The following is a 144179-nucleotide window of genomic DNA, read 5'->3' as shown; positions in this document are numbered from 1 at the left end:
AAAAATTGTGCTGGTGTTGGACTGCTTAAGTTATTGCTCTGGAGGTATCATTGGTCACTGACTCACAGCATCACTGCAGAAGAAACAGCATAAGCCAGCTCAATCATACTGTGTTTAAACATTGGGTGAAAAGCAAGGCTAAAAAGGAAAATTGCCACACTCAGTGCCAGGGGGACTGCAGGATGACAATTCTCCTGCTGCAAGGGGCGCGCAGTGCTTTGTGGACTCCAGCTGAGCTAAGTATGTTCCCTGGATCCTGTACCTTTCTTTGGCTTATTAAAAGATTTGAAATGTCAAGAGCCAGGAAACGGACGCTTTATATAACAGTACGCAATCAATGTCCTTAATGTCTGTTTGGGGGACTTCCAAGTGGAGATGGAATGTCTCACATTCTCTGTAATTGGTTAAAAAAGTAAGCCTAATTTTCAGGGAAATTAATTTTTTTTCCTACTTTCCAGAACATAACTTTTCTCTCTCTCTCTTTTTCTTCACCAGCCATTTTCTCAGCACAGTCCTCAGACATCATCAGCAGACATTTCTGGGATTAAATGACTCTATATTTAGATTTTGCTGACTTGTATAAGCAACTTTGTGTAAGACATGGCTTCTCCTGGGTGCGCAAGGGAGCTTGCAGAGAGCCATTACCTTGGAAATCCCATCCAGAGCAGGATCATCAAGAGCTAACTGCTCTTCCCAGCTCTCTGTAGGTACTGGGATTGTGCACAGGAGACTGTACTGTCTGATCTAGAAGAAGAAATGAACAATCACACTTCTGTCATATGTATTTAGATCCCTGAGCTTGCACTGAGAATTGATTCAGAAGCATTTGAGACTGACTGCCTATCAAGCTCCTTTACTCTCCTTTGTTGTTAACAGCTCCTGCCTGACTTAGGTTAGGCATGGCTGGGCAAACCTCACAGTTTAACCCTTGCAGCTTTGGATCTGGCCTTCTGTTTCAGCCCGCATGGCTTTGAGTCAGTGGACTGCCTGGCCACAAGGTGGGAGCTCTGCATAAGATTGCTATCCTCGCATGCAGTCCTAAAGATAATTAAATTAACTACTAACTTAGCTAGGCACAAGCTGTGTTGACTGCATAGCCTCTGTCAAGCAGAAGACAGATATTAAACAGTGTTTTTCTAGCAGAAGCAAGCCCTTTGTATTTGTACTCTGTGGAAGATGCAGAACAGCTTTTATCCAGGAGTTGTCTAATCACATGGCTGTGATCCTAAGCCCAAATCAATATAATCTTCAGCAGAGTACCTCATCTACAGCTTAGGTACCATTGAGAGTAAAGAGGGAAAATGGAGGTGGAGAGAAAGATAGCAAAGTCAGGGAGCCCAAAGTAATTTCTCACTTTCCCAGGTTACTAGTCCAAGGTGTCTACTTTACTGCTTCCTCTGTAATCAGAAATCATTATTTTAGAGCAAGGGGAGGGGGAAAAAAAAAAAGAAAAAAGAGAGAAAAAAAAGCTAAAAACATGGTTGTCTGTCTTCTGCTGAAAGATCAGACTCCTAACAACAATTTCTGTAACCCTGGAGATTCAGCAGTTGCCCTGCTTCAGTGAGATAACCAGAGGAACTCATTGTCCCAGTGAAGAGAAGGGTAGTCTACTCAACTAAAATTTTTCATCAGTTTGGTAAAGTATTTTGGCAAGGATGAAGCTGCATTGTATCACAGAAATCAAATGGTGCAGGAAGTACCTGTCCAGCTTTTGAAACAACTGGCAACATGCTCAGATACAGAGGAAGTAGGCGTCTTGTAGAGCTTTCAGCTTCACCTAGAGATTTTCTCTTCCTGGTGTACCCTCCTACTCTCTTAGTATTCTGTCTCATCTCAGAATCCCTCTCCTGTCCTGTTCCTTTTCAGAAGGGGAACCAGTTTTTAATCTAGCTCAATGGAATCCTCTTCTTAATAGGAATTTTTTGGGGCTTGCGTAAAGCCAATAATTAATAAATAATAATTACGCACACAGAACAGAACCATGGTGGCAAGGTTCACATTAGCATTTCCTGTCTTTCAAGTGCCCACCCATGCAACATTTATACCCTTTTAACACAGGTTTTCTGGGGGAGTTTAAATTGCTTGTGAAGCACTTTGTGCATGAAAAGCCTCTGTTTAAATGACATATATTCATTATTAATAGTAATAACGCAGGTGCAGCAGCACACAAGTGCGATTGCATTGTTGAAGATCACAGGTGCTTTCCACCAATAAGAACAAAAAAAGTGTTTCAAGCTCTAGTTCCAACAGAAATATACATAAACCCTTTGCTACCAAATTCTTGGCTCAACACTAAATAAAGTAGGAGGAAGCCAAAGTGGCATGGGGAACAGTTATGCAGGGAGGAGATGCTGGCTAATGTCCTGTACATTTGGGACACTCAGTGACCCATGATAAAGAAAGACTCTTAGTACTTAAATGGGAAGCAGAGTTTCTAGGTCCCTGTGCACTGTAAAATAAAAGAGACTCTAGGATGTATTTTATTTGAGCTGGCACAAGTAAAAGCAGCAAAATAGCAGCAGCAACAGAGTCTCTAGCACAAGCTAACAAGCAGCATGTCAGTCCCCTGTCTGATAATCCAGTCAACGCCTCCACTTTTTCCCTTCATCTCAGGAAGCAACATGTGAGAGCTGCCTATACTAGAGACATGCCAACAGGGTCTACCTCCTCTTATCCTGCTCTACAGAGAAATTTGTGTAATGTCCTACGCTTTTGTCCAGTCCTTCCCCACAGCCTGACCCAGGTGCTGAAGACAAGCAGACAGAGATGAGCCCTGGAATCTATAAGGCTCCTCACCCCATACTGGTCCAGTGAAGGGTAAGATTGGCTTCTGCTCCCCTTCCTGGTCCTTGTATCACACCTGCGCAGCCTTAGGAAAAATAACACAAAGGCAGCAAATGTCCTCAGTGCTTGACTGCTAGGAAAAGCAGTGACATGAATCCCCCCTCCAAAGAGTTGAAGTGAAACAAGCAGGGGCCACCATGTGCTACACAGCCACTGGGGCAGCCCGCCAGCTGAGAGGTTATGGTTCAGGGCTCAGGGCTAGCACTGGACCATGGGATCATTCAGCTAGCCATATTACTGGCCAACTGGCAGCATATAGCCTCCTCCCCTTCCAGATGGCTAGAGATGAAATCTTTGATTTAAGGACTTCATTTAGCAAGCCACAGCTAGATAAGCTCTGGGAGACTGGAGGGGAGTTTGTTTCATCAAGTCCCATTTTAGTTTTGATCCGTGTTCTGTCCTGGCACACTACCTCCTTCAGAAATTGCTCCCACAAAAACTCTCACTCCAGACTCCAGTTACAGAGAGCACGTGGGTAGTTCCTGAGGACAATGGAGTGAATAATCAGTGGTCATCCCCAGGTTACTGATTAGTTTCCCACACCTGTGCTTGTCTAAACTAGTCTTCAAATTAGAAGCAGATATCCACACTTTCCTGCCTTTCCCTCTACTGGATATCTAAACTCAAACTCATGGACAGATGCCTTCCTCCTCTCTGCATGGGTAAAGATGCCAATGTGACTGCTGGATGATGGCAAGTTGTATAGTGAGTGCATGCACAACTGCCTCGAGCCAGAATCACCAGCAGTATTTGCTATGGCTCCAGATTGTTCTGGGGCTCTGTTAAAAACGGAGGCTGCCAAGTTAAAAACTGACTGGCATCTGTAAAAAAATGCATGACAAAACTCCTTCCAGGACTTTGGGTAACAACTTCTGTTGGGGCCCTGGCAGAAAAACCTAGCCAACAACCACACTTGAGGAGAGTTGCACTCAGAGACGGAACATGGACTGAGTTGTGCATCATCTCCCACCTGCTCCCCACTCTGAAGCTTCATGAGGGTGCCAGGGAGTAAAAAAACTTCAGGTCCAACACTGTTCCCACAACCAGATGGGTACAGGAGGTGCTGGCAAAGCTACAGCACTGCTCACTTAGTCCTGCTTTACGAAAGACTGACAGAAAGCTGTGACTGGAAAAAATGAGAAAGGACAGCTCTCCTCCCACTTCAAGAAGGCCACATCTCCACCTCACGCTAGAGAGCCTGAACATGCTCTGTCTGAAGAGTGAAACATGTTTGTCAATTGATCACATCTCCATTTTAACACCAGTCATGGTTTTTGTAAAGATGAACACACCAGCTATGATTTGAATGGCACGTAACCTGTTCTGATAGATACCTCAGAACAAACCACAGATAACAGCAGCCATCCTCAAAGGAAAACAAACCTTGTAAACCTGCTTATGTTATATCTCTACTACATAATGCACCATTGCAAAAATTACCTGAGCTTCCCTCACACAAACCATCTCCAGAATTATGAGCAGCTGAGCAGCACCAGGCTAGACTCACCGAATCACAAAATATATAGCTGTACTATTTTTAGTGCAAAGTCTCTAATGCAAAGATACAAGAATATCCCTGCCCAGATCAGAGCTAGTACGGGTAGCTCAACGTATTCCTTGTCCCTGTCTTGTGAGGGATAGGTGTCCTTTATCCATGAAGGAGATGGGACATTTGGACAAACCTGCACATTGCTCCTCACTCATGTAGAAATAAAAATCAAGACTCTGCAGAAATACTGGAATAAAATCCTTCTTCCTTGTGCTTCAGTGCCCTCAGAGACTTCTTGCTGACATCCACTATTACCTACTGAATGGCCAGTAGGATGGGATGTTTTCACCTGCTTAAGCGGTTTTATACAAATGCATGAGCTATTTGCCGTCTGTTCCTGTTTCACCATCTCTGCAATCATTACAGAGAAAACATACGCTGTAATTCATGGTACCCTCTCCAGCTGCAACACCCATACACAGGATCCATTCCATCATAGTGGCTTTAGGTACTGCCACATCAGCCATAAACACAAATGGTACCTGTTTGTTGGGCAGATGGATTATGAACTGATCATAAAGATTTACATTTACTAAGGTGCATAAAACTTTGCAGGCATGTGAAACAATGACACACTGAACACAGACATGGGAAGTACAGTCACTATGAAGCCGGTAAAGCTGTAATGATGTTTGAAGAGAGCAAAGCAGATTTGATGGGGGAAATCAGATGGGAACAATTCTGGTACTTGGAATGGTGAAACACCATCAGGCCACTGGCACTTTCCATATGGCGCAACCTGTCTGAAATCTTATTCTCCAAGGTGTTCCCAAGGAGATCACAGACTTTACCAAGAGTTACTTAGGTTTGTTCATACGACTGAGTTTGAGCCCAGGAAACCCTATCTCTCTTCTATTAGAAGTCTAGTGTCTGGCTGTAGTACAGCTCTTCAAGCATACACAAACAAACCCTCAGCATCAGTCTTCCACCCTTAGTGAAATACATCCTAGTCTTCACAAAGTAAATCCCAACCCACCAGAGTCAAAAGCTGTTGTCAGCTCACCCTGAGCAAAATAAGCTGGCAGAAGATAAATGAACACTTACAGGCCTGTATTGATTACTTGTGCAGGATCCAGAGCCTCACTGGGGAACATAGATCAGCATAACCATTAATGGCAGAAACACAGTATTAGAGGTCTGAACCACAAAGACCTCAAGCCCATAGAAGTCAGCCAGTTTTTTTCTAATGACTTTCCCACACTCTGAAATTTGAAAGAATAAACTGTTCTGATCACTGTTTTGCTCACAGAGTTAGCTATGTAACAGCTATATAGTTAAACAAATATAGCTAATGCAGTAATAGTTATATAGCTACTACTCAAATCTGTATCAGCTGTTAGTTGTATTCATAAGCCTTGATGTATTCTCTGTATAGGTGGATTGTATAGATGAAGCTTCTTCCTGGTTTTGGAACCAAAACCTGTAATTATCTTATCCAAGAATGCTAACTCAGATCATCCTAGTTGTGAACACCATTGCATAAATTTCAGCAGCATGAAGGGATTTAGCATACAAAGGGCAGTGTTAAGCAGCAGTGAATTAAGTCAGGTGGGAATATTTGTCAAAAGAACCAGGTTGTAGGTCAGATATCTTCTAGCATTTTATTAATGAGCTGGAAAATGAGAGTCAACATTGTGATAGTTAAATTCACAGACACACTAAATTTGGAAGTGTTATTACCATTCCTGGGGTCTCAGAAGTGGTATGAAACACAGACAGGAAAAAGAAATGCATAGTTCACTTGGAAAATACCACATTCCTGCATCTGAGAAAAAGATCCAGCTCTTCTGTGGGGAGAGGATATTTCTGTGGGGACACATAACTAATAAGTAATGGCTTGTTTTCTTTTCAAACTGAGCTTGGGTGGGGTTTGAACATAATTATTGTGCTTAATTTGCACCTTGTGAAACAGGGGGGTTATGTCTTTCGGTTTTGGTTGTGGTGGTGTTTTGTTTTAATATTGCTTGGTTTTGCTTTTAAAGCTGTAACTAACCTTTCTTACAACAGCCAAAAGCCAGGTCACACTCCTTGTTAGCAGGGGAACAATCCAGAGCTTGGTGAATTCTGCCTTACACTGAAAAGAAGAGCAGACACAAAGTTTAAAAAGGCAATTTTAAACTTATATTTTCAACTATGTGTCATTATAAACACTTGGCCTCCCTACCATCCCGGTGATAACTTTTATGACACCTTCTGCTTACTAAACAGAAAGTCAGAAGTATGATAAGGCCCCTCTTCCACAAAAAATCTGAAAATCAAGATCAGGTGAGCTTTTGCCCTTCTGCTCCACAGGAGATTTCCATCTTCCCTGGGCTCACCCTCAGAGACTGCATTTTGGTTTGCCAGCTATACTGCCCTAGTGTGACTCCCCACCTGACACTGTCCCCTGGCACTTGGAGCCCTAAGTCCTGCACTGCTGTGGGTCACACATTCATGTAAGCTGAGTGGCTGGGCAGGGAACAAGCTAGAGCAATCTTTGCTTGAGTTGTCCATAGTTACCTAGGGCATTCTTTAAAGTATAAGCAAACTAAAAGGAGTCAAGTGACAGTGACCCTGTTACCCCTTTGAGTCTCATCCTCCCCTGGAATTATTTGGGGAATCACTGCAGAGCAGATCTGCCAGCACGTCATCCAAATAGACATCCCTCAAAGGTCTGGTGTAACTTCAAAACACAGCAGAGACATTATGGACACAACAGACCAGGGTAGCCTTCTCCCATCTTTCATGAATTCTCAGGAGGTCAGCCCAGCATACATGGCTAATGGTAACCTTTGGCAGAAGACACAGTGTTTGGTGGAGCCTTTTCTTTCACCTTCCAAGACTGCTGCAAGCATTCTTGGATGGACAGCCAGGATGATGCTAGTGCCTTCTACCAGAGAATTGCCTTCAAAGTCTTCAGACCCTTTACCCTGTAGGAGGATTCCTCATGTTTCTGCCATGCTGCCGCCACCACAGGTCTCTTTGAACTTCTGCCATAGCTTCCCAAAAGCAGAGCACGGAAACAGACACTGTCCTTATATCCTGCACAGCTCTCTCAGCAAGAGCCCTTGCTGCAGCAGCCCCATTCTCTCACTGCCTTCATTTATTCTTCTACTCACTGCATCAAAAATGGTTTTCTCCTCCTCCTTTGGCATTCAGACATGTTCTCCAGTCCTAAAGACAGCTTCACTCTGTTCCACAGGACTCTCCCAGTGCTTCTTATGCACATTTTCCTGGTATCAGGCTACTCCACAACCTGGCTTGCCCTCCTGTACCCACATACAGTTCAGTTCCCAACGGATAGGCTTTGCCCCCAAGCAGTTTTCATGAAGTCTCCATCAACCTCCTCCTTTTCCAGCCTAGGGATCTCCTCTCACACCCAATATCCTGGTTTCTCCAACTGCCTTCACTGTTCTGCACTCGTCTTCCAGGTTTTTTTCTGCAAGTGTCTGTCTGTTCTTAGTCCTCCTCTTGTCATTGAACAGCTCCTTCACTCATCCTGATCCCACCTCCCTTATGTCACTCCTGCCTAGGCAGAAAGTTCACTCTGGGGTTGCGCATCCCACATCAGAAACACGGTGTGCACTCAACAGCATGTACATATGTACCACATGAAACAAGTCACTTGTATAAATGGGCCACAACACTAAAGGTGTGCCACCTAATGGAAAGGGAATTGGGGCCAGGTGGAAAAGGGCCAGCATTACCTGCTTGACATGGTTTAGGCCCAGCCGGCAGCTGAGCGCCACGCGGCCGCTCACTCACTCCTTCCCCAGCATGATGGGGAGGAGAAGTTAACAAAAGGCTCGGGTCGAGATAATGAGAGGGAGAGCTCACTAATTATCATCACAAGCAAAACAAACTGAACTTAGAAAAAGGGATTCATCTAATTTATTACTAAACAGAATAGAGCAATGAAAAAAAACCAAATAACATCAAGCCTTAAAACACCTCCCCCACCCCTCCCCGGGCTCAACTTCACTCCCGGCTTCAAACCTCCTCCCCCCTCAGCGGCGGGGAGGGGGATGGGGGTTGCAGTCAGTGCAGCGCACGTTGTTTCTGCTGCTTCGTCGTCCTCGGGGGGAGGACTCCTCTCATCGCTCCCCTGCTCCAAAATGGAGTCTCTCCCACGGGCTACAGTCCTTCCCAAACTGCTCCAGCGTGGTCTCTTCCATGGGGTGCAGACCTTTAGGAGAAAACTGTTGCAGCGTGGGTCTCCCACAGGGTCACAAGTCCTGCCACCAAAACCTGCCCTGGCGTGGGCTCCCCTCTCCACGGGTCTACCGGTCCGGCCAGGGACTTGCTTCAGCCCGGGCTTCCCACAGGCCACAGCCTCCCTCGGGTGCCTCCACCTGCTCCAGCATAGGGTCCTCCACGGGCTGCAGGTGGAATCTCTACACCCCCTCATCCTTCCTCCATGGGCTGCAGGGGAACAGCCTGCTTCAACATGGTCTTCACCACGGGCTGCTGGGGGATCTCTGCTCCGGTGTCTGGAGCACCTCCTCCTCCCGCCTCCTCCTGCACTGACCTTGATGTTACATCTCCGCACTTCCCCCTCCAACTGTAAAAAAACTTCCCCCCTTCTTAAATATGTTATCACAGAGGCACTGATTGGCTTGGCCTTGGCCAGGGGCGGGCCCATCTTGGAGCCGGCTGACAGTGGCTCTATCAGACACTGTGGAAGCTTCTAGAAGCTCCTCACAGGAGCCACCCCTATAGCCCATGCCCCCACCCGCTACCAAAACCTTGCCACACAAACCGAACACACTGCTCCTGGCATGCAAAGCAGGAATTTACAAGTCCAAGGCTTAGAAGGTAGAAAAGAGGCACTCCATACCTTGATGAAAAAGGTAGCAGCAGAATATATAGATGTTGGTGGACATGATTTTCACAAAGCCAGTCCAGGAAGCAGGCAGTTCTCCCAAACTACCTGATTCAACTGCCCTAAGCACAGCTCAGTAAAATGGACTGAAAAATACTGTTGATCCAGGACAGATACAAAATAGATTGTGCAGGCATTAGACATTTGAGGCAATGCTCTCTGCAAAAACCTGTGCTAGACTCTCTCCCATTCCTTCTCTCAGAAGAGAACCCACTTGCAGAACTCTGCAGAGATCTTGCTTGGTCCCTTTGGAGAAATAGATTCACTGCTTGGAGGGGGTGAGCCAGTTCTCTCTTCTGAAAGCAAAAAAGCTAAATGCAGCTTTTCATTACTCAGTTCAGCCCTGAGCTATCTTCAGGTTCACAACAGATTTCAGAAAAAAAGGGCAGAGTTCATCACTTCACCAGCTCTTGCTTATCTCCTCTTCTCTGTTTAAAACTGTCTTTTCTCTTTGTTACCCAAAACAGGGCCGTGTTATGTTCAAGGCTTTGGTACCCGTTATGGTCTAGGTACAGAATTGTCACTTGCCATCAGCATTGTCTATTGAGTGACTTTCTCAGTAGCTGTTCGTGCCTGTCGCCTTCCTGAGGAGACTGAACCCTGCACACCCATCCAAACTTTATAGAGTCACAATTTTCCTCTTTCTGTAAATGTAGTATGAGGAATAGGTACATTGAAAGAAAGGCTTGCCCAGGCCAGCACTAAGTCAGAAAAAAGCCTTGAGTCCTGACTCCTAGCCTCTCTGTCAGCTGTTAGCATCCAAAGGGCTCATATCACAGGTGCAAAGTGAGTACAGCATTCAATTAGTGCGCGTTAAATAGCTTAATACAGATCATGTCCCTTTTGATTCATAATGTACAGCGTTGTTCTGTGTTCTTTAAAATTTTATTTGTTTTCCCATCACTATCTTAAAAGCATTGAGCCCCCGCAATTTTCACTCTCTTCTTTATTTTTCAGTTCATCCAGAGCCTTTACTTTCACATACCTGTTTGCATTCAGGACCACTTCACTGTCACATTTCCACTTCAGTGTAATATCCACATCACTGTTAAAACCACATACAGTTCTCTTAGAAACTGCCCCATTTATTCCAGGAAAGGAAACAATCAGTACAAAAGTTTTATTAGTCCCACTGCATTTTCAGTCATAGTGGAGTTATGATTTATGATGGCTTCGTTAGAGTTTGGTGGGTGTTCCACAGTATGGTCAACCTGAAGTCAACAAAGGAAAATATGACTAAAGATTTAGAAAAGTAGAACTGTTCAATGGAATCTACATTTAAATAAAAAAACCACACACAAGAAAACCCCAAATCAAACAACCAAACAACAAAAAAAAACCCCAAACAAACAAACAAAAAACCAACCAAACATAAACCAACAAACTAAAACCACCCTGGGTTTGCAGAACGCTGAATTAAACAACGAAAGTATGATCTGATTCTTACCTATCTCTTCTCCCTGCAATCAGTTTATTTGGTTTACCTTTTTTCCCTTCTCATTTGTTTCCTAAGAAGTAACATTTATAATGGAGATTAGTGGGTCTGAAAGCGTATTGGACAGATATCAAAATGAATTGAAGCAACTCGGGCTACTAAAATTCCGATCAAGACTGGTCTCCGAATAATCAAACCTGTCTGCACCAGAGTCATTAAAATGGGATAATCAGAACACTTTCCATCCACACGTAAGAAATGTCCTGTGTCCTAGGAGAGGTTTCTCCCACGAGCTGTTATACCTGATCAGGGATAGTTCTGCTTTGGATGGAAAAACTTTTTACTGAAGTCACTCAAGCTGTCCTGGCTGTACTCTCAGGCTTGAAATTTCTCCCAACATGCCCATGTTACAGGACTGCTGCTGCAAATATAAAAGATGAGTACGCAAAGAGGAAATAAGAACGAATCTGTAGGCAAGAGCACCCAACCGAACAATGCTGATCTGGGTGCTTATGTCCAGAAGGTGGTAAAGAAGATCAATTCTCCAGCATCAGCTAAAGCATCGTCTCTTAGCATTGCAATGTTTTCTGGCCTCTCACAAGTGAAATTCATGCAAATCTTTGGAACACGAGTCCTTTGACTGCACAGCATCTTGCCTAGACTGTGAATGGTCACTCCTAAGGAGTCATATTTTAAAACTAATGCTGCCTGCCACCTCTGAAGGCTAGTTGTAGTTTCTTACTGGGATGCACGTACCCACTGCAAACCCTGGTCTCCCCCGGGCATGCCCTGACCTGGCAGCTACATCTATGATCTCTATTCCAGTTTGGCCCCTTGAAGCCGTGGTCCTCCCTGTGATCCCTTCTCCACCTAGACTGCCCTGACGGCAGCACGTAGACCAGAAACAGAAAACTCCTCTCCAATCTTCACAAGACACAAGTCTTGATGAGGGCATGGGCAAAGTGGGGATGCTGAAGAAAGATGCAAACCTGGACAAAGTTTTCTGGAAGAAAAGGAGGAAGAAGAGAGGAAAATGGAGAAAATAGTGAAAAGAAAAGAACCAAAGGCATCAGCAGAGACCTTATCCTTCACTCAGTCAAGTGCACAACAGGAAACTCTGCATCCCCAGGAAACACAACCACCCTATCGCATCACAGAAAACACCTCCCAAGGCAATCCACAGTCATGGCATGGTGGTTACACCTCTAAGTCCTCCAGAAGTCTTACTGAGTTCAACAATAGCTGTTGGCAGCTCCAAACTTCAGAGGGATGAGCTGCTGACAATAAGCACAAGCCTTTCCCTGTATGCGAGCTTTGGCACAAGAATAAGCACAACAAGCAGTTTATAGCAGTCACATAGCTCAATGTGGGAATGGGAAAATGCTTAATTTAACATATTTCTGCAGTATGTCAGTGAAATTTCAAGTTCTCTGGATCTTTTTTCATTCAAAATCATGGTTTTGTTACCAAAAGTCAGTCTCAGTGAGCAAAATACAGGATTTTTCAATCATTCACTACAAACCACAAAGAACTATTCAAAGGCATTTGAAAATAAATTATTGGGAAAACTAGATCTGCACTGCCACTTTTCAGACTGGCTTCTCAAATGAACAAACTAGCTCAAAGACCTGTGTTTCATCTCATTATTATTCAAAGAAGTTCAAATCAAATGAAGCTATCAGGAATTAGAGTGGGTTCCCATATTAAAATTATCAGTCAAGTGTTAAAATTTTAGTGCTTGATTACATTGTATAATAGTTTCAGGTTGCCTAACTGATGCAATATAAAGTGACAGAACTGGTGAAATGCCAAGAATAACACATTACCTGAGAACAGGTTACAGGCTCTGAATGCAAAATAGCTGTAAGCAAGAGCTGCAGCTGTGGATCTGTCATTTCACGGAGGGGTTTCCACAGGTCATACAGTAATTTGGATGAAATCTCTTTTTCAACGACTGATACATATGCAAATTCCCTCAAATCCTACCAATTATTCATCTGATTTAAGAGAAGAGTGACATGGTTTAGGCCCAGCCAACAGCAAAGCGGCCGCTCACTCACCCCTCCCCCAGAGGGATGGGGAGGAGACCGGAAAAACAACGGCAAAGCCTCGAGGGTTGGGATAAGGGCAGTTTACTGGGACAGCAAGGGAGAGGGAAATAATCAACAGCAGTGCTGATAACAGATATTCACAATGGGTGGTAACAGAGAACAATTTACCGATCCCACGACCAGACGGACGGATGGACGGACCGACCGACCGACCGACCAGACACTCAGCCCCTCCCAGAACTGCACCGAAACCACGCCGCCACCCCACTGCCTGACTAGCCCCCTTTTATGGTGAGCATGACGTCACATGGCATGGAATAGCCCCGGCCAGCTTGGCTCACCTGTCCTGGCTCCTTGTGAAATTAACTCTATCCTTGCCAGAACCAGGACAAAGAGATTTGCGGTCCTGTCTGATTTTCTCTGATGTGCTTTTCCACTGATTTATTTATATACTACTTCTCCTCAGGTCTTCAGATTGGCAGTTCAATAAATCAGGCAGCCCCTGCTGATAACAAGATGATTTGGATATATCAGTCAACCAAGCAGTAAAGTAAAAACAAATACCTACTTTCTTCTTATTCCCAAATATGCAGCTTTTCCAGAGTGTCTTACACACTACTTGTTCTCTGAATCTACTGTTGATTTCATAAGTATAAAAGTATTTATCTTACTAACCTAAAAGAGTAGGTGCACAATTGTATCAACATGTGATTAACATTCAAAAATAAAGTTGGTCACTGTAGAGATCTATTTTCCCCTTTCCAGCCCAATTTGTTTTTCACAGCTCTACTTATTGCATTGCCCCAGCTATAAAGAACTGAGAATGTCAAGAATTATGTATGAAGAAAACTTACTGATGCAGTACTGTAATGAGACCACAATGATCAAGGCAGACATAATGCATAGTCTGAAACTAATTAGGACAATGGGATAATTATATTCTGGAGAGGCCCAGAGTGACTGTTCAGTTCTTACTACAAAACTATCCAGAGGCAAATGCAAAATATCTTTCTTGAGAAAAATCCATAGCATTCAGGAAGAACAAGCAGTGACCAACTCTTCTGCAAACTAAAAACCATTGCAACTGCAGAGCCGTTCATCTGGAGCAGTCAGGTGGGCACAGCAGACTGAATTAACTGGGGCATGTCTGAAACCTTCACTGCATCCATTCTCATGAGCTAGCTCTGATTCAGCATAAACTCTACCTCTGCCAGTTCAGAGTGCTACATCACTGTGTTTCAGGAACACAGAAGAGAGGAACAAGGCTAGATACACAGCAGACACTGAATAGACTCGGCTTTCCAGAGGCCTGTCCTACTATTACCAGCTTCACCAAAGTGGAGGTAGACAAGTGTTTCTCCCCTGGTTTGTGAAGCAGGTTTCTCTCTTCATTAACCCATTCTGCTGTTCAACTGGGAGCTTTGCATGTGCTTTTCAGAAGCCCCTTGTCCCATAATGACATTTACTCCTTGACACTTGGGATACACAATGTCAGGATCCACAGAGGACTTGACCCAAAAAGGAACAACTGCCCTGTGAAGAATTCTGCTATGGGATACACTTGCTTTTCACATAAGTCATCCTCAAGAGAAAGAGCACTTACACTGTGGATTGAACTCATCGGAGACTGAACCTCATGCAAAATACTGCTCTTAATGCTGCTTGACCCATTACTCAGGAATTTCATAATTTTCTTTGCCTGTAATACAACCTGGTTCTGCCAGGAACTAGATGGTGGCTTAGGGGAACACCCTCATTGAAATTTAGGAAAGAGAGCAATGCAGCCTTGTATTTATTACAGTCCTGCAGTGACCATGCTTACTCCTACCTTGAAGGCCATTGTTTGTGCATTCAAACCTGATTACAAACAGAGAATTTCCATGCACCTCTCCCACCACCCTCCATCATCAGCCGGACTCATTTATATTCTTCCCATATAGAACTAATGCAGATAGCTAGGTTGCTAATCCAAGCTCATCTGCCTCTGTATCTCTCTGGAGAACACTGAGAGGGCAGTAAGGTGGGCAGAGAAGAAGAGAATCTGTCAAAGGTAAACTGATACAGAGAGCTGAAAGTACAGACCAGTGACCTACACACAGAGAAATATTCCAGGCCATGCTTCAAAGTCTCCTCATGGGCTCTCAGTGTGGCCCTGAAATTCAGATCTTGAAGGGTGGTGGAGAAAATCCTATGAATAGTGGTGAAGCTAGAATCTTTTGTCCTCCAACTGCAGTCCTGGTTTCAGCTGAGATACAGTTAATTTTCTGTCTAGTGGCTGGTATAGTGCTGTGTTTTGGATTTAGTATGACAATATAGTTGATAACACACCAATGTTTTAGTTGTTGCTAGGTAGTTGTTGTGTCTACACTAAGTCAAGGACTGTTCAGCTCCCCATGCCCTGCGAGGTGCACAAGAAGCTGGAAAAGCACAGCCAGGACAGCTGAGCCAGACTGGCCAAAGGGATATTCCCTAACACAGAACGTCATGCTCCATATATAACTGAGGAAGCTAGCGATGGTTTGACCATCTAGTTTCTCAAAGGTGCTTTATCCATCTTGGGCTATACTGAGTTTTCAAAATACTAAATATACACCTATGTGTGAGAACACCAGAAAAGAAGTTAGGGCTGTGTTTCTGGAGCAAGGCTCCCACAGAACCTTAATGCTGCATTTCAGGATCTCATTCTAATACTCGCACACCACACCATTAAGACATTGAAATATACGTCAGACTGCCCTGACCTTTTCTGTCAGTTCTTGTGTGTCCAGTCATTTCTAATCAATGCATATGGTAGCATTTTTACTCTTGCTGTCCCACTCCTTCTCTCCTCTGTGTGCACATCTTCTCTTCTCTGTCTATGCACATCTGTAGACCTCAAAGGAGCAGGAGTGTGCTCTCCTCTAACACTGATACAGCACTTAATACCTTACAGAAATTGCCAGGAATAAATTGACATTATTTAGCAGGAAAAAAATAGCAATGATGTTAGCTGAAAAGGTGTTACAGAAGAGTTCAAGAAGACCCTCCTGCCAAGTCGTGAGGTTCAGACTAGACCCCCTTGCTTTCTAAAGTCCTTCTCAGAGAAGAGTCTAGGTGTGGCTGGATCCAGTATTAGCCTCGGACTCTAAAGAAGAGTTCAGACCCTAGGTTCTGCACAGAGTCAGTTTATCTCAGCTTGAGCTGGGTGCCTCTGCAGAGACACCCTGAACAAAGAAATTCCTGGGCAATTATACCCTTACAATCTAAGTTCCCCTGCCCTCACACAGCAGTTCAGACCAATAATAATATTAGGGTCTGGGGTCTTCACATCCTTCACTGGGTCCTTGCTTTGTCTCTAGGCCAGCTGCTTCTCTTCTCTCTAGATCTGCTGCCTCTGCTGACAATTGTAGTCTCCTTATCTTTCAGCTTAAATCAGCTCTGGGACCTTCTTTTATTTAACTAGGAAAGGGCTCAGCAAAAGTTCAATGTATCTAGGTGAAAGTTCTTTGCTTGTGGCCTAAAATTTTGGCAAATTTAGCTACACAGTTTGCTGCTGCATGTTTGGAGAAGTCCAACAAATTCCATGTCAAAGCTGAAGAAGTATGTGTGCACAGCAGTGACTGAGGTCACATTCTTCACCAGTTCTTAAGATCATTACATAGGTCAAGTAGCTTAGCGAAGTAGCTGTTCCTCCTGAACCTTTGGCTCCCTGTTTCATCAATGTTCAGCTTAGTTTGTCTTGGTACCTTCCCTAAATTTTGACAAGCACAAGAGTGTCTGATGCTGGAACAGCAACACAAAGTGAATTCAGATCATTTTATATTGTTGGAGGACTGCGTTAAAAGAAGCCCCAACAGGCATTGCTGGGACCTGTGGCCTCACTCTGCCAAAAATCTAGACAGTTACAGCATAATGTTAAAGTAGTTCATATGAAATAAAGACCTATGTCCCACTAGCAAACCAAACATTCACCTTCATTTTCCTTCTGAATGGGAAACTAGGCAAAGCATATGAACATATTGCTAAGTTATGTCTCTTGTAGTTGTAGGCCTTTCAGTAAAATAAAATTGCACTAACAATCCTAATTAACACTGTTTGATGGCCATTTTGGCATTAGGCAATATAGAAAAGTCTCCTGTTTGAGTTCTGAGCATCATATGACTGATTTACATCCCACTAAACACAGAATGCACTGGAACTGAAAATACCTGAAATAACCTGGATATTTTAGTTTCTCAGCCTCTCTCCCTGACCAGCCCTGGGCTTAAATGTATTCAGGTAGGAAGCTGTGGGGTTCTTGTACACATTAAATCACTATTCTCTGAGAAACCAGGTACCTATATCACTTACATGTTGCCAAATTCCTAGATACGTTCAGGGCAAAATTGTAGAAAACCTCAAATCTCATTCAATTACATCAGAAAATTTTAGTCCAATGTTTTGTTCTGTAGTTGAAACACATCATCAAATGCAAGTACAGACAATTTCAGCTGGAATAGGTAATTTTGAAGAGACTGTGGTTTCAGAGGACTCAGCTCTGCTTTCTTGTAGCAGACTGTCAGTGAAATGAATTTCCATAAGCAAATCCATAATGGCTTATCTCCTGGATATTGTGCAAGGATTAATCAAATAAATCTCCTGGCTTTGAGAAGCATGTGCAGAATTTGTAAGTTACCTATATCATGCAGACATTAGTGTACTTTTTTTTTTTTTTTTTTTTTTTGTAGTCTAAGAAAGCAATGGAAGGCAAGAGGTTACACTTAGAACATGACTGGAAAAGGAAATAACAAATTGATAATAGCTGATAATAATATTCTTGGATGTTTTTTATTTCTCTTGCATTTAGTCATGAGTAAAGATGAGATTGGGCACTAGAGATCAAAGGCAGAGAAGCAGCAGGCATTGAAGTCATGCAATGTAAACTGAAAACAAGTAGAATTTATTTTTTTTAGTTTCCAGACTCTAATACTTATTTAAACATTTGTTTAGAAGAAAAAAAAAGCAAAACCATCAACAACAAAAAACCCACACCAAAACTACAAGCCCACTTCCACTAAAACTCTTTGGTGGATGCAAAATTTTACAAGTAGATCTATCAATTTGGAAAACTAGGGTATTCACTTTAGCACTTAAATGGAGTCAAGCATCTGTGAAAATGGGAAACTACGTTATAAGCATACGCGGAAGGAGAGAGCATCTGCTCCTTTAAGGGTACCTGATCAAGGACCTTTTCAACGCAAAGCATGATAAGAAAAGGGGGAAGCCATAAACAAGAACATCCAGGGACACAAATGTCACGAACAAATGATAAGAGAGATAGTAACAACAACCAAATCTGGTCAGCCACAAACTGATAAAGGTATGTGGAATGTGGGAACGCTTATTTCAATGACTTAATCTGACTGAGGATCTTGTGAAACAGGATGAAAAGAGGGAAACAAAAAGTGAAATATACAGAGACATAAATCTGAAAGACAAACCTAATGGAGACAAAGACAAGAAACAAACCTGGTCAGTCACACGAGCTGATGGGCTATCAACAGACTGCAGGCAAATGTGGAACTTTGCGACGGATCAGGATGCAAACCTGAGGGCCCCCAGGATGTTGGAGGGGTCAGTGGGACCATGCCAGCCGAGGAGGCAGTGTGCAGGGCAGGGGGGACAGGGAGTAGCAAAGAGGTGGGGTAGGCAGACAAGGGTACCACAAGGGCTGGTCGCCTGTAAACTGTGGCCGGTCAGTACACCTGTCTGGCCAAGCCCTGCAGATCACTGCGGTCTGTCCCACCTGCTCTGACTTACCTCTCTGGCCTGTGGGGCCGGCTACTGGAGCGAGTGGGGGGTCTCAGTGCCAGCAACTGGAGCAAGGGGGTGTTTAACCTCCAGCCACTGGGGCGGGGGGGGGGGGGGGGGGGCTGTCCCCAAAACCAGCTGCTGGGGGGGCCGGTGTGAGTGAGTGGCTCAGTGCTGGCCACGGGAGCAGGGCGGCAGGAGTGGGACGACCGGTCACAGCCCATGTCCCTGGTGTTGTCTGCTGAAGTCAGTTTAATCTAATTTTGATTTGGTTAGAATCAACCTGCAAAAAAAAGCAGGGCAGCGGAGAATTTTACATGACAAAGTAAAACTTGGTAATTGTCTGACCATCCTGAGTAGTCTGAAGATAGTTGGACCTGATGAGTTGCATCCATGGGTCTTGAGGGAACTGGCGGCCAAAGTGGCCAGGCCACTCTCCATCATATTTGAGAAGTCTTGGCAGTCCGGCGAAGTTCCCACCGATTGGAAGAGCGGGAACATAACCCCATGTTTAAGAAGGGTAAAAAGGAAGACCCAGGGAACTACAGGCTGGTCAGTCTCACCTCCGTGCCTGGCAAGATCATGGAGCAGACCCTCCTGGAGACTATGCTCAGGCACATGGAAGATAAGGAGGTGATTGGTGACAGCCAACACGGCTTCACTAGGGGCAAATCATGCCTGACAAACTTGGTGACCTTCTATGATGGGGTTACAGCATCAGTGGATAAGGGAAGGGCAACTGACGTCATCTACCTGGACTTGTACAAAGCATTTGACACTGTCCCTCATGACATCCTTGTCTCTAAATTGGAGAGACATGGATCTGATGGATGGACCTCTCGGTGGATAAGGAATCGGCTGGATGGTCGCACTCAAAGAGCTCAATGTCCAGGTGGAGAATGGTGACAAGTGGCAAGTCGAGGGAGGTGATTCTGCCCCTCTACTCCGCTCTTGTGAGATCCCACTTGGAGTACTGCGTCCAGCTCTGGGGGCCCCAGTACAAGAGAGACATTGAGCTGGTGGAGTGAGTCCAGAGGAGGGCCACAAAAATGGTCAGAGGGCTGGAGCACCTCTCCTATGAGGACAGGCTGAGAGCCTTGGGGTTGTTCAGCCTGGAGAAGAGAAGGCTCCGGGGAGATCTAATTGCGGCTTTCCAGTACCTGAAGGGCGCCTACAGGAAAGATGGTGAGGCACTGTTTATGAGGGAGTGTAGTGACAGGACAAGGGGTAATGGGTTTAAGCTGAAGGAGGGTCGATTTAGATAGATGTTAGAAAGAAATTCTTTACTGTTAGAGGTGTGAGGCACTGGAACAGGTTGCCCAGAGAGGTTGTGGAGTCCCCATCCCTGGAAGTGTTTAAGGCCAGGTTGGATGGGGCTTTGGGCAACCTGGTCTAGTGGAGGGTGTCTCTGCCTGCAGCAGGGGGGTTGGAACTAGATGGACTTTGAGGTCCCTTCCAACCCTAACCATTCTATGATTCTATGATTCTGTGATAAATTGAAAGGAACCATGAGATGAGAAGATGTGTGGGAGATGGGCTCAATGGAGGAGGACTTTCTCAGCCATGTGAGGAAAGTTTAAGGCCCAGGGCAAAAGAAGATCTAAGGACAAGTGCATTAATGAGTGGGCTATGCATGCTTTCAGGGTAGAATCAGCTGGACTGCATCTGGAGATGCTGGTAAGAGGAAAAGGGAATGAGAAAAGTCAGAAATCAAAGATATATCAGAGAATCACATTGCAAGCCAATATACCACTCAACATTCAATTTTGATAGCAGAGTCTGGGTAACAACAGCCACCTGGTGAAGGGCATGGAGACTGGCCAGCCTATAAGCAATAGCTGATCACTGATGCAATGGGAAAGAAGAAAAAAATCAAATCTATCACCAAACAAAATTCTTTTCCAGGTGTGTGATCATGGGTGAGGATGCATGCACTGAAAGAAATGGCACTGCTTCCATAACACGGAGATAAAACCAAAGGCAGAGGCTTCCCTGACAGCAGGCAATGATGCAAGGTGTGCTGTATAGCATGGACAACACAGGACTTCATGCAGAGAGAGGTGACTGATGAGGCCTTGAGAATCCATCCCTCCTTCCAGTCTATCTCAGCTAAGTGCATCACTTCTCCCCATCCAACAATGAGGTATCAGGTAGTATCTGTGGTATCAGCTACTTCTATAGTCTTCCCTGACTGTACACTCCTGCAGGACTAGATCTAGGCTGGAGATTACTTGGTCCTGGCTTGGTAGAACCTGCTTTTAAGATTCACATTTCCTCCTGTCTCACTGCCCTCTCTCATCTGCTACAAAGCCCATGTCCTTTTAGCTTGCCATCTCTACCCCCCATCTAAGGCATTTCTTACACCTTTTAGAAATCTTCATCAGGCTAGAGTTAAGCTAGAAGCCATAATGTTCATGCAGGGGAGAAATCTACGTACTAAAATCTCAGTCCTTGAAATTAGATACATTCCCTCAGGGCCCAGATGTGTCCGAAGAAGCTGTGGTAAAATGCAGGTACCTCAGGCCACAGAAAGTCCAGGGCCAGTGTGTCTTGAAAGGCTTTTTGAAAAGAAAACAGTTGGCAGTGCGAGGCTGCCCTCTACTTCATGACTCAGGACAGAATCCTGCTATCTCCATCAGCCCCTCAACAGCTTCCTATTCACTCTCCAGACACCCAGAAACATTGGTAAGAAGGGACTGCTCCAATGGACACCCCAGAAACTCTGGCACCTTTAAAGGCTCCAAATTATACTGTCTAGTTAAGAAAGACCCAGAACTATTAAAACTAGAGGACTTCACACCGGGCAACATCCAGGAGGTATACTGCCACGCTCCTCCTGCCCAGTCCCTTTCTGGGGACTCTGCTCAATGTTCAACACAGTTTCTGGAGGTCGGTGGCTATGACCTTGTCCCTGCTGTCTGGAGAAGACAACCAATAACTGATGCCTCAGTGTCAGATAACCCCACTATGATGCACAATCAGAAAGCCAAGGAATATCAGTATGAAACTTATTGGGGCTGGGACCCTGATTCACTTTTGAGTCGTAACATAAAGTCACCTAGCAGATCAGACACACAGACTCGTAACATTTCTTACTGCAGTCCCTTACTTGAGTCACTTTACAACAACAACAACAAAAAGGTTCTTATCTGAGAACAATAAGAAATTTCTCTTTGCTAGGTTGCCTCAGGCGGGGGGCAGAAATTTTCATTTATTCCATGAAAATCTTCTCTGCTGGACCTTTTCAATTCAAGTAATCCAAATCTAAACTGCGAATAAGTCTACAGCTCTCCATTTCTTTTATCTTTGATGCAATTGTGAGACCTACGTACTCCAAGCCAAGTACAAAAGGTCTTGTGCGATGATGGTAAAGATTGCCATCTGTACAGTACGTTCAGTGCCAGCAAAATAAGAATGAACAGTCAGTGGCATCATCTGTTATGATCATTGTTAAAGACATCCCCAATTAGCATTTTTACTAATTATGTGGAAGGAAGGCATCAACTTTTTCTTACAATCACAGATGATATTTCTGACCACCAGAGCCTTTCCCCTCCAGGCTGGTGGGACTAAGGCAGGGATGAACAGCCAGGGCAAGGAAGAGAACATCCTGCCAAGGAACAGATGAGGTACTCCTCTGAATGAGGGGGAGGCAGAGGAAGAGGTGACTTCCAGAAGCATCAGGAGAACCAATACCCAGCTGGTAGCTGCTAACAAGAGGGGCCCACAAAGCCTGAAACAAAACAAGCTGTAGTTAGGAGACTGCTCTAAATCTCCAGAGTGCAGCACGGTGCAGTCAGTGCACCTCTGGGCAGAAGGTGACAGTGGTAACCACAGTACATCTCTACACAGCTCCCATGGGACTCCCCCAAAAGCTTCATTTTGTCTCATTGCTGGCAGTCAGAGACAGAAAAGCCAGAAGGAACCATTTATAGTTGAAAGTAATGAACTGTGGCAAGGTTACAGCACAGGCGAACAAGGACTACAGTGCTCTACACCACATATCTAAAGTACTAATTACCTCATAGGAAGGGGAATGTATTCAAAGCAGCACAAAGAAATGGGAAATAAAGGAGAAAAGGGATCCAGGAAAAGATTCAGGGTATTGTCAGGAACTTCACCTTGTCAGTACTAAGTCAGGGAGTCAATTTTAATTAGAAGTGAGGATGACTGCAAAGAGATATCAGACACACCAATAAACTAACCCTCGAAATTCAGCACAATTAAGTGTTGTGCCTTAAGCAAGCTAAGAACTAAAAGATTATCTCATCACATGTTACGTGTACAGTCATTGTCATGCCTGAGCCTTTGTTGTCCATTAAGACCACCAGGAGAAATCCAATGATCCTTAGCCATGCTTCCTTTAGCAGGAAGCTACTCAATGTAGCAAATGCTTTCCCCCAAAAAAATTTTGTCCCAACTCTTTCAAGAGCTTTTCCAAGGAAGGGTGAGCTGACCTCTTAGATAACAGTATTTTCTGGAGCTTGCAGGGAGTTTCTCATCACTTTTTAGACACAATTCAAGCACTAATACAGCAGGAATCAACTTGATATTTACAAAGCATTGCCAAGACCACCTCAGTATGCGATGACCAGATCACATAGGCCCTTCAATAACCTTTTTCATTTTGGCTTCAGTGAGAAAAAGATACTTTAAAATAATAATAAAAAATTAAATACCTAAAATGTTTATTATAATAAATAAGTAAACAAATAAATACGTACACACATACATACCAAATTGTTTTAATAACAAGAAATGCCTAAATACCTCAATAACTCTGAAGGCAAAATTGAAATTAGAATCTCAGACCATTAGACACTGTCTACTTGTAACTCTTACTTCAGCAACACCAAGTAGAAAGCCCCAAGATGGGGCTCTCCATCTGTCCCGTATGTCACCTTCACCTAACCTGCAGCGTTTGTATCATACAACTTAGTTGTTCCCTGCCTCCAGGTGACCTGAGGGTATGGGACCAAAACTACAACAGTATATGCAGGAATGCCAAAGCAAGTTTCTGATAACCTGAACATGCATTCACCTACTCCATGATGTGAATTTGCCAGCAGCCTCCTTTAATTGATGTATTGCATGTAACAGGCATTTGACCCCATACAGTGCCAGGTGTAAGGAAATCCTATAGACAGACATGACTGGAATTGACAATCTTCAGTCATAGTAGCATGTTCCTGCTGAAATACAGCAGGCTTGGGACTAGCCCCAGTGGGAAAGGAAGGCATTCTCCAAGAAACTCTCTTCATCCTTTGGCTGGCAGCCACATGAGAACATCTGAGATATACTCAGCATTATTAAAAAGGCAAAGACATTTTTCTGGCCAATTGGGATTTTTTTGTTTTTAAATGCATGGTCATCAGGTCTTAGTGGATCTTCTCTTCAAGAGAGAAAGAGGCCTCCTCTGAAAGACATCTACACAATAAGTAAAAATACTTCAAAACCCTCTGATAAGGATCCCTTTGTCTTAACCCTGGTAGCTTAGCAAAGGATGGAGCCTGTGAGTTGACTGCTACCTCCCACAGGTAGGTAGGAAGGGCTCACAGAGTTACACCAAGAAAAGTCTGTGCTGCAGAAGATGTGGGGGAGACGCCAGGTCATCCACAAGGTAGAGGACACGCATACAGCTACCTTGACTCTGTTAGTCAGAGTGAGGGTGCTGGTGGGGGAAGAGAAGACCCATGACAGGACTACAAAAACCACAGTAGGCTCCCACCTTGAGGACTAACAGCTCAGGGTCTACCTCTAGCTTACCATTTCCATCACCCCATCCTCCCAAGAGAAACTATCAGATGAGGTGACTCTAAAATGCTCAGCAACATTCCTGAAGCCAGATGAATCGGAGAAAAAAATGTCTTCTTTGGAAAAAAGCTTTCTTTTTTTTTCCCTATGACTATTTAGAAATCTTTGTAATTTCAGCTGTACAAAGTGCTATGAATTGCCACTTTTTGCCAACTAATTTCTGAGGAGTGTGGAAAACAGACCCTTTTTGTTAGCTGAGCAATGAGGAAATCCTCAGTCCCTTTGCCCTCAAAGTACAGAGCTCTTGACTCAAGACTAGCGGACAGTATTCCTTAAGTACACTCTTTATTCTAAGAAGCTAAGGAGAGAAGCACAGGCTGGAACTAGAATGCATTGTGGCTGCCCTCAGTATTTTTATTTAGATTACGATCCAAACACAAAGAAAAAGTCTTGTCCTTAATGCAAACTATCCCCTGAAGAGACAGATAAGAGGAGATCTTTCCTCTTCCTAAACTTTTCAAAGACTGTGGGTTTGTTTGACCCAACCAGCAACAAGAGAATAGCACCATCAGAAACCACATTGTAAAGCCCAAGGCTACCATGGAGGCATCCTTCTCTTGGCAAAGGATGGTGATTAATGTAGCACAAGGGAAAATTATAAAAGAACTGTATTAAACTAACAATAAAAAAAAGTATGCGGTATCACTGGCAGGTGATATCACAATAAACAGGACAAGTGGTGAAAGCTGAATACCTCAGTCCCTGGGAACAAAGGACTCAAGTGTTAGCATTTTCTTTGTTTGTGTTTTCAATGCCATTCCACTCAAATACACAAGCTTAAAAGCACTCAAACAGGCATAAGCTGATGCTCAGTGAAATAAAAACATTATTCATAATGCCATTCCTGGAGGGGATGTTTTGGTGGTTCTGACAAGAAATTAATTTCTACCTGAGAATCAACAATCATTTCTCTGGCTGCTGGCTGCTGTGCAGGCCTTTGGACAAGAGTTTCTCTTCCCTTCAGAGGAGAAGTATTCTTCTCCTCTTGCAGAGCTGATATGATAAGGCCCAGTGGGCTTGCTAGTTATTTCTTTGCATTTAAGAAATAACTATCTTTCATCTGCTTCCAAACACAACTAAGTTCCTACATCTTTCAAAAAAAACATGTATGTTCTTTGTCAAAACCTCCTGCAACCGTCAAAGGGAATCTTTCAGGGTAATCTTCTCCCAAAAGGAAACTTCTACCCAAACACATGCTGAAGAAACTCTCTCATAGAGCGGGCACAGAGACCAAAGACATCTTGGTACACCACCACATGAACTGTGCATCAGGCTACTTGAGACCCTACTGAGTTAATCAATAAATCACAAAATTATTAAAATTGGAAAAGACCTCTGGAGGTTTATAGTCCAACTGTCTTTTCAAATCAGGGACAATTTCAAAGCTAGATCAGGTTGCCCAAGGGCTTTGTCTAGATGATGGTTGATCTCTCCTACATCTCCCATTGCTGCACCATTCTTATGGGGAAGTAGTTTTTACTTACATCCAAACAGCATTTATCTTTTTGCAACTTGTGCTTTTTGCCTCTTTTCCTTTCCCTGAGAAAAGTTTGACTCTGTCATCTCCGTAGGTCACTGTAGGTAGTGGAAGACACAATTAGATCCTCCTATGCCTTCTCTTCTTCAGGCTAAATAAACACATTTCCCTCAGTCTCTTCTTGAACATCAAGTGCTCAAGCTCTCTAGTCATTTCATGACAGATTGTGCTGGACTCACTCCATTTTCCCAATATTTGCCTTGTAACAGAGAGCCCAAAGCTGGACACATTGCTCCAAATGCAGCCTCACAAGCGCTTAATAGAGGAAAATAGTCATCTGCCTCAATCAGCTGCTTATACTTCACTAATGCAGTCCACCAGAGGATAGGCCTTCATTGGTCTAAGGATATACTGCTGACTTGTGCATTGTCAGTGACTGGAGCTCCAAAGAAGACTCACAGGTAAGACCTGCAGAGCTGAGCAAAAGGACAATACATATTTTGTGAACAAGAAACCTGGGACTTAGGTTAAAAGCAGGCTGGAGTTTTTCAACCCAGAGAAACACACATTTTTTGAATCTCACTCAGATAAAGTGCTCTACAGCATTATAAAAGCACTTGCAGCCCATGTATGGGAGAAGCAACAGCAAACATCTGATGGCACCTACATTTCAGCAAGATTTCCTGCTAGGCTCATTCTCACTGAAGTCTACAAGACCTACCCAGCCTGTGCCTGTAGACCAGGGACAGGTAAACCTGTTCTGCTGCCACTTCAAAAAAAAAGCCACTTGCTTTACAGTCACTTCACCTAAGAATCAAGTGCAGGAGAAGGAGGAGGCACACTGAGACCTCACCTCTGCCACATGGTGATGCACAGACTACAACAGGCTCAGAATCATCATTTCCAGGTGACTTTCCATTCTGAACTAGAAAAAGAATGAATTCCAACACCAGACCAGACTAAATGAGCAAAGGTTCTGTGATCACCAAGGGAGAATCAAACATGTCCCACAAGCAGAGGAAACCAAACTGGCCAAAGGGAAATCCTCTTGGAGCCAAATACAAAACATTCCCAATGTTTGTACTCACTGTTGGGCAAATATCCATTCTTGGAGAAAGGAGAGCACCTGTCCTAATGTCAGACAGAAACCTCAAAATAAAGACTACCTTACAAAGAAAAATTCCTTTAAGGGTCCACTTCTCCAGCCTGCGCTTGTTATCTGTGACCGCAAGAAAACAGAAACTTATTTCGTTCACTCTGACTCACGTAACACCAACTGGATGGCCACTCTGAACAGGGTTTTTCCATTTGGCCATGCAGGAATAATCTCTGGTACTGATCTGGACACCTGAGTATTGAGGATAATGACCACATACAAGTCCCTCACACATCTGCAAATGTGTAAGAAAAGAAAACCTCAGAAAATGCTGAGGTTTTGTTTCATTGACTGTGATGCATCCAGGAAAGGGTAGCAAGACCACATTCATGGAGAAAAATTTGAGAAAGATTCCCACACATTTCTATAGTCCCCTTGAGGCATCCCATAATAAGTCTGCACAGTTCCACAAGCCCACTCAGACATCTCATAATAAATTTACTTGCTCCCAGGAGACTCAAGATAGTCTTGTTTCCCCCTTTTTCATTAATTAGAAAGATCTAGTTGAAGGTCTCTGAGGCTACACTTGGTTCCTGCAAAGACCTGTCCTCCATGGACCTACCAGCTCTGGCCAACATATTAAGGCTTCGTATCCATCTGTTTATTACTTTTCCTACCTCTTGAATTTGCCTCTTATTCTAAATAGCCCTTAAACAGATATCACTGTAAACCAGATATCCTTATGTTCCACTCAGTTAGAGTGCTGTGAGCTGATTATGCTGTTGCAATGCTGTGAATCATGCAGATAGTCCTGCAAACCTTTGGAAGGTAGAAATTTTTTTAGTCTAAGTTAAAAGCCTGGCTGAGAAACCTGTACCTAACATCTTGGTTTTCAGTTTATATAGCTTAACCTATATAAAGAAAAATCCTGTTTAGTGAGTCAACCACTTAGCCTTCTTTGGCTGGTGGGAGGCAGGAAGAGTGTAAGTTTGATTTCTTGTATAGGTTTGATTTCTCGTTTATATGACCACGCATTTTAGAACAGCATTTAATTTCCACAGTGAATTAGATAAAATAGGAAGAGTAAGATAAAATAGGAAAGGTATATCATGGATTTAATTCCACAATGCAAGGCTGGATCCTGCATAGAAAATCAAGAAAAAACAGAATTCATTCACTAGAACCATTGAGTAAGACACAGTTTTCACAGTTGTGTAGAGCCAATGACAAAACAGGTGTAGCAAGCTGGTAGGGTAACACACATATAAATGTCTAATCCACAGCCCAGAGGTTTGGTCAGCTGGCTGTGAAAAGATTGCTTTCACCAAATTTGCTGAACTTCTTTATATGAGTATCCAGACTCACAGAGTCACATAAAATAGAAACTGATGGATGTGCTCCAACCCAAGTAAATGCAGAGGCATAGTTTCTCTGACAGCATATTTCCTAACTAAGGACTGTTTGTATCAGCAATACCTAGGATGCTCTCCTGCAGTGACACAGACCTATCATGCAAATGCTCCTGTTTCCAAATGGCATCCATCATTGATTATTTTGCACAAATTCCTGTATGTTATGCCAAAGCAACTTTCCCTGACCCACTGCAAAGGTGGTTCTGACATTAACATTTGACACTGTTCCACATAACATCCTTATCCCTAAATTGGAGAGACATGGATTCAATGGATGGACCACTTGTGGATAAGGAATTGGCTGCATGGTCACACTCAAAAGAGTTGTGGTCAACAGCTCAGTGTCCAAGTGGAGACCAGTGACGAGTGGTGCTCCTCAGGGGTTGGTATTGGGACCAGCACTGTTCAACATCTTTGTCGGCAACATGGACAGTGGGATCAAGTGCACCCTCAGCAAGTTTGCTGATGACACCAAGCTGTGTGGTGCAGTTGACATGCTGGAGGGAGGGGATGCCATCCAGAGGGACCTTGACAGGCTTGAGAGGTGGGCCCGTGGGAACTGCATGAAGTTCAACAAGGCCAAGTGCAAGGTCCTGCATGTGGGTCGGCACAATCCCAAGCACAACTACAGGCTGGTTGTAGAATGGATTGAGAGCGGCCCTGAGGAGAAGGACTTGAGAGTGTTGATTGATGAAAAGCTCAACATGAGCTTGCAATGTGCAGCTGCAGCCAAGAAAGCCAACTCTATCTTGGGCTGCATCAAAAAACAGCATCACCAGCAGGTCGAGGTGATTCTCCTTCTCTGCTCTGCTCTTGAGAGACCCCACCTGGAGTACTGCATCCAGCTCTGGGGGTCCCAGTACAAGAAAGACATGGAGCTGTTGGAGTGAGTCCAGAGGAGGGCCACAAAAATGGTCAGAGGGCTGGAGCACCTCTCCTATGAGGACAGGCTGAGAGCCTTGGGGTTGTTCAGCCTGGAGAAGAGAAGGCTCCGGGGAGATCTAATTGCGGCCTTCCAGTACCTACAGGGGACCTACAGGAAAGCTGGAGAGGGACTGTTTATCAGGGAGTGTCATGACAGGACAAGGGGTAATGGGTTTAAACTAAAAAACGGTCAATTTAGATTAGGTGTTAGGAAGAAATTCTTTACTGTTAGAGTGGTGAGGTACTGGAACAGGTTGCCCAGAGAAGCTGTGGAGGCACCATCCCTGGAAGTGTTTAAGGCCAGGTTGGATGGGGCTTTGGGCAACCTGGTCTAGTGGAGGCTGTACCTGCCCATGGCACTGAGGTTGGAACTAGATGGACTTTGAGGTCCCTTCCAACTCAAACCATTCTATGATTAAGTTGGTAGGTTGTGTAGGTTGCACACAGTTCATAGTTGTAGGTGGGTTAGCTCAGATGCTCCTGTAGGACCCTCCTCGCTACTCATCAACTCCCAATACCCAAAGCACGTCTTGTACCCATGGCAAGAAGCAAAATTCCACATCAGTTCAGGCTGGCAGTTCACTTGAGGATAATAGATACAATAGCATGGTGCCTGGCTTCTACTTATGAGTTTTTCCCCAGGATCACTGCTATGACAACAGCCCAAACTGCCAGAAGGCTTCTGAAGACAAAGCTTGTTGCTAGAAACAGCTCTGTATTGATGCAGAGCCAGATTTTCTCTGCTTCATCTTAATTCATAATTTCATTATACAAAGTTACAAAAAATTAAATACACCAATTACAGAAGTTCAAAATGCATCCAGAAATGGGAAGGGGGCAAGCTCACAATTAGCACAGCCCTTAATGCAGTTTCATAAAGCCCATACCAATTAAGTTGCAAAGTACTGTAATTTACATAAACAAACAAAAACAGGGGCGGGTGTAGAAATGTTTGCTTCAGAAACAAAATAGATGTCACAAACAACTCTAATACAAGATTATACAACAAGCTACACCATGGATAACATTGCTTAGTGATTTTGGCTGCTGCCTGCACAGAGTCGGCTTCCTTCCAGATGGGACAGCATTTGAGAAAGGGAGGCTGGAAATGGACAGACTGTTTCTCTCAGAGGTTCCCACTCCAGGTACAACAGCTAAAATATGCCAAGAGCTATGGGGCAGCTAAGAAAAATCTCTTCCACATCAATGTCTGGCCCCAGAAAGAGCACCAAATACCAAAGTGCAAAATGGGAACATTGCCCCAATGTTTTTAAGTGACACCCTGTGACCACACCCCTGAAACTTCAACAGGAATGTTAAAAATCTCAGCATTTACACATTTTGCTGGACAGCAAAGCACTACAATAAAAGGGTGCTCGCAGGAGTCCTACAAATGCCAGCCCTTTCCCCTACCCACTGCCACGGTAAGCAGTCTCTGGGCCCCATAAGAAGCAGGAACCATAAATCGCTCTCTGAAGCCCTCTCTGAGGAATAACAGCCCTTAACTTCATTGGGAAAAGCTACTCTGCACTCTCATCAAATGTCCCGTCAGCTGCCCAATTAGTGTTGTCACTGCTCAAGACAATGGGACCAGTTAATCTCAAAGCTCCCTCACAGCCTTTAGGCCATGCTGTCTAATTTAAGCGTGTAGGTGTTGGTGCTGGCCCCAATGGCCAAAGTTTTCCTATGAAACTTTTCAGGAGCTGGAAAGAACATGTCAGTTCTCCAGACTGTTTTTTTTCAGCTAACTGCCTGACAGGTAGGGGCTCTGGGGCTTCCAGCTTACTTTAGGAAGGCTGGTGAAAACTAGGAGAAACTTGCCTTGAAAGTATATTCACAGGCTGCAAGAGAAATGTGTCATTTGCCCTTTGCATAAGAGTGAAAAATATGTGGAAATGTCACGATATCCCCACAGGAGAGACATCCCAGTTTTAACCAGCTCACCTTTGAAATTTGTCAGCACTCTGATGCGCTTGCTGCAACTCCAGACAAAACAAGTGCAGCTCATCTTTCCCATCTGTGCATACAAGCCAAGGCTGGAGAGAGGAATTATGAAGTGATTCCACCTCCTACCTCTTCAGCTTCCTCTCATTAAAGCTGTAGCAGATCGCAGAAAGAGTACAATAACATCAACCACAGGGAAGGCTTTTACTGGTGAAAAAGTGTGAATATTGGCATTTAAGAATAGTTAATGGCCTTCAGAAGAATTAAGCTCCCCAACAATTTCACAGCTTAAAAAGTGTAACGAATTCAGTTCTGCTAAAGTTCTAGAAATTCCACATCAGCAATTTAAAAAATGTTTTCCAGCTGTTTTCCTCACAGAACTGTAAATACCCTACTTTTTAATTAATATTATGCAAAAGCCTGAAACACTTGCAGATGTCATGCTTCCCCAGAAGGCTCAAAGTATTCCAGGGAAATGGTTTAATTATTTCTAAGTCCCATATAATCTCTCAACAGTTTTCAAAAACACACACTGTGAATGGGGAATGGCACAAGACATGCCTACCAGCTTCCCTATTCTGCTGGTGCATGCCCGATATCAGTCCTGCTGTTTCAGTTTAGGATAGAAAACAGGCTCTACTTCAAACCACAGATAGACTTAAGGTAACATCAAGAAAATACCAAGCAATTTTGCCAAGATGTTTTAAGTTCAGTGTCTTCTCTGTGCATAATTCTGCTACTGTGGTCTTCAAAGAGGTTGGATGTGTACATGTGGTGAGTCTATCATTTCTGCTTGCATGCAGACCCATAAATATGACTCATCCATGCTAATACCCACTTCCTGGGATCGTTAAATTCTACCAAAAACCTTTCTGTTGGGGAAAAGGTTCTTTTCTAGCTTTCATGGATGCAAAGAAATGTGGGTGCCCTGTTCAGTCTTCCTGGAGTTGCAAGAGAGAGGAAAACCTTATTCTCACTCAAAGGTTTTGTAACTTGAAGACTGTTGCTTTAGGCTTCCCATCACCATTGACAGCAGTGCTGGTCCCACAGGGAGAGTCTGTCCAGGGCTTGAACACTGGGCCCACAGTACGATTGGAGGTGACTGGACCATCTGAAACAGTTGTTACAACATGGCTAGAAATCGCCAAATGCACACATGCACATTCATTCAGTCTTCTAGAAGCGAATGGTGGGAGTCACCTACATGTGTCACTCAGCTTCTTCTAGAGGAAACTTATGAACAGCCAAACCACAGACCTGCTTTGCTGAGTCTGAGTCTGCCAGGTCATTTGAACTCTGTTGTTTTTAGCTCCCCTGCCTCAGCCTTTGTGGCAGGCACATCTGTTGCCCCAAATCACAAAAGCCAGGAGCAACCAAGTTCCTCCATCCCTGCCTTGCTGGTGCAGTTGCTAATCTGCTGTGCATCAGGGCAAACCTGCCTTTACAGAGCCATCATTGCATCCTCAACCAAACTGAAGACACACCAACTTTCTCTTCACTTCAGGTAACTCTAGTTGTGCAGTTCTGCTCCTGTTACATGCCAGAGGACTGTCCAAGGAGACCTGAGACAGTAAATCTCTACACAAGCAAAACTTGCCCTACCTGGGATCACCACAGCACGTTCAACACGTTCCCATGTGCTCTGTATTTGTTAGCCATGGTGACTGTCAAGGGAGGGAGCATAGGTGTTGTCTCTGTGTTCTGAGTCATCAGGCCAAGGGCCTGAGTGGTGCCTGTCCTCCAGGAGCATATCACTGTCCTGACTGCATGGCTCCCACAGCAGACTTTGCATTCCCTGGGAGATGTCCAACACAGTGCATTCACAACTCGCTCCTCTTAAGTCTGAGGAACAACATGGGGGCCCCACTGCCAAATCCTACTGGGATCACTCAGGAGCTGGTCCCAAAGGAGAGTTTGCTCAGTAACTCGCTTCTCTGGAAGACAGCTGGCACTTAGAAAGTTAGAAGCCATTCGGGATCTGGCTGCAGGTGGCTCCTTCACAGCTCCTCACACATCCACACCTGCATACATCCTCTCAGAGAAGCAGTTGGGTCCTGGCTGGCATTAACAGGCAAAAATTTCCATTCCGTTCCTGGCACTGCCATCTGCTGAGTAGAAGTACCATGCCAGCTCATGCCAGCCCACCTCAACCAAAACCAGAGTGCCAGTACAGATCTTAAAAACCTTTTTAATTCTTTTCTTCTCTTCCCTCTGTGCACTGGATGGAAGTTATTGTAAAAAATTAATGCTCTGAAATGCTAGAAAAGGTCAGCACCATTTAAAAGTAAATATCAGACTTAGAACAGATTACAAAGCCCCTCTGTTTGTGGGCTGACATCTCTGGCAGGAAGCACAGCTACGGAACTCACAGTTGTACTGGCCATGGAAACAAGTGAAGAATAAAACAAAAATTTGGGACCTTTATCCTCAAAACACTTCACAAGCATGAAAACAGTCACAGAAAAGCAAATCTCCTGGGCAGGCCTGTATCTCCTTACTGCATAGTCAGTGCAAATCCAGTGGCAAAAGGACTGACCTCCTCCCTGACAGCAGTTTGGCTCCTTGAGAGAGGCAGAATTCCTGCCGACTTAAGCAGTGGATGGACATTGCTGTAGGATTTGATTTGCCATCGGCATGGATTGAGTAAATTTTCGTACCCACTTACAATGTTTGTGCAGGCCTGCTGAGGCAGTTGTATTTGAGTCTCTATCTCCCTGCTGCAAGATTTCAAACGTTTGCTGAGTGTGGCAGCTCAAAAGATGCTCCACAGCACCTTCTATCAACAAATCAGATGCATTCACACTTGATGCCTATGGACTTTCCCTTGTCAGTATGGATCAGAAAATTTTCACCTAGACTTACTAGGCTTGAGAAGATTCATAGCCCTCAAAGTACTGAGTATCTACAATTCCAGATCTGACCTCCTTGGCAATGCACTACTGTCACGTAGTTACCTACTTGCAAGCTTCCTATTTATGGGAACATTTCTTGGGTACAAATCATGTAAGAGGCTACTTAGCCTTTCATAGTCTTTAAAAGCATGGTTACAGATGAATGTAGGAGTTCATACTGTCTAGCCCTTCTGTTGTACTGGTTAATTTGGGAATTTTGCTTTGCATTCAACCACAAGACTTGGGATTGTGCAATGTTGTATTTCAACTAGTAGTACTACATGCTGGTTTGATTGGCTTTTTTAAACTTCTCAGATTTATCTATCACATTTTGGCCTGATTTTTTCTGTGATTCATTTCATTCCCCACGTGGTCTGAGAAAAGAAATCTGATCATGGTTGTTTCTGAATTCTGCTTTCATATAAGCTATGCCATTTCTTACGTTTCAACTGGAAACTGGTTTTAGTTCTATATGCTGTGGACCAAGCTGAGACTGCTCCACTAAACACTGGAGGTTATATAAAGGGAATTTACGCAATGAATATGCTTTTCACTATTTGCAACTGACTGAACAGGTGGTTTGCTGAACTGCCCTGGTGTCACCTATCTGTACAGTGTCTGGCTGCAATAACAACACCTTCATATGAAAACACTGAGGTCTGTGTTGCTCTTTAACCTCCAGCTTGGTCTGACTGCAGGTTCTGTGGTCCTTCAGATACACTGGAAAGTTCATAACAGCTCACATGGCAAAAGCTGGGGACTTTCTCCATGGGAATGAGAGGCCTCAGCTATGAACACTTAAGCTTCACCAGCAGGATAGACTTTACAGGCTCCTATTTCTATTCCTTTTAGAGAATTTCTATCCAAAACTCTTCTCTGAATTACTTTCTTAAATCCAGAGTTAAAACTTGGGAAATGCATCATTAGATGAGAAAGATTTGGATTGCATCAACACATCTACAGCTTCCTTTATTCACTGCCTCAAAATTTGACAAGAGTCTTCAGAAAAGAGACACAGAGAAGGTTTTACAGTCCTGAGGCTGCTAGGTTAAACAAAAATTCTCTTTTAATGCCTTTGAAACAGAAACTGTGCCTTCACGCATAATAACAGACCAATGAAGAACAAAGCCACAAGCCAAAGCTGCTTTTTTCGACTCCAGTGTACTTTTGGATGAAAGGAAATCAATAGTAGCTGTGAGATTCACATCAGAAAGATCAGCTTATTTAGGTATGAGCACAGGCTCCCCAGCACCCTTAGGATGTCTGTGCTGTCCCTAGGAGCAAGTCAGCCCGGCCCGAGGGCACGAAAAGTCCACCACAGAGTACTCAGCAGTGACATCAGCCTTTGATCTCTGATAAATTGAAGATTTGGTGGAAGCAGGGGAAAGGGATGCAGACAGTTTTGTTATTCGCTATACTTGAGGAACCTATTTTTAAATTCCTTTCTGTGCAGCAAAACTCAGAGAAGATTTCCTTTTTTCCTAGCTTTCTTTGTTCTGCAAAATTCATTTTTCTGCTTGAGAGGTTTTTTCCTCCTCACAGTAGAATGGGGATATCTTTCTTAGAAGCAATGTCTTGGTTGGTTTATTTATATACACCAAGCAATAATGAGTACAATCATGATTACCAAGATACTCTAAACTGCTGAATGACACATACTTGGATTTCTGTCCCGCACTGAAGTCCCAAAGCAGAAGCCAGACCTTTGCAGCAAACACAGGCAGCTTTAGGATTGTTCTGCAAAGTACCTGTCCTTCACCTGTCCTGCACTAAATTGCAGAGGTAAGGAACTAGGACACACCTTGCTCAACTGTGCATGACAGCTAAAGGCACAAATATCGGTCACATAATGCATAACAAACTAGGACCATCCTTCCTAGATGATTTGATTGCTTAGAAGAACATTGTACGTTATAGAGCCAGACTGTTGTTGTCACTTACTTCACTGGCGCAAGCATTGGCAATTGCCACCAGCTCTTCTCTGTCATATTTCTGGATTAGAAAAAATGCCAATTCACTTCAAAAATCTATTTTCAGATCCAAACTTATTATGAATCCAAGCTCAACTCCCTCTCTGATCCACAGATACCAAATGCTGTCTAAGATACTTGGCACACAAATCCAGGAGTCTGAACTGGAGGAAGACCAAGCAATCTTCCCATCTTCCAGACTGTCTGAATTTTCTTTCAGAAACAGAAATACTTCCATTTTTACAATGGAATCAGTCATGCCAGAGATCGTGAAACACAAACACCTGGGCAGGGCTTTGAAAAGAGTACACAGAACTATTAATATCTGTTACTTTTTTCTCCCTTCAGTTTCCAGAGTTCTCCCCCTGAACAAATGGTGCACATCCTGAAGATGCTCTCTCCGTGGTCACTTAAGCTGAGACAGTAATGTTGATTCTGACATGCTTTGTTACATTTTATCCGGAAATTTATGGGCTGCATCTCACAGACTGTGAAGTTATGAGCACAAGCACTGATACTAATTTTGCTGCAATATAAAAAGGATTGCATAAGGAATGAACAGAAGTTTAAATACTAGATAGTACAGACTCACATCAGCCTTAAAGCACACTAGCTGCATTGGTAAACACTGCAATAAGCAATAGACAGTATAATTATGTTTACTAAGGTACTCTAAATTGCTGAAATCTTCCCTGGCTGTCCATAAAATGTTACAGCCTTTGCTTTAGGTTATAGCAAACCTCATCTAGAAGGAGCCAGCTGAGACCACTCAGTTTCATAAACCACCTGTGTGAAAGCAGGCAGAACACCATTCTTCCATTCCCTTATTTCTAGGAATAAAGATGACTATTCGGGGAAGTACAATACTTTTTCAAGTGTTCCTTAATAGAGAAATTGCAAGACAAAAGAAACATCTCTTACCAAGTAGATTACAAATGGATTTAGAAAATCACATATTGTTCACACTGCTTCTGTATAAAATTTGACCTTCTGGGACGCCAGAAAAGTTCTCAGTCGTAACTGTATGTCTGTATCTGTTCTCTGCCAGATACCAAACTTTGAACATGCTCTAACCTCCCTCTAATCCTTTAAAATCCTGGAGGGTCTGAAAAAAAACATTACCAGAATGATATACAAATTCCCTGGGGAAAGGGCCTTTGCAGGGCTTGTATGCTTTTTATGTATATAATACATGATGAAAGACACACCAGGTGTTCACAGTTGCTATCTTCTCTCAGCATATATCTGACAGGTAAAATATTTTTTTTTTAAATAAGGTGAGAGAAGAACATACAATTTGGGGTTAGGAAGGTCCACTTGCTAGCAGAGATTTTTGTCCTTTGGTAAGTTGTAAGGGAGTTAAGCCAGGAGGGACAGAGTTTAATGGTAAAGGCAGGAACTGATTCACCAGTGCAAGCTGACTCAAAAATGTAGATGTTGAAACAGGGACCACATAAATGAACATAACGCCTCTCTCACAGCTTCGTACCTCAAAGCCACACGCTCGCTTGAGGGAGCACTGCAGAGGAAACCTATTACCCTGATCCTCTGCTAACGGTAGCGGAAAGCTTTCACAGAACTTCCTGAAAATGATGCCTCAGTGTGGTGTGAACAGCAGATGTGGAGGCTCGAGTCCACTCAGCAAGAGGCAGCTGGAAAAAACACAAAGGGGCATGCACCTCATCTGTGCAGCTTACCCCAACTCTCAACATCTTTGAAATTCTCCTTTGGGAATCACCTCTGGGCCAGCGCGATGAGAAATGAGGAGAGTCCTGGTGAGGCTGGAAGCTCTCCAGGAAAAGGAACTTGGATAAGAAAAGCAGACAAATGAAAATAAAACAGGCTGTGTGTCCCCAGGAAGACAGCATGGAAAAGGCAGCTGGGAAAGGAGGTAGTACCTCCTCCCATCTTCACATGCACATGGCACATGGCACATCACGGCACAAGGCACAAGGCAGACCCATCCAAAACATAAACCTCGGGGAAAAAGTAAAAAACAAATCATTGCCAATGATGAAGGTGAGGGGAAATTTCCCTAGATCCTGATCAGGAAATTGGTGCAAGTTTCAAGAAAGACCAATGGCAGGTTCATGGGACAACTGCATCAACTAGCCAATGGGTAAGTCCTAAAGAACTAGTCCCACGGGATGAGTCGGCCAAATACAAGGGCTGGAATGAACAATGGATCCCAGAGAAGGATAAATACACCCAAAAAAAGTCATCAGCCTGGAGTCTGTAGTAGAAGCTCCATTTCTGCCAATGGTGCCCATAAAGACTTTTTTAAGAAAACAGGAGGTTTATAATTTTCTTTGTTTTTAAAATGTATGTAACTTGATTTTGGTACCAAACTCACTTCTCCTTGTGAAATGTGTGTGTGCAGAGGCTGATGGTTTCTTTTTTCCTATTTTTCAGTCCACAGTTTATTTTTAGACCGAATCTTTTATTCTGAGCCAGAAAGGAGAAAAAGAAAAAAAAAAAAAAACAAAACCAAAACCACAGTGAAAATCCCAAGGCACAAAAAAAAGTAAAAGATGTTGCAGAACAAAAGAAAAACCCAGGGTGACCTCAGCCCTTCCTCTAGCCCCCATGAGATGATCCCTCTAACTTTGTCTGTGGCATTATTTTAGACCCCTTTCTTTCCCCACAGACTGCTATAGCCCTGCCCTTCAGAAGCATTCCTCCCTGACCACATCACACACTATTTCTATTTGTTCCCAAGATCATTGCAGGTTGCTGCAATGTGCAGGCAGGCCAGCTGAAACTTTGTCTATCTAAAATCACCATCATTGCATAGAACAGTGGAAACGGCATAGTACGTTAGAAAATTTAATTGTTTAGAAAACCCTATAATCTCAAAACAACACTTAGTGATGTAGGAAAAGGGAGAAGTATTTCACAGAAAGAACACCAGATTGAGAAATCTGTCTAACACAAAACTTACTCAAGCACTTCTGTGCACAAATGATGTCACTGCTGACTAGATAAGCTGATTATATTACAAGGGGGGGGGGGGGGGGGGGGAAGAGAGCAGGTTTTCACTTGCATCTGGAGTTTAGCTTGATTCCAGGATAATGTCATGGACACAAGGAGTTTCTGATTTTTGCTTCCTTAATCTCTAATTTCAAAAAACATTTTTCACAAGGAGACTGATCCCTCTTAGTTTACAGTGCAACAGGCACTTAAAAATTTCACATGATGTCATTAGAAATCTAGACATTGGGTCGTATCAAAATTTGTATATGCATAATTGCTCTAAATCACAACCTGCTTTGGCCCTCCAGGTTTTCTTCAAATCCAGAAACTGCATCAAGAGCCACTTATTGCCACATGGTTAAGGAACTCAACTGGCTCTGAAGTATTTATGCAGCGTGTTTTGAAAGAAGCCACATTGGCTAGGGATGGACAAAAGCACGCACAGCACGTGAATTGTGATTACCCAAGTCCTTTCACTTGGAAGAACAGCAGCTTTCACAGTCTCAGCTCTTTCACAAAAATACCAGCCAGATGATAAGGTTAGTCAACTCCTTTGCTGCTTTGTACACGCTGACTTAAAGCCTTTATAAGCATAGGGGTTTGGCAGTGCAGCAAACGCGTTTCTTCTAACACACTAACTGGGAACAGCTGTAGGAGTGGAGCAACCCATTGCTCTCCCTCCTCGCCAAAAGATCCCACACGGTCCTCACAGGCAACCAGCACGGGAAGCTACTCTCTGAAGGGCAGCTCCCAGGGAATGCAGTATTGCAGGCCAAAATGCAATCCCAAAAGAGCAAAAACCTGAGGAGAAGCAGCTAGCGAGCACCCTAAGATGCTAAGTTCCACTGCTGTGCTACCAGAACAGAAAAACAATCAAGTCAGTCACCTTCTAACTGAGGAAAATTCTGCCAGCGGAGACAGACTGGAGAAAAGTGTTTGCAAATACTGTTTTTTTCTAGCAGAGTGACATCTATTTCTCCAGCCATGTTCCCAACAACTTTCAGTGGCTTCCCAAGCTGAGAAAGTCCCACAGGGTCCTCAGAAAAGTCTCTCTCTTTGTCCCTCACCCTCTTAAAGTTGTCCAGTTTCCTCTATCAGCTGCAGACTGAAACTCTTGGCACAGTCAGGTGGAGCCCTTACTGCCCATCTGTTGGAAAAGCACTGTTTTAAGGCAGTAACAACCTTGCTGAATTTTGCAAATACTTTTTTCTCCTCACATATAATCAGGCAAGCTGAGCATATGGACAAGGCACTTCAAGAGCGTTGCAGTCAGGGCCAGGAGACGGCATTTGTTTCTGTTCTGTGTAAAGTTCTGTCAACAGAGAGACAGAAGATTTTGTTACTAGAAAGCACCATGCCTGTGGGTTGTTTCTCCCATGGCACAACCTGACAACTCCTGGTTCACAGTTTTCAGACACATTAGGAGAGATTCCAGCTACTGGCGTCTAGACGCAACAAAGCTTCTGAAGAAAGATTTCCTAGTGCTTTGCTGAAACTTGCTGCATATCATCCATCAGCATCTGTTTTTTCATCTACAATGGAAGGAGGCTCAAAGCCCCTTTTACTAGTTCTTTCACATGGTTTATCTGAATTTTAGAAAGCTTTGGGAAGTACACACATTTTTCCCATTAATATATATGGCTGAAAAGATTTTTTTTTTTTTTTTTTTTTGCAAACAACTCTCCAACTAATTTTTCCAAGTGGGATAAGACATAGGATGGCCCAGAAAAACAGAATCTCCATTGGCGAACTCCTACTCTATAATACTTTTTTGCAGATACAGATTCTGCACTTTGGCTTTCCCTCTATGGTTTCAAAGGTTCCCAGTTTCCATTTGATTAAAGCATGGAAGAAGCTAGAAGCATTTTCTGTTCTGAGTATTAAATGGTGCATCTTTGAAAGGACTTCATAACCCTCTTCTCCCAATGTACAGACTCCACGCTTGTTGGTGCATGCACCACAGCAGTTTTTCTTTATAACCTCCCTTAACCTCGGCAGCAATTGCCCTTTTCTTTGTGCCACAACACCAGAGAGATGCTGCTCTATTGTGCTCATGTGAGCTCTGCAAGAAGAGGAGCAATAAGGCCATTCTGAGTGATGTGCCTGCTAATTCAAACCAACACTAGAGCACAGCACAACGCAGTTCTTAAAACAAGAGAGATTAAGAGGTGTGCCAAGTCAAGTGCATTTCTACATCTGTTTCCAGGATGTCACAGGGCCTTGTCATGGGGGGAGTAATGGAAACTGTGAACCTGACTACCATCACAGATGTGCCTATGAAGAACTGTTGTTCAGCTTACTAATTGTCAGAGGCTCAGGAATTGCAAAAGAGCTGATGCTGTCACAAAAAGGCTGTGGCTGTGAATTCATCATAGCAGCACCACTACCCCTCCAACATCTTCAGAGAAAGCCAGCTCTGCAGATGAAGAACAGTCTGGTACCTATGTTGATCCATAAGTATGATTGGGGGCGGGGGGGTAGCAGGTGGAGGAATCTTTATATACCTGTACATGTACACTGGTCATTTAATGAATACACAGAGGCAAGACTGACAGTGCTGTTACAGCTCTTTTTCTGCCAGCTAAAGGAAAATGCCTCTGTTACTATAAGACCAACACTGCTGAAAACTGAAAAGAAAATTATGGAATCAGTAATAACAGCTTTGGAGAGGGGGAAATTCACAGCATTACCTTTTAGAACTTTGGAAGCCTTTCTGATCTGGACACTAGGTTACAATTTTTCTATTATACCAACACAGAAACGATCACAAAGTGTAGAACACTAAATGCATCGTTAGGCTATAACCTTTTCAAGGTAGCAATCATTACTTTTTTCTGTCTATGTAGCCTCTAGTATAATGAAGCCATCACTGTATTAGTCGCACCTAAAAGGATAACTTTCTGCTATTACTACTGATGAGTGCACTAGGCTATTGGATGAGTTCTCTACTATGAGTGAAGTTTAATGTCATATTCTTCTGGCAAGAATGGTACAGGAAGGTTTTGCACAAGATGCACTGTTTTTGAACAGCAGCTGCTGGAAGCAGCCCAGGAGGGCAAGAACAACTGAGGCAGTCTTAGGGCAAATGGGATAAGCAGTCATGACGGGCAGAGGTGAATTTAAAAACTACTGTTGATGCAACTCTGCAATTAATAGCCAATTCTCCTCATTTTTCCACTTTCTGCATTAGTTTAGCCAAATGCCAGACTATGGGTACCTGCGTGTCCTTCCCAAAAAGCAGCATTCTGTCACTAGTTCTACCATTATCCCTAAATATATTTTTGTTCCTCACCTAAGTCCCTTCATGCAACCTTTCTTTTCACTTTTCTGCCACTCATAGCAGAGAGCTGAAAGCCTCTCTGTTCCTTTTTGCCCAAAGCTCTCAAGGACAATAAAGAGCCTATGTGGCAGCTTCTCCCTCTGTTTTTAATTTCGACCATGTGCCTAGATAAATCTATATTTACCTGACCTGATTAACCTGTCTAGACTTTGCTGCTGACCAGGAACATCTCTAGACACCACAAGGTCACCAACAGCCAGAGCCATGAGATATGGGGAGCCTCAGATCTGCCAGCGTGCTGCCCGTATCAGGCAAATTAGCAGAAAGTCTTTTAGGTAATGGAGCTGGTAGGCACATGGATAAATCAGAGCTATTGAGGATGGGTTGTGGTAGAGTTTCTGAAGGAAATCTGTACCATACAAACCTATTGGTGCTCTTGGGGTGGTTTGGGAGACATGCCAGCTTGAAGCCGTTTCAATGGCTTTCAACACAGCCCTCAAGAGACATGAATCTACCATGCAATAACAGCTTGAAGTTTTAACTTTAACTCAGACTTAAACAAATGGTTAAAAGAGAAGAGATAAAGAGTAGGAGTAAGCAGTGATTTTTTCCAACAGAGGAAAATGTCCAGAGAAATGTGGATTACTGACCTTTGCTGTTCAGCATGATCTCAAATAAGCTGTAAAAGGTCAGAAATAGGGAGGCCAGATGCTTCACTAGCCTAATCAGTGTCATCGAGACAAGAGCCGGCTTTGCGTAAGTACCTGGTAATACTGAGTGACTAGGCAGTAAAACAGCAGAGGACAATCCATGTAGGCAAGCGTAAAGTGATGCACATGGGAGGGAAAAAACCGCCATTGATTTCATGTATAAAATGATGGTGTCTGAGCTAATCATAACCACATAGGAATGAGATCTTGGGTGACAACACATCAAAAATACCAGCTTTCTGCTCAGTAGTCACAAACATCACATATTCAGATGTATTACAAAAGGGGTAGAAGACACTGGAGAGAACATCATAGTTATCTTCCTGTATAAGTGAATAAAGCTCAAATGCTCTATACAAATTTTCTCCTGGCATTCAAGAAAATACAGTGGGTTTACAAAAGGTGCCAAGATGGCAAGAGGGATGATCAGATGTTTGAGACAGCTTCCGCCTAAGGAATATCACCCCAAAATGGCTGGGACAGAGGGAGGGGCTTCTGACATTGGCTGCAAAGTGTTATGATACAGAACCGAAAAAGGTGGAGCTACATGAAATCACAAGAAGCTCAGAGAGAGTGACCAGGAAATACTCATTCAACTGTCTCCTCTGGTAAAAAGTTGGGGACATCAGATGAATCTATGTCATAAGTTCAAAACAAATGAAAGGAAGTGACTTTAGAAACGACATGTAGTTTATCCGTGGGACTCCCTGCTACAGGATGCTAGAGGTTTACACAAGTTAAAAAAGAAACCTGGAGAAATTCACTGATAAAAGTCAGTCCAGGGCAGCAAACTTTGATCTGCCACCTGCAAGAGTCCAGGAGAGAGTGCTAGGAAAGAATCATGCTTGACCCATTCTTACACATCTCTTGGTATCAGCTGCTGACCAGGATACTGGGCCAGGACCAGATCTTCAGTCTTAAGTTGACAAAACTGAAAAGCTTCTATGAGGAGGAAAGCACTACCATCCAAAGCAACAGGATGACGGTTTTGGATCTGCCAGAGCTGGTTAGCAACTTCCAAATGGTTCTCTCTGTTCTTACATCCCATCTGAAGCTGAAGTTAAAATTGTTTTAACTGGTGATTAAGTACAAGTTGCAAGGACTTGACTTGCACTACAACTATAGACCTATAGTTAGATAAGTATATAACTAAATAACTATAGTCTAACTATAGACTATAACGTGCTTCTTTGACCTGTTAGATGTTGTCATTGCATTTATTCCTTTTGCATCAGCAGAGCACAGTATCTTAGAGAAGGGAGTACAGAACATGAAGGAAGTAGAGCTAGTAGCTGGAAGAAGGAGGAGTTTACAGGGTTAAATAACTTCAGTAACACTGATGTCATTCTTTGCAGCATGTTTTCTAGGCTGTGTGCAAATCTATCTAATTACAGATTATAATTATAAAGCCTAGCATGCTGGAATACTAGCACCTGCCAAAATCAATGATGTCAAAAGGTGGACATAATTAAAAACAATATAATTGTAATCCTGCCAAGAATAAGCTCTGCCACACTGCACTAAACAACTCAGAACAGAGCTGTTCCAGTGGGTTCATCAACATCCTAAATAAGCTACACCCATTTTCTAAGGTTTGTAATTACTGCAATCAAGTAATGCTATTTTCCTCTTATTCACTCTTTCCTCTAAAGAAGAAAGTGCTCAATTCCATTTAACCTCAAAGTACACAGGTTCCATGTCTTATGAGTCATTTCTGGCTGTAGTCTGATCACAAATCAAACTGTCTTTTGCCCTGCTATGCACTCCATTTCCACTAGAAGTTTCAAAGTCTTGCACTTGCATTATTTCAGCTTGTGCTAGAGGTAGGTTTAAAGCAGAAGTGAGCAGCTGAGGTCTGTAGTGCTCTCTCCATCTCTTTTACTTCCATTTTCAGGTGCCCTTTGTGCTGCCTTGTGTTAGTAGTGATGAACCAATGATACTATACGTTATCATACCATGAGGGATACTTCTTCTAGCTGAACCAGGAAAATGTCCTCTTGTGCTTCACTCAGAGCCAGCCCACACGATAAGACCCGTCTGTAAAATTCATGCTCTGTTCAAGGGAACTTGCATGCAAATGTGTGACAGGAATATCACTTCCCCAAAACTTTTAAATTTAGTCTGTCATAATGATACTCTCTCTCTTCCCTCATCAGAGAGCTGTCAACAGGTCAAACACTTGTCCCCCATTAATCCTCACTGTGACCAATCTTTTTAGTCATTTCTCTGGTTAGGAAACAGCGCTCTGAACAAAAGCACTGAAAACTCTTCACCAGTACTTAGTGAGTTTGCAAGCTGAGTCAAAAGACGTTATTTCAGCCCCAAATCAGTCTGATGGTCAAAGGCAGAACAGATTTGTCCTTCCCATCTCTGACCTTCTTTCTTTGTCTCTTGTCCAGGCTGAGATGCAGACAAGCTCCATAGGCAATGTGAGGATCCCATCCACTCTACTGCAAATTCCATAAAAAAATATGGAAGACAAAAACTATTCCCAGCCAGAGAAAAACATTTTACCTGTAAGTCTACAAACAGTACGTTTTGTTCAAAGTCTAGTGTAACTTTTCATTAAAAAACAGGTATTTCCATTCATTTTCTAGAACTTGGCACTACATTAAAAATTATCTGATACTCAATTTTTCCAAGGCATATAACAGTAACAAATCATAGAGAACGAAGTAAAAAAAATGAAATATGTAGTGGTACTTTCCCTGTACAAAATCATCTGCATGACTTCCTTGGTCTCGATAGGCTAAAAAGTTTAATTAAAGAACACACTTATCAGACCACTTGCAGAAAATTCATTTTAGCATGAATTTCAAGGTAGAATCTGGCTCTCCTGGGGCAACTGTAATTCACTCTCTTGACCTGACTTCTGGAAGCAGACTAAGCAAAGCAAAGGTATAAAGGAGTTAAACTGAAGAAGATAGCTGGGAAATGTGCAGTGACATTCTCTGCATTAATAAAGCAATGAGACAAGGACTTGCACGCTCAAAACAGGTAAAGACACAAGTTTGCAGGAAAATAAATCTAGATTAATAAACTTTATTCTGCATCAGATTAACAGATATTTTAGTATATTCTGTAGCATTACACAGAATAGACATTTTCTGAATATTTGTAAAGGTGATTTTTTTTTTTTTTAATCCACCCAAATTACATTGCTGCAGTTTGATTTTAAGGCTGGGGTCTGTAAAATTAAGTAATTGCATTTAAGTGAGGAATAAAATCATTGATCGATGCTGAAGTAGTTTCGTTAATGTATTTTGGGCAATTTTGCTAGCTGGACTGGTTCTCAGTATAAATCAAAGCTAGAAGTCACGCCAATAAAGCCCTCCGAAAGCAGAATTAAAGCCTTACAGCGTAAGCAGATTAGCCGCGGGCCGCAGTTGCTGATTTCGGACGGTGACGCGCTGCCGTGTGCCGTCACGCCCGGCAACGGGCAATGCGCGAGCGCCACCGGGCGGCGCGAGCGCCGTGGGCGCAGTTGGACACCCCCACACCCCCCACACCCTCCCCCACACCCCCCCCGTAGCAAGGTCAGGGGGGCAGCGGCCCGGAGAGCCCCCCGGGGCTGGGCGTTTGGTGGTCCCCTTCGAAAGGCGCTCGCTTCCCCTTTGTCGGTCGGAAGGGGATGGTTCGGGGCGTTAAAATTCAAAGCAAGAACCGTGACTTTGTCAAAGGTGAATTTGAAGTCTGAAACTGCAGGATTTCCCCAGAACTGCCCAAGGTAATTCCTGTACAACAACTTTTCCAGGATCATAAGTCTTAAATGCCTTGTGCACTGAAAATGCATCATCCAGGGTAGCTTGTATGGGAGTGAAAAGTTACACGTGAGTCACTGCACCAAAATTATACGCGTATTTAATTAAACCCACTACTCTCCCAAGAGAAGGTATGAGGATCCTCATGAGAATTGTAAGGGATGGACATGTAGGAAGAAAGATTGGAGATTTTGAAATAACTACAAGCTAAGGTAATAACTAAAAGCTAAATGATTAACTGTCTCTTTTGGATCACCTTTTTGCTTAACAAAGGATGTTTTATTTAATAAAAAGGTGATCCAAAATAGAAGGATCGGTTTCTGGAGAAGACTTAATATATTACTTAGAAATGCTCATATCATTTGCTTTGTCATAATTTAAAAAAACAGATATGGGCTGCAAAAAGAAATACATGTTTACTACTACAGCTTAGCTGGGAAATTCTCAGTTGCAGTTAATATTGGCAGGTCAGGGATTGCAGAAGAAAGAGCAACACTGAAACTGTTTGGGTGGTGAGCTATCACTTTCAGCTGCCTTTCTAAAAGGAATCTAGCAGAAAGTTTTTGTTCAAATAACCCATAACAATACTACAGCAGATTTGAATGCATGAAATAGCCTAGAAACCAAGATGGGACATCCACAACTACTCTGAGCAACCTGTTCCAGTGCCTCACCACCCTCACAGTAAAGAATTTTCTCCTTATATGTAAATCTACATCTGCCCTCCTTCAGCTTAAACCCATTACCCCTTGTCCTGTCACTACACTCCCTGATAAACAGTCCCTCACCATCTTTCCTGTAGGCCCCTTCAGGTACTGGAAGGCCACAATTAGATCTCCCTGGAAACTTCTCTTCTCCAGGCTGAACAACCCCAACTCTCTCAGCCTGTCCTCATAGGAGAGGTGCTCCAGCCCTCCAGTCAGCTTCGTGGCCTCCTCTGGACTCACTCCAACAGCTCCATGTCTTTCTTGCACAGAGGACCCAGAGCTGGATGCAGTAGTCCAGGTGGGGTCTCTCAAGAGCAGAGCAGAGAAGGAGAATCACCTCGACCTGCTGGTGATGCTGGTTTTCATGCAGCCCAAGATAGAGTTGGCTTTCTTGGCTGCAAGTGCACATTGCAAGCTCATGTTGAGCTTTTCATCAATCAACACTCTCAAGTCCTTCTCCTCAGGGCCGCTCTCAATCCATTCTACAACCAGCCTGTAGTTGTGCTTGGGATTGTGCCGACCCACGTGCAGGACCTTGCACTTGGCCTTGTTGAACTTCATGCGGTTCCCACGGGCCCACCTCTCAAGCCTGTCAAGGTCCCTCTGGATGGCATCCCCTCCCTCCAGCATGTCAACTGCACCACACAGCTTGGTGTCATCGGCAAACTTGCTGAGGGTGCACTCGATCCTGCTGTCCATGTCACCAACAAAGATGTTAAACAGCGCCGGTCCCAACACCAACCCCTGAGGAACGCCACTTATCACTGATCTCCACTTGGACATCGAGCTGTTGACCACAACTCTTTGAGTGCGACTGTCCAGTCAATTCCTTATCAACCGAGTGGTCCATATGTTGAATCTCTGTCTCTCCATTTTAGAGACAAGGATGTCATGAGGGACAGTGTCAGATGCTTTGTACAAGTCCAGGTAAATGACATCAGTTGGTCTTCTCTTATCTACCAGGGCTGTAACCCCATCATAGAAGGCCACCAAATTTGTCAGGCATGATTTGCCCTTAGTGAAGCTGTGTTGGCTGTCACCTTCTTATTTTCCATGTGCCTGAGCATAGTTTCCAGGAGGATCTGCTCCATCAAAGTCATTAGGACTAATGTACCTGTCTGCCTCTACACACTTGAAGAGCAACACTAACCAGCATGCACAGGGACGTAGGAGAAATCTATTAGCGATGCCAGTGCACATATACACTCAGAATCTCTAACATCTCTTCTGTCAGAGATTCTGACTGAGGCACCTTAAGTCTCCACAGCCACAGTCTGAAAAACACAATCTATGTGGAATGAAAGAAATGCAAATCTGTAATGACAGAGGAGGAGATTCACTCAGCCTTCCACCAGCCTGCACCTGCCCAGTGGCCAGGCCCTGGAATTCTCTGCACGGTGACATTGGTTGCTGATGGCACCAAGTTGCTGGACAACAGCACAGACACTCAAGTCAAAGGCCTATTTTCTTCTGAAAATCTAAAGGAGCCACATGCCACTTGGCTTACAAAAAACAGCATTGCCTAGAACATAGTTGCCTAAAAGACAGGGCAACGGGAAGAAAGGAAAAAAGGACAATTCCTTCTGGAATTTAGCAAACACTGGTTAATTCAAAAAAGTGCTGGTGTAAGTGGCCTCAGAGCCACTAAGAAATGCAGCAGATGACTCCATAGTTTAAAAGCTGTGCTATGGCCAACATACTAGTGCCTTCCCTCTAGCAGGCATGTATTGGCTGTTTACTATCAAGCTACAGGGAGAGATCAAAAAGGCAGTGAACAGACACGACCATGGAGATGACTGTTTGATGTTTGATCAGTTTGGGGCTCATCTCAGTGGCCCACAAAAAGAGAAGCTGTGAAATATACACACCATGGAGCTGAAGCAGAATCGCCTCTCTCCTTAAGAGAAAAATCTGGGATGTTCATATGCTGTCTGTGTTGTAGATTCTGAAACAGGAAAAACCTTTCAAAGGCACTGCAGGAAGGAGCCTCCTGAATTATCTATGCTCTGGTGAGGTTTTGAAGAGCAAGAAGTGGAAGCAACCAATGATTCTTTCTTTCTGCCATTACATGCCTTTTGCTAAAGCTTGAAAAGAAGGGACACCCCCAGAGCATTCTGGTTTAGAGTTCATGTAGTGACACACAAAGGTAACTCGCAGCCTTGGCAGTTAGGACATATGCTCCATCCCAGTCCCATCAGATTATTCATCTGTCTGTGAATTTGCCTTTACTGGGGCTGCACAGCAGACTTGACTTCTCATTGCTTTCAAACAGTGCCACTTCCCGGTTTAATAGAACCACTGCACTTCTTCAACTGCTGATTTGTAAGAAAAGCTGGAGTGTGCATGTTGTCCTAGGCAGGAATCAGTCCAGGAACCCAGTTTGCACTACTGTAATGGACTAAAATCCTAGGTCTGAAAGTGAGGGTGTTTGAACCAAGAGAAAGTTTGATATTTTCATTTGAAAGTTTGTTCATAACCTGAGGAAAATCTCAGTAACTATTTTGGGAGTGCCTCGACCAGTCCCAAATCTTCCACTTACCCTTCCTGACTAAATCTGCTCAACTGCCACCAAGCTACAGCATGCTTCAAATGTCCCCAGCTAGCTCCCCGGGGCAGATGGGAGAATCTCTACTCATTACAAAGGTAATGTATGAGTAGATTAGCCTCCTGAATTTTGCACTCTTCTACTGTCTTCTCATCACTTCAAATATTCCTCCGGAAAGTTAAATAAAATTCACATCTATGAAATACCCAGGAATTGCTGCTGGCTTCCCATAGCTGAGTGCATTGCAGCCATCTATATCAAATGTTTCAACAGTTAATTTACTTCAGATATTAGCTCTGAAAACTCACTAGGACTGAAAACTCATCTGCAGTCCTCCAACATCTCCAAGGCAGGCAATTATCAGCTGCAGGCTTAAAAAAGAAGGACACTGTGATGGACATTGTGAGGAACATTGTGAAGGACAATGTGAAGGGACACTGTGATAATTTAATCACTTGCATGCATTGCTTCTTAGGGTTCTACAAATATTTGGAGAACATCATCTCTGTCTTTCTCCAAATCTGACATAGATGGTGGCAATGAAACTGCAGTGGGTGGGTATTAAAATACCTCCCTGCAGAGATTTTTAGAAGCAGTTTATGTGACTTCCATTAATCTTCCTCTAGTATTGTTTATAACCATCCCAGCCACCTGAGGTGCCCTTGAAATATTTCATTATATCAGCATGTAGCATTCTGTATACATTGCTGGTTCCTTCAGGCACAAAGCAGGTAAAAGACGTCCTCCTGCAAAGAGTGTATATTTTTCAGCTTTAGGGTATGTTCCAGAAAGCCCATGAAAGCCTGGAAGGAGCTCCAAAATGATCCAGCGCTCCAGGACTAACCTGACTTAGACCCACAATGAGTTTCTACTGCAGAGCTGGAAAAGGTCAGGTTGACTTAACTAACTCCAGGCTTACTGCCAAGTAGCAGGTCATGAGAACTCTGCTTGTTCTGTCCTCAGCCCCATTCATTCTGTCCGATACTGTAACCAGTGAACCAAGGCCATTGAAGTACCTTCATGTCCACAGGCTGCACAAAAGGTGCGTGGCTGGGTAAGGGAAGTTTTACAAAATGGTGAGAATAATGCAAGGCTGACCAGGCTGAAGGGAAAACATCAAATACCACATTAAACTGAGCTCAGCTTTTGTTGCACTCCCTGGACTAGGGTGTGTTCCACTGAACCCAATTAGCTCAAGAAAATTGGCTTTTGAGAGTATTAGTAGGGACAGCCCCAGAATGGAAACCAGGAGCAGGTATAGCATAAAAACAGCCTTTAGTTTGAGTGCTCTGTAAATGACAACCCTGTCTCCTGCCACACAACACAAAAAGTCTACCCCTGACTGTGACTTCACTTCCAGGCAGTCTAAAAAGCCTGTCACTTTGAAAAGCCATCAGGTAGCTTCTGTACTGCTGTTAGTGCACTCAAAGCCTGTGGGCAGCTCAGCATGTACTTATTTTGCCAGATACAATCCATTCTTCTTGCCCTAGAGGAATAGATCCCATCCCTAGGAAAGCTGAACACATGAGAAGAATCTGTGCAAAGCATTTATCAAACCTCAGGATGATCATCTATAGAGGCTTTCCAAAGTATTGTTCTTCCTGCAGAGGTGAGCACCACCGCCACATTACAGAGAATTAAGCTAGCACAGTATATGATGCTGGTGCACCTGTATCACCCTACTTCACCATATATCTTCCTGGCAACGGACTTGCCACCACCCCAGGAGTTTTCAAGTTTTTTTCTTTTTCCCAAGAATTAAAGCACAGTATCTTGTTTCTATTTTGAGGAACGCTCCTCCTGCTGGAGAGCTGCAAGGTACAGAGGTGAGGAGCACAGAAACTCTGACCTCAGATACTTACAAGTGAGGAGGAAGGTGTCAGAAAGCTAAGGGAGTCTCAGGCAGCATCATTGTGGTTCAGAGATATGAACAGACGTCCTAAGAAATTTGATAGAAAAGCCATGTGGGACAAACACAGACAAAAGGCCATCCGGCCCACCCAAGCCCTCAGCTCTGCTTGAGCCATTCAGCTCAGACTGAGCCAGTCATGGTCCTCTGGTGAGGACCAGTTTGGGATCTCACCATTGGAGTGTATGACTTTAGCCATAGGAAAGACACCTCTGGCAGCAAGGCAACAAGCTCCAGTCCATCTTGGTTGGTATGTAACATTTGGTTTTAGCTCCTAAGGATTAAGTTTATTAAGTTTATCTCTGCCTATGACAGACTAGTCAGCATTAAAGATTCTTTCACCCAAGAAATTGACTGTTGTAGTTAAAAGTTTTCCATATAGCTGTGTAACAAGGCAAACAATGCTAATTTGCCCAAAGACACTGAAAAACATTCTTCTTTTCATTCCTTGCCCCCCCCCCCCCCCCCCCCCCCCCCCCCGCAGAAAGAGAGTCGTGGGATGAATCAGAAAGCTCTTACAATGTGTCTCCATCGGTGTTTCCCTTGGTCTCACTGATGGGACGTTGTTGCAGCTGAGCTCTGCTAGGAAAAGGAACACATGCAATAAATATTACTTTCACTGCCAGCACTGTGAACTCCACCAGTACTAGTGCCTCTGCATCCCTACACGATCTTAGATATCACTGTCTGCAAAGATGAAGCACTGATGGCCAGAGGTAGAAGAATGAGAGTGACATTTTACTGGCAGGGGCTGGACTCAGGGTGGGGAATAAATGTAAAGTTTTTATGATCTGAATGAAAACCTGATCAGGAAGGGAGTCTGGAAAACATTCTCCTCCAGTCATGCTTAACTCATTGGGGGAATATCTCTTCAGCAGAGGAATAAGTGAATGAGCAGCCAGGAGGAACAGCATGTATGCTTTTATTCGTGAGGGTTTAACATAGCTCCAGTGAACAGGGACAGATGTTACAGGAGAAGCCACATTAAGGATTGTAAAAAGCATCAAGAAAGTTCACATGTATGTAACCCTGGATTAAACCTGCCAAACACAGCTCAGATCCAGGCACCCTGCCCAAACCACTGCTGTCTTTTCATGTGGTGCATCCCAGTAAAAGGATATTTTCCTCATCTCTCTACTATGTTGTCTTTTCTGTGTTAACGTAATAATGGAAATTTTTCAATAAAATATTGCTCTGGAGAGACCTGTGAACTTTAAATCCAAGAATCCTTGATGTTGACCACCCTGCTCTCCTAGAGCTGCTGCCTCGAGCCCTTTAAATATACTTTGTATGCAATAGCATACGAAAACCCCTCAATACCTTCCTGTTTTTAAATCTCTGATTTATTACACACGAAACACAAGAGTTGGAATAGGCCAAGGGTCTGAAATAGAGATTTAGAATATGAAGTCAATAGCCATTTGGCCCTCAAACTCAACTGGTTAACAGTGGCCATGCCCTCTGCATGACCGGCAAGCTGAACCCCTGTGTGACACTAATACCTCTACCTGAAATCATTGTCTGGGATTCCTTCAGTCAGAAACATATAGAACGTATTGCTCCAGACAGCTGGTTGGGCCTCCTGTCCCTCACAAGACACCTTCTCACGTAATGGTGGAGGCAGTATTACCCACACAAATCTGCAGGGGCAGCCTGGGCACCATCTTCCTCACCCAGCTGTATCAGCACCATCCTGCTCGCTGGACCTTGGAGCTTTGCCCCAGCCTGTGACACCTGTGTAAAAGAGCACGACAGGGCCTGTGTTTATGTCTTCCAGTGTGTGCTCGGGGTGACTCTGGTTACAACACACATGAAATGCCACTCCAAGGACCGTTTCTTTGGATGGTGAAATGCCAAGGCCTGTGAAAGCTGCCCCGGCTGCACTAAGGGACAGCCCAGAACTCGGCACTGAGTCAGGAACAGGCGACTGTATGGTGGATGCCACAGAGCTCTTAAACCTTTGAAAGAAAAATGGCTTTTGAAGTCTATTCACTTTCTAAAATTTTCCTTAAGACTGAAGTAAAATGGAGTTCTGTAGCTGATCAGAGCAGTCCTCTCCACATCCAGCATGGGCAGGTGGCCAGGCATGGGAGAAAAGACCCCAGGTGAGGGTGAGGACAGGAAAAACGTTAAGTGAGTGCTTTCTGAAGAGGGGCTATCTCCAAAAATACATGTGCGTATATGGAACCAGTGGTCCCTTAGCTCACAAATAGTTTCGATTTAGTTTACACAGGACCCAGAAAAGCCATTAGTACCCTAAGCTTGCATGCCACAGAAGCGCACCACAGAAGGAAATGCCAGGTAAACTGAGGAACAACACCCCTCATCCCCACATCAGACAGCTTACATCAGCTGTGAGGTCCCTTAAGCAGTTGTGTTCCAGTTCCCAATGTCCCCCATACATAGCCTTGCGATTATCAAGCATTAGTCACACCCTTCTCTCCAAGGCTTTTCTTGCACTAAGGATTACATTTAGGTGACAGCAAATATATTTCTTTAAAGTGCTCCAGGACCTCAAAAGCAGGCAGGTGCACTGCCAAAGTATTTCACTGGAAGTATTTAACATAAGCGTGCCCAGCAGAGCTTTGAAAGTAATTTGCTTCCCCTTCTGTACAAAGTAGGCGGGGGCTTTAAACAGAGTTTAATCAAAATGCCTTGGAAATTTCATAATCTAGTTTCAGAACAAAAAAAAAATAAAGGGAAAAAAACCCCTACCTGATTTAAGGATTACTGATAAAAACAATACCAAGGCTGAGGGAACTTGGAGGTACTTGAGCCATGAGACCAAACACACATCCCCACAGGGCCAGCAGCATGTTTGTGATGCAGCACCTGCCTGCCCAGCCCTCACTTCTCTGCATATTTTATAAGTTTCAGGATCACAGGTGCAAACCAAGACAATAGGTTATTGAAAATGGCATGAGGCAGCAGGAAAAACAGGTGGTGATGTGTTCCCAGCACTCTGACAAATGGGTACAGTAAAGTAACTGGGCCAACTGAAGGAAACAGGCTCCATCCCTGGCTCTGGCTCTTCCTCTCCGTGGGTACCTAGTTGATTTCCCCCGGATAAAAGCCAGGCAAGTGCTTTGTTCACAAAACACAAAATCTGTGTGACAGAAGGTTAATCCCATGTTGCCAGCTATCACCTGTGCAGAATAATCACAAAGTCCAACTGCCATGCATGCAGCTGAGCTGAGCACATGCTTTGTCACAATCCATGCAAGGATGACTTGCAGCAGTGAGCATCCTGTCCAGTCCAGTCTTTCCAACATGAGAAGTGGGTAAGACCTGCAACCAGCTCCCCTCTACCACCTCTCCTGCTATTCTGCACATCCATATGAGCAAAACTGAATCACTTTTGCACCAAGAGAATTTTTTTTTGTCTCTATTTAATTCTGAACAGAGGCAAGTATACGGCTAGAGGATATTTATTTGGTCTTCATGTCTAGTCCTAGGGATCCTTGAAGGCAAAGGAACTCAGTAGTAGCCAAGTTATTTGCATTACTGCTCCTTAAAAAAATAAATAGGCTACGGGATGGCAGCAGGGGCAAAGGAGTAGGAATGCAGAATTTGTTTTGTACTGTAGTTAAACATTGTAATTTGACATTTGACACCATCATTTGAGTATTTCAGTCATATCACAGCTGTCCCAGGAAGCCTTGAACAAGACAACATTCTCTAAGCTAGGTCTAGTGGGACAAACACGCAGTCTGTGGGGCCAGGAGATCCCATGCAAGTTTGCCATGCTTGCACATCACCTGTGAGGCCTGCTATTACCAACTATCTCATACTCCACCAACATTCTGCAATGTCAGGAAGACGCCCCTCATGCCAGATGCACATAGCCAAGACTGGCCACATGAGTTGGACCTCACACCTCAGTATTTCCATGTCACTTCACCTAACACATAGTTGTTGGATTATGTGCTCTCAGCTTTAGCTCACCTGCACACCCACAAAGGAGCACAGAGAGACAAGAGGGGGGGAAGGGGAGGGGCAAACACTACCCTCCTGGGCTGCTCCCAGGGCCACCATAGGAGCCACCAGCCCATGAAAGGCCCATGTGTGCAAGCCCAGAAGAGCACAGGGCCACAATGGCAAGCAATGGCCCCTCCCAGGGCTGTCCCAGGAGACCAGTCTGCCCAACGTTCACGTGTGATACCCACCATGATGAGCCACTGGAGGCAGCTCTCCAGATCAGGTATGTGAGGGGGTTTGCTGCCTAGGGGTATGGACACATTATGGCACGCAGGGGAAAAGCAGTTCTGGATTGCACAGGATTTATTATGGGATGTTTAGGGGATAAACCAAAGGCAAGAAAAGGGGGGGGCTTAGTTGATTTGGAGAGGAAAAAACATGGGAAAAAAGAGGGGTAAGGGTATTAAAAGGGCTAGTTTTGTGCAAATAGCTGGCTGGTCAGTACATGCCTAACCATGGCCTGCACCTGATCAGCACCTGTCTTACCTTCTAGGTGAACTCCTAATTCCTTCCTGGGTGAGGGGCGCTCAGTTCTGTGTGCAGGTGTGTCTGTGGGGGCTGGAGTGCCAGTGACTGCAGTCAGACCACAGGTTGGAGGCCCAGGGTGCCAGCAATTGTGGCGAGTGTGGCTGTGCGAGTCAGTGCATGGGCACCAGCGAAGGTCAAGCCAGACAAGACGGTGAATAGGTGAAACGGCCTGGGAACAGGGGGTTGACTGGGTCTGCAAGGGCCAGCTCTGGGCGTGAAAGTGCTTGTGTGTCTCTAGGAGCGAGAGCATGGGGGTCATCTGTGGGAGTGGGGGGGGGTCCTGGCCAGCTCTGAGCATGTGATGTCTTTACCAGCAACTGGAATAGAGCTGTGGCCCCGAAGGCATGTATGGCCAAGCGACAGCAACTGGGGAGACTGGGATCCAGGGGCCAGCTGAGTCCAGCTGCTGGAGGGATCCACCTTGTACCAATTAAACTTTTCTTGTGAATGATTACATGTAAAGTTTAGAAGCCTCAGCGCACACAGACATACACAAGCATGTGCAGTCTGCACATTTTGTTACTGGTGCCAGTTCTCAGCTTTTGTTTGATCTTTGTCTTCTAGATAGAAGAGCCTGTGTTTCTCAAACCTTCACTCTTCCCTAGATCCCTGAAGACTAATACCATCAATCTGTTCTTTGATTAACAAATAAACTAAAATCCGTGATTTCACCCACTTTCTGCTCTGTCAAGCATATACATTTCACTTTGTGCTGTCAGAGTACAACCTCTTCCACTTGGAAATAAGCTCTGGGAATTGAGCACAGCTTTGTACGCTAGGCTGCACTGATCAATTTAGGGGCAGATTAAGAAAGATGAGGATAAACAGTGACTAACCCAAACACAGGACTGCATGAGGAAGTTAAAGAACTGCAGCTAAAGGGAGTTTTTCTCCAGTATTGATAGAGGAAGCTGGCAGTATTCAACAAGCTTCACTGAGCCTGAAATCTGGCTGTGCTACATGGAAGCAACACTGAAAACAAACACACTTTTGTGAACGCAGTGCTGTTCAGCATCTGGTTCTTTTGCTACATAGCATGGATATCTTTTGGTGTTCTCAAGCAAGCTGCAAATGGATCACCAGCTGGCAAGAAATACAGTTTTGGAACAGAAACCCTTTGCACAGTAAGACAAAAAAAAGACGCATGAGCCTCAAGGAAAGCCAATAGCTCATACGGATCAGCTTACCTGCTCATTAAGTAAGAAGCTGGGCTTAAGCAAGGTGGAGGACAAAACCAAGAAGCTTCCTGAATTATAATTCTTATGGTGAAAGAAGATGTATTAGCAAACAATCCAGTGTACACGTGACAAAATTAACTGTTACTAGCGTGCATCAGATTATCTGCAGCCACTGCCTACCCCATCCACTTCCCTGCGTATGTCCAGACCCTTTAGTGAGAAGGGAATTTCTAACTACTTCCGTGCTGCAGTTCAGAGTATGGATCCACCATGCCTTGGCCCAACTTCTTACTCCCAGGGTGGGCTTTTTTGTCAGCTGAGCAGTCCAACACTGTCCTGTTAGTTTAATAATCATAGAATGGTTTGGGTTGGAAGGGATCTTAAAGATCATCTAGTTCCAACCCCCCTGCTGCGGGCAGGGACACCCTCCACTAGACCACGTTGCCCAAAGCCCCATCCAACCTGGCCTTGAACACTTCCAGGGATGGGGCCTCCACAACCTCTCTGGGCAACCTGTTCCAGTGCCTCACCACTCTAACAGTGAAGAATTTCTTCCTAACATCTAATCTAAATTGACCCTCCTTCAGCTTAAGGCCATTACCCCCTGTCCTATCACTACACACCCTGATAAACAGTCCCTCACCATCTTTCCTGTAGGCCCCTTCAGGTACTGGAAGGCCACAATTAGATCTCCCTGGAGCCTTCTCTTCTCCAGGCTGAACAACCCCAACTCCCTCAGCCTGTCCTCATAGGAGAGGTGCTCCAGCTCTCTGATCAGCTTCGTGGCCTCCTCTGGACTCTCTGCAACAGCTCCATGTCTCTCTTGCATGGAGGACCCCCAGGTGGGTTCTCACGAGAGCGGAGTAGATCCCTGAATGAACCAGACAAAAACAATTTGGAAAGGAGCTGCCATTGTGTGATATAAGATTCCCTAAAGTGAAGCAGGAGATAAGGGAAAGCCAACCAAAATATTCTTTGATAGATAAAGAAAGAAAAATTGCAGCTAAGCCAGGAAAATCCAGCTCTAAAATAAGGAGATCCATTTCTAGAGTCCAAGAGCAAGAAGACTTACAAAAGGTGGAAGGAGCAAGGTGCCTGAACTTGGTATAAACCTATGAGCTCTTTGAATGCAGGACCTGAGTCTGCTTTCATGTTGAAACGTGGCAGCCCTGTGCTCCCAAGACTCCCATGAGTCCCTGCCAGCAGATGGGTGGGATCTTGCTGACAGTGGCTCTGGATTAGTGCATGCATAAAACTGATCTGCCAGAGGGCAGACAGATAGATGGACCATTGACTTCTCAGTTACTGACGGCACGCTAGCTGTCACTTCGATGGTGTGGCATGCCCATTCTCTGAAAGACATGGCTTCTCTGCCCTGATGCTGTCTGGCCAGTGGCCATCCATCAAGCTGTATGTTGTCCACGTCTTTGGATGCCCTTTGTACTTGCCTCTCCCACTGGTTGTTTCATCACTGCAGAGGTGCTCCAATGACCCTGGAACACCCCAGGACACAGCTTCTTCCCCACCAGCTGTGATTTGCCACCTCAGAGTTTCTAACCAAGGATCTGACTCCCTCACAGCCGCTTGACTCAATACTGGACTTCTTGCACTAGCTTCTTCATTAGAGCAGTTGGGTCACTAGGACATTTGCAGTGATGCATGCTCAACACCTAGCAACACGCAAGGGAAAATTAAGAGGTATTCAACACAAAATCCAGAGCATCCAACGAACTCCATGTACTGCAACAAGTACTTCCCTTCTAGTGTCTTTCTTCCATCGTGCCCTTTTCCAGTTAATTACTTTACACACATACAACGCATAGTCATCCCAAGTACCTCCTGCAAACTATGTGCTTTTTATGTTACCCAAGCACAGGCTTCAATGTTTCCCAGTCAGCTCACCATTCCTGATAGTCTTGAGGATCTCCTGTAGAATTCTGTTTTTTCTTTGACAGACAACAAACAGACTTTAAATTAAGTCTGTTATTAGTTATATAACAGTGGCTGCCCTTTCAGATCCACAGCCATAATAATGACATTTTATATTTTCCAGGCACGTAGCGTGTTAGTCTAGACACAGCTCCTACCTGTTCCTGTGAATTGTGGATAATAATTCATTAGTAATAAAACCAGCCTCTGTTTCTGATTCCAGTCACAAAAACAGACAACTGTATGATATTTGCACTGTCATCATTACCTATGAATGCAATTTGTACAAACTAAACGGATCACGACTAGCTTTCCTGCACCTCACCGCCTCTTCCTTAATACCCCATCGCTTATAAGAGGCAGTTGCTTGGGCCATGCTCTGGCCCACAGCTACTCAGAATCCCAAAGGACATTTTCATTCAACAGTTGTTTAGCAGCAAGATACTTATTCCCCACTGCCCTTAGGGAAAGTGAGTGGGGCTGCTGCTCGGCTACAAAAGCCTGCAGGTTGCACCCCAGTGTGATCAGGGAGCTCTTTGCTTGAAGCAAAGACACGCACTTGGGTGCCTGACCCTGCTCTCACCAGGCGCTGCATGACAGCTGGCACCTCTGCTAAGAAGGTCTCTGGTTTCTCTGGGACAGCCATAGAAGCAGATTAAACTGTACCCTAGCAATTAAAATCTACAGGAACATGCTGGTGCTCTGGCCAGATAAGACAGATGCACCTCAGAGACCAGCCATGCACCAGGTGATCTCTGTGCTATCCCAGAAACACGGGGCTGTGCTTAAGGTGCCTCTGCATCTCACATCCCCTCCGCAGGGCTGGGCTTCTCTGTCACAGCTGGGCACTAGCACTTTCCGTGCCGAGACCCACCGCGCCAAGCACCTCCGGCTCCTTGAAAAGCAGAAAGCTTTGCAAGAACTGTCACCTGCAGCACTTAGCTGTGCTTCATACAGAAGTTCTCTCATTTCCTTATTTTGCTTTCTAAGCATGCCCACATCAATGTCTGGCTTGCTTACACAACCCTGGTTTAACTTAACCAAGGCACTGTTAAACACTGAGCAGTCAAACTCAGTTTTTCCAGCAGCTGTCATCGCTTCCCTGGCTTTGCCATTTTGCCTAGCATGACAAAGTTTACAAGAGCTTGCCCTGCTCCCACTTAATGCTCCAATATGTGCTCAAGATCTACAGTAAGCCAGGAACACACAGCAAGCTTTGCTAACGGATGCAACTTGTTTTCTTAAATACAGAAAGACTTTGCTTACAGCTGTGCCTGACTTCAGACCACACCACTTCCAGGTCAAAGCACAGCTCCTATTGCTCCAAAGACAATACAGACAGCAAATCAGCATCAGATTTCCACTAACATGCACATAACATGCTGCAGGACCCATGTTCACTAGTCTGTTAGTCTCATTGGTAATTTTAGCTTCATTCAACCAACTAACTAGCTCCTTTTCCTCTCACCCTGTCTCCTCCCTTCCCCTCTTCTTATTTCATGGTAGTGTAACCATGACAGATCTCCAGCCAGGCTTGCTTTGTAGCCAGCCACCTCTCACATGCTTTATCCCCAAGGCCATCCTGTGCATCATAACTACCAAGGGACCAAATCTGTATTTGCAAAACTGCATCACCATGCTGAGTAGGGGAGCACTGGATTAGCAATTTGTACAGCTTGCTTCAGCCCAAAGCAGCACGAAGAGTTCAGGCACACATATGGTTAGGTCTGGCAGAGGACCTTGCTGGTGTCAACCTCTAATTCTACCACTCCTTTGACAAAGAGGAGACAAATTCAGGTATGGTTGGCATCTTGGCTCCTTCCGAGCCTCACCAGGATGCACAGGTCAGATGCTGAGACAAGAAGCTTGTGAGCTGCTTGTGTGTACACCTAGAGCTGGACTTGGCTTCTCCCAGGAGAAGGAAGCTGCTTTGTGGAGCAGATGATAGCATAAGAATTATCTCCTTTGCCCTTCCTCTAGGTGAAGCAAGCGAAGCAGTAGGGAAGTCAAGCATAGGACCAGTTACAGCTCACTTGGAGCTTCCTGCACAAGAAGGCCCTGAAGGCGAGAGCCCAGTGCCAGGGGAGACCCTGCAGAAGCCTGAGGCAGGTCATGCTCTTTTGTCTCCCTGACTGCAGCTGGGGTCCAGGATCCTGCCACGGTGATGAGCTGAAGCTCAGCAGGTGCCTCAGCTGGTACCAGGAGGTGGAGGGCCAGGTGGAACCACAACAGAAAGAGGTTTCCCTACAGTTGTAGTGATTTTTTTCACACTTAAGAGCCTGAAGAAGCAGCTGCCTGAGGAAAAGAGCAGAAAGGCACATTGCTGTCACACCCCACAATTAGGGAGGAGGAGACTCCAGTCCCAAGACCCCCAACCCAAAATGGCTGCTTATGATATCTATAAAGTAGAATTTTCTACTTAGACACTGTTTAATTTAGGGTTAAACGCACTACCTTGCTTTGCTAACGACATTAACATAGAAGAGCTGAAGGACTGATAAAAAGCATGCTTTGCTAAAAAAGTATCCTTGAAAAGGAACATCCTGCCCCAGAAGGCACAGAGAGCTGACTGATTGCCAAAGAGGCCTGAAATCATTGCCAGAGAGGCCTTAAGTCATTGCCAATGAGGCCTGAAGTCAACAAAAATCTGCAGTAACTGGGGGGAAGGTAAAGGCGGTGGGGGAAGTTCACGACCACCCACCCAATTAAAGGACTATGCAGATTACCCACTCCCCCCAACACCCTCGAGGAGCATGCATGCTAATTTAAATATGCTTGACCAATAGTAGATGATGTGATAATTACTAACAGAGTAAATTTAGGTGAGTTGTTCTAATCCTGTAACAAGATACATATGTTGTAGTTTCTGTGTGTAGTGTGCTACCTTTGTGGAATTACCACTTAGCACCCATCTGCGCAAATGTGAAATAAATAAAATACCTCTGCTCTGTGTGTATATTGGCGTACTGCATACTGGGTAAACGATCCCACATTTTGGGACAGCACTTACAAGAGTTTCTCATGTGCTGTGACATTCAAGAAGCCTGAAGAAGACAGATGAATTCACTTGGCAGTACACAGCAGCAAAGTTGGTCACTCTGTCACTGGAGTCAGAACAGGTCCACCACAAGATGGTCACCTCTGATAAACATGTATGTGCTGAGACTGCAACATCAAATAGATCATGGATCAGGGAAAGTGACCAGGGAAAGATGAAAGTTGGTGAGGCCATCTCATATCCAGCCAGGAGCGCTCCCCCACCACAAAGACTAACCCATCAAAGCCAAGGAAGCAGGAGGACGAGGCCCAAGGTAAGCTGAAAACACACTTTGCTAGGGAAAACCCTAGAGATCAGACCCATGATACTGAGATGCCAGTCAGCTATGGAAAATGCTGAAGAAGGGAGACGTCCAGTGTCTCAGAACTGTGACCTTTCGGCAGGGCAATGTGAGATATCACAGTTGCCCATCATAGAACTCAAACTCCCCTGCTAGTCACTCTTTTCATGTGTTTAGCCTCCAGTCATTCTGACTAAAACAAGCAGAGTTACTATATGCCTTTGTGATCCAGAGTAGAACTATGTAAACCTTGTCTCAACACAAGGATCCTCTAATCCTGAAAGCTCGTGGAGAGAGCAGTGTTGAAGTAGTCCCTGTGATATCAAAATGCACCCAGACTTGGGACTGCTTGTTTTCTAGGAAGAGGAAAGAGGAGATTGTTTCTCCAGAATGAGAAGCCAGTTGTCAGAACACACAAGATCTGTTGAGGTGCCAATAGTAGAGGGTCCAGAAACAACTAATCAGTTGTTCTTGTTTCAAAACATCATTCCAATAATTTTCAAGCAATGCCCACTGCTGCAATAAAATCCAGAGATAGCCTCAAAGCTGAGCAGAGGCAACAGTTGAAATCATCAGGTCTCAGATGTTGCAGCTGTAGACAGTAAGGCTGAAATGAAGCAGAGACAGGAATGTTTTCCAGAGGATGTGGAACAGCACCAGAGGATACATTCTACTTGACATCCAGGTTCACCACTATACTATCAGTCTCTTTCCAGGCACTTGCAGAAATCAGCAAAACACATTTAAAACAATAATCCGAGTAATGTTGTCACAATCCATTGCAGCTAGTGACAAAGACATTGCTTAAGTGGGAAAACAGAAGCATTTAGATAATATATTGTGTTATGAAATATACCAAAGTAGAAACTTTGCTCTGCAGCCTGCTGAGAACTAGCAGAACAGCCCAGAAGCAGAGACATTATTTGCTGCATCCGCAGTCAGCATTTTTCACAACAGAAATGGAGACCTTCATATGGTGCAACCTTAGAGCATAGAGACTCCCAGGTTTTGTGTTCTCTTGAATGAAGGAGTCAAAATTCAGGCAAGGGACAGTGGGCTTTGCACCAAAGCAGAAAATAAATAAATAAATAGGCTTAAAGGCTTTAATGAAAATGAAGCTTCCCTTCCCTCATGTGTGCAAGGGAAGAATTACATTATTACTGTATTAATTACTGTAATTACATTACAGGCAGAGGTGGAAAACAAAAGGCAAGGCTGTAAGGGCAGCATCCTCTCAGAAACCACCCAGTCTTCCTGTTGAAGCCAGTTGCTTGGATTTTTATCCCGTTTGTATTTTCACAGATACATATATGTTTGGATACATCAACATACAATCATTACGCACAACATGTGAAGCACAGACGTGTCTAATTCAAACCCATCATTACAACATCTCTAAACAGCGACAGTACAAGTCCAAGAATATTGTCATGTGAAAGACTAAACATGTTTAGATAGATGTGGCCCACATCTTACTCTTGGCAGGGGAATCTCTCAGAGTACTCTTGTAAACTTTTTTTCTCTACTAAGATCAGGCCACTACTTGAATTTCTTACAGAAAAGGTAATCAAAAGGAAGATTGGAAAAAAAAAATCAAGAAAAGAGAAAGCTAAATGAGGTCTATGTTAGAAGTTAAAGACATGCTGGGACTTTTTACCTAAAGGTGCATAGAGAGTTGCATTGCATTATACCTCTATTCAGACTCTTGTTCAGATGTGGTACTGGATTAAGCTTAAGTGAGTTGAGATCAATTTAATCCAGAGCGACTATGTCTACACCAGGGTTTAAACAGCTGAATTAATCTATCTTAAATTCACATATTCAATTAATACAGATTATTTTTTCTGACTGCTTCAATCTCAAGGAAAGCCCGATGAAGTTATTGCACAAAAGAGATATTCCACTTGTAAGTACTGATTTTCATAGCAGAATATTCAATCAGTAGAATAAGAAAATATCAGTTACATATAAAATAAGAACTACCAGTTAGAGCTTTCTCATGTTGCATTACCTCTGGGGGGAAAAGTGCAGTTGGCTGCTGTTAGCTGCAGGGCAGGTTTATGCTTTCAGGGCTAACTAACATGACTATTAGCACCATTTTTTGTTGTGAACCTTGGGAATTTCAGTCAAACTGGAATTGTTTTTACTCTTATTTATTAAATTAGCACCACGTTCAGTTAATGAGGGGCGTTAGTTCAGTTCCATCATGTATTTCTGTTGTTTAGGTATTCCACAATGTTTTGCAGTCTAGTTTTAACTGATTCATTTCAAACTAACACAAGGTAATGGTAATAAAAGATAAAATGTCTAGTAAGTTATTTTTTCTGCCCGAATCAAAGCCAGAGAACAGTCTGATTTCCTACAAGTATATTTTATGTAGGACAATACAAAACATTGACTTACAAAACAATTTTTGCCAGAACCACGACAGATGCTGATGGTGGTGCTTTAATTGTTCCTGAAGGGAGGTATACATCTAAGTCACTCCTCCTGCAAACCTGAGTAATTTCTTCATCATGTATGTGCCAATTAAAGAGACCACTAAGTGACTATGTGCTTCTGCTTGTACAGAAGAAAGCTTCTGTCATCTCTTAACTCATTCAGCATTTACAAAGGTCAGAAAATCTGTAATCACACTCCCACGAAACAGAACCCTTCTGTTCGAGCTCATCTTCTCTAGACTCCCGTAGCAGTTGCTGAAAATGCAAGCAGCAGGCTGAGCCAGGGCCATCACTGGTTAGTTTACAGATAGACAGAAGCAACCAGTAGTACAAAGTTCAGGGAACTGTTAGAATGACTAATAATGAGAGCACGGAAGATTTACAAAATGTAATGCTTGCTCAATGAGTACTAACACTTTTAAGTGACTCCACGGTCAAAGGGACCTTTCTGGTCTAAGTCTCTCATGCCGGTATTTCAATAAAGCCAGTAAGTGGCAAATGCCTAATTTTCTCAGGACAATTCTACATTGGTGCTATCGGTGCAAATAAGAAATACATATATGAATAAATCCCTGACTTCAAACCACCCCATAGTTGTTGGCAGTTCCTAACAAGCCAGTAACAGGAGTAAAAGCCCTTCCTGCCCTCTCAGTATGTATACAGCAGTTCAGAAGCTATAAATTTGCATTACTGCATGTAGATACTGCAAGAAATTCAACTACTGTTGAATAATACTGAAATGATAATGATAATACTGAAAGCTTTGCAGCTTTACTGTATTATCTCAACTAGGCATTTAAATTAATTTTACCTCAAAATTCCCCCATACCTTTGATCTCTTCAGGTATTAAAATAAATCTCAGGGATCTTGAAAGAAAAAAGGTCTCGAAGTTATGAAAAGGGCAAGCACCAATATTTGCCAAGTACAACAATAGACCAATTTTTCAAAGGCAAAACATACTCAGTTCTTTAATCAAAGCTTCCTATAAGCAAGAGACCTCCCCCCTCCCCCCCCCCAGCAGCTCACCAAAGTGAAATAAAATAAAATCAGAGTATGCGTGGATAAGCTTTTCAATTTGGCATATGTCTAAGTGAATGTCTGTGTTCCAGAATGCTGCAGTCGGCCCCTGTGGATCAACATCGCCAGGTCAGGGTAAGATGGAAAGGAACACACACAGGTCTGGCAAGTACCTTTCCATCCACAGATACACAAAGACATCAGGGCAACTGTGTTTTTCCTCTTTGTAGCTGAAGCCATTTGGTTTCCTAACCAGCTGTTACATGCCACACGCTTGTCACGGACATATTGCCATTCTGTGCAGTGCAGTAGTGCTCTGCATGGGCCGTACTTGCGTTTTGGGTAAAAGGCTGATGATGACAATGCGATGCCACACCACCACCATTTCAGTCATGCTGTGCTTGTTTAGTGTTATGATATTATGATGGCTAGTTCCTGATGTTCTTGTGGGAAAATGGGACAATAACTTCCAGCCTGACAGTGTTTCAGTTAGTTTCTCTGCTTTTATTAACAAGCATATAATATTAATTGGCAAAACACTGGATACAAGCTTCACTATCATAAAATCAAAACATTAAGCAATAATCCCAAAAGGCTTATTCAGACAAAACGAGCCACCAATAATACAAAAATTACACAGCAACACAAAGCATAAAAAATTGTAAACTTTCAAATAAAGCTAAGCCAAAAATATCGGTTTACACTGTGACAGTTCCAGAATCTTTATTATGCCACATAGGAGGATAAAGGCTTAGAGGTTGCACTGGCTTATTGTCCCTTAACCGTAAAATAATCTTGTTGCAGAAGGAAAGAACAAATTCTCCTTTTGTCCAGATAAGTAACTTGAATTCAAGATTCCATTAAACCAATGCTTTGAGTTTCATATAAAAATAATAAAAAACAAAATAATACTGGAACATCATATTCAAAAATCAAGGCTCCTTCCTTCAGCCACACCTAACTGTTCACATGAACAATCGCACTGGTTTCTGTGGAACCATCTAGGTTATCAGTAATGTTACCAATATAAACGTTCATAGAACTGGACATTTAGTTTCTACCCTACCACTAGGATCTGGGCAGGTCATTGTGGCTTTGACAGATTTCCAAGAAGCCCTAAGAATGATTAAACATGGAACAAATAGCAGGACCAGAGTTTTAATTTGTATGTAAATAAACCATAACTCCACAATAAAACATTCCTGTTGACTTGTCACAAGACACAAGTTCCTAGAAGTGTTTGTACTGATCACAAGTTTTGATTAAAGCAGACTGAAGCATTGTTCCATGTTCCTTATTGTTGTTCTGTCTGCAACTTTTCACTTCAACAATAGATCTCAAGACCTTAGTTACAGTTAATTAAGCCTTACATATTCTAGTGTGGGGGACAATTTTTTGCCCTGTTATCTTCTTTAGGCAGATTAACTGAAGTGTAGGTTGCATTAACATTTCCAGTGAAACATCCAAACTGATTACCTGAGGAAATACAGAAACTTGATTTTTCTTTACAGTCAAGCCTTCTGTACAAAATGCATTTAAAGTACTTAAGATTCATCTCGCTGATGTACAGACTGGTTGGCTTTTTCCTGTTATATTTAGCTCAATGGTAAGATGCATAATGCTGTAAAATAGGCTAATTGTATGGTTATATTTATCATCCAGTAGAAAAAACTTCAATGAATCCCCTAGGACTAACTACGTTGTTATAAAGACAGTAAGAGCCAGATATGCTTTCAAAGGCTCATAGCCTATTGGAAAAAAAAATAGCACCATTATAGTTGTAGTCTGATATTTTTTATGGTCCCATATCCCCAGAGGTGATAGTGTTGTGTATACTATTGCGCAACCAATAAAAAGAAATATTCCCAGGTTTGATGGTATACAAATATACCAGACATAACAATGGCACAAAACACTTTCAGATAGGCTCCAAGTCTTGCCAATTGCTTCCACAATTCACATTAAGGTTTCTTGCAAGATCATTTATTTTAAAATATTGCTGACAGATAGTTCTTGTACTTACACAAATTTAAATCCCACGCTTCACTCTTAAAATAAAAAAAGGAAAACAAAATCAAAAAACAAGCCCCCCAAGAATAGTCCCAAATAAAACCCCATTTAACAAGTGATAAAAGCAATCTACACTCCTTTTAAATGTAATGGTAAGTGGATGCTACATTTACAATTTAAACATATGCCTAATAAATGCATGTTTCAAACCTATTGCACAAAAGCATAAGTAATGCTCTTTATCCATACAAAACAAAAACACGCTAATAAAAGCTACTCAAACTCAATGTAAAAGGAAGAAGCTTGTAAAAACATCTTACAATTTTATTTTATATGCCCGTAAATAAAGCTAGACCACTGAAACCAAAAATACTTGGATGGTAAAATAAGACAGAAAGCTTAAAATAGAATAAATAATTTTATAAAGTTAAAATTTAAAACCCAAAATCTTATTTAAATTCAATATTATATATTCTATCTGAATTCTCTATTTGTAATGAAACTATATTTAATGAGACTTTGAGTCTGGGTGATTCATCAGTCTCACTGCTGCCGAGGATAATGCAACAAGATACTTCTTTACTGCAATTATTTACCAGCGTAAGCAATTGTGAAAACTACTTCACAGTAATGGCATCTGCAAGAAAGCCAAAATAAACTAACATGGTCTCACTAGTACTAAGAGATAGCTATGCCAAGTCCAACTTTTAGTCCAACTTCGAACAGTATCAAGGTTATTTTACCCAATATAATCTTGATATAAATTAACTGTCTCTTAAGCTTCACGGAAGTGAAACAAGGCTCTGACCCAAAGGAGACCTCCCTCTGACCTCAATTCAATTGCATTGTAGTCTTTTAGTAAGGCTAAAGGAAATAAACACATGGTCCAGACACACTCACATCCCTCCTGAGGGAAAGAGTTTCTGTAGCAAAGAAAGATGTTGTGACATGTGATTTAGAAAAATTACTGGGTGGTTTTGTATTTGTTTTTGTTTTTTACATGTTTACTGGTGAGTTTTTATCAGATTAAACACATTGCAAAAGCAGTTACACACAATTATGAGCAAAAAAACCTAGCTGTAGATATTAATACTGGCTTGAATTTATGTATCTATATAGGTATAAACAAAGTTTTCAATATATGGATAGCACCATTAATAAATTCAAGTGATTCTAAAGATGGTTATCAACTTATAAATATATGTTCTGTACTATAGATTGTTACAGCAAGAGATAGATTTGAAAGGCTTCTAAATTTGTGTGTTGGTAACTAATTTCTGGGTTGCACAAGTACACAGGAAAGTAATAAAATCCCAGTGTACTTTAACAGCACTGCATCAATATCTAGTCGTACAAAAAGCTTCTGCAGTGCACACATTCTGAGGTAGACAGATCTCACATAAATATATTTGTGTTTATGTATAGATATATATATCCTGATTAAGGTGGTTAATCAGAATGCTGTCTGGTGGCTTTAATGTTACGTCTACATCAGGTAAAGCCAGTGTCTGCACACTCACGGTGCACAGAGGGTGGACGCTTACAGCCCTGTTCGTAGTCTCAGTGCCTCACTAGCTAGAGCCAGTCCCTTACTTACACTAGGTCACTTAACACATAAAAAGCTCCAGAAAGGCCCAGTATGTCAGTTTGTGTACACATCCATACCACCTGTGTGCGCTGTTTCATGAAAAGATTATAAAAATGGCTGACCTATGATCTCATTTGTTGTCCTCTGCTAGTTCTAGTAATGGTAAAGAGAGAGAAAAAGCTAAAATGTGTGTATCTGAGTCCACAAGCAGTAAGCCAAAACCAGGGCCAAGTTCGATTCCATTGCTCACATGCATGCACACCCCCACACCCCAACAAACCCAGCCACCCAGCCTGGATGTGGAGTTCTGCCTAACGCATTCAAATGCAGCTATCCTATACCCTCATCTGCAAGAACAGCAGCACTTTTTGGCCTCTCTGCAGCTCTCCTTTTCATCTCCACAGTTCAGTAGGCTCCCTTTCATTCTCTGCTTGTGTACTTTTTGATTTCCTTCCTATTCGCATCTGTGACTAATTAAAAATGAGGAACCGTGTTTTCAAAGAATGGAGCATCCCTTCTGCAGCAACAGAGCTGAGAAAGGAGGACTGAAGACTCCAAAGAAGTAAACTATGGGGGACATGCTGAGGAATGTGGTGCTTTGAAAACTCAAGAAGAGGAAGAGGATTTAAAATACTTGGATAAACCTCTTCCAGTATCAGCTTCCTGTTACTGAGTAACAAGTAATACTTTCTAGCAGAAGGGAAGGAGCACAGCTAGAGGAAAGTAGGGCAGTTACAGGCCAACTTGTTTTCTTATCCAATCACCATTTATCAAAAAATTACAGGGTTTAATAGCAATAGCAACCAGCATTTTCAGCTGAGTGGAAAACTCCTCCAAAAATTAGAAGGTTAACTATTTCTAGCTGCCAATAATACGGTGTAGCCTGTTTTCACCGACTTGACACCTGTGCCAGACAAATACTCTCACAATCATGCTATATATGCTATACCGTATACAGCTTGCAGAAATCACTTTCAACTACTGTTTTCAAAAAGCGAACTATTTCAAAAAGCCTTACAAACAGTGCAGTGAACCCTGGTAAGTGCTATTGAGGGTGCATTCTATATCATATATAGTTATATGTGTGTATAGATGTATGCATACAGATATGCATGCATGTATATCATCTTGCATCCATTAGGACTGATGCAAGAAAAATTATCAGTTAAGGCCAGAAGGTGCTAAAATAATCTTGTCTGACATGCCTCCCCCCCCCCCCCCCCGCCCCAAAACAGCTAGGAATTGTGCTAAAGAAAATGCTATGGTTTCATAAGAAAACAGGTAAAAGAAATATAAAGCTGCTCATAATGATCTGAGGGATTTTTAATCCAGTGAAGTGAAAACTGTGCCATATCACCCAAAGTTGGCCAGGAGCCAGTGTTTCACTAGTTAGTGAGAGCAAATTCTCTCTAAATTAAAAACTGATTTCTGCAAGCCACAACTACATAAGAAATGTTTATTTTTTTGAAAGTTCACAAATCTAGCACTTTTGAGTATTTGTCATTATGTGGTGCAATTTATGCCATAGCAAAATATCAGGGCACATTAAAATCAACTGAAATTATTTCTATTAATCTTAGCAAATCAACATGCATAGAGCAGTATCAAAACTTTACTAAAACACAAAGTGAGAGAGAGCAGTAACTGGGCAGAAATAACAAACTTATTGGTTTCCCAGATTTTCAGAAATTTTCAATGCAGCATAATAAATTATCACCAGTCACTACAACATTAGGTATGTTCAATGCTCTACAGAATCGAATAAAGCCAATGCAATCAGGCATAGTATATAAGACAATAACACTTTGCAAAAATATAGTTTTTAAAGATTCAGAATGTGAAAAGTAACTAAATGCAACTTGGTGTCAAAAGCAACATTTTTAAATCACTCCACAACATTCTAACTTATTTCTGTGTAACTGTAAGAGATAAATCAGACTGAGCTACATGGAACTGTGAAGTGTTTTCAGTATCTGTAAACTTAGTGCTGGTAGTGTCTTGTTGATTTGTGACTTCTTTCTTCCGTACAAAAAAGTATAAATATTTTCTGCCCAGAAATCTAGGTAATACATCCCTAGAAGAAGCATTCAGAAGGACAGTTCGCTATGAAAACACTACAGTCTTCTAAAATTATTCAGCTGGTTTGCGTCATGTGATTAGTGATGCATTAAGAAGGTGCCAGATGATAGTCTCTGCAAAAAACTCGGTCCAGAAGGACAATAAAGTTCTCTTACAGCAAGTCCATTTTGGGTCTGTAATGCAGCAGTAGAGGTGCTTTCTGCAAGACAGAAATATCAGATAAATTAAGAAACAAAACCAGAACTAATCCGTTCAGCAGGCAAAACTTTTATTTCATAAACTAAAGCTTAAATGAGCTATCAGAGAAGCTATATCTGACCTGTCAAAATTTCACCAAGACAAAAACAAAATGCAATTTCATCTGTGGAGCTCAAACAAGAGATGAAGAATCCTTTCCCTTCTGTCTCAAGAGCTGATCACCTTAAGATCAGTTCTACCAGGTGTGTTTAACTTGGAAAACCCAATCCTGGTAAGGGAGAAATGCAGATGTCTAGAAAACAGCGTAAGAGCATGTGATACTTCATATTTAACAGCTCTCACTTGACTCCTGTTACGTGAATGTATCCATTGTTTTTTTATGAATAGGTAAACTCCTAACATCCACAACATCCTGCACCAAGGAGTTCTGTGTCTCACGTACAGAAATGCTTCCTCTTATTTATTCTGGATCTCCCACTTTCCCATTTCATTTTACATCCCCCACATCTTTCACTTCAGAAGGCAGTTTACAGTTCCCTTTTCCATGTGACTCACAATTGCATAGATTTCCATTATAAAACTGAACAGTGGACTTGTACAGATGCACATCAATTTGAATTTCTTCTTTGGTTGTCTCTGCCTACATTGAACTTAAGGTGCTCATTAATCACCTGTCACTCAGAACTGGAAAGGCTTGCTTCAATCCTTTGCCATAAATCTGTCTTCACTATCCTAAATAACCACAGTGTTGCGAGACTCTCGTTTAGAAGTAAAACAGCCTTCTTGAGCTACAGAAGAGAACAGTGTTGGAAATTTCTGCCTCTTCTGCAGCAAAATCAATTCCCCGTATACGTGAATTAAAACCAGTTTTAAAATACTTTCTTGTGGCTTCCACTTCTTTTGCCAGACTTGATAACAATTAAACAGCTGATGCAGTGTTCTCTTTTCCCTTGCAATTAATACTTAATTCCCCTTTCCATCATTTTCTTGGAAACAAAATTAATACTTGGTGTTTAAGGATGCCGTATTAGATATTTATTAAAGTATCTTTCGATTGAGTTGCAGTTACTGCAGTATAGATCCAAATGAGGCTTATTGTATAAACATTTTATTTGGCTACTTCATGATTTAGTTGGAACCACTGTATCATACCTTAAATCTCCATCTAGTAACAACTACAAACTTGAGCGTGTGGTCCTTGCCAAGAATCTCTTCATTGCATAATATGTCCAGCTGACAAAACAAAGATGACAGTTAATTCACAGGGAAACAGTACTTGAAACAACATATTTCAAATAATGCTACAAATGTTTGAAAAGGTCTTTTTCTCTGAAGACACTGGAACCGTTCATCTTGAAGTTGCTCTGCAGACAAAAATAGTACCAGGAAAGGAGAGTGTCTTTTCTCAACATAATGTGCCGAAAGACCATGTCTCTGCCCACCTAGGAAATACAGGGTGAACTGGGCTTAACTGATTTAGCTTCCCAAGCAATACTAATGACCTTTCTTGAAAAGGAAGATACAGTTTTGTTTCAGGAAGACCAGCAAGAGTTTGGGGACATAGTCCAACCATAAGACAGAGTGTTGGTTTGAAGTATACAGAAGATAGGAAGAAAGAGCGATACAAATACAAATTGGCTGTTGACAAGTTTGAGCAGAAAAGTACTGACAAATTGGACTGGAAAGCAGATGATTTGATTTGAATGAAAAGTCTTAATGAAATTCAGTGAATCAGTGACATAATGTGGGGCTGGGAGATGTCAAGCTGAGAGTCAATTGAGATGTCTAGACACGGTGACCAAGACTGAGCAAAGTGGTAACCAGAGGCTGCATTCATATGTTTGCCCCTGTTGATTTCAAATCTGAACTAGGAGAAGTGCGAAGAATTGCCTTTCTTTCTGTACCTTTCATCATAAATTCTTCCCATGATTCCAAGTATTTCCTGCAAAAGAAGGGTAAAGTAGGTATCTGATAACACACTGCTCGTGGTAGGCAGCGACTTCGGGTCGATCTTCACTGAGAGCATAGAAAGGAACAAAGTATTTGTGCTGCTTTCTCTTAAACTGGCCTTCAGTAGTGTTAAAGTGTTTGTTACTGCCTGTCCCCTGCACTGAGTGTGAAATCTCTGAGACGGTACGGTATACCTGACTACAAGCTGTCAAACAGAGCACCTTGCCAGAGTCCATTTCAATACATGTGGAAGTACATAACCAAGCCTTTTAGCACAACTATTTATACATGGACATGAAAAGATGCACTGCAAACTAAGTCGCAAATCCTTACAGACCCAAGAAAATGGCTCCATAACATATAATTCAAGAAATGGTGTATGCTTCTGCTTTCTAAAAATAAAATCACACTAAAAGACATTCCTTTGCAAAGGAACAATCCCACAATTTTGTAAGGTTTTTGTAGCTGCAAAATAATTTTTAAAAATTAAAATATTACCTCATTAAAAGAAGAAAGGTTAAGTTTTTTGGCAATGAACTTTTTCAGATGCAAGACAGTTGCTTGTGCTGAGCAGCGGATCCATTTTCGTTTCAATCCACGCAATTTGCTGCTATTGCATTCCAAGCAGATGCTTACCTTCAGGAAAAAGCAAACAGTTAGGGTTGGCTGCCGCAATTTTCTGCAGTCCTCATTGTGTATTCCATATGCAGGTTTTATTAATACAACAAAATGAAACAGTACTAGTATTCCTCAAATTTAAATGCTTATATTCCTATAAAGAAAACATTTTCTAATATCTTGTTAGTTTAGTGGTAAGCACTACTGCAACCAAAATGGATCTAGACAAAAAAGTTCAAGAAAGAGTTCTTGATGTTGTAACAAGGCTGCTCCAGTCCACATTCGTAGGCTGCCAATAGCTCAAGAGGACCCTATGTTAAAAGCTAGAGTAAGATAAACAGTAAGAAGACAATTGCCAATTTTTAATGATTGATTCTAATGTAACTTCTTGCTTTTAATGCAACTGCTAAATCCAGTTTAAAGCAGAATTTTAACACAGGTCTAAAAGAGAATTTAAAAGAATGGATACAAATGACATAACAAAATTTTAAAATTCTAAAGATTATTCCCAAAAAAAGTCTAATTTCTATGCTTCAATTCTCACTTCTTTTCTCATCCAGCTATCCATTACTTAGTCTAAGCTATCTGTGATGATTTACTTTATGCACTGAGAGGATCCAGTACTAGGTGCAATTTCTTTGAAACTTCCCTTATATTACAATTGAAAAGAAATTAATCCAAATTTAATTTACTCTGGACACACATAACAGGAACACATAAAGGGGATGGCTTGTTTATCCCAAAAGCAGATTTCATTTTCAAACATGCTTTGTGTTTAAAACTTAATGGTGAACTTCCCAGCTTTCATACTATTTTTATGGTATAGGGCTTAGTAGTAGAGGTTTAAAACAGAATAAATAGTATGTTAGTAAAAGTGCAAAAGCTTTTATTCATCATTATTGTTACACATTCAGCTCAATGTATCACAGTAACACTGGGATACACTCCTTCAGAATGGGGGGCAAATAACCTGAATTTGTTTTGAAAGCAAATAAATACCTTGGAAACTCATAAACAAGCAGTCAGAACTATCCAATCTTAATGAAAATGTCTTGAATATACTCTCCATTCCTGCCAAAACCCAAAGATGAAACTCATGCTTACACAAAAGCATTAGGCAACACTGCATCTTGTTTGTATCAGAGGACAGAAAAAGTACCTTGAAACACTTATTTTTCTTCTCTGTTAGCTTACCAAAGCACTAAAGCTAACATACAAGATAAAATTAAAACATGCCCTATGAGCTCACTTGTTCATCACTTCGGTGGTAGTCATTATCTTCTTCCTGTTTTTCCTCAGAAGTTTCTTTGTTTGAATTTTCATCTGGTTTAGTTTCACCTTAAATAAGAAACAAGATATATGGGATAACACTCAGCAGCAGCTTGTAATACTAATATGATTAAAACAGCACAGCTCAGGACTGCAATACAGAATAAACATTGCTTTTCCTAAATTGTGCTTATCAGCTTAGGTAACACTAGCTGCCAACAGCCCCACGTGTGAAAGAGAGCAATACATACAGAGCACAACCTTCAGTTGAACTGCTAGCAGCCAAGAAGCTGGGTAATTCCAGAGAGTCCCCATGGAGGCATTACTATGGAGACCTCCTTCACCAAGAGTAACATGCTACGATCAGCTAAAAGAAAAAAATTCTGTGCACTAATAAGGGACAAAGCAACAATCCTACACTCCCTGTAACTGTACTGTGCAACGTTATAAAACAAGCATGATTGTAATAAACCAGCTAGGCACACACCTCCAAGAGGTCTGTCTGTTCATCGATTAGCCGTCACCCACCCAACAGAATAAATAAAGGACCATTTACCATTTCGATGGGAATCCAGGTGCTGTTTTGTAGAACATGTCTCCCCTTTGATGTCCCCTGGAACTTCCATGCCCAGCTTGTGATAAAACTCCCTTTGCTTTTTCATTTCCGCTGTTTAAAATTGTAAATATTAATCCCTGTAATAAAGTTCTAATGCAATATTTAAGAAGTTATCCCAAATCCCTTCCCTCTGAAGTGAAACAGGCTTGCCAACAAATAGTGATATTGTCAGTCTTACTACTCTTCTATCTTCGGTATTGTATCAAGTCATGCCTGTATTTTTCAGAGTTGAAATACTACAAAGTCATCTGTATAGCTACTATTATAGCATTCATATTAGAATGAGATAGTATTTAAAATACTATACCTTATTTTGAATCCCTCCCACAATATTTCAGTCAGACCATTTTTATTTTATAATTCTGATTTTCAATACGCTAAAAATAATTTATAAATAATCTATTTAATCTTATTGATGTTTGAGAATGTTTTGGTTTTGCAGCTTAAATGGATTAAAATACTCTACTTGAAGTTGTAACATACATTAAGACAATTACTGAGCAATTACTGTAAACTACTTCTTTAATATAAACAGATTCAGTCTCAAACAGGATTATGAAAACACAAATTAGAAGTTACCTGCTAATAGAGGGCTCACACAGTAGCAGAAACTTCACTGAAACTAAAAGCTGTTCTGCATTACATTCTACCTGTGAGAATTCTGGAAAGCTGGCACAACAGGTTTAAGTACACAGTTTAACAAGAACAAAAGGTTACAGTGTGCCAACATTCAAAAGCTGAACTACCATTCTGGTTTTTTTTTTTGTATTTTGTGAAGAAATATTCCATCTTTCCTCCCACCACTCCCCCAGTTGCTGCTAGTACAGGTATGAAATTAATCTGAATATCAATTGTACTATTAATTGTACTACCTGTACTATTAATTTAGAAATGACAGAAATGAAGCAATATGGTTTTCCATTGTATTTTTCCTCAGTTCCTCCCTCTGCATTTTCATCACACATCCTCTCCCCCCCTGTATTTTTTTTTAAGTATTAAAGAAGTATGTGCAAAACAACCTCTAAAAATTCATACCACAACTTACCTTCTTGGAGGCCTGGCACAAGTTTGTAAACAATATCTTGCATTGTTCTGTCATGACTAGCAAGAAAAAAGCAAAATCAAATGTTTAAGTCAACCATCTTCATTCAAAACTTTTATCTTAAAAATAGTTCCAGTACTAAATTGATGTAAAATCTCCAAATTCACCTAAGAAGAATTTCAATCGTCAAATCAGTATTTATATCAAACAAGAGAGGACAGTAACACAAAATGAATTATGAAAATGTACAGGCTAAGACAGAAACCTAATGGAAGCCTGAGGAAGAATAGTCTTGGACATGTGGAGGATGACACCCCATGGAACCCCATTCTGGTGCAGTCTAAAGTAAGTCACTGGTCACTGTCTGAAATAAACAAAATATGACCCTAACTTCCAAGTGATAAATAAAATCAGAAACATTTAAAATGTCTGTCTCAGCTGCTGCAATGTCATCACCCCAACAGAGCTTGCAATAGCAAAGCCTGAACTGACTTAAATAGGAGAAGAGGCTTACAAGAGTAGTCTCAGGCTTCTTATCACCTGATATGAGCACTTCACAGCAGTGGAGACAAGTGAACAAGTACAGAAATGGTGACAAATCAAGAGATTTACAATCAACCATTACAATCTTTTAAGCAGCACTACAAGAAGAATCAAAATATCATTGATGCTAAAATTCCTGTCATTTCAACCAGTAGCAATCCCATTTGCATAGGCTGGGATTTTCAAGAGTCATACATGGATTGCAGGAATATCTCCAAAAATATTTCAACATAAATGAGTAAATCAGCCATCACTATTAGATCAGAGGTAAGAATTTAACAGCATTCAGTAATGTGAAATACCAGACACATTTGGTTTACCTATTTTCCAGATAGAAGAAGATGAATAGGAGTGCAAATCTACATTCTAAGACATATTGTGAAACTACTGACTACTGATTCTTTATTTAAAAAAAAAAAATTAAAAAAAAAAATATCCAAAAGTAGACTGCTTCAGTCTTGAAGGGACAGTATTTTATAACTAGTTCAGGCAACATACTTCCTTTGAAGTATATTCAATCACCAAAAACAAGTGACAAATTCCTTTCTAGTTGTTCTCAATTTGATGCTTTCTCCTGGCCCCTTTTGGCACAGAAAACAAGCTTTGAACCAAGGCACTGGCGTATTCCTGTAGCTTTACAGGAAACAAACATGCTGGTTTAAGTGTCATTTATTCATTCTTGTCTATTGTCATCTGCTTGTCCATTCAAAGCATACACTCATATAGGGTATTATAAGTGTATCAAATAATGTATTATCAGTGTAGGCTATTATTCTGCAAATGCAGAGGTGGCATAACTAGTTTCAGACTCCTGAATCAGGATCAGCTTGAGCAATATAAGTGTGTATAAAACATCAACAGTTTTCTGTAAAAGTAAAGGGAAATCAGACTCATTTTCTATAAGCATTGCTTCAGAAGTTGTTACTGACCTGAGAAACAAACACTGAAAACTGCCACAAATGAAAGCAAACTCTTTATAAAGGTAGGCAAAACACTACTTGATATGCAACAGCTAGTTCAAACACACTGGCACAATGGAATTTCATCAGCAAAAGTTACTATAGTTCAGTAAAATGAAAGGAAAGTACTGAAAGGAAAGCAAGGGAATGTCAGAGAAGAAAAGAGAATCTTAGTAAAAAAAAACCAAACCAATGAACACTCATGTTAGGTCAGAAAGTGAGACCACTCTGTGTAGAGATCAAAACAGGACAAAGGACAAGATCGTTCCATTCTGGAGATTAAAGCCACTGGTCTAATAGTTTTTGCTGCCGTACTCTTATCTGTTCCTATGAACTAAACAGACCTTTGAAAGATTAATAGAACAATAGAGCTGACAATTATTTCTCCGTTACTCTGTCAAGACACTGAAAAGCACTGTTCAACTGAGACACCAACTATTTTGAGGATTTTGTAAAAGTCTAATTTCTACAAATGTTTCATTTATGTAGCTTTTACGACTGTCGTGGTTTACCCCTGGCTGGCAACTAAGCACCACGCAGCCGCTCACTCACTTCTCCCCCCACCATCGATGGGATGGAGGAGAGAATCGGAAGAGTGAAAGTGAGGAACTCCTGGGTTGAGATAAAAACAGTTTCATAGGACAAAACACATAAAAGAATATCATCGTCATATATAAAAAACAAGTGATGAACAGCACAACTTCCCACCCAAAGTCAATGCTACACAAGACCCCCAGCTGCCAGCCTCCCAGCCCACATGCGCAAGCAAAGCAAGACAAGGAATTCATTCACCACTTCTCATCAGGAGGCAGGTATTCAGCCATCTCCAGGAAAGCAGGGTTCTATCACACGCAACAGCTACTTGGGAAGACAAATGGCACCACTCTGAAGTCGATGCTGCTCAAGACCCTCAGCTGCCATGCCAGGACCCCAGCTGCCCAGCTTCTCAGCACTGCCCCGCTTATAAAGGGAACATGACGTTGTATGGTATGGAGTTATCTCTTTGGCCAGTTTGGGTCAGCTGTCCTGGCTGTGTCCCCTCCCAGCTTCTTTGGTGCCCCCCACCTTCTCGTTAGCAGGGCAGTATGAGAAGCTGAAAAGTCCTTGAGTGCTTGGCAACAACTAAAAACATCAGTGTGTTATCAACATTATTTTCATCCTAAATCCAAAACACAGCACTACACTTGCTGTCAGAAGGAAAATTATTAACTCTATCCCTGCCGAAACCAGGACAGTATCCACCCCGTGTAGCTGATGCATGTGGTGCAGTCCATCCTCACACTCTGCAGGTTGAGACGTCAATCTCAAGGAAGCTGCTGGGTGCTCGTTGCTGAAGCTGGTTCTGGTTTCATCACCTGTGTTCAGTTTCATCAGAGTTCATTCTTCATTAAACTGGATAATTCTTACTGTAATACTATTACTATGGCATACAGCAAAGATATTAACAATGACACACATTATCGTATGGCAATTAACATCATACAATGTAATTTGTTGGCTGTTCTCACCCAAAATCAAATCCCCTTGAGGTACACATTGGACTTCCCCATCCTTCTGCATCAACTACCAAGTGCACTCAAGTCCTTGAGCAAAAGCAGTCCCACAGATGGGTCTGCCTTTGCCCAAAGCAGGGATAACCCAGACTGTCTTCCCAAACATAGTCTTCATGTGCACTACAGGGGCTTTATCTCCCACTACAGTATGGAGATGTTTTGGTTGGGCAGGGCCAGCTTGATTGGTAGGCCCCGTGGTGTTAAATAACCAGGTGGCCTTTGCTAAATGTGTATCCCATGTTTGAGGGTCCCACCACCCATTGCTCCCAGTGTAGTCTTTAACGCTCCATTGTATCACTTGATTTTCCTGGAGGCTGGTGCATGACAGGGGATGTGATACACCCACACAATGCCATGCTCTTTGGCCCAGCTGTGGTCTGTGAGGTTGCTTCAGAAATGAGTCCCATTGTCTGACTCAATTCTTTCTGGGGTGCCATGTCACCACAGCACTTGCTTTTCAAGGCCCAGGACAGTGTTCTAGGCGGTGGCATGGGGCATGGGATACGTTTCCAGCCATCTGGTGGTTGCTTCCACCATGGTAAGCACATGGCAATTGCCTTCGTGGGTCTGTGGGAGTGTGATGTAATCAATCTGCCAGGCCTCCACATACTGATATTTCAGCCATCGTCCTCCATACCACAGAGGCTTTAAGCACTTGGCTTGTTTAACCACAGTGCCATATTTCACATTCATGGATAACCTCTGCAATAGCATCCCTGGTTAAGTCCACCCCTCAATCATGAACCCATCTATAATATGTTGCATCTCCTCCTTGATGGCCTGAGGTGTCACGGGCCCACCCAGCTATAAATAATTCATGTTTACATTGCCAGTCCAGATCTACCTGAACCACTTCAATCTTAGCAGCCTGATCCACTGCTGGTTGTTTTGATGTTCCTCAGTGGCCTGACTCTTGGGTACGTGGGCATCTACGTGAGGCACTTTCACAACCAGCTTCTCTAGCCAGGCAGCAATGTCTTGCCACAACAGGGCAGCCCAGATGGGTTTGCCTCTGCGCCGCCAGTTCCTCTGTTTCCATTGCTGTAACCACCCCCACAGGGCATTGGCCACCGTCCATGAGTCAGTACAGAGGTAGAGCATTGGCCGCTTTTCTTGATCAGCAATGTCTAAAGACAGCTGGATGGCTTTCACTTCTGCAAACTGGCTCAATTCACCTTCTCCTTCCACTGTTTCTGCAACTCGTCGTGTAGGACTCCATACAGCAGCCTTCCACCTACGATGCTTTCCCACAGTGTGACAGGACCCATCCATGAACAGGGCACGTTGCTTCTCATTTTCTGGCAGTTTGTTATACGGTGGGGCTTCTTCAGCACACGTCACCCCCTCCCTCTGGTTACACTCCAAAATCTTTGCCTTCTGGCCAGTCCGTGATCACTTCCAGAATTCCTGGGCGACTGGGGTTTCCTGTTCAAGCCCGCTGTGTGATCAGTGTGACCCACTTAGTCCATGTAGCATCAGTTGCATGACATATAGAAGAGAACCTCCCTTTGAACATCCAGCCCAGTACCAGCAGTCGGGGTGCCGGGAGGAGCTATGCTTCAGTACCCACCCCTTCCAAAGTGGCTCGAACCCCTTCATGTGCTGCCAGTATCTCTTCTTCAGTTGGAGTGTAGTGTGCCTCGAATCCTCTGTATCCCTGACTCCAAAACCTCAGGGGTCAACCTCGAGTCTCCCCTGGTGCTTTCTGCCAGAGACACCAGGTAAGGCCATTCTCCCTGGTTGCAGTGTAGAGCACATTTTTAATGTCTGGTTCTGCCTGGACTGGCCCAAGGGCTACTGCATGAACTGTTTTCTGTTTAGTTTGTTCAAAGGCTTGTTGTTGCTCAGGGACCCATTTGAAATCATTCTTCTTCTGGGTCCCCTGATAAAGAGGGCTTACAATCAGACTGCAATTGGGAATATGCATCCTCCAGAAACCCACAATGCCTAAGGAAGCTTCTGTTTCCTTTTTGCTAGTGGGTGGAGACACAGCTGCTATTTTGTTGATCACAGCCATTGGGATCTGACAACATCCATCTTGTCATTTTATTCCTAGAAACTGGATCTCCTGTGTGGGTCGTTGACCTTACTTTGGTTTATGGCAAAACCAACTTTCAGAAGGATTTGGACTATTTTCTGTCCTTTCTCAAAAACTTCCTTCTGCAGGGTTGCCCCATACGATGATGCCATCAACGTACTGCAGGTGCTCTGGAGCTTCACCCTGTTCCAGTGCAGCCTGGATCAGCCCATGGCAGACGGTGGGACGTGTTTCCACCCCTGGGGCAGTCGGTTCCAGGGGTACTGGATGCCCCTCCTCCAAGTGAAAGCAAACTGTGGCCTGCACTCTGCCGCCAAAGGGACTGAGAAAAAACACATCTGTGATACCAATTGTTACGTACCACTTGGCTGTCTTTGACTCCAGCTCATACTGAAGTTCCAGCATGTCCGGCATGAGAGCACTCAGCAGCAGCATGACTTCATTCAGGCCACAATAGCCTACTGTCAGCCTCCACTCTCCATTAGATTTTCACACTGGCCATATGGTGCTGTTAAAGGGTGAGCGGGTTCTGCTGATCACTCGCTGGCTCTCCAGTCGATGAACCAACTTACCGATGGGAATCAGGGAGTCTCGGTTGGTGTGGTATTGCTGCCAGTGCACCATTGTGGTAGCGATTGGCACCTGTTGTTCTTCGACCCTCAGCCACCCCACAACGGAAGGGTCCTCCAAGAGAACAGGCAAGGTGGACAGCTTTTCAATTTCCTCCATCTCCAAGTCAGTGTGGTGGGCTGACCCTGGCTGGAGGTCAAGTGCCCACTAAAGCCGCTCTATCACTCCCCTCCTCAGCTGGACAGGGGAGAGAAAATATGAGAGGCTCAAGATAAGGACAGGGAGAGATTGTTCACTAATGACCATCACAGGCAAAACGGATTCAACTTAAAAAATTAATCCAATGTATTACCAAGCAAAACAGAGTAGAGTAATGAGGTATAAAAACAGATCTTAAAACACCTCCCCCCAGCCCTTCCATCTTCCCGCGCTCAACTTAACTTCACTCCTGGTTTCTCTACCTCCTCCCCCCAAAGCGGCACAGGGGGACGGGGAATAGGGGTTGTGGTCAGTTCATCACACGTTGTCTCTGCCGCTCCTTCCTCCTCAGGGGGAGGACTCCTCACACTCTGCCCCTGCTCCAGCATGGGGTCCCACCCATGGCAGACAGTCCTCCACCAACTTCTCTAATGTGAGTCCTTCCCTCAGACTGCAGTTCTTCATGAACTGCTCCAACGTGGGTCCCTTCCACAAGGTGCAGTCCTTCAGGACCAGACTGCTCCAGCATGAGTCCCCCACGGGGTCACAAGTCCTGCCAGCAAACCTGCTCCAGCATGGGCTCCTCTCTCCATGGGGCCACAGGTCCTACCAGGAGTCTGCTCCAGCGTGGGCTTCCCATGGGGTCACAGCATCCTTCAGGTGCCTCCTCTTGCTCTGGTGTGGGGTCCTCTACGGGCTGCAGGTGGAGTCTCTGCTCCCCACCATCCTCCATGGGCTGCACGGGGACAGCCTGCCTCACCATAGTCTTCTCCATGGGCTGCAGGGGAATCTCTGCTCCGGTGCCTGGACCACCTCCTCCCCCTCCTTCTTCACCGACCCTGGTGTCTGCAAAGTTTCTCACATCTTCTCACTCCTCTCTCTGGCTGCAAAAGCTGCGCTCCTTTTTTTTTTCTTTTCCTTCTTAACTATGTTATCCCAGAGGCACTACCACTGTCGCCGATGGGCTCGACCTCAGTCAGCGGCGGGTCTGTCTTAGAGCCAGCTGGCATTGGCTCTATCAGACACAGGGGAAGCTTCTAGCAGCTTCTCGCAGAAGCCACCCCTGTAGCCTCCCCGCTACCAAAACCTTGCCATGCAAACCCAATACAGGTGGAGTGGCTGCGGTGCCTGTCATAGGGGCTGGAGTGGCCACGGTGCCTGCCACCGGGGTTGGAGTGGCTGCAGTGCATGCTTCTCAAGTTGATCTCTAGGTGGTATTCTTAAGCAATTTTTTAACCTGAAAAAAGACTTGAACCACATTCAGGAGACCTAGCACGGGTTCTGAACATCACAAGGATACTCAGAATTCTCAAGAACGGTTGTAAGAGCTGTTGTAACTAGCCTGAATGAGAAAGGGAAGGTGAAGGTGTTCCCCTCTGTGTCCCCCAGAGATTGCTTCTCTGCAGAAAAAAAGTAGAGAAAGTAATTCCCAATACTTCCCAGGAGATAGCACCTGAGGTATGGAAGAGAGAGCACTGCTGCATACACAAACCAAAATATTCTCATGGCCAATAATGCTACCTTATCATAAGCGAGTAGAATACCGTGCAGCAAAAGGAACATCCTCATCCAGCTCCCAGAAAAGATCAACAGCACCGTAGGAAATACATAATACCAGTAAGAACTCACAAAATGCAACCACATGAACAAAGAATACAACTATTAAGCTAAGATAATGTACGCTTGCAACTAATTTAACACGCTCTGTTCAAATCTGTCATTTCAACCCTTCAAGCCCCATGTTGGGCGCCAAAAAAGGACCGTTGCGGTTTAGCCCCGGCTGGCAACTAAGCACCACGCAGCCACTCGCTCACTTCCCCCCTCCCCCCTTATGGGATGAGGGAGAGTATCAGAAGAGTGAAAGTGAGGAACTCCTGGGTTGAGATAAAAACAGTTTCATAGGACAAAACACATAAAGGCAAATATTTATGATAATAATACATACAAAACAAGTGATGAACAGCACAACTTCCCACCCAAAGTCAATGCTACACAAGACCCCCAGCTGCCAGCCTCCCAGCCCACATGCGCAAGCAAAGCAAGACAAGGAATTCATTCACCACTTCTCATCAGGAGGCAGGTATTCAGCCATCTCCAGGAAAGCAGGGTTCTATCACACGCAACAGCTACTTGGGAAGACAAATGGCACCACTCTGAAGTCAATGCTGCTCAAGACCCTCAGCTGCCGTGCCAGGACCCCAGCTGCCCAGCTTCTCAGCACTGCCCCGCTTATAAAGGGAACATGACGTTGTATGGTATGGAGTTATCTCTTTGGCCAGTTTGGGTCAGCTGTCCTGGCTGTGTCCCCTCCCAGCTTCTTGGGCGCCCCCCGCCTTCTCGTTAGCAGGGCAGTATGAGAAGCTGAGAAGTCCTTGAGTGCTTGGCAACAACTAAAAACATCAGTGTGTTATCAACATTATTTTCATCCTAAATCCAAAACACAGCACTACACCAGCTGTCAGAAAGAAAATTAACTCTATCCCTGCTGAAACCAGGACAACAACCTAAGCATACAAAACGAGGAATGACTAAATCCCATTAAAACTCACAGAGAAATTAAACAGTAAAATGCTTACTTTCCTTGCTTTTAAGCCTAGAAGAAGCTAATAGATGTCAAGGAGTTGCAAATTCATAGCAAAGTTTGATCCCAAATCTCCTCAATCACCTTCAACCTTCCTTTTAAATGTTTAACACACTGATAAGCAAGTAAGAAAATTTAGGAAAAAGCTGTGCTGTATTAAAAAAGGCTGAAACAGTCTAGAGTGAAGTTAGTTGCACTTTTGCTTTCGTACTTACCCAATATACTGTAACGGGTGGCTCTGATGTATAACAATTCTACAGGTCGGACAAGTGTTGTTTTCCTCCAAATATTTCACTAGGCAGCTTCTGCAGACTGATAACAAGGACATTCATAATTAAAAAGAAATAAAAGAAGCATAATGAAAAAAAAGTTCATTTTTATACAGTGACAGAAATGCACCTTACTGAAATTTACACAAAGTTCATTTTTTACATCATGTAAGCACAATGTCTAATCATGCAGAATATAGTTTCCAATCTCTTTCATTAATGTTCTTGATACAGGGAAGTGATGCAGTAGAATTAAAGCATCTGTACCTAGCCAGAATCTTCCTAATAAAGCACACAACATACAATCCCACTCTGGAATTTACTAGAACAGCAATTTCTAGCAGGTCAATATCATATTGCTTGCACCATCCAGGTTGCAGAGGTGATATTACAGGAACCGTATGCCACTAAGATACTAAGCTTATTTGCTTTAACGATGGCCACAAACAGAAGTAAGTGTACAGTGGCAATGAACCCAACACAGAAAAATAATCCCAAGTTGGATACTTTTTAAAAGAACAGAAAACTTTCAAAAAGTGGATATCCAGGTGCTATTTTAACTTTCACAGAGTACACTACAGTTAAACTTCCACCAGAAAAAAAATTACATGGGCGCAGACCTTCAGTATTTGTAAAATATCCTGGTAGAAGTTGCTAAAGCAGTTGTTCTTATATAGCTGCATGCTTTTGAAACTGTTTCCACACTCATACACACAATCATCCCTATCTCATTCAAAGTAAACTATTTACATCCCCACCTCCCCAGAAACAGTACTTACAATATAGACTACTACATGATATCCTGACTCACTTGAAGTTACAACTCAAAAATATAGGAAAAAAACCCCTGGGGGAATAGCTTTTTCTTGAACAGCAGCAGTTCATTTAATCTTGGTATCAATGCACTTGTTCTTATCACACAACATGAAAGAATTTCTGTAACGATAGCGCCATCTACCCTTCAGACAAGATGATAGTACAATTAAATAAACACACACTATTACCAAAAATATTATGCAGCAGCAAATGAAGCAGAGTAAATTTGCATTCTGTGAATAGTCACACACTTAGGATGACAGTACTGTTGCTGGTAGAGGTTATGGTTAGACCAAAGCTCATAGCTTTAGAACACTTGGCTGGCTGTTCCAGTGGAACGCCAGAACAGTAGATCCATTTGCAAAAGTGAAGCCAAAACCTGGTCTTACCAAGTCAATTAAAGCAGAACCTGACAGTGGAAGCAGGGACAGCTATCCTAGGAAACCATATTGCCCGGTTGTGTAGGGGTGGGGTCAGGAAGGTCAAGGTGCACCTGGAGGTGAACTTGGCAAGGAATGCAAATAAGAAGGGCTTCTATAGCTGTATCAGCCAGAAAAGAAACATCAGAGAAAGTGTACCCCCACCCCAATGAACGTGACTGGCAAACTAGTAACAATGGACGAGAACACTGAGGTACTCAACGTTTTTGCCTTTGTCTTCACTGGCAACCCCTCTTCCCCCACCTCTCGAATGGATGGACCGCAAGATGGGGACTGGGGGACCAAAGTCCCTCCCACTATAACTGAAGATCAGGTTCAAGACCACCTGAGGAACCTGAACATACTAAGTCTATGGGACCTAATGAGAGGCATCCCAGAGCCCTGAGGGAATTGGCTGATGCAGCTGCCAAGCCACTCTCTGTGGTATCTGAAAAGTCCCATCAGTCAGGCAAAGTCCCTGGTGACTCGCAAAAGGGTGACTGCACCCATTTTTAAAAAAGGGTAGAAAGTAGGACCCTGATGTTGAAGGATATTGGTTGTTTAATGTAAATAAGTAGGTTTTAATTAGAATAAATTACTTAGGAATATAATAAAATGTGATTTGTGCTGTTTGCTTAGCTTAGCACGAGTGGCTAGATTTGCTCAAGCCTTAGGCTGTGGTAGAGGTATTTTTCTCTGTAATTGTCCTAGTAGTTTTCCTAACAGTCAGTACAGTCCTGTGTTTAGTCTTTTAGTACGGGAAAGTATTTTGCTATCACACTAATGTCTCGGTACTGTTTTTCCAAGTCTAGGACTCCTCAGTTCTCCATGTTCCACCAGCAAGGACAGGTGCACAAGGACTGTAAACCAGAAGATAAGGAGGCTCCAACCATTGGGGAAAACTACAGAAACTGCAAGTCAACAAGATAAGAGCTTGCATGCCAGGACACACAAGAAGACTCCAATTAGATGTTACAAGATTCCAGACCAAAAATCACCATTGGACTAAAGGGCGCGTGGATAGCGCGTGAAGGGCGTGCGAGAGGCAGCTGTATAGGACCTAAGGGTGTAATTGCCCTGGGATTTCTTTGTTCTGGTTCCGTCTGTTTGGAGGCACCCAGCCTGGGCTGATCCAGCTGCTGTACCCGTCAATTAAAGTAATTATTTTACAAAATCTGACACCTGAGAGTCTGCTACAGGTAACGTAGAATCAAGCCTGAAGGAGTAAGTGCGCCCAAGAATAAGTGTGTGTGGTAAGTGAATGCTCAGGCAGCAGCTACTCCTTTAACACCTGGGAACTACCAACCTGTCAGCCTCACCTCTGTGCCTGGGAAGGTCTTGGAACCGATCCTCCCAGGAGCTATGCTAAGGCACGTGGAGTACAGGGAGGTGATTCAAGACAGCCAGCATGGCTTCGCCAAAGGCAAGTCTTACCTGACCAACCTATTGGCCTTCTACAGTGCAGTGACTACCTCAGTGTACAAGGGAAGAGCTATAGATGTCATCTATGTGGATTCCTGTAAGGCCTTTGACATGGTCCCCCACAGTATCATTCTCTCTGAATTGGAGAGATATGGATTTGATGGACGGACTATTCAGTGGCTAAGGAATTGGGTGGATGGTCGCAGCCAGAGGGTAGTGGTCAACAGCTCAATGTCCAGATGGAGATCAGTGACAACCAGTGACCCTCAGGGGTCTGTACTGAGACCACAACTGTTTAATTTCTTCATCAATGACACAGACAGCAGGATCAAGTGCACACTCAGCAAGTTTGCAGATGACACCAGGTCAGTGGTGCAGCTGACACACCTGAGGGACAGGATGCCATCCAGAGGGACCTGGACAAGCTTGAGAAGTGGGTTCACGGGAACTTCATGAGGTTAACAAGGCCAAGTGCAAGGTCCTGCACCCAGGTCAGGGCAATTCCCAGTATCAATACAGGCTGGGGGGATGAATGCATTGAGAGCAGCCCTGTGGAGAGGGACATGGGGGTACTGGTGGATGCAAAATTAGACATGAGCTGGGAATGTGAACTCACAGCCCAGAAAGTCAACCATATCCTGAGCTGCATCAAAGGAAGCATGACCAGAAGGTCGAGAGAGGTGATCCTCTCCCTCTACTCCGCTCTGGTGAGAACCCCACCTGGAGTACTGTGTCCAGCTCTGTGGTCTTCAGTACCAGACCAGCTGCCCCACCAGCCCCTCCTTGTTTGTGAGAACAAGGTCCAGCAAGGCACCTCTCCTCACTGGCTCCTCTATCACTTGGAGAAGTTATCATGAACGCACTCCAGGTACCTCCTTAGTTGCTTATGCTCTGCTGTGTTGTCCCTCCAACAGATACCGGGGTGGTTGAAGTCCTCCCAAAAGGATCAGGGCTTATGAACGTGAGGCTGCTCTTATCGGTCTACAAGGGCCTCATCCACTCGATCTTCCTGGTCAGGTGGCCTATAGCAGACCCCACACTACAGTATCACCTGTCCCTGCCCTCCCTTTAATCCTGACCCATAAGCTCTCAGTCAGCTCCTCATCCATCCCCAGGTGGAGGTCCATGCACTCCAGCTGGTCACTGACATAGAGGATGACACCCCCTCCTCATCTTCCCTGCCTCTCCTTCCTAAAGAGCCTGTACCCTTCCATTCCAACACTTCAGCCATAGGAGCCATCCCACCACATCTCTGTGATGCCAAAGCAATCATAGCCCTGCAGGCATGTACACGTCTCCAACTCATAAGAAAGAAATATAAGGAAGAAATTCTCTGCTATGAGGGTGGTGAAACACTGGAACAGGTTGCCCAGAGAAGTGGTAGATGCCCCAGCCCTGGAAACATTCAAGGTCAGCTTGGATGGGGTTCTGAGGAACCTGATCTAGTTGAAGATGTCCCTGCCCACCGCAGGGAGGTTGGACCAGATGACCTTTAAAGATCCCTTCAAACCCAAACCATTCTATGACAACTTCTATAACAACCTCCCATTTCAGTACATCTTCCAGTTTGGACTAAGTATACATTATGTCCTCCTAAACTGAACTTGTCACAAGTCAGCTCAGGTTTTGGCAGGTTTATTAGTCTAAGGACAGCATCCAAATGAATGCAACTAGATAGTTTATGGAGGGTGCTGCAGTTATCAAGACTGGTTCTTTTTTCACAGGGTCAACTTGGGATTTATAAACTCTTGTGAAACTGGAAGTCCTAGGAGTATGGAAGAACCAATATGGGAACCATTCTAGGGTCTGAAACAATAGTATTACTAGAATTTTTTCCATTACCTGGAATTTCCCAAGTCCTCAATCTCCATTTATCCAGATACTTGGGCACTAATTGTAGCCCTGAACTGAGCTGTATTTTTTCTGGTTATTTTACAGTACTCTTAAGCATATCAGAGAACTTTCATTAGAAAAGGAACAGACAAGGTTAATCCTCACTTTTTTTTTTTAAACAGTTTAATTCCTCTTTCCTTTTTTCACTTCTATAGCTACTTCAGGAAATACAGTTGGTCTTTCATCGTACTCATGAACCCACAAAACAATACCTTTCGTAATATATATGGCTTTCCCTTTCATAACATAGGAGGACAGCTTTCACATGTAAACACTAATGAAACTCAAATAACGAATGTAGAAGTTTGACAAGAACTGCATGTATCTGCTAACTTAGTGTGGTAGTTCAACATTATTCTCATACTAAAGCCAAAACACAGCACTATACCAATTACTAGGAAGAAAATTAACTCGCAGCTGAAACCAGGAAAATATCCACCCCTTCCTCTCTATTGTCTACAACATGCCAAGGTCCCACACCTCCCAATACTTTCCAATTAATCACTCCCATCTTTTGATATATATACACACAGATACCATTCCCTGAGTCTATGGGCCATCCCCCTAAAATCTCCATTGAGTTCGTTTAGTCCATGACTTTGCGCTCCATCCATCATAACAGTCTTTTAGGGCAGGAGAGATGGTGTATGGTGTTGGACTGTGTTGCATGCTGATGCCAGTTCTGGTTCCATCACTGCCGCACTTTGCTTGCTTTCAAAGTTCATTCTTCCTTAATCTAGGTGATTCTTACTATAATACCATTGATATGGCATATAGCAACTATAGTAGTGATGACATACAGTGGCAGGGTTATTTAGCAATTAACATCATACAATGTAATTTGTTGGCTGTTCTCACCCAAAATCAAATCCCCTTGAGGTACACATTGGACTTCCCCATCCTTCTGCATCAACTACCAAGTGCACTCAAGTCCTTGAGCAAAAGCAGTCCCACAGATGGGTCTGCCTTTGCCCAAAGCAGGGATAACCCAGACTGTCTTCCCAAACATAGTCTTCATGTGCACTACAGGGGCTTTATCTCCCACTACAGTATGGAGATGTTTTGGTTGGGCAGGGCCAGCTTGATTGGTAGGCCCCGTGGTGTTAAATAACCAGGTGGCCTTTGCTAAATGTGTATCCCATGTTTGAGGGTCCCACCACCCATTGCTCCCAGTGTAGTCTTTAACGCTCCATTGTATCACTTGATTTTCCTGGAGGCTGGTGCATGACAGGGGATGTGATACACCCACACAATGCCATGCTCTTTGGCCCAGCTGTGGTCTGTGAGGTTGCTTCAGAAATGAGTCCCATTGTCTGACTCAATTCTTTCTGGGGTGCCATGTCACCACAGCACTTGCTTTTCAAGGCCCAGGACAGTGTTCTAGGCGGTGGCATGGGGCATGGGATACGTTTCCAGCCATCTGGTGGTTGCTTCCACCATGGTAAGCACATGGCAATTGCCTTCGTGGGTCTGTGGGAGTGTGATGTAATCAATCTGCCAGGCCTCCACATACTGATATTTCAGCCATCGTCCTCCATACCACAGAGGCTTTAAGCACTTGGCTTGTTTAACCACAGTGCCATATTTCACATTCATGGATAACCTCTGCAATAGCATCCCTGGTTAAGTCCACCCCTCAATCATGAACCCATCTATAATACGTTGCATCTCCTCCTTGATGGCCTGAGGCGTCATGGGCCCACCCAGCTATAAATAATTCATGTTTACATTGCCAGTCCAGATCTACCTGAACCACTTCAATCTTAGCAGCCTGATCCACTGCTGGTTGTTTTGATGTTCCTCAGTGGCCTGACTCTTGGGTACGTGGGCATCTACGTGAGGCACTTTCACAACCAGCTTCTCTAGCCAGGCAGCAATGTCTTGCCACAACAGGGCAGCCCAGATGGGTTTGCCTCTGCGCCGCCAGTTCCTCTGTTTCCATTGCTGTAACCACCCCCACAGGGCATTGGCCACCGTCCATGAGTCAGTACAGAGGTAAAGCATTGGCCGCTTTTCTTGATCAGCAATGTCTAAAGCTAACTAGATGGCTCCCGAAGTATGGAGATGATGGCAATGCTGAATACAAATACCAGATTAGTCTCACAACCATCAATTCTATCACATCATAAGTCAGCATTACAAAGTACACCACAATGATAACCTTACCCAGCTTGCTGAGATGATAAACAGCACAACAGGAAACACATATTGCAAGTAAAGTATTCCATAACATAACTCTGAGATTAAGCGCAAGAACTTTGAGAGCCAATGAATCAACACTGTGACCTGCGACTATTTATCTAGTATAATGAATGTTTATAACAAAGTTGTTCTAATGCACTCTGGTCAGATTTGTCGTTATCTCAACCCATGAAGCCCCATACCGGGCACCAAAATGACTGGCAGGCAGCTAAAATAACTAGAGTGCCGTTCACTCACTCTCCGCCCCAGTGGGATAGGGGAGAGAAGGCAGGAGGAGAGGGGAAATGTAAAACTCATGGGTTTAGATAAAGACAGTTTAATAGGACAGAAAAGGAAGATCATCATCATCATCACTATCATCAAAACAAGTGATACACAGCACAATTGCTCACTGCCTGCTAACCAACATCCAGCTAGTTCCTGAGCCGCAGTCTAAACCCCCGGCCAGCTTCCACCAAGTTATATACTGAGCATGACACCATATGGTTCAGAATATCCCTTTGGCCAATTTGGCCCAGCTGTCCTGGCCGTGTCCCCTCTGAGCTCCTTGTGCACCCCCAGCCTCCTTGCTGGTGGGGCAGTATGAGAAGCTGAAAAGTCCTTGACTTGGTATTAATATTGCCTAGCAACAACTAAAACCATCAGTGTGTCATCAACATTATTCTCATCCTAAATCCAAAACACAGCACTATACCTGGTACTAGGAAGAAAATTAACTCTATCCCAGCTGAAACCAGGAATTCTGGTTTCAAGAACCTGAATTCTGATCAAGAAACGATGTAAATTAGGAAAGATTTAACACTGAGTTACTAGTAACAAAGTTTTTATCTACAGGCTTATAGGCCAGCTTGTCACCAAGAAACTAAAGGTACAGCAGAGAAACAAGCAGGAAAGGGAGCAAACTCCTCCTGTTTTCCCTTGAATTCTGTTTTACAAAAGAAGTTGGCCCAGTCCCTCCAAAGGACTGACCCTGATCCTCCAAAAGACTCTCAAAGGACTCAAGAACTAAATTTACTATTGCAGTGAAGAGTTTGAATGTCTGAAGGACAGGAAATTAGAGAAAAATTAAAAAAGTAAGAAAACTGTAGAGTTCTGAGTAGAAACAGAAAGAAAATTTCAAAGTGGTACAATTCCACACATAATTCACTATCTCAACAGACAGGGCACCTTCAAGATAGATTTTGCAAGGATGCTTTTCCAGGAACATGTATTATTAGCATTAACATACAGAATATCAATGATGCCAACATATATAAAGTTTTTTAAAAAAAGACAGGGCTGTGTGCCTCTTCTTGAAACACTGTAATTCTACATGATACATACACACTGAAGTAGTATTCTGAAAACATAAACAACCAAAATAAGGGAGGGACAAGCAAAAAGGAGAGAGAAAAAGTGGGGGGGGGGGGGGAGAGAGAAAAAGTGGGGGGGGGGGGGGGGGAGAGAGAAAAAGTGGGGGGGGGGGGAGGAGAGAGAAAAAGTGGGGGGGGGGGGGGAGAGAGAAAAAGGGGGGGGGAGGAGAGAGAAAAAGGGGGGGGGGAGGAGAGAGAAAAAGGGGGGGAAGGAGAGAGAAAAAGGGGGGAAGGAGAGAGAAAAAGGGGGGAAGGAGAGAGAAAAAGGGGGGGAAGGAGAGAGAAAAAGGGGGGGAAGGAGAGAGAAAAAGGGGGGGGAAGGAGAGAGAAAAAGGGGGGGAAGGAGAGAGAAAAAGGGGGGGAAGGAGAGAGAAAAAGGGGGGGGAAGGAGAGAGAAAAAGGGGGGGAAGGAGAGAGAAAAAGGGGGGGGAAGGAGAGAGAAAAAGGGGGGGGAAGGAGAGAGAAAAAGGGGGGGGAAGGAGAGAGAAAAAGGGGGGGGAAGGAGAGAGAAAAAGGGGGGGGGAAGGAGAGAGAAAAAGGGGGGGACGGAGAGAGAAAAAAGGGGGGGGAGGGAGAGGAGAGAGAAAAAGGGGGGGAAGGAGAGAGAAAATGGGGGGGAAGGAGAGAGAAAAAGGGGGGGGAAGGAGAGAGAAAAAGGGGGGGAAGGAGAGAGAAAAAGGGGGGGAAGGAGAGAGAAAAAGGGGGGGAAGGAGAGAGAAAAAGGGGGGGAAGGAGAGAGAAAAAGGGGGGGAAGGAGAGAGAAAAAAGGGGGGGGAAGGAGAGAGGAAAAAGGGGGGGAAGGAGAGAGGAAAAAGGGGGGGGGAAGGAGAGAGAAAAAAGGGGGGGAAGGAGAGAGAAAAAAGGGGGGGGAAGGAGAGAGAAAAAAGGGGGGGAAGGAGAGAGAAAAAAGGGGGGGAAGGAGAGAGAAAAAAGGGGGGGGAAGGAGAGAGAAAAAAGGGGGGGGAAGGAGAGAGAAAAAAGGGGGGGGAAGGAGAGAGAAAAAAGGGGGGGGAAGGAGAGAGAAAAAGGGGGGGAAAGGAGAGAGAAAAAAGGGGGGGGAAGGAGAGAGAAAAAGGGGGGGGAAGGAGAGAGAAAAAAGGGGGGGAAAGGAGAGAAAAAAAGGGGGAAAAGGAAGAAAAAAAAAGGGGGAAAAGGAAAAGAGGGCAGAAGCTAGCAAGAAGCATTCCCTGGCTTTTGAAGCAGGCACTGAAGCACTGTGGGTGAATCTAAAAATTTTCTCCATAAGCAAATGTAAGACATGGCGCAGACAATGTCAGCTGAGGGGTTTTGTGGGTTTGATTATTTATAATTTTTTTAAAGAGCAAAGAGAAATCACTCTCTAGCTCTAGGTCAGCCATGTTAACTTGTTATAATGCTGGTTTTGTATATAATCTTGTTAACAGAAGCAGTAAAGAAATTTGGGCAAAACTAAGAAGTCTAGTTTAAATATCTCTACGCTCCAAAAAGAACACTATGGAAATTAAAACATGAAACAGCTGCAGAAGGAACATGAGAATAACCAAAGTGACATGGAAGCACAAGAACAACAAACTCATTAAAGATGATAAACAGAACTTCTAAATGAAATGCAATGGAAAACATAATCTCTGACAAATCATGAGTATTGTATTTCCTCTTTGTAAGACATTTTAGGTGAAGAATAAGTCCGCTGAAACTTTCATTTTGTGGGGATGAAGCCACTGCCACCAAATAATTCCCTTCCAAGAAAGTTTAGGATTATGGGTTATTAAGCTATTCAAACAACATACTAGCTTTATCAGATTAAGAATAAAATACTGTGACAAAAGCATTTCAAAACATGGGAAGTTTGAAGTTGCATGAGAAACACTATTTGATAGATTAATACAGGTGCATATAAACAAATCATATTCTAAGCTCTGATCAGGTAAAACTAAACAAATGGAAGCTCCTGGGTGGCAAGGATGTGTTGGTAAATGGTAGAGATTCTGAAGACAGCTAGAAAAAAATACTTTCGGTAAAACCCTGTAATGTAAGGTATAAAGGCATCAATGTGGCTACTACAGAGGATTTTTAATGTCACTACAGCAGGCCTTCTGGACTGAAGGTTAATTCCTCAGCTGATACCTACCTTGGCAAAGGAAACTGAGATCAGAGCAGACTGAAGACAAAGAAAGGTTTTGGACTTGCCACTTTGGACTATAAGGGTGCTTCTCTGAAGGAATCTTGCTGGATCTTTAGCTGGAACTGTGCTAATATGCAAGGATTCCATCAGAATATTGCAAACCCTAGCACTCCCACATTCCTTGATGTCAACCACAAGGATGCTGGGATGGACTTACACCTTCAATTTTCTTGAAGTCTAAGGCTTTGCAAGATACTAAGGCATACTTCATCAATGTGAAACCAGAAATTCACGAACATAACAAACAACTACCTCATCACAATATTTTGGAACAAAAGCTTATTTCTAGGGTACAATAAAATACATTTATTCTTTAGCAATAAACTATGGCTGCTTTCTGCAGAGGAACAGGAGAGCAAGAGACATTTGGAAGGCTCCAGGTGGAGAACATATGCTATGTCAACTGTCACAGAAGAGAGAACTAGGCATTCTACATTCTTTTAGCAGGAAGACCGACTGCATTCTTGAATAATTGTATATGGTTTCAAGTTTGTGCAGTACACCTTTAATGTTCTCTTCATTTGCTTTGTTGAAAAAGCAAATCATCTGTTAAAAAAAGCATTGTCTAGTGAAGCACGCGTTACTTTGGCTGACGCACGCTGATTTTTTTAATTTCAACTAAAAAGCATTAAAACATGTTGCACATCAAGTTAAAAAAAAACAAAAACAATTTCTTTAACTTAATTATACTTCTACTTACAAGTATGTAAGCATTCTGTTACAGTAGTAGCATCAATCAGGTATCCATTGCACAGACGACAGGTTATATGGGCATTAATGTCCCAAAGCTTAATCTTTCTTGTTAGCATCTTTGGTGTCTGCAGAAAAGACATATCATAAAGTAACAAAGCTGTAGTGATCAGGTAAAAGTCATTTGGGAATAAATGACTAACTCGAATTAACCCTAAAGATATGTTTATACAACTTTAGGCTCTCATGTACTGTATATGCGCATGCACGCACACACACACACACAACGATAGCACTAACTTTTAAAGGACTTCACAGCACTGAAACAATATAAAACCCACACTATTTTGCAAGTCAAAATTTAAATAGCATAGAAAACAGTCTTTCTAGCATGCTATTAAGTTCCTTTACCAATCAAGAGCCTTGGATTTAAGATGAAACTCTACTATTCTACTGATCTAAGTCACCACATTCAGTCTAGTAACAGGGAAAAAGTCACAAAAATTTGGAGAGAAAATCCTCAAAGCAATTTGAGAATTTAAAGCATTTTGAGAATTGAAAAGTCAAAATAACTTGGTCTGATTTGGCATAATAGGTTTAACCATACTTAAGTGTTTGCCTTGTGTCAGTATGGTTAAAGCATAATTTTGAAGCCGTGTTTCAATAATGGAGATGAAAAGTAAACCTTCTGAAATCTCATTTTATTTAAACTCAAGTTAATTAAAGAACACATCACAAACCAAAATAGTCTCATTAGCACACCTGCAGTTTGTTGTACTAAGAAACATGAACTAGAAAGTTTTTCTCTCTTCAGAGCAAGGGATGGCATAACCACCATTAAAAGGAAAAAAAATCAGAAATTAAAAATTTAACACTTCATTTAACTTTTTTTGCAGCAACCCCAATTGCTTGTAGAGGAAACATAAAGCCCATGCCTTAACAAACAAACTGTTGCCTTTTAAATATAGCTATATTTTATTTTTCAAAATATATTGAAAAGAAAATTGTGCTGTTACTGTAATTAGACAGCATTAGAGTTAATTAACAGAGTAGGCTAAACTGCCTTAAAACTATTTGGTTTCTGCACTGCAAGAGTCACTGAATTACACTGTTTTCCATTAAAGTGACTTCACTGTCCCTAGCTCACAAATACTGGTTTTCACCTAGCTTAGTTTAGAATGCATTTCAGAATTTGAATGGTGACACATGTTCCCCAAATTTCACATAGAAATATTGTAACAAGGTTGTCTGATCTTTAATTTAATTTGTCATATTCTTTTTCTAGTTTTAATGAAGTAGTACTAAGCAAAAAGAACTATAAAAAGGCAAACTTTCACACTTATCTAAATTATACAATCACTGAAAAAGTATTTTATACTCCATTATAACCTATGGAAAAGCACATCCAACGTCTATCCATTAAAATCTGCATTGTCCTATACAAAAATTACTAGCAAGCCTTCCAGCTTTCAAGGCTAAGAAGTAAATGACACAAAAATCAAACTTATTTTTATGGCATTTGAGATTTCTTAATTAAACTAGTGACCAGCCATTACATAAGAATTAAAGTGCAACTGGTTTTGCGGTACACTAGATAGGTCAGAACCTATGCGAGGAAATCGAATTACTCTTCTAAATTATATTTTATAGATTTATTTCTAACCAACTGAAAACCAGCCACATATTAAGCTCTTGGAATTTAGTGCATGAGGTCTGCAGTTAAAGAAGCTACTGCATGAAGTATGTACATTTCCATGGCACAGGAGAAGACCTATTCAATATCACTGTTTAAGACAACTTCAGGAGATGGCTTAAAACCATCAGTTAAAGAAAAGTCAGCACATTGGAAAATTTAATTCATGACAGGCGAAAGAGAAATTAAGCTACAAGGACACTTAAAAAGGTAATATCAATACAACTCTAGTTACTTGCCTAGGCAGGAATTCAGATAAAAGTGTTCAGGATCACCACAGACTGAATCCAAGCACTAATGAGGCAGAAGAGCCAAAGATATTATGGTGAAAACTGAAGCAAAGATATTATTTATTTTCTAGAAAAAGCATGACAATTTTTTCCCACTACAGTAGAGACAAGCACTGCCACTAGGAAAAAACCTGCAACAAAAAAACCCAGTTCAGATAGGGTATAGTGTTATGAGAACAATGAATGAACCATACAATGAAGAAGGTGAAAATACTACAAAACAGTAATAAACGCCTTTGTGCCAGAAAAAGAGGATAGCAAAGATAATACGCACTTCACTGACTGAATGGGAAAAAAAAAATCATACACTTTTTGGCCAGGGAAAAATGCATGTCTTCTAGAAAATCCAGAGCAGGCCTGTCAAATCAACCCTATAAAAATTGTATACATCTTTCAAGAATAACATAAACCTCCTCTCATCAAACATTTAAAGAACAGAAACTGGGAACTACTGGAAGAAGCAGCAGAATTGGAACAGTTTTTTCTAGGGCATTAGACACTTCAGTTTCAAAACGTACAGTAGGAGATGTCTCCAGAAGGCCTGGCCCACACTGCCATCTTGCAGCTTCTAAAACAAGAGAATGATGTCTTCTCTGCATATGCAGAGGCTCAGACACAGTAGCTTCAACACAGTTTGAATTTCCAATAAGCAATGCAACTGCTAAGGTCTGTAAGCAAGCTGTCAGTGTCAGACTCCACTTTAGCCTGCATATTGTGCAATTGAGACCTATGTCCTCTAGTCTCAGGAAAAACAAGAAAATTGGAATGCCTCTTTTATTTTTCAAAACAGTTAACCTGTAACAATAGGAGACCTTATTAAAAAGAGGAAGGGGGGGGGGGGGAGGCCAGACCAGTTCACATCTATTTAGAAAGGGAGGAGCTAGCAACAAAATGGTGTAATTACCAAGATGTCAGTTCAGTTAGACAACATATTTAAAGACTCAGACTTTGAAGACAACTTGAATTGCTTCCCAGAGGGAAAGATGGGAAAAAAATAGCAAAACTACTTACATATATAAAGAAGAAATAGGACTAAGATTACAGCCTCATATATGAAATTAATTAATAACAGCAACAAATTAAAAATGTAAAGTAATTCCACATTCACCACCTGTCTGTTCTGTATCACTTCAGAGGAAAGTAAATAACATAATTGCTAATTTCACCATCAACTACTTTTTTATCATTATTAATGTATTTGAAGGATACAGAGTCATATTACACAATATGAAGCTAAGCTACTGTTCACAATACTTAGAAAGAAACTCTCGATGCAGGTAGATGGCTAATATAGGATGTCTTCCATGTCCCTATCTGGAATGTGTTAAGAACTATCAACTCAGAAGTCTGTTTGAACAACATATCTGCTCTTGGGAAGGAGTCCCAACATTCCCAAGTTCCTACAGCCTACTGTGAAACAAAAGTTAAAAGTCACTTTCATCATATAAGACAGTCAAGTTCTTATCACCCCACCAAAAACCCACACCAAACATAGATTTCAAGTAACCATATATACAGTGAAGTACACTGCTGTAGGGAAAAAATGTGGATTAGATCCGAAGACTGGAAGCGAACAGAAGGTACAAAAAAGTTCCAATACATTAATGCTGACAAGCATATCATAAATAAATCCCTAAGCCCTACTTCTATGTCATCTTAACTCCACCTTAATTATTGATGACTACCCGTTATTTCAACAAGTACAGTGATGAAGTAAAAATCAATTTGTTGAAAAATTAAGATTTTAAATTAATCAGCTTGTAAATTTCAGTTGAAATATTATTTATGGAAATATTTATTCATATATTTATTGATAATATTGAATTACCATCAACCAAGCAACTGAAAAACTAGTTAATTTTTTTTAACTGCTGGGCTCCCAAAAAAAGCAAGATGACATCACATCTATCTTGAGAAAATCTCAGTATCCATCAGAAGACTCAGCATTTGCTTTTGCTCTTGAGGTAGCACTCTCAAAGAGCTACTTTTATTATACTGACATGTAGTAACATAAAGAAAGGAGGAAAAGCATGTTTACCAGCTGCTGGATTTCTCTGAACAATTCTGAATGAAGTGACCTGCTTCTGCTTAGAGTACTGACACTTTCTGCGCATACAATTATTACATGTTAGTAATCTCACACAAACTGGAACAGCAAGACTGCGCAATGTTTAAAACATGAAGTTTGACTAAGAAACACCAAGATTAGCCAGCTTGCTTTAACCAAATTTATGCAAATGTAGGTTTCCTTTTAATACCTTCCCTTTGTAAAAGGGAATGAGATTTGTCCAAATCTGAACTCCAGGTGGTATCTTCCAGAAATCTCATCTTCCCATCTCCCGAACAGTGATATGTTGAAAAGAAAGCTAAAAGGGAATTCAGAAACTTCCAAAACAAGTAATCTAACCTTAAAAATAAAAACAACAAAGGTCCAAAACCATCTCTGAATACACATTCCCAAGTGAGTTTGCATCTTAAGACCATGGAAATGTTCAGACAACTGGATAAAACATTGAGCACCCTAGCTGACCTCATAGCTTACCCTGCTTTGAGCAGTTGGATTACATCATCTCCTGATGTCTTTTCCGTAATTATCCTATGATTCTATGAACTTACTACACTATTACACTACTTTCACCTACCCATGTAAGCTGAATTTCTTACTGTTTTGACTGCTCTCAAGCTGCTAATTGAGTACTTCAAGTAACTGTTATCTGGTTATAATCACATAGACATCAAGTCAATGAAGTTAGCATGAGTTCAGCATCTAAAATTGATTGCTTTAAAAAGAAAATTGGCAGAATCAGGTTGAAGCTACAGTCACACACACCAGCTTGAAGTAATAATAGGTGGGGACAATAAGTTTACCTATCCAAAGTACCACTTAGGCTGATGCTTTCTTGCATAACATCTTAAAAATCAAAACAAAACAAAACCGTACCTCCAAATTGAGACTTCTTTGTTACAGAGACTTTATAAACTCACTACACTGTGCAGGAGTTAGTACGAAAAAGCAAACCTCTTGAATAGTCTCAGTTTATTGTAATTTGCCTTATTTTGTAATGTGACCAGTCACTGCATAGAAGATGCAAGCTCAAGAGCTTCTGAATCTTTCACAGGATTGCAGCTAAGTTCAGAAGCAGAAGTCTCAAAGAAAGTTATCATCCTATACAGAAGCAGACAACTTCAGTGGACAGACCAGGATCTGAACATTTACAACGTATTTTCCAAACCTAACAGCCCCTTTTTCACAGTTGAACACTGCAAACCTGAGGCTCCCGTCAAACCTCTATGGCAGTTAGCAGACAATGGAAGTTCCATACCTTAATTTAGTCTTTAGAAAGCCAAACCCAAGCAAGGCAAATCTGTAGGATACAGAGGTTCATTAGTTCTTCAACACAGTTACCTGCCTAAACAGTAACATACTATAGCAAGTAATCTCAAAGAAACTGTAAGAACTGCATATAACATTCTGAGCCTCTCAATCCACTGAACAGTGACATTTGATTTAAAAAAAAAAAAGTTTCTCACTCTTTACCTAGCCAACATGCGAACACTAGAACCAAAGCATGATTCTTCTCCCTCAAAACTATGTGGGTGGAATAGGAAGAAGTTACTCAAACTCCTCAGTTCTATAATCACAAAACAATTCTCAACTACAGATGCTTCTTTTCGGGGGGGGGGCAACAAAACACACCAACCTTAGCCTCACCTGTTTGTACAGGAAATGTAAAATGTAGAAAAATTGCCCCCCCCCCCCCAGGTTACATAGATTCACAGGATAATGTAGATTGGAAGTAACCTCCAAACTGCTCTAATCCAACCTTGCACTCAAAGTAGACTCACTTAAATTGAGTTGCTGTGGGCCTATTCCTGCTGCATTCAGAAAACCTTCAAGAACGGACATTCCACAGCCTCTCTAGGCAACTTGTTCCAGGGTCTTACCACCCTCACTGGAAAAAAGTGCTCCTACTGTCTCATAGGAATGTCCTTTGTTGCAACTTGTGTGCAATGCCTCTCATCCTACAAGTGTGCAACAGCTCCATCTTCTTGATTTCTGTCCACAGGTGTATTGAAAGCAGTAATTATATATTCCCTTATTCTTAGTATCTTTTTCTTTAGAACCTTTGTAAACACAGCACAAAATCCAGCAACACCAGAATCTCAGTCAATAGCGAAGACCCACATTTAACCCAAGTTGTTAGTACTTTGGGAATTATTTTTGACTCAGAACAAAACAAACCAGCATTGTACTGCTTTAGAGAAATAGGAAACCTTCTAAAGTTTCAGAGACCTGAATCACACTTAAAAAAGAATTAAGAGGTCCTGTTCAAAAAAAAAAAAAAAAAAAAAAAAAAAATAAAACAAGAGCCCTGAAAATACTGGGTTAGGCAATCATTCCCTTAGAAAGACAAACAAAGCCTGCTTTCCTAAAATTTGCCACTTATGAATCCTGAAATGGATAAGAGACATAATAAAAGAGCTACCCAATTCAATTTCAAAGAGATTGCTTTCCTAACAGCTGTAAAGCAACAAATTATTCATAAACAACATACCAACAACAGAGAGAGAAGAGAGAGTTTCCTTAAGTGCTGGAACATGAAACCCCAAACACATACACAAAAAGTTCCAAACTTTTAACTAATATGCAAATATGAATATACACAAAGATTAGTATTTCTTCATCATTATTTTGTGTCACACTGTTGGCATAGTGTCAGCCTGTCACTGTCTGGTAAGTCTTACACCAGGAGGAAGTGAGTGAAGAGAATTACAAAGACATCTGGACTATAATCCCAATTAAAAAGCAAGCAAGCAAACAAAACCATACACACAGAGTCAGGAGAGGTTGGAGGGCATATGCACGTCAGATAGCCAACTGGTTTTGTTCATGCTATACTTCATCCACTAAGGCAGTGCTCTATTAAGATGATCAAGCAAAAAGGTAAGCAGTGTATTACAGATCTCTCTACTAAAATGGTGTTGCTAATAAGACAACCCTGAATGTCTCTGTACAATCTTTCACCTTTCAGAGATATTTCAGCACTAAAAACTATTATTCATGCAAGCTTACAGAGAGGATCAGCAGAGGGACTCCTGAGAAGTATGGTCTTATCATTTATACAAACACTAGTCAGGAATATTTTGGCCTACATGAGGCATACCTCTTAAAACAGCATTTCTTTTCAGAGTCTGCCATCCAGAGACCTGAAAAGACAGAAAAATAGTCTGAAAGTTAACATCCAAAATTCCTCACAACCCAGCTGCCACAAAGAAAGACTTAGCTCACTAAATTAATCTAAAATTATCTAAGTATCTAGATTAAGATAACAGCAGGGTGGGGGGAAGTTCTGAGTAAGAAAAAGAAAGGGAGATTAGACTGTCAGATCCTCAAAAAAAGATATGTAATATAGTCTCCTATGAAAGGACACACACAGGCAATGAAAATTTCTCAAAAATCCAAGTAGTCCTGTCACTATGTGATGGTGAAATGAAATTATCTTTACAATTATTGGTAAAATAACCAAATAAATAAGCAGAAACTTTGAACCACAACTTGTAGACTAAAATAGTGATCAGTCTTTAAGAAAAGAAAGGATTTTAGATTAAAGATCCATAGTCAGATAAGCATTATTCTCAGTTTTCAAGCTGTATTTGCAAGTAATCCGCTCTTTTTATCTTAAGTTTCCAAAAATACTTTCAAGAAAATAATTCGTACTTCCAGAATCTCCAGTTATTTTCCAAAATAAAATTATATTTAAAAAAATAATAATAAAAAAACCCTTTGCATCACCAGAGGATAATCTCATATGAATAGATTAGCTTGATAGAAGGAGACAATTTTTCTTATTAAGTTAATTCACACAGGAAATACTGAGATGTTACGGAGACAGGTAAAGAGTACTACTATTTCCATCTTCCTGCTCCAAAAAATCAAAGGCATAGCCTGTAGTTACTGCTAAGGGAATTATAAATACAATGATCCAACAAGGTATTAATGATAGCACTAAGTAAGAACTTCAGTACAATGCAAATAAAAATCTCTTAGCAATTCCGTTGTGAACTTTTTTGACTGCATTCAGAGAAAAAGTTACTATTAACCAAAAGCAATGCAGAGTTGGACCCTACAAAAAAAGGTCCTCACCAAGGATGGAAAGCCCTTCACATAGACAGAAGAAACTCCAGAAGGCATTTGCCACAAAAGAGATCTATTTCTTCAGCAAAATGTGGAGAACAGAGCAGTCAATGACACTACTGCCTGAAGAAACCGAGTCATAGACTTATCACCATTCCAAGAGCACATCACAACATAAACTTCCAAGTAATGGTCTTTCAAAAGGAATTGTCATGCATCTTCCCTCACTGCTACTGGGAGAGGACAAGGTAACACTTTGATTCAGCTAGAAGAAGAAAGTGGCACTCAACTTGGGAGGAAAAAGCCCACAAGCAAGTCAGTCTTAAATCACCTCCATATTCTTCACGTTCTGGTTACAGGAAGATAGTGATGCACTATCAAAGCTAAAGACAGGGTATATCTAGACGGCTGTTGGAGACCGGGCAAGTGGATTGCTCCGCTGATCCTGCACACTAACAACTGTGCACACTAATATTCCAAAATGTTTTTTCTTTAAAGGACTGTTCGACTGCTATGGCTGCTCTTGATAACTTGGCAGATTATCAAACTGTGATTCTCAATTTGTACCACCAATCTTTGTAGAGCAAAACAAGAGGTTACTCTTACAGGTACAAATCCAGAACTGAAGTGAATGTCTGAAGGACTTATAAATTATTACAACCTTGCTCTATTTTAAAGGGATAAGCATGCATTTTTCTTTTGCTGAAATATAGTGTAATAATGTTACTTCATTAATAAGCAGAAGTATAGTGCTCACAGTGGAGAGAGCCTGACACAAAAAGCTATATGTGGTAGATGCTAGTAATTTTGCTGGATAATTACTGAAAGGCACTAAGGTCATAAGCACTGAAAGCTGAATGACAATAGAAATGGAAGCAGCAGGTATACCTCAATTCCTAAGGCTGGTGTCATTAAAGTGAAAGTCACGGCTCTAAGAACAAAACATTACAACAATGGAACTTTACTCAGACCCAAAACTTAGTGTGGGAAAGAAAATTTTCAAATCTTATGTAATCAATCTCAATAGAAAGATGTATGTTGTTAATGACTGAACAGACAGACCTCTGTTCCATAAGGAAATTTACTTAGCAGTAACTTATTAAAATAATATCATGCTGACCTGGAACAGATCAAAAGAATTCTGGCTAAGTGAAACAAATTTAAAAACCCCACCAGTTTTATATAAAGTACCTTGCACTTCTGCAAATCTTTCCATCACAGGGCAAGATAATTATGAGTCATAAATTTATTTCAAGAGAACTGGAGAGGTCATCCCAGTCCTACTTTCATTGCTAACAAGGTCAATACAGCCCATACAGTACTCTAAAGAATGATGAGGATATTACCTCAGGTAAACAACTTAAAATGCAGGACACCTTTAAGAGATGGAAGGATAAAGAAAACAGAGTATTTGTGGTTACTTTGGCTTCAGATATCAAAGTGGTGTGTTTCAACTTTTGTCAGTTTATGTTGTTGAATTTTTACTTTCAAACTTAATGTTATCAGCCACTTAAAAAAAAAAAAAAAAAAAAAGAGAACCGTAACTTCAAACATACTAGCAGTTGGAAGGTTGTGCTGGGTTTAGCAAATGCTGTAACAGATGAAGATTTTTCATCCAAATTGATTTTTAAAATATTGTAAACATCAACAATATTCTTTATGTTGTGTTTGCAAAGCACTGTTTTTTAAAAGGAAGAAAGTACCAGAAACAAACCTTTTTTGTTGAGTAGAAAGAAATATGGTTAAAGATTTAAATTTGCTTTTGCAAGCCAAGCTATGATTAACAGCCCATGTGCAGCCTTTATGACTTACTTTATCTGCATAATTGTATGTTAAGGTAACAAATGTATCTGTGTACTCTTTCAGTGTCATGCCAGCAATTTCTCACATCTCAGATGAATCCCTGTAAGTCGTTTTTCCCATTTCTGGGAATGTACTATCACCACCAGATGGCACCGGTGCCCTAACTGCAATAAAGCAGGTATACATCTTAATAACCCAACACAGAACAAGGAGGACTCCCCCACAACGGGGGGGGGGGGATCTCTTTACACATTTGTTGTCTCTGTCTTCATAAAACAATGGTCTACTGAGCACAAACACAGGATGCAGTTAATTTTAATCAGGACATAGTATTTTAACATTATTGTGATACTAGCACTATCCCCCAGAGTACAGAGAGCAGCATGCTCCTTGGTGCATTTGTTCAGAGGGTTTTGTGGTTATTTTAGGTTTACCTTCTGTTGAGTGGAATACTGTATTTCAGTTCTGTGCCCACTTCATGGGTGTGCTGAGCAATTTGCAGAGATCACATCACATATGAACTGACAGGTCAAGTTTCTCCAGTTCCAGTGGAAATTAAGGTACAAATTTTTCATTATCTCAGGAAAAAATAGAGATGACCTACAAGAATAGTATGCTACTTTTCTCACATTTCTGAGTATTTCCTTCACTGTTACATTGCTAAAACACTACTAAAACCTGATATGCAATTGGTCCCAAAGAAGGATTTTAAATCATCTGATACTACAGAAATGAATGCCATACTCTATTATAATACTCTTGCAAGGAAAGCCACTTGTGTTCCAGCTTACTTACAGTAACTGTTATTTTCCTCTGAAAAGATTCAAGAGTGATGATCAATTTCTCCACTGGTGAACACTGTGGAGGTGAAAGGCTGAGTGCCAAAAGAGACTTAAAGGAAAATCAGGCTGCACCTCACAGCCCAAAAGAGGCGATGCTGCAACAGCTCCAAATCCCCAGATACAACTTGCAGTACGCACAGAGCAGACATATACAACACATAAACACCACAGCCAGTGACAACAGATCAATTAAGATAAACACACACAGCACGCACATGAACACAAACACAAACAGCATGAACAGCCTCACCCTGCTTCCCTCTCTGGCTGAGCAGAATGAAGGTCCACTAGTGAGAATATATACACATACGTGCAACATGGATCCCCTCAGCAGCTGGACTCAGACCCCCAATCTGCCCAGTAGCTATCTCCTGGATCCCAGTCTCCACAATTGCTCTCACCTGGACATACATGCCTTTGAGGCCATTGCCCCACTCCAGTTGCTGAACAGACTGTCTGGGGTGTGGTTGCTGCTACACGTGCATACACACATGCATGCACACAGAGCTTACTGGGACTCTCCTGCTCCCCCAATAGTTGCCCCCTTCACCCCTCACCATGGTCTCAAACCCTCAGAGACACAGAGGCACACATACTCCAATGGTGTCCCAGTAGCCAGTGCCTTGTGGTCTTGCTCTTAGAGCAACACGTTCACCAGCAGTCTCACCCTTAGAGATGTCCAGATCCTACAGTGTCCCTGGCAGCCAGCAAGCCTCACTTTGTCAACCCAACATCCAGCTCCTCCTCCGGTCTCCCCCTTAGAGGGGCACACGCGCCTTGCCACTTCACCTACACGTAGGCTAGCCTGGCTTGCTCTTCACTAACGCTCACTCACTCACTGTAATCTCTGGCACTACGGACACAAGGGCTTCTGACCCCTGGTCCCACCCGTGTCTGGCACTTGGTTTCGCTCACTCTGGTCTCTCCTTACTGGCACTTATGCACATGGTCCCCCTGGCCTGCAGTCCCACTGCAGCTGCAGTGCCCAGATCCTCACTTCCTCCAGTTCCTGGCACCATGGACGAACAGGCACCAGTGACCTGAGGTCCCACTCCTGTTGCTGACAGTTAAGTCCACTTATACCAGTCTCGCCAGTTGCTGGTGCCCTGGGGCCTCCAACCTGTGGTCTGACTGCAGTCACTGGCACTCCAGCCCCCACAGACACACCTGCACACAGAACTGAGCGCCCCTCACCCAGGAAGAAATTAGAAAGGACTTTAAGAAGGCGGCAAGACATACTGCACTGATCAGACTCAGGGCACGGCCAGACACATGTACTGACCAGCCAACTATTTACACATGCCAGGCCTTCTAAATCATGAAACAGGTTGCCCAGAGAAGTTGTAGATGCCCCATCCCTGGAAGTGTTCAGGGTCTGGGGCTTGAAGCAATCAAATCTGGTGAAAGATGTCCCTGTCCATGGGAGGGGAGTTGGACTAGCTGATCTTTGAAGGTCCCTTCCAAACCAAACCATTCTATGATTCTATGATTCTAAACAAAGTAAATGTAAGCTGTTCTTCAGCCCTGCAAAAGGAAATACTTGAACAGAGGGTACAGAACACAGGATAGATTCTCACCAAGAACAGTTCTTCTTCCAATAAGTTATTTCTCAGCTGGCCAACAAGCAAGTATTATTTTCTCTCTACCAGACCTATCAAAGCAGGGCATTCCACTGCATGCTTAGAAAGTTACCCCTCTTTAGTCTCTCACAGCAATGTTTGTGGAGCATATGAATGCCAAACCAAAGTAAACTGCTGACAATTAGCTACATACTTCAGCTGCCATTCAGAAAAGAGGAGAAACACATATGCATGACCAAGTAGTGTAACTTTACTTTCATGTACTCAAGTCTAAGATAGCGCTGATGATTCCTTAAGGAAATCCACTGGAAAATATCCTTAATAAACATTTTGTGAAATCCTCTTAATAACAGTTTATCCCAATTAAAAAATACAGCAGTCATCAAACCTGGAATTCATCATATGTATTTTTTAAATCCAGCTAATGCTAGACCAAAGACTATTTCCCTCCTTTTCCAAATCCAGAATAGTCTACTAAATCTACTTAAGCATAGGGTGAACCTCCAAAGACTTTAACTCAGCTATGATATCTTTTACTCTGTGTATTGGAAACTGGAAACATGTAGGAAGAATATAGCCTCTCAAAGTTCGTGTTATCTTAAAATATGACATTTAGAATAAAGAGCCTTAATTTACTATAACATCTAAAATACTAGCTGCCTCTACCACTAGAAAAATGGATTTAACCACCTAACCATTCCAATTACATAGCACAGAGTGCACATAATTATTCAGATAAGCCACTACCCCAATGTTTCTTTTAGGGACTTGCCGGCCTCCCACAACTAAGTGTAGGTCAACAGCCTGACTCTTAAAACAAACATAACATTCTCCACTATTTCAGTTTCTAGCCATTTACAACCCAATCTCAGTTCCTTCATAATTGCTATTTCAAAATACAGGTTTAAGTTAACTTCACTAAAGAAGTTAACTTAAGCTAGGATATTACAAGGCCTATTTAAAAGTTTTATTATTAGAATGTACTTACCTTTCATGATGGGATTAGAAAGTCACCATGCCTTCCTAGAGCAAGCAAATGTCAACACCTATTTCATTTTTACATATTCCAATACTTTGGGGTTTTGGGGAGAAGGAGGGAGGGGGAGTGCTGAGAAATTTCACTGTTCCCTAATGAATCAGGAGCTTTCTTTAGAAGGCATAACTTTATGAGCTGCAGGGAAGTTATTGATTTCTTCCCAATATCTTGAATTATCAGAGGTTTGTGTCTGAGGTACTGCCTCCTGGCATCAAGAACACTTTGCCTACAAAAGACATTCACAAAGCCAGAGTCACACAGCTAAGCTAAAGGGAAGGTGAAAAAGGACAACTGCAACAGTACCTAAAGCTCTAGACTGCTATAACATTTTTCTCTCTCCAAAATACTACCCGAGTCTAAGTCTATTTAGTTTAAGCATTGTTTTGAAGAACTAGCAAAAAAGAACAACAACAAAACACCCTACCTTATTTTGTAGACAGAAAGCAAAATCCCCTTCAAGACAGACATCTAAAAATTTTTAATTACTACAAGAGTATTACTATCCCCACAAGTATACTGGAGAAAATTTTAAAGAAAACAAAGCTCATGATCCCATTTTTAAACTGACTATGTGAACTAGTAACTGAAAGGGTTGTTTTGGTTTGGGGTTTTTTTGTTTGTTTGGGTTTTTTTTTTAATTCCTAATCTCGGTTCTATAACTAGACAAACGCATGAGATGTTTTTCCCTACCTGCAACCACCTGGCAACCAAAATAAGCTCTGCCTGAATATTTGTGTAGTAAAATAGTCTGTACATAGTAAGTATAACAATCTTCAAAATTACTCCCCAAGAGACTGCTTCAGTGATAGATTTTATGCTAGTTAGATTTTTAAGTCAGAAATTCTTACTATTCACTAGTCATTGCACATTACTCTTAAGTTTTTAATAATTTATTGATGATCAAAAGTTAAAGAGTACTAGGTGACTAGGCAAGTCATGCAAAGTATGAATAATGTGATCTTTAGCCAACTTATTTGAAGAAATAAAGTCTGTCATGTTATTTTAGAGAACATAGATCATGATTAATGGTAACGTCAGCCATCAGGTAATAAAAAACAATGAAGAGACGCTTTCATGAAAACATCCTCTGAAAATGACCATGTACTACTCGTTTCTTTGATCTATTATGCTCAAGAGTACTTTGGTCTTTTTTGAGGAGACTAGACTGACAGGTTAAAGAGAAACCACTTGGGGTGTAGTCACACAATTACTAATAGTTGTACTAGGGTGGCTTAAGAAATGTCCACCACAAGTCAAAACACATTCACTTCTACACAGGTCTCATTCATTTCACTGCAAAGTAAAAGACACCAGTGTTAATAAATGAAATGTAAAAAGTGACACAAATGTATGAGATAAAGTAGAAGTAATAATCAGGACATTGTAGCATTAAATCTAACCCTTTAGTCTCTATTCACCCCACATACTTACCTTTTCTGGTACAATGAAAGACTAATCCGATACTTTCCCACAAAACACCTGTTTCTGTGTACACAAGATGAATTATGCCCTGCAGTGAGTTGTCAAAACAGCAAAGATGACTGTTCAAAATTTCTGTCTTCCATGTTATTAGTAAAAGACATAATGAGGAAAAAAAAGGACTTCAGTAAGGCAGGAGAAACAGCAATGCAGTTGAAGACAACTGAGTGACTCAAACTGGATCCTACGCCCCTACACACAGATTTCGGTAACTTCCGTCATTTCACTTTGCAGAGAGGAATGAGGAACATCAAACGCCACCTCCTCCCAGCTGTTACAGGAATTAAATTTCTTAGAAAACTCACAAAATAAGTACTCCCAAATTGTTAAATATATATTTTTTTAAAAACAACAAACCAGAGCCGTTCAGTCTTAGTTTGGCATCTAACCATAAAAAGTTCAAAGTTACTAGACATAGTTTAATATCAGGGCTGGATATTTTAAGATATTTTAATGTAAGGTTTTATTTAATTTTTTTTCTTATACATTGCATGCATTTAGAGTCTGTATTAAAACTGACTGTATTAGAGTCCTGAACAGTCAAACAACTACTACCTGCTTGCTAAATTTTGGCTAAAAACGTTCACACAACTGATTTCTCAAATTGTCTGCAGTCAGAAAGATATACCCAAATTATGGAAGTTAGTTCTTTTCTTTAACTTTTCACCTGACAACAGATGCTCATAAAGGAGCAAATTAAGGAAGACACTTTGAAAATCAAGTAAACAATTGTTATTCCTTTAATAAAATCAACTAAATACAATAAATACCAGTTTGTCAGTAAAAAGGCAAGACTAGAGAGTTGTAATATACAGTATTTTACTGTACTTTAAAAACGCATCTACACTTTTGTCTATCCATTCGCATAATAGAACACTGCAAAGAAGATGGACATCATCCCTGCATTGAAACTTATATTTCTTTTCTGGTAAGTGAAGAGCTTTATTGGATTCATAGTAGATCTGAATTCATAGACACCATGACTTATTAATATAAAATGCCTCATATACAGTGCCTTCCATCCAAACATGTGAAAGCACAAGTTTCAAACATTAGCAATAGTTTCTGCAACCTTCATCAGATATATATATTAACCCAGAATGTGTCATGGGTTAATTTCAATAGCCACAGTCCACTGTCAGTGCAATTTTGTAAGCCACTGGTGAAACATCTTCTGAAATAATGTTCAATTCTAATTTAACACATTAAGGAAAAATGTCATGGAACTGGACCAAGTACCAGGAAGGGTTATCACAATTATCACAATTACAAGAACACAGAGCGTGAATGAAAAAAATTTGTCTTTCCTGTATTCACCTATCACCTCCAGGTCTGAGAAGGCAGTATGACTGCTACTTGTAAGATAAGGAGAAAGCAGAAAGAGTTATTTAAGCTAAAAATATACGATGGAAAGAAAACACATGCATAAACTATTTAAGAGTTAAGTTTAGGAGGACTGTAGAAAAACGTTCCCAAATATCTGTCATAGTCTTACACGTCAGTTAATGTAAGTAATTGGGAACCTTGTTTACTTACCTAATGACAGTGGTAGCTGGTGGAGACATTAGCAAAGTTAACTAAATGATCCAGACAATATTTCAGGCTTTTATTGTTTCTGCAAGATGGAGCCCCTGATACAGCAGGGTCACAGCAAACTCAGGAAGATGACAATAAGTATGTGTTTTTCCCTCTCAGTATGCCAACTGCAGATCAGCAAATGCAAACTGTGTCATACCTTCAACTCTTTGATTTGCAGTGCATCCATTATTAATCTCGTCTTGTAAAGACTACCTGTAACCTCTTTAAATCTTTCTTGTAGAAGCCCACTACAGAGTTTTGTTGCAGGAGTATATGTAAGGGAAGAAAATGAAAGCATATTTAAAATGTACAAATGAGAATTCAGAAGAGCACAGAAATTAAGCACCCTGCTTCTATCAAGCCAGAGGCAGATTTTAGCATTAGATCCCTTCAGTTCTGAAGGTGAAAGTAAACACAGTGCAAAGATATGTAAGACTAAGGTTTTCCTGATTTCAAGCAATGATGACTGACAATCACCTTATATGAATACGCATAAAGCATCAATACTAAAGTGGAGCTGGCACTGTTTAGGAAGAAAAGCAGTAAGAGTAAAAAGTAAGAGAATGACAGATTTTTAAACTAAGGAAAAAGTATAGACATACTAAATGCAACCTGGCCTACTTACTTGATTGCTTCCCACCTACCATCACAACTGTCAGCCCCAGTGTGTTATACCCCATATCCTTCCTCCTCCACTCTTTCCACTGCCTCAACTCTTCATGCAGAGTCAGGCAAGGGATAAATATGTATTACATCCACCCAAGATACATTGGCAAATGCAATAATGGAAGAGATCACATTCTCATAATTCAGCAATAGGAGGCTTTTCAAGTGGCAAGTGATGGCAGACATCTCTTATCAGAAATAAAACATGATCAGGAACATAAGAGAATACATGATATGAGATTTTTTTTTTTTTTATACTTTCAGTTTTCTTTCAATCATGCTATTAACTTAAAAAGCTACCTTAAGTACAGTTAGTGATCTACCTTGAGGTTATAGATTTTAACACAGATTTCATTCTATAATGATGTGTTATCTTAAAATCAATACTGAGAAATCATTGGAACTAATCCAAAAGACTGCTGCTATGCTACAAAAGAAAAAGGGGGGAAGAGGGGTAGGTTAAAAGATAAAAATGTGAAAAAAAAAAAAAAAGCAGGTGACCATTGACAAAAGCACTCATCATGGAGAAACAAACGTTATTTACAAAAATCATGCATTCATGTAACCAGCCCAAAATGTAAAAAACACAAGATTAATCCAATTCTCAGAGTACTTTAAGAGTTACTAAAAATATTTTTTTATTCTTTTCTTGAAGTGTCTTAAGATATTAGGGGTGTTCTTTGTTTATATGGTGGTTTGTTGGGTTTTTTTCCTCAGATAATGCAGACATCTCAAAAGCAGCATACTGCAGTCAGGGTTCCTAAATTGTATTGTCTCGTGTCTTAATATCATAGAACTAGCCAGTAAACCTCAGAAAGAAAAAAAAAAAACCAAAACATCAATTAAACTTTGCTAGGTTTCTTGAATGGGCATTTATGATGGCAGTGAACATACTACCACAAAAATACGGGGACATTTAGTATTGTGAATTTCTATCACTTAAGACAATACAGAGTTAATCGACTTTTCCTGCATCGGTCACTAGGAGGTACCTAGCTAGCCAGTCAAATTTCAGAGGTAGGCCACTAGCATCAGACTCCAACTACTGGGATCAGAACTCCAAACTTTAGAACCAGTACTGAAGTTCTTCATTTTTGGAGGAAAGGTGTCTTTGGCAAAAGATCCGCAATGAGCAGCAGCGTCTCTGGAGATTTGCAGACTGAGAGTGTGTGAGGTGGTTCTACTGCAACAGCATGAAAATGTTAAAGTTTCATCGTACCTGCAGCACTAGCTGCTAAGGGAAACAGCATCCTCTCATCTCCAACCCCAGCCTTCTCAATCACTCTTTTTAACCTCTAAGGCAAGCAATGTAGTTGGCAGAGTAGGAGTCAGCAGCAAACGCAGAGCAAAGGGAAAGGGCAAGACAAAAAGATTTTGGAACCATCATAATTCTTTTAGATCTTGGTGTCTTGTACTGGTTTTGCTTGCTCTGCAGGTACCTAAAATCACTGAAATTAGAGATGCGATACTTAACTACGTCAGTTATTACAATAATATTGAGCCTATTTAGAGAAAGTTAAGATGAAATTTTAGAACTTTATGCCCTCCTTTAGAGACCCCAATAGACTGCATACCATATCAGGGGAAAAAAAAAAAAGATATTAAATAGAAAGAATCATAGGACAAGTATCTTTCATAACTTTTGCACTCATCTGTTAATAGGGACAGCAGAGTTTTAAAAACTCACTTGACTGTCATCTGCAAACCTCAACAGGTTTGTATTTAATCTCAGCCAGTACCTTACCCTCCACAGAAACCACTGTCACCCAGTTGTTTTCTCTGGTTCTGAGAGTTGCAGAAGCATGCAAATAGTGAATAATAGCAAGCATTCAATGTATCTGTCAATACTCTATGGTGATATAAGCCACTTCCGTTTTGCTCCAGTAGAGCTTAGGCAGCTTCAGCATAAGCAGAGAAGAACTTAAAATGGGAAAATGAGAAATTACTCTGTCTCAAAGCAGATGTTTCATTTAATATCAGACAACCTAAAGAAATCTTCCCATTTGTAATATAATCCCATAACACGAGGTGGTTTAAAGGTCTCAAAGCTCTAAAATAGCAACACAATTATTTCTAATTTTTATTTTGATCAATTTTTTCACCAGATGGACTTACTACTATATTTGTGGTGTTATCGTATAATACCTGTACGTGCACAAAGTTCTTTCATATAGACTAGTAAGGCATACAATTAAAATAGTTTAGTTAATGAAACTTTGGTTAGAAAAGCTTTTACTGATAGCTCAACAGGGCCAAGTGCAAGGTCCTGCACATGGGTTGGAGCAATCCCAAGCACAGCTACAGGCTGGACAGAGAATGGATTGAAAGCAGCCCTGAGGAGAAGGACTTGGAGGTGTTGATTGATGAAAAGCTCAACATGAGCCAGCAGTGTGCGCTTGCAGCCCAGAAAGCCAACCATGCCCTGGGCTGCATCAAAAGAGGTGTGACCAGCAGGTCGAGGGAGGTGATCCTGCCCCTCTACTCCACTCTCGTGAGACCCCACCTGGAGTACTGTGTCCAGCTCTGGGGGCCCCAGTACAGGAGAGACATGGAGCTGTTGGAGCGAGTCCAGAGGAGGGCCACGAAGCTGATCAGAGGGCTGGAGCACCTCTCCTATGAGGACAGGCTGAGAGAGTTGGGCTTGTTCAGCCTGGAGAAAAGGCTGCAGGGAGACCTTACAGCAGCCTTCCAGTACCTCAAGGGGCCTACAGGAAAGATGGAGAGGGACTGTTTATCAGGGAGGGTAGTGACAGGACAAGGGGTAATGAGTTTAAGCTGAAAGAGGGTCGATTTAGATTAGATGTTAGGAAGAAATTCTTTACTGTTAGAGGTGTGAGGTACTGGAACAGGTTGCCCAGAGGAGGTTGTGGATGCCCCATCCCTGGAAGTGTTTAAGACCAGGTTGGACGGGGCTTTGGGCAATGTGGTCTAGTGGAGGGTGTCCCTGCCCACAGCAGGGGGGTTGGAACTAGATGATCTTTGAGGTTCCTTCCAACCCAAACCATTCTGTGATTTTATGATTACATCATCAGTAAACTTTCTTGAGAGAAAAAAAAAAAATCTGTTGCATTTTGAAATAGAAAACATTTTTCCGTATCTGCCATGGAACTGTCTTGATTAGCAGAAATTTAGAATTTCATCACTATATTGTTCAAAGCAGCTCTTAATAGAGTCTCATTAAAACAGCTTCTTCCATACAGGCAGTGCTGTTTCAAGGCTCAGAGATGCTTTGGGAATGATTCATAAATCTGTGGATAGTCTTCTGCTGCACTGATAAATTCACTTATTCACTGGAAGGTTAAAGGAGAACTTGAGAATGCTCGAGGGAACAGGATGCACTGCACAGTGAAAACTGAACTTTGGCAACAGCAAGCCATTAGCTTGGCTCCATACCCTGTGAAACCACATCCTTCAAAATTCTTAAGTAAAGTGCATTCCATACACCTCTTCCAATTAAAACAGGTTTAGTTGTTCAGATCATGCGTTGTTCATGGTAGGTTCTTGACACAGTCCTAAGAGCAGACTAAAATACTGGGATGCAACAAAAGTTAAAATTTTCCACAAGATAGCTGGATAAAAATAACATCTGACTGTACAGATTTGATCCTACTAAACCAATTTTCCATTTCTGACAAAGAATCACCTGTTTAATTACATTCAGAGTTCTCTTTACATTCTGCTATTTCCTTTGTTTAGTGCTGAGGGTATAAGATCATTTCCAATCAATATGGATTACAACCACTGATAAACTGGGAAGAGGTCTTAAAGTGTCTTAAGTTCTTGCAGTCTTTAAAAACACTATAAAAACACAGCATTATCTCAGGAGTTAACTTCATTTCATCAATGAATACCACTACAACTTTCTCTAAATAAAATCTGGCTCATTATCAGATAACAAGATGACTGCTAGAGGCAGGAGGCTTTTGCAGAAAAGACTACTCTTAACCGACTATCCCAGACTAAGTCTTGACAAAATGTTGCAGACACATTTGTCATATACTGGAAGACCATGTACCAACATCCTCCTCGTTGAGGATTTACAGACAGAAACTACAAGCCATTAAAAAGGCACTCTGTTTCAATTCAGTACACATGGATCAGAAGATGACGAGATCTTTGACTTCCAGTAATTAAATGTCAGTTAAAACCAGACTTGAATCTCAGGAAGAACAAAGTCTTTTAAAACCAAATCTTCAGTGAGATTCTACTACCTGAACCATATCACTTTTTTGCATGTTTAATATCCATGCACTTCAAAGAAAGTAATTTAGGACTTAGCCACAGCTGAAACAGATTTTAGTCCTCATTACTATGTCCTCTGCAGAACAGATGAGCAACTCAAAATACCAAGTAACTTTTAGTTGTCATTTGAACTCATGATGTACGTTTGCACTGATTGCTCTATGACTCCATGCAAGGTAACAGGGACTTAAAAAGTTCCCTTGGAGATGCAAGAAGCCTTATGGACCCATGTCATCAACTCCTAAAAACTTTATGTTTTGGTGATCTTTCTCTTCCTCCTTCCCTTTACATATGTTTGAACTTCCATTGTTGAAAAATCCTAATCCTAGGTAAAATGAAAACATCTAGTTATATACAGTGTCCTATGTGAGTCTACAACGCCAAAACCCAACCACTTATTAAAAATACCAAGGAAAAGGTGTATCCCTTATTCAGTAATTGTATGGTAACCTGAGTACTAGGATTTGTATATTTTTTATCTGAAGCGGTTACAATAATTTTCCCATTCTCATGCAAATATTGCCCATTTTTGAAAAAGAGAGGAGAAAGAATCTTCATATAGGAACCAAAGACAATTCCTTTCGGTATTTAGCAAAAAGCCTTTAGAAATTCAGGTTTTAGTCACCTGACTCCACTTATTGGTCCAGACACAGTGGCAGCCCATAAAACAGTAGCTGTTAAAATGGAAATCTGTAGTGAGAAGCCAGAAGCTACCAGCAGGTAAGAAGTAGGAAGGTGCTACAATTCAACTGAATGTACATTTTACCAGGAGTCACTTGTCTTTTTAACTTTCCCACGTAGCTTAAACCCAAACTACAGCACTTAATGGTTAGTTAATCCAAACAAAACTTAAAGATTTGAAAGAATCTTTTTTCTCTCTCAAAACAAATACAATTGTTGAAGTGAAAACATTGAAGAATGGACACAAGAATGCAATACAAAATCAGGATCATCTGAGCTGGGACTTGCAGGTGTTAAAATAGAGCAAAAGCACCAGAGGCTTGTATGTGTTACTTCCAAAGACTGCAGAATTTCTCCTTGTTAAAAATACAGTAGCGTGCACTATTAAAAGCTTCCTTTTTCTTAACAAGGAGACATATAAGTCATTTCAATAATACATCAACCCATTAACAGTTGGAATAAAGCTACACTTGTCAATCACTGCCAGCAGGAAAAATATTCATAACCTCTGAAGTTTACTCCAATAGCTTGTAATTCTTTGTCAACATACCTGCAAAGGTGGATTCATCATTTAAAAATTTACTACTTTCATTCACTACTGTGGCATATTTTTCAAGTATCCAAGCAATCTCCTCTCATTATCTTTAAGAGCATTTCACATTGTTCAATATAAAGGAGATTGCACTGCTAGACATTCTGAACTTCTAAGAAACAGTTAGCTTTGAGAGTCTTCACTAGTATAAATCCAACTGATTTTAAAAATGAGAATTGTACAGGTTTTAAGCATTCTATCAAATTTAGATACCACTGCTAATTACAGCAGACAGTATTCTGCAAGTACTTTATGTTTAGAGGATACAAAGCACAGTGAGTATAAACAGCAGAGAACTCCAGCTTTATTATGCAAGGCATACAACAACTTTATTTTAACTAGATGTTAACACAAATGAAATTGAATCTGTTTTCACAGTGACCAGTTTCACAGTTTTGTAGAAAACACCTGTTTCAACTCCTCGTCACTGCTTTAAGACCTCAAGTACAGTAGGACAGGAGAGAGGGAGATACTCAGATCACCTGCACTGATGCCATTTATGACAAAGTCTGAGCAATACAAAATAGAACTGCAGGGCAGAACCAATTTTCTTGACAAGTCCTCATTAGTTTTTGGATTTCCAACACTGCCCAGCTCAGCATAATGTGAATAATCTGAGGATGCCAAAACACATAGTGAAGTCCAGTGTATCTGCACCTTGAGCTCCAATAGCTTAATCAAGGGCTCAGACAACAGGCTGTGCCAATCCACTTCTGGCCTGCTGTGTTTCTGTTCCACAGTTCTCACTCCACTATGCACATCTGCCCCTTGCCTTGAACAAACACACCACTGTGAACACAGACTTAGCCTATTCAAAGAGCTGACTCACTCCAAAACTAAGCTAAGATACAATCACATATTTGCCCAAATGCTCCAAAGTACAGAAAACCTCATTAGGTGATAAAAACCCACATCAGTACCCTTTTACTTCTTATTGATAAAACTGACTGTACAAGTCAAGACAACCTAATCAAATTCAATGCCATTCTACCTGCAAAAGGCTTTATTATTTTTAGTAAACAGGAACACAACAGTCATAATATTGGGACACAACACAGTAACATCTGACTTTTCTGTTATGAGGACTTGCCATTTCCTTCACTAAATACCTTGGACTGTGCCAAGTAAACTGCTAAAATATCTTAGTCATAGGCTGAACAGACTAAAGCCAAAAGTTTCAAGTTTTCAGTGAGACAAGAATTCTTACTTCCACTTCTTTGCTGAGTAGAATCTTCAGTGTAAATAAAATATTAGGAACTTAAGTATTTTTAACACAAAATTAATCTTTAGATCAGTATGCTTATGACAGTAGAGAGTAGTATCTGAAGTAGCCAATTCTTTTCAGGTACTTTTAAGGAGAATTGCACAGTATTTCATTATCAATTTTGGTTTGAATGCCTTACAAGATAAACATTGTGAAAAACTATTTTGATCACAACAGTAGCGTGGAACTTTTCAAATCCTACTGTGAAGCTCCTAGCCTGAATTACGTCACCTACCTTTAAGCCAAGCTACACTGCTGCTTGTTTGCTATCTTCCTCTCTCCCTCCCCATCCACCAGTGATAGCCATAGTAACATAGAGTTGGATTTGATGATCTTAGAGGTCTTTTCCAACCTTAAGATTCTATGATTCTGTGAAGTGCCAGGAGAAAATCATCACCTATTAGAGAGGGTACACTTGTCATAAAGCAGCATCATCTCCTATTCTAGTAGACTTTTCTTTAGTGCCAGCTCTATAGGCCTCATGCAGCATGCATATTTCTCATGGTAAGTCTTTCATTCAAGTATCATCTATTACATGTGACAAACTTCCCTTGAAAGATGGTGGACAGACAGCCACAATGCTGAAGGCCCAAAAGGCATTTCCATTGACCAGCAACAGAACAGCTGAACTGTCAAGATACTGTGAGGCCCTCTATTCCACAGCTGTGCAAAAAACCCTCAGGGACGTTTGGCCTCTGCAGAATCAAGGGCAATGAATAAGCATTTGTCAAGCCTACAAAAGCAGGGAAAAAATCAGCAACCTGGACAAAGCAAGTGTGCTCAACAGAACTCTCCTTTTCTCCTGTTGTACCCCTGTACACTGCACTCAAACAAACTGAGAAATAGGCTTCAAAATAAACAGCACTGAAAACAAAGACTGGCATTAGAGTGACAAAAGCACATATGCTTGTAGTACAAGAATTAATAGTTGAGAGGAGTTGGGAAAGAAATGGCAATGTTCAACAGGTAATAGAAAGGAAAGTGAAAAAGAGTAGTTTGAACAAAGGAGGAAGGAAAGATAAGTTATTTTCCTAGAAGAAAGAGAAAATAAACCACCAAAATGTAATCTAGTTTACTGTGTGGGTTTTTTTAATTCTTGCCCATTTATAATAAAATAGACTATAAAGACAGGGAAAAACCCTGCAGTCATGCAATAGGCACAAAAAACCCCATTCCTCCAATACAGTTCTTCTAGCTTTTTTGGCTCTTGGTTTATTTTGACATACTGACTATACCATCTTTTCATACTAAAACAGAACAAGAACACAAAGAGTGGCCCTAAAACACTGATATTCTAACCCAGCCATCTTCACAGTTTTTACTTTTACAGCTTTTCAGCAATTAAGTGCAATAACTTTATCCATTAGAAGCTACTTGAAAGTATTTTTTACCAAAACACAGAAGACATTCATAACTACATTTCATCAGCCATGTTTCTTGTAGGCTGTATGTTTGTACTGGGGATCAGTCACAATGCTGTGACAATTGTACATAAGAGGTTAAAAACACTGATGTCTGCTCATCTCTTAAGCGAACATTGTGGATGGAGATCCTCAAGGTTGGTATGAGAAGCAGCTGAAGGAGAGAATCTTACAGCAGCAAGATGGCCGTGTTGTGGCTAGAGAATGTGAAATAAACAGATAGACGTTTTCTACACAGAATGTTGAAGGCCAAGGTGCCCAGAGTGAGACCTTTTGCTTCATTATCCGTGAAATGAATATTAAAGCCCTAAATATACTAATGAGCTAAAAGAAGTACATGCTAAACATATATGACTATAGTACTTGACTCTCCACCCAAATCATGTTAAACGTCACACAAGGGAGGGGACAGCTAAGGCTGGGATATAAAGGATGTTGCGTAAGTTACCCGTGGGAGGGAGAGAAGAAATTGAAGACCACGAAGAGGCAGTCGATGGGCTGTGCTCCTTCTCCTTCGCCGAAGATAAGACACCGTCTTGGTAAGCATTGCGATTTCACCTTTTTGGTGAAGAATATCCGGGACAGCATTTTGCTAGCATTATAATCATATATTAGTAAACTTTCTATCTGTTTCAACTTTGCAAAACCATCTCAGTGAAAGTCCTTTAGGGGGCTCTGACAGGCAAATATTAACTCTGATATGTGGCTATATCTAATCCTTTAGACATAAACTGTTGACCAAGTCTAGGACTAAGACTGGACCTAGCCACACCTAGGCTTCTCTCTGAGAAGTAGTTTAGAAAGCAAGGTGGTCCTTTCTGAGCTTTGTGACTCAACGGGAGGGCCTCCCTCAGCCACACATCAGATTCACACCCTTTACATGACAATTGCATAAAGATTCCACCTCACACTTTTGGCAGGCTTAATGAAATCATTACAGTAACATGAGCCTGGTATCTCTGAAATTTCCTTTAATTGCTATGTGTGCTCATGTAAAACAAGTACTACATTTTCAAGTCAGTGCAGAAACCAGCATTCTCAAGTACCTGTCTAAATGATCACAGGCATTTCCCCCCCCCCCCCCTTTTTTTGGGGGGGGGGAGGGGGTCATGTGCCTTTGAGAACTAAAACAACCATCCTTTTCCAAGTCAAACCCACTGCAAATGACTGAAGAATGCTCCAACTTCCCAGTTCAAAAAGGTTCACAATATTCTCAATAGTGTAACAGTATTTGAAACCCTACACTTGTAGGGAGAATCATACCTTTAAAGCCCTCACATTCCATTTGTTTTCATTTCCTCATCTTCATTACATCTAGTGTTCTGTACGTGTGTAGGAAGGGAGAAATTAAATGTCTAGTGAAACAAAAACATGCATTATCTTCCACAAAGACATGACACTTCACAGAAAATATATCTGCAATTAACAAATCTTTTTTTGTTGTTGTTTTTTTTGCTTGGTTGGGTGCTTTGGTTTGTTTGGATTTTTTAAATGTTTCACTGACCATGTTGCGGTAAGGAAAGATTTCCAAAATTTAACTGTTAAGATTTTTTTCGTTGTCTAATCTAATCGTGTGTCACAGTTCAAGAAAACGTCATAGAATATAGGGACTATCATTCAATCATTCTAAAGTCTGCATCAAAGTCATTGTTAACAAGTACTTCTGCTAAAAAGAAACCAAAAAGCAGGGCAATACCCATTACAACATCACTATCTTGTCTCTCAGTTCTAATGCTGCAACATGACACTGGTTTAAAGGACACGGATTCTTGACAGAAAAATCTAGTGGAAAACAATAGCATGAGAGGATTCAGCAATTATAAAACTGAATTCTTTGCTGTGACCTGATCATTGCTGTGACCTGACTTTTGCTGTTTTATTTAAAACAGAGAAAAACTGTTGGGCAGTAAAGCAGGAGCTAAAAGGTCTGAATTACTAAGGCAACAAAATAATCTCACCATGAGACTTGTTTCACTTGTGTAAAGGATTTGACAACCTAATTTCTGTGGGTTTAGAAATTACTGGCTGCAACTGTCCACCCTTACTGAAGAAGGTGACCTTAAACCAAAAATTCCTTACACATCAGGTGCTTAACAATATAGAATATTAGCATAACCACTGATGAAGGCAGCTTTATGCCAGTATAGGCTCAATGCAGCACAAGAACAAGGGGAAACTGTTCAAGAAAAAAGGCAGGTGGAATGAGAGCTAGATCCACCAACTTGCCTGGTAGGCATAATTCTCAAGTGCTGTTCTTACAGCATACATTAGTAAGATCGCCCAAAATGACAGTCTGTATTTCCCTTCCTATACTCACTAAGGGTTACACTTTAATAAGGAATAGCCATGAAAATGTTCTCTAAATTGTCAAATACCAACAGCTTAAATGAATCTCAGAGAAAGTAAGCAATTAGCAGTTTCCCTTACTACAACAACTTACTCATCGCCTTCTACAGCACAAACACAAACCACATATTCCAGCTAGCAAGAAAAATTAACTACCCCCTGAACAGAAGTTCCCCTTTCCAGCCCTACATATAGGCATTTTGTCACATGCTCAAGTCTGTCTCTAGAGTCAGAAGTACAGAAAACACATCTTTGAACAGTACAAAAGTTAAATCACTCTTCCTTATCCAGTCATGGTAATTAATGGTATTCTACAGCTTCTGGGATAGTTTAGGTTTAAGTCTGTAAATGAAGACATGCTCTGCATTGAGATCTTTGCACAACACTCCTCAGAATCCCTTAAAACAAGGCATAAATGTCAGCTTTTATAGGGAGGACTGTTGGTGAAAATAAGTAAATTGAAAGAGAAAACCAATAGCTAAGGAGCTAGCTCTTTCCAACTTATAAAATTGTATGATTCTATGAAAGAAAAAAAAACAAGTATACAAAGACAGCACTAAGCCATATGAAACAAACAAACTTAACAAATACAAAATTATAATAAAAAAATAGACTTAATTAAAAAAAGTTGGTCTACTGATTTTTTTTAAGAGATACCTATGTGGACAACTAGTATGAAAGCAAACAAATAACCACTAAATGGCTTTTATGCTCTCAGGGGTCAGGCATTCACAACAGCATTTCACATGGACATAATAATTCTGTGATACCCTGCAGAAGCTTTCTAATCCACAGCAGCAGATCAGAAATCAGCCAGTTTCAAAGTGGCAAGTCATCTATGAGCGAAAGCTTTTTCTATCAATCTTTCATTCATTCTGTATGAAGAGGTATAGTCCTGGTTTTGGCAGGGATAGAGTTAATTTTCTTTCTGACAGCTGGTGTAGTGCTCTGTTTTGGATTTAGGATGAAATTAAGTTGATCACACACTGATGTTTTTAGTTGTTGCCAAGCACTCAAGGACTTCTCAGCTTCTCATACTGCCCTGCTAACGAGAAGGCGGGGGGCACCCAAGAAGCTGGGAGGGGACACAGCCAGGACAGCTGACCCAAACTGACCAAAGAGATAACTCCATACCATACAACGTCATGGGGTTGGCTGGCATGGCAGCTGGGAGCCTTGCATGGTAGGTGGGGGCCTTGCACAGCATTGACTTTCAGTGTAATGGCGTTCGTCTTCCCAAATAACCATTATGCATGATGGACCCCTGCTTTTCTGGAGGTGGCTGAATACCTGCCTGAGCACGGGAAGAGGCGAATGAATTCCTTGTCTTGCTTTGCTTGCGCATGTGGGCTGGGAGGCTGGCAGCTGGGGGTCTTGTGTAGCATTGACTTTGGGTGGGAAGTTGTGCTGTTCATCACTTGTTTTGTATGTATTATTATCATAAATATTTGCCTTTATGTGTTTTGTCCTATGAAACTGTTTTTATCTCAACCCAGGAGTTCCTCACTTTCACTCTTCTGATACTCTCCCTCATCCCATAAGGGGGGAGGGGGGAAGTGAGCGAGTGGCTGCGTGGTGCTTAGTTGCCAGCCGGGGCTAAACCGCAACGGTCCTTTTTTGGCGCCCAACATGGGGCTTGAAGGGTTGAAATGACAGATTTGAACAGAGCGTGTTAAATTAGTTGCAAGCGTACATTATCTTAGCTTAATAGTTGTATTCTTTGTTCATGTGGTTGCATTTTGTGAGTTCTTACTGGTATTATGTATTTCCTACGGTGCTGTTGATCTTTTCTGGGAGCTGGACGAGGATGTTCCTTTTGCTGCACGGTATTCTACTCGCTTATGATAAGGTAGCATTATTGGCCATGAGAATATTTTGGTTTGTGTATGCAGCAGTGCTCTCTCTTCCATACCTCAGGTGCTATCTCCTGGGAAGTATTGGGAATTACTTTCTCTACTTTTTTTCTGCAGAGAAGCAATCTCTGGGGGACACAGAGGGGAACACCTTCACCTTCCCTTTCTCCTTCAGGCTAGTTACAACAGCTTTTACAACAGCTCTTCAGAATTTTGAATATCCTTGGGACATTCAGGCCAGTATGTTTCTATTGCTAGGTCTCCTGAATGTGGTTCAGGTCTTTTTTAAGGTTAAACAACTACTTAAGAATACCACCTAGAAATCAACTCATGCAACAGGCACCATGGCCACTCCAACCCCAGTGGCAAGCACCACGAGTACTTCCGATTTCCACGACAGTCCTTTCTGGCGCCCAACATGGGGCTTGAACTCATGACCCTGAGATTAAGATTAAAAACATCATCATTAGAAATATCACTGAACTTACAGAATTATCATAGAATTTATAATTAACATTCAAAGAGGTGTCTGTTACCAACAAAACTCTTGAGCTGCACACTGACACCAACTATTAAAAACTGTAGGAAGCAAATATTCTTTGAAAAGTTTCAGCCTAAACAATGTCTGACAGTCCATGCAAGGAATAAATAAGTAAATAAATAAACACTACCTTTGCTATGTATCATAATAACTGCTTTCCAGCTATACCTTAAATCTTTCCCCACAAATTTTTAAAAGCCAAATCACTTTCACAGACCCTTACTGCTTCCTAAACAAATTTCAAACACTAGATGGATGTGTAACATATACATTAAAAAGGGAAGAAACAGTCTTTCAGTGCAAGATGTTCACTGCAGCCTGCTAGCAGTATCTACAGGCTTGAATTTGGTTTCTCTCTAATTCACCAAGAATTGCTTTTAGAGATTGAACTACGCCATAAGGGACAACCAAAATAACTTAGAAACATTAATAAAAATGTAATAGTTATTTAAATAGATTACATCTTCACTGACACTCTTTCCCTCCATTCTTTAGAACACAACTTAATAAAACATCTCACAAGAAACATTTATCATTAAAAGTTTGGCTGACAAGGACGGAAAGGACCCTGTCTCACAGTGATCTCCACACGGCAAATCCTGGGCATCTGAAAGACTTTTTGTTTCAGGATGTACCATATGTAGATCACTTCATACATTATGAACATTTGAACGAGTAATTTCAGGGAGAGAAAAAGTGCACTCCTTTGTCTTTGGATTAAAGCTGGGAGGAGAGACCGTTGAATTTTAACTTTTTTTTTTTTCCTCCATTTGCATGCTAAAATTGTCAATGTGCAGACGGTGATAATGGATGACTAACTGAAAAAACGTTACTTATCATGGGAAGCAGTAAGTGGCTAAGGAATCTGGGGGAGAAGCAAAAGGAGCTTATTCTCTCTTGTCTTCACTCCTCCAGTGAATACAGCTTACACTAATGTCAGGCCTAATAATGGAGGCTAAAGAAAGAGGAATCTGGAATCTTTTCACTTATCCTTATACTCTGTATTTCCACATTCTAAAAACAAATCTCCATGACACTTTCCAGTCATCTCCAGAAATTCAATTCAGTGTCAATTCATGCTTGTGATTGGAGAATAAATACCCTGACAGAGCAGTAGCTTTGGAAGTCTCCTCAAGTTCCACTAGGCAAGTTATTTGACCCATCTGGTGGGGCAACGGATGGAGGAACTGAAACGGAGGGACAGAATATACTTTCCCTTCCCAAAGAGAAGTAGCAAACATACTTCACTTGAAGACCATAATCCATTTACATACTTGATCACAGAATGGCTTATATACAGAGTTAGTCCTACACTTATTTGTGTTCCATTGCATTGTTAATTTCAGTAAAAAAAGAAAAAAGGCCAGGGTAAAATACCTTTTTTAAAAAAACACAAAAAAACCCTGAAATAAAAAAAACCCACAAAACAAGGCGCTTTCCTCTCTGTAACACTTTGTCCAAAATCAAGCCATTTTTAGTAATAAAATCATAATCACACAACCCATGAGCTATTACCATCTGGGTATGATAACCTTACATAGTTTGAATAACTCTTACAGATTAGAGCAAACATATCCCTGATAAACAATTTCTGGTGGTAGCATCTAAGATTGTGCCTAAAAAGTTGCATTAAAAATGACTGCAAGTAATACAGTACTTTTTTACACCTACATATCTCAAAGATATTCATAAAATGAAACCTTCAAGTGCCAAGATTCACTTAATAGCATGTGTATCAATATACACAGACTGCTTCTGGTGACTTCTGTTAAATCTTGAAAGACTCTGCCATGCAAGAAGGTGAACTGAAGAAAATTAGCTCCACTAGCTGCCTAGAAGCCTTTTTACTGGGTCCAATGCCACTTATGGTACCTCAGATATAAGCTTATACAAATCTAGCTTAGTCTTATTTTGACTATTGTCCACAAGAAAAAGTTTGAATGAAGCATTTTATGAAGTCTTTTCTGAAATTGTTATAGAGTGACCTGGTCTTGGGAGGGATTTCTACCTCATTCTAGGCTGTCAAGAAATAGAAGGACAAGATTAGAAATTGAAGATTAATAAATTAGTATGTAAATAAACTACTTACTCTGGTGCCACCAAGCATAATGCTAGTATTAACAAGGATAAATTAAAAAGCACCTTTCAATTAAACTGGTCCTGCTCAAACTAGTTAGATTCAAACTTTTGATAAAATAAGGTATTACCACAGCATTTCAAATAGACTAGATTTTACATTTCATAGAATCATAGAATGGTTTGGGTTGGAAGGAACCTCAAAGATCATCTAGTTCCAACCCCCCTGCTGTGGGCAGGGACACCCTCCACTAGACCACATTGCCCAAAGCCCCATCCAACCTGGTCTTAAACACTTCCAGGGATGGGGCATCCACAACCTCCTCTGGGCAACCTGTTCCAGTACCTCACACCTCTAACAGTAAAGAATTTCTTCCTAACATCTAATCTAAATCGACCCTCTTTCAGCTTAAACTCACTACCCCTTGTCCTGTCACTACCCTCCCTGATAAACAGTCCCTCTCCATCTTTCCTGTAGGCCCCTTGAGGTACTGGAAGGCTGCTGTAAGGTCTCCCTGCAGCCTTTTCTCCAGGCTGAACAAGCCCAACTCTCTCAGCCTGTCCTCATAGGAGAGGTGCTCCAGCCCTCTGATCAGCTTCGTGGCCCTCCTCTGGACTCGCTCCAACAGCTCCATGTCTCTCCTGTACTGGGGCCCCCAGAGCTGGACACAGTACTCCAGGTGGGGTCTCACGAGAGTGGAGTAGAGGGGCAGGATCACCTCCCTCGACCTGCTGGTCACACCTCTTTTGATGCAGCCCAGGGCATGGTTGGCTTTCTGGGCTGCAAGCGCACACTGCTGGCTCATGTTGAGCTTTTCATCAATCAACACCTCCAAGTCCTTCTCCTCAGGGCTGCTTTCAATCCATTCCTTGCCCAGCCTGTAGTTGTGCTTGGGATTGCACTGACCCACGTGCAGGACCTTGCCCTTGGCCTTGTTGAACTTCATGTGATTCCCACGGGCCCACATCTCCAGCCTGTCAAGGTCCCTCTGGATGGCATCCCTTCCCTCCAGTGTGTCGACCCCACCACACAGCTTGGTGTCGTCAGCAAACTTACTGAGGGTGCACTCGATCCCATTGTCCATGTCGCCGACAATGATGTTGAACAGTGCCGGTCCCAGTACCTACACCTGAATTTCACTTCAGACTGTAGCAGTGAACTTCAGAATTTAAAAGTACAGATTTAAGGTAAGGTAATACCAATTTATCAAATCCAAACACATTGGGAAAAGAGAGTTGGGAAGCAAAATGCATTTATGAATTTTCCAGGAAAAAAAAAAATTGGGCATCTCTTCACAGTTTGTCTGAGAACAGTAGAAACATAGATCAAAGAACTTTCTTTAACTTTAGATTTTAACTAAACACCTGTGAATTAATTATCATCTTACAGGAACCCAATACAAAAAGCATGATCTTAAAGCATAAATTGTTTTAAGATGCAAGGCTACTTTGCAATCAGTCTTAGGAAACCACTACAGGAAAAGGCATTTTAGTTACTTATTTCATTCAACAAATGAAATACATCCATGCAACTCGTCTTAAAAATGCTAAACGTTTATCCCTAAACCTGATGGATTTCACTCACAGGGTATTTTTTACTACACTGTTTCCACACCAACATGGAAGAACTTTTCCGCAAATGCAGACTTTTGCACAGGACAAAAGCAACTTGCGCTTGTGGATAAGAAACTCTAAGTGAGCATTTAACAAGTGGTGGTGTTATGCTTGTTTTTCACTTAAAAAGATTCAGTAAAGCTTGAAAAACAGTCATGAAACAACCAACTTGTATAAGGCTAAAGCAAGAAAGAGTAAGGGAATCACTTGCTGTAGCACCACAACTGAGGGGCTTTTGTAAGTACAGACAGAACCAGTCAGGCAAACACTGTACACTGGTTTGGGGTCCACACCTTAGAAGAAAGGAATAATTCAAAGAAATGCATTTTAAGCATTAAGAGGACTGATTTGATCACAGTGTGTTAGCATTCTCTTAAAGTGAGGAAACAGTATTAGAAGTATCTTTAACTGATATAGGTTTAACAAAAGTTAGAGTTTGAAATATAAATAATTTGATGAGAAACAGGGGCATATATATTTTCAGCAGTTTGCACGATTAGGTACTTAACCAAGCACATTAAAAATTCCCTTACCTCTTGCTTATTTTTCCTCAAATCAAGATCAGAGTCCTGGTGTCTAGAACATACTTTATATTTTAGGAAAAAAATACAAACAAAATAAAACCCAGTTATTATTGCAATGGAACAGTATGAAATACAATCACCTGAAACACAGGACTTAAGATCACAGTCCATTTTCACCTTAGCCCCAAGACACAGCTTTAACATGACTCTTTCCAAATGATTTTTGGGAAAAGTCACTCTGAATGAGCAAAGCCACTATGTTAGAAAAAATCCCATTCTTCAAATAAATTCTACTGATTGTCATTGCTCAGTACAACAAATATATTTGTTATAATAAAAATAAGCATTTTGTCTAGTAAGTTAAATTTGGCAATGCCCTCCAACTAAGTAATCAATTGTCCCATGACTTTCATTATGCCAATCTGTGTACTCAAACTAACAGTTTGGATATGTAAGAATATAAATAAAGAATATATAAATTAGGTAGCTGTATTGTACCTTTCAGCTTGTTCTTTCAGGTGACAAACTAGAAAAAGCTTACAGCACAACACATTACCTGAACCACCAGCAAACATTGCATTGGCAATGCTTACATATTTTCACAAATAATAACATTTATGGTTACAAACATTAATATAGTGTTGGCATGCACACTGCAAGAGAAGATAGCAGAGATGACCTGTTTCAGCAGGACATCGCACAGAATTCACACAAGATTCATATTATATCCAGTAACATCACAATGCTTATATAATTATCAACTAAAGATAGTAACATACACTGACTGTCTGGTTATGCAGAGAGTGAAAGAAAAGTTCTTTACTAAAACTGAAAAACTTGACAAGACAGGCATTTGCAAGACAGCAAACACCATGATACTCCTTCTGGCAACATGGAGAACTAACTTTCCTCTCTTAGTTAAACAAGTATTGCACAGCACGTTCTTGCCCACACACAACAGGCACAGAATGCTTCCTACCTTAAATCAAAATGAATTTATGCTATTCACAAAGCAAAGATATCCTCAGTTTGCAACAATAAGGATAGCCTCAGTTTCAAACACGAAGGATCCTTACTGCCGCCAAAACACGAGCCCTTTAAATGTAGACAAAGTTCTAAGTTATTGTCAGTCACGTCAGAATATGAAATAGCTATCTGACAATGTCAGTCTAAATACACATCTATAGGGTTAATAAGTCACCTTGCCACTTTGCAGAGAGATGGAAAATAATGCTAGAGCTAGGTTAAGTTCTTCCACTAGGAGCAAAGCTAAGAAAAAGCCTGGTTTTATTCACACTTGCATATTTATTTCTTCCTTACAATCTTAGCCTGGATTGTAGTAATGCCAACACACACACACCTTGATTATCTACAGTTCTCCCCACCCCCTCAACAATTTCCCCTACTGGCTCTGTCAACTTATAACTGTGATTTGAAAAAGAGGCAGTCATAACTGTGAGAGCAGTCATCTTTTGGCACAAGGAACAAGTAACTTGAGCTCACTATACTTTGTCATTCCCCCTACTTTTGAATGATCTGTACTACCTCCTACTTTTGAATAATATATGCTGTATCTGACAAAGGAATAAAAAGACCCTTAAGTTCCTACATATAATATGAAGTTCCTAGCATAAAGTACTCTTTCTGATTAAGGGTAAAAAGGGGAGGGGGGGAATAGTATCATTGATAACTCACTGCTGTTTTATTTCTTCCTACAATGCTGACTCTGCAATGATTGCAAGACTTGGGTGTCTGCATAGCAAACTTTAATCAAACTTTCAATAGCAAATGAGGCTTTCATTCTCAATAGTTCTCAACACACTGAGTATTTAATTTTCATAGTATGTTGATTTAAATATAGATGCACTTATTCAGTAAAATTAACTTGAGAAGATCTAATTCTGATAAAAGCAGCAAGTTTTTTCTTGGCTTTTTAGAGCAATTACCGAACAAACCAACTGTTTACAGTGTGTCTTCAGTTAGCAATGAAACTGTGTTACATATCACAATGGGAAAAAATTGCTTTTAATACAGAACAACCCTTATTGCTATTCCTTTTTATTGCATTTATGACTTCCACATATTAGCTAAACTTACAGTCTAACACAGCAAGCTTGCATTTTAAAAAGGGAGGTGCAAGGAATACAAAACTGTAAGTTTACTTCAAGACAGAACTTCAAAATAAGTCTTACATAAGCTAAAAGACATGGACAACTGCTTCCATAGCTTTTAACCTACTCCAAACTGCCCTAAGCAGGTTTTCTCTACATTTTCTTTAAACACGACAGCATACATAACCTAGCAAATTGGAGTAGTTTCAACCATCATTAAGCATCTTCACTTTTAAACTTTCTGTTCTTTTAAATGAGAACAGAGTTTAAACTACTAAACTCTCAGGAATGCCGACAGTGTTAAATCCATTGCATCCCCAAACACCATTATCAATACAAGCTTCCATTCAGTAACTCTGCTTCCACATGTGTACCAACTGGACGATAGTTCCAAAACAAAAAATAGAGAAAATGTTTATTTTATAACATACAAGATCTCACAACACTTTCTTGTGAGCTGGTATCATCTCTTAAGACAGTAGCTGACACGTGAAATGCTATCAACATGCATGCTTTTCAAAACATCATGTCCATGTCAACTTCGTAGGTTGTATCTAGCTTAGAGCTTCAATGGAAATGCTTCTGCTTCTTACAGAGTTTCCCAGACAGGTTAGGAATTTAACCTGGAATTATTTCAGTCCTGGCAGATCATTACCTGACAAAAGCTAAAAAGGCCACCTACATAAAACAGTCATATGGGAAAAAAGGAAATGGAAGCTATTAAAGCAAATGTGGAACGGTTCTTGGCAAGACAGCTTACCTATATCTCAAATATAAAGCTTAGATATGACCTTTTCTTGAGCATGTAGGTAGTCAGGAGAAGTATGAGCAGGTTGGGCAGCTGCAGCAACTAGAAACTGTACTTTACAGTCTCTTAGTAGCAGAAGTCTTTCATAGCATGGTAATTAATTTCTGCCATTATAGGCATTAGTATTAGGCTAGCATAGTTACAAACTCTAAGTCAATTTTAATACAACATTTACAAGTGTTCAGTCTTGATTTTCTATGGTGACAGCAGAGTAACAAGATCAAGCTGGCTAGATCAGCCCACATAAAGAAATGAAACAGACTTTCCTCAAAAATTGGCTTACAAAATGCTTTAAAATCTATTTCTTTCCAAACTATCTGTTTCAGTACCCCTATACAACTCTTTAGAAAATCACCTGACCGTCTCTCTAGTGCATCCTACATGATCTCACCAAGTACCTTCAGTTCTGCACAGGTTTTGTATTCTCTTAAACACATTATAAAATATGTACAAGTACAACTTAAATTGAAATAGGAAAGCTACTGGAAGGGTGCAAGGTTTCTATTTCTATTCATCTTGTCAATAAGCAAAGAATTTTATGAGTTGCAGAACACCTTTATGAGACTTAAGTATCACAGTTCTGATTTTCATCTGACATCCACTAAAAGAACAAACATAAAATTCACAAGTATCCTACCCAACAATAATTAATAATAATTTTAAAAACGCACATGACTTAGTACTAAAAAGACCTGTAACAACATATTTAGCATATGCCTAAATATTCATGCTGTATAAAGGAAACCAGTTTACAATGTAAGATACATACATGAGATGCTCCTTAAACATAAGGTTCATCTCAACTTTTTTTTTTTTAATTCAAACCTTTTCATCCACAAACTTAACTCTCCTGTGAAACTCTGGAAGACAATTATGTAGGATTATTTTGAAAAATATCAAACAAAGTATTTCCAGAAGAATGCTCCACAACATATACAGACAATAAAACATAATTTCCTGAACTGGTTTCTCAGAGGCATGTTTTTCATACAGAAGGCAGGAAAGGGCTAAACTGATTTGACACAAAGTATGCTTAGAGTGATAGTTTTGTAACAATTAAAAAAAAACCCAACAAAACACAAACGTGAAGTAACAAAAGAACATCTACATACTTCATAAACCATAATAATCAAACCCCCTGTGAGCCTCATTAACTTCAGGACAGGCTAAGCTTTCCACACAGGAGACACTAAAGTAACACTCGACACTTTCAGACTAAAAAAGACCAACTTAAGAGACCAAATCCAACAGCACCACAACTCACTAAAACTCAGTGGTTGAAAAAACAATCAGAATTTTGTAATATTGATTACACGTAAATATATATATGTATGTGCGTGTATATATATATCTTTAGACCTTAAAACAACTCAAACCATAAGCACTCTGTATTTTACCTTCAATACCACTTCATTTCACTATTTCTCACAAGACTTAAAATCCCATATGACACTTAGATACAGAGCATGGAAGCCACGTATCTGCACAGCTGAGGTTGTACATGCAAGGGACATATCCCCTCTATTCTCTAGCTTACTGGAAATCGCATCTCCACCACTACCAACCACCACCCCACCCCTCAAAGAGACCCTTTCTCCCAAAGCCGTGCGGTTTTGGAGCCCTGTAAATTCAGCCCTGAAGGGGAGGAAGCATTCCGGGACAACTCGGGACAGCTCCATCCACCCCGGCTCCCCACAGGCAGTACCGCCTTGCCAGCAGCTGAGCTGCCCCAGGCCTCGCCACACAACAGGCAGCTCTGCTCAGAGATAGGAAGGGGTGCAGTTTGGGGTATCAGGCTTTCCTTTCTCCCAGAAGACAAGAGCCGCCTTCCCCTCGGGCGGGGCGGGGGAGCTGTCCAGACTGACAGGATAGGGACGGACGCTCCCCTAGCCCACAGAAGACTCCCTGCTTCGGGAGGGGTGTTTGGGGAGGGGAACGAACACCACACAGAAACCAACCTCTTCTATTAACACACACACACACCCTTCTCGAGAATACAGCGTGCTTGCTGCAGCACAGAAAGTTCAAGCACAGCCCCCCCCCCCCCCCCCCGCAAAGCCCGGACACCTCGAGGAGGAGGCAGAAGGCCCGCTCCTCCGCAGACCACCACCCCCTGGGGCGGAGAAGCCCCTCGCCTGACAGTCTCCCCCACGCACACCCGTTCCGGGAGGCCCCCGCAGCCCCTCACCGCAAACAGCTCGGGGGTGGAGGGGGACGGGTGGCAGGCCCGCCCCGCCCCCAAGACCCTCGCCTGGCCTCACACGGCCCGCGGCCCCCCCAGCGGGGCGGAGGAAGGCCGAGACCTCGGCCCCCCCCACCGCCGGACCCCACGCCATCCCACGCCACGCCGCGGCCCCGGACTGACCTGACGGGAGAGGGGCGGCGCCGTGTCCGTTGGCGGGGGAGGGGCGCGGTCGCCTCTCGGGGCTGGCGGGGGGGGGTCACCGATCCCCGTCACCGATCCTCTGCTCCCCGGCCCGTCCTTCCCCGAGCGCCACCACAGAGAGAAAGCAGAGGACCCGAGCGAGGTAACGCGAAGCAGAGAAAAACACCAGCTCCTCTTTCCCTCCCCCGCCAGAACATTAAAAAAAAAAAAAAAAAGAAAAAAATTAAACAGGAGGGGGGGGGGGATAAAATTAAAAGGCTCGGCCCGGACTTTAAAACAAAGAGGCGGAAATAGCCGAGCGCGGCCCGAGCGGAGCCGAGCGGGGGCGCCGCACTCAGGGCGCATGCGCGCAGGGCGCTCACCCGGGCACGGCTCTGGCCGCCCCCTCCCCGAGGAGCGGGGCTGGCCCTCACGCGCTCCCCCTCCCCCTGCCGCGAAAGCGTGCCGGGGGTGGGTGGGGTCCCTGTGCCGCGCGGGTCCCTGTGCCGCGCGGGTCCGTGTGGCGTCCGGTCCCTGTGGCGTCCGGTCCCTGTGCCAGCCGCCAGCAGCCCCCGGCCGTCCCGGAGCCCGGCCTCGGGCGGAGGGAGGATGTCAGGGTCCACGGAGTGTCCGGCCTTGAAAAAATCCGTTGAAGTTGTGAGCAGGGTGAGGTTAATGACGGCGGTTCTCGTCAGTGTATGGCCCGTCATTGCTCCAAGCTGTCTCATGTCTCAAGGTTTTCCTCAAAAGCATATAGGTGTCTTTATAACCAATGAATATGGAAACTTGAATAGGAGCTGGGAGCGTTGGTGGCAAGACACACAACTTGGTGACAAACTGCAAGTAACTCAAACACTCCAATTGATGAAATTAAGAAGATTTTGGCTTTCTGAAAGTTGAAAGGTGTGAGGTCTTAGGTCGAGCATACATAAAAGCTTGGGAAGCCTACGTCAAGTTCAAGTGCCTGAATGCCAAGGTTGCAAAGACAACTACTTAAAAATTCACCTGTCCAAACTAAGACACCAGAGCAAGCTTTACATTCCCAATTACGCATTTATTTTGAATGCAATGCTTTAAAACACCTGCATATTTCCCTCTTTCTTTCCTCCCTGCCAACCAAGAATGAGCCCCAAGACAGTCTTCCGCCTTGTCTGGGAATGCAACTGGAAATGGGCTGTCTGACATGGCACAGCGCTAGAAGATATTTTCCTCATTGTCCAACAAACTACTGAGCCTTTATTGTGTACCAAGACTTCAGGGTCTGTGCTTGGCTCTAGGAGCTATGTTATCCACAAGCTAAGCCTGTGTTAGCAGAAAATATGCCAGCACTGTAGATTTGCTCTGTTTAACTTCAAGCGTTGTGTGGTTAAATGGATGCATCCTGTCTGTCAGAAATTTAAATTCTGTTTTTCAGTTTAACCACAAGTGACTTTGCATGAGCCTTTGCTTACAGAGATGTATTCTAGAAAGTAATGGGGCCTCCTGCCTGACTCCTGGAATTGGGGTTCTAGTAGCCAGAAGAAAAAATAACAAACTGTAAGAATGTGCATGAAATGATAAACTGCATGCATGCTTTTTTTTTGTTTTGTTTTGTTTTTTGGTTTTTTTTTGTTCCTAGTGTTTCCAGATTCCAAACCTGCAGATTGGGAAAACCTCTAAGGCCGAAGTCTGTGGCTTTTGATTTTCTCTTACTATGGATATATTTTAGAAGATGGTACCTACTCAAGCAAGATGATGCCTACTCAAACAATTTATCTACTTTAATATACTCCTTGTGACATGACTGTTGGGACCCTCAGAGAGCGAAGGCAATAGTTTGCTCTCTTTTCAACCTTATTACCCTAACGTAAGTTCTAATACCTTTGGTGATGCCATTAAAGAGTGTTGTAACCTATGAGTGATATTTGTGAAATATAGTCACTTAGCCAGTGACTAGAGTATCTTAGATCATAACTGAGTAGATACGAGTGCCTTGTCTGAGCTGCAGCACTTGGTATTAAGAGAGAAGTGAAACTTTTTGTTGGCATTGCAGTCAGTGAGCTGTGATCAAACTACAGAAGTTCAGAGAGTGACTGGGGGGGGGAACTAGAAATAGCGTTTAAAGGATTCTTTCTGTTAGCTTTACGTGTGTTGGTCCTCACACAAACAAAAGCATAATATGAACATGGGTAAATTGAAGCTCTGGCCTCTGGAAGCATGTTTTGTAGCTCTTCTAATTCATGGAAGAGAATCTATCTAAGTACTGTTGACAGGAAAAAGACCCAAACATTTCAGGTAAAAGAAATTCACTGTCTCCTTTAGAACTTCAAACAGTGAAAAGGTATTGGTCAGCATGAGCACGTTAATGCTTACAGTATAAACAGGGAATGTCTAGAAATCCAACAAAACAGGGTGTTTTCATGAACAGCAGTGAAGCAGAAAGTAGGCAAATGTATGACAAAATTATCCTAGTTTAAGACTGACCATAATACAGTGAACAGGAGAGTTGAGAACTAATATTTCCAGTAGTTGCACAGTTCCTTCCCAGAGCAATAGAGCTGTATCAATCCTATAGCTCTGTGGACTAGACTGGTTGCATCTGAGGGTGCTGAGAGAGCCTGTTGATACTATTGCAAGGCTACTGCCTCTCTATTACCTTTGAAAGATTATGGGGACCAGGGGAGTCCCCCAGTACTGGAGAATGGTAAATATTTCACCCATTTTTTAAAATAGCAAGAAAGATAAGTCAGGGAACTACAGCCTCACTTTGGTCCCTGAGAGAATCATGGAGCAAGTCCACCCATGACATTTCTGAACACATGAAACAGAAGAACATGTCTTACTGAAGGTAAATCAGGGTGGACCAACCTGATTGTCTTATATGATGAAAGGACTGGTTTTGTGAATGCGAGGAATGTGGTGGATGTTGTGTACTTAGACTTCAGAAAGGCTTTTGATACAGTCTCCCACAATATTCTTGCCCCACATTAGGACATTATGGCCCAGAAAAGTGAACTACTGGATGGGTGAAATATTGGCTGGATTGTTGGTCTGAAAGGGTACTGGTTAATGGATCATAGTCAATCTGAAGGCTGGTGACAGCATGAAGTTCTTCAGCGGTTTTCCTCGGAACTTGTTTAAAACCTTTGTCAATGACTTGAACACACAGAAATAAGTCTGTGGAAAACACCAAACTGGGAGTACAGACTATATGCCTGAGAACAGGGCTGTTATTAGGAGGGACCTAATCAGGCTGTAGGAGTAAAATTCAACAAATACAATGTCCTGCACCTGGAACTGACTTAACTTCTTGCAGCAGTACAGGCTGGGTTGTGACCGACTAGCTGGAAAGCAGGTCTGTTGAAAACACTTTGTGAATTCTTGGGGACAATATGCTAAACATGAGCCACCAGTGTGTCCTAGCACTGATGAGAATTAACAGCATCTTGGGATCTATTTACAGGCCAGTACATTGGGGGACGTGATTGTTCTTCTTTACGTGGTACTTGGTAGAACAAGTCTGGCATAGTGCAACCAGGTTTGGGTGCACCAGTATGAGAAAGGTACTGGTAAATTTGATCAAGTCCTGCAGAGATCACCAGGATAGTAGTCGGTCTGGAGAACATGTCCTGCAAGGAAAACCTGAGGGAACTGGAACAGTTCGGCCTGCATAAGAGATGGCTTCAGAAAGACTTAATAGTAGCCTTCACCACTTAGACGGGGGTCACCTACAAAAAGCAGAGCCAAACTCTTTAGTGAGGCAAATGGCAGGAGAATGAAAGACAGTGGTCATAAAGTGAATCAGGAGAGATTCTGATGGAACAGAAAGGAAAAACAAGATCACTATGAGGATAGTAAAACTTTGGAAGAGGTTTCCAAGAGAGGCTGTGCATTGTGCATCTTTGGAGGTTTTCAAGACCAGGCTGGAGAAAGCCTTACTTCAAGGAAGAGGTTGTACTAGAAACCTCTGGATGTCCCTTCCTATGTATACATATACTTAGATATAGGTATATATGTTAAATCCTGTATTTTGACATTTCCTTTTTTACACCTTTTCATTTTACACTATTAGGTTTGTTTTGTGGATATCTGCACACACACATGTACCATATTCCCCTCGAATGTATGTTACAGGCCTGCATTGTATTGCATTAGCTTGCATTGAACCATTGCATCAAGAGTATAAAACATTCCTCATCACCAGCTTTTGCAAAGTTAGCATGCATTTAATTTAAAGTTTCGGTTCCTGGAGATGCAAGATACAAGTTTCTGTTTATGCAAGAATATCCAGATTTATTTTACAAACTTGTAAACTTGTAGGTTTAGAGACTGTACATTTTTTAACATTTCCATAACATTTTTTAACTCTGTAACTGTTATGCAACCTCCTTCATCTGTAAAGCAGTAAGATACTTGTATTTCTTTCAATAATCTTTAGTCTTTGGGTTTGTGGGAGTTGGTATCTTTCTCCCTGTTGCCCCTGCTATGGAATTGACAAGGCATGCTGTCTCAGCCTCTAGCTGAACAGTTTTATCCCTAGTCTGATCTGCAGCATTTTTTTTTATAATTGAAGGATACAATAAAACCCAGGGAGCTTTAGACCCAAGAGACAGGTGTTTAACTATACCCTCAGTCGCTCCAACCCACCTGAGCTCTTCAATCCTCACTGTTACTTGGCTTTCAAATTCCTCCATTTCCCATGGCAAAAAAATCCCTGGTTTTCTTTCTAGTGTCAAACTCAAATAAATCAGGTTCATTAAGGCCTCTAGCCAAATCCACTCAACTGTACAAGGCAAACTGATTCAGCAATCATTTGGAAAAGATGAAACACACTATTTTAGCAAATACCAGCCACTTAATGTAACTCTAGGCTTACAAATATTCTCACTGGTAAGTGAAAGATTAAGGCTTTTGGCAGAGCATGTCAGCAACTGTTAACTAGCAATTAGAAACTTATGGTTCTGTATTCTTCCTCACCAGATGACCTTTTAGTGCTTCAAAGATGAGCATTAGATAAAAAAGTGGAAATAGTGATTTAGTGACTCAGGAAATAAGTATCTGTTCGTTACGACTAACTACTTATATAAACACAGCTTAGATCCCTTCAAGAGTTGTTGTTTAAACACGAAAAGCCTCAGCCATATCCTTACTGTTGCATGATGAGATTTACACTGGTTGCAGGGGGCAGCAGGGAGAAGCAAAACAAAATCCCATCATCATCCAGGAGTTCTGCATCTGGAATGTTCCATTCTCGGAACTTGGAACTCGCTCCATTAAGAGGAAAGCTGTCAGCAACCAACTGCATTGTGCAAGTCAATGTCTTATCCCTTTGACTGTCAGCTGCAGTTACTGCATTAGAGGTGACGAGGAAGTTACCTTCCTGACTGGTGCAGTTCTTTATGGCCATCCATTATGATTTGGCTGCTAACATACCAGACTACATCTATACAGAACACTGGTGAGATTTTTGATTGCCTACACATGTAGAAACCACTAACATCACCACTTAAATTCCTGCAATTCAGTTTCAGATACGCTCCCAGACAACTTGTACTAAATCAATAGCAGACATGGAAAATCAGAAGTAAATACGGGGAAGAGGAGCAGGCTACAGGAGGAAGTCATGAACATTTGGAAAACGGGCTCAAAAAATTTCTTCTTGAATTACCAGCCACTAAATTGCAGGGGTGAGGGTTTTTTAAGCAGATGTCCTTTCCCTTGGGGAATTTTTTTTTCTTTTAATCTGAGTTGCAGCTTTGATACAAAACTGAGGTGCAAGATGCACTGATACCACAATGAAACTTGGGAGAATGCTACCTATTCATGGTGATGAGCTGGAATGAACAGTTACAAATGAAGGAACAGGCAGAACATCTGCCGTAATGTCATCTGGGAATCTCCTCAGTGACTGAATACGTCTCTTTTTTCAGTCAACAAAGTTCCTTCAATTACATCGGACAACAGGAAAGGGAGGGAAGGAGGGAGAACAGGTCCACACAAGTGACTAATACGGGAGTGTTGATCCTGCCTGTTTGCATTTTGGGCTGGGCGTCCCCTCAGGAGCCCTGATGAGCCTCTGGAACTGTCTGCACAGCAAACAAGTGTCTTGTCTGCATGCAGTGAAGGCTGCAAGGACCAGCCAAGTACCTCAGTCAGTGAGAAGAGCCCATAGTCCTGAAAGTGGAACTGATGCAGTGGGGTGAGCAGCAGGGTCTTACAGGGCCCAGGAAAGGTACACTCAACAGACTGCAGCTACAGATAAGCGTTTTATCTTGGGAGTAGAGATACCATGTTATGCTGATGCAAAAAAAAAAAAAAAAAAAAAAGTAAACCTAACTTCCCAGTGTGTAAAAAGGGTATGACCTGTACGGCAGTTATACAGTTTTTCTGTATTGTTAGTACTACTTGTCAGGTATCATACTTGAAGAAAGAAATGAGAGAAAGTGCATGAGGATAAACAGGTGTAGAAAAAGTGACCTAAGAGGAAAGACTAGTAGAGCATGGGTTTAGTCTAAATGCATTTGAGGGAGACACATCAAAGATAGCTGAAAGTTTTGAGGTATTTGGGGGGATATTTTTCCAGCATCCAACTGTGAAGATGCAGGGAAGGTGTGTAGTCTCTATCCTAGGAGGCTAAACAAGCATCTGCCAGGCTGACGACAAACATATCTGTTAATCCAATTGATTTTACCTTGGGGTGGGGAGCCTATTTTTTACTTCTGGGACTCTAGCTTCCAGCGCATCCTCCAGGAAACTGTCCTGTTTCAAAAGGGCCTTCATCAGGACTTCACCTTAAGTGAACTTAGTATAATTACCAGTTGCTTTTATGTAGATTTCCAAGGATTTAGCAGTCATATGGAACTATATTTTTTAGGGTGACAATAGACCTCATTTCTGAGATTCAAGTAATTTCAGTGAACAATTCAAACCTGTTAGCCCACAGAGATCTGACAGCTCCCAATCAAGTTTTCCATCTCTTCCTGCATATACAGCAGCTATGTTTGATTCTTGCATACTGATTTGCTTTTGCAAGTACCTAATTTTAGCTTCACATTTCCTGTGATAGGGTCTCACTGGAATTTCCCTTGCTCAAGGGTGAATTACTGCACTGTAGAGGGATTAATGTGTACAGTCCCCCTCTACTTTTCTTCTACATTTTTTGTTTCTCTCTTTCTGAATTCCCCTGATTATGTATTTCCAGTTATATCTTCTCACTACATTTTTGATCTGCTAGGTGGTTCTCCATTTCTACAGACAGACTTGCTTCAGGTTTCTTAATAGTGGCTTT

The 144179-nt window shown here is 42.0% G+C and overlaps 1 protein-coding gene across 7 annotated transcripts; it reads right to left on the bottom strand.

Annotated features, from left to right (window-relative positions):
* Positions 1 to 71372: 71372 nt before the first annotated feature.
* Positions 71373 to 137382, bottom strand: PCGF3 (polycomb group ring finger 3). Of its 7 annotated transcripts, XM_075739890.1 has the most exons (12): positions 136913 to 137269; positions 104520 to 104562; positions 102678 to 102719; positions 99304 to 99358; positions 97382 to 97499; positions 86360 to 86456; positions 77706 to 77761; positions 76601 to 76711; positions 76025 to 76113; positions 74656 to 74793; positions 73360 to 73440; positions 71373 to 72208 (listed from the first exon to the last, which is right to left on the bottom strand). In XM_075739890.1, exons 5-12 carry the CDS (start codon positions 97488 to 97490, stop codon positions 72161 to 72163), a joined length of 729 nt encoding a protein of 242 aa, XP_075596005.1. In that variant the 5' UTR covers positions 97491 to 97499; positions 99304 to 99358; positions 102678 to 102719; positions 104520 to 104562; positions 136913 to 137269; the 3' UTR covers positions 71373 to 72160. The 7 variants fall into 7 exon arrangements, with proteins under 7 accessions (XP_075596005.1, XP_075596006.1, XP_075596004.1 ...); XM_075739891.1 differs by lacking the exon at positions 102678 to 102719 and having other exon boundaries at positions 136913 to 137001; XM_075739889.1 differs by lacking the exons at positions 99304 to 99358; positions 102678 to 102719 and having other exon boundaries at positions 136913 to 137217.
* Positions 137383 to 144179: the final 6797 nt, after the last annotated feature.

Source organism: Balearica regulorum, chromosome Z, assembly GCF_011004875.1.
Source record: "Balearica regulorum gibbericeps isolate bBalReg1 chromosome Z, bBalReg1.pri, whole genome shotgun sequence".
Classification (NCBI taxonomy): Eukaryota; Metazoa; Chordata; class Aves; order Gruiformes; family Gruidae; genus Balearica; species Balearica regulorum.
The sequence above is the reverse complement of the archived record's forward strand: the minus strand, read 5'-3'. Positions and strand labels throughout refer to the sequence as shown.

Excerpts from the sequence above, each read along its gene's own strand:
- PCGF3 (XM_075739885.1), bottom strand. The coding sequence starts at position 137,278 with ATGCGCCCTGAGTGCGGCGCCCCCGCTCGGCTCCGCTCGGGCCGCGCT. Across the intron at positions 77,762-86,359 it reads CACCCGTTACAGTATATTGG|TCATGACAGAACAATGCAAG; the intron begins GTAAGTACGAAA and ends TTTTCTTGCTAG. Across the intron at positions 76,712-77,705 it reads TGTGCCAGGCCTCCAAGAAG|CGGAAATGAAAAAGCAAAGG; the intron begins GTAAGTTGTGGT and ends AATTTTAAACAG.